The sequence below is a fragment of the Pristiophorus japonicus genome, chromosome 1 (genome assembly GCF_044704955.1).
Source record: "Pristiophorus japonicus isolate sPriJap1 chromosome 1, sPriJap1.hap1, whole genome shotgun sequence".
Classification (NCBI taxonomy): Eukaryota; Metazoa; Chordata; class Chondrichthyes; family Pristiophoridae; genus Pristiophorus; species Pristiophorus japonicus.
The window spans coordinates 83,768,718-83,912,896 of record NC_091977.1 but is presented as its reverse complement, the minus strand read 5'-3'; the positions used below and the strand labels follow the sequence as shown (position 1 = coordinate 83,912,896).

General features: G+C 49.1%; 1 protein-coding gene across 1 annotated transcript; it reads right to left on the bottom strand.

The window, feature by feature from the left end:
* Positions 1 to 86,927: 86,927 nt before the first annotated feature.
* LOC139275002 (putative nuclease HARBI1) lies at positions 86,928 to 131,217 on the bottom strand. The gene is made up of 5 exons (XM_070892284.1): positions 131,200 to 131,217; positions 125,443 to 125,733; positions 96,541 to 97,604; positions 89,577 to 89,712; positions 86,928 to 87,131 (listed from the first exon to the last, which is right to left on the bottom strand). Exons 1-5 carry the CDS (start codon positions 131,215 to 131,217, stop codon positions 86,928 to 86,930), a joined length of 1,713 nt encoding a protein of 570 aa, XP_070748385.1.
* Positions 131,218 to 144,179: the final 12,962 nt, after the last annotated feature.

The following is a 144,179-nucleotide window of genomic DNA, read 5'->3' as shown; positions in this document are numbered from 1 at the left end:
GCTCCCGGACCCACCGCCCCCGGACCCACCGTCCCCGGACCCACCGCCCCCGGACCCACCGCCCCCGGACCCACCGCCCCCGGACCCAGACCCACCACCCCCAGACCCACCGCCTCCGGACCCACCGCCCCCAGACCCACCGCCCCCGGACCCACCGCCCCCGGACCCACCGCCCCCGGACCCATCACCCCCTGACCCAGACCCACCGCCCCCAGACCCACCGCCCCAGGACCCACCGCCCCCAGACCCACCGCCCCCAGACCCACCGCCCCCGGACCAGACCCACCACCCCCGGACCCACCGCCCCCGGACCCACCGCCCCCGGACCAGACCCACTGCCCCCGGACCCACCGCCCCCGGACCCACTGCCCCCGGACCCAGACCCACCGCCCCCAGACCCACCGCCCCCAGACCCATCGCCCCCGGACCCACCGCCCCCGGACCCACCGCCCCCGGACCCACAGCCCCCGGACCCACTGCCCCCGGACCCACCGCCCCCGGACCCACCACCCCCGGACCCACTGCCCCCGGACCCACCGCCCCCGGACTCACCGCCCCTGGACGCAGACCTACCGCCCCCGTCCCCGGACCCACCGCCCCAGGACTCACCGCCCCCGGACCCACCGCCCCCGGACCCACTGCCCCCGGACCCAGACCCACCGCCCCCGGACCCACCGCCCCCGTCCCCGGACCCACCGCCCCCGTCCCCGGACCCACCGCCCCCAGACCCACTGCCCCCGGACCCAGACCCACCGCCGCCGGACCCACTGCCCCCGGACCCAGACCCACCGCCCCCGTCCCCGGACCCACCGCCCCCGGACCCACTGCCCCCGGACCCAGACCCACCGCCGCCGGACTCACCACCCCCGGACCCACCACCCGCTGGTCCACCGCCCCGGACCCAGACCCACTGCCCCGGACACACCGCCCCCGGACCCACCGCCCCCGTCCCCGGACCCACCGCCCCCAGACCCAGACCCACCGTCCCCGGACCCACTGCCCCCGGACCCACCGCCCCCGGACCCACTGCCCTCGGACCCACTGCCCTCGGACCCACTGCCCCCGGACCCACCGCCCCTAGATCTAGACCCACCACCCCCGGACCCACTGCCCCCGGACCCACCGCCCCCGGACCCACTGCCCTCGGACCCACCGCCCCCGGACCCACTGCCCCCGGACCCACCGCCCCCGGACCCACTGCCCCCGGACCCACCGCCCCCGAACCTACCACCCCCGGACCCAGACCCACCGCCCCCGGACTCACCACCCCTGGACCCAGACCTACCGCCCCCGAACCCACCACCCCCGGACCCAGACCCACCGCCCCCGAACCCACCACCCCCGGACCCACTGCCCCCGGACCCAGACCCACCGCCCCCGAACCCACCACCCCCAGACCCAGACCCACCGCCCCCGAACCCACCACCCCCGGACCCACTGTCCCCGGACCCAGACCCACCGCCCCCGAACCCACCACGCCCGGACCCAGACCCACCGCCCCCGGACTCACCACCCCCGGACCCAGACCCACCGCCCCCGAACCCACCACCCCCGGACCCACTGTCCCCGGACCCAGACCCACCGCCCCCGAACCCACCACCCCCGGACCCAGACCCACCGCCCCCGAAGCCACCACCCCCGGACTCACCACCCCCGGACCCAGACCCACCGCCCCCGAACCCACCATCCCCGGACCCAGACCCACCGCCCCTGAACGCACCACCCCCGGACCCAGACCCACCGCCCCCGGACTCACCATCCCCGGACCCACCACCCGCTGGTTCACCGCCCCGGACCCAGACCCACTGCCCCGGACACACCGACCCCGGACCCACCGCCCCCGTCCCCGGACCCACCGCCCCCAGACCCAGACCCACCGTCCCCGGACCCACCGCCCCCAGACCCAGACCCACCGCCCCCGGACCCACTGCCCCCGGACCCACAGCCCCCGGACCCACTGCCCCCGGACCCACCGCCCCCGGACCCACCGCCCCCGGACCCACCGCCCCCGGACTCACCGCCCCCGGACCCACCGCCCCCGGACCCACCGCCCCCGGACCCACCGCCCCCGGACCCACCGCCCCCGGACCCACCGCCCCCGGACCCACCGCCCCCGGACCCACCGCCCCCGGACCCACCGCCCCCGGACCCACTGCCCCCGGGCCCACCGCCCCCGGACCCACCGCCCCCGGACCCACTGCCCCCGGACCCACCGCCCCCGGACCCACCGCCCCCGGACCCACTGCCCCCGGACCCACTGCCCCCGGACCCACCGCCCCCGGACCCACTGCCCCCGGACCCACTGCCCCCAGACCCACCGCCCCCGGACTCACCGCCCCCGGACTCACCGCCCCTGGACGCAGACCTACCGCCCCAGGACCCACTGCCCCCAGACCCAGACCCACCGCCCCCGGACCCACCGCCCCCAGACCCACCGCCCCCAGACCCACCGCCCCCGGACCCAGACCCACCGCCCCCAGACCCACCGCCCCAGGACCCACCGCCCCCAGACTCAGACCCACCGCCCCCATACCCACCGCCCCCAGACCCACCGCCCCCGGACCCAGACCCACCGCCCCTAGACCCACCGCCCCCGGCCCCACCGCCCCCGGACCCAGACCCACCGCCCCCAGACCCACCGCCCCCGGACCCACCGCCCCCGGACCCATCACCCCCTGACCCAGACCCACCGCCCCCAGACCCACCGCCCCAGGACCCACCGCCCCCAGACCCACCGCCCCCGGGCCCAATGTCCCCGGACCCAGACCCACCGCCCCCAGACCCACCGCCCCCAGACCCACCGCCCCCGGACCAGACCCACCACCCCCGGACCCACCGCCCCCGGACCCACCGCCCCCGGACCCACCGCCCCCGGACCAGACCCACTGCCCCCGGACCCACCGCCCCCGGACCCACTGCCCCCGGACCCAGACCCACCGCCCCCAGACCCACCGCCCCCAGACCCATCGCCCCCGGACCCACCGCCCCCGGACCCAGACCCACCGCCCCCAGACCCACCGCCCCCAGACCCACCGCCCCCAGACCCACCGCCCCCAGACCCACCGCCCCCGGACCCACCGCCCCCAGACCCACCGCCCCCAGACCCACCGCCCCCGGACCAGACCCACCGCCCCCGGACCCACTGCCCCCGGACCCAGACCCACCGCCCCCGGACCCACCGCCCCCGGACCAGACCCACCGCCCCCGGACCCACCACCCCTAGACCTACCGCCCCTGGACCCACCACCCCCGGACCCACAGCCACCGGACCCACCGCCCCCGGACCCACCGCCCCCGGACTCAATGCCCCCAGACCCAGACCCACCACCCCCGGACCCACCGCCCCCGGACCCACTGCCCCCGGACCCACCGCCCCCGGACCCACCACCCCCGGACCCACTGCCCCCGGACCCACCGCCCCCGGACTCACCGCCCCTGGACGCAGACCTACCGCCCCCGTCCCCGGACCCACCGCCCCAGGACTCACCGCCCCCGGACCCACCGTCCCCGGACCCACCGCCCCCGGACCCACCGCCCCCAGACCCACCGCCCCCGGACCCACCGCCCCCGGACCCAGACCCACCATCCCCAGACCCACCGCCTCCGGACCCACCGCCCCCAGACCCACCGCCCCCAGACCCACCGCCCCCGGACCCACCGCCCCCGGACCCAGACCCACCATCCCCAGACCCACCGCCTCCGGACCCACCGCCCCCAGACCCACTGCCCCCAGACCCACCGCCACCGGACCCACTGTCCCCGGACCCAGACCCACCGCCCCCAGACCCACCGCCCCCAGACCCACCGCCCCCGGACCAGACCCACCACCCCCGGACCCACCGCCCCCGGACCCACCGCCCCCGGACCAGACCCACCGCCCCCGGACCCACCACCCCTAGACCTACCGCCCCTGGACCCACCGCCCCCGGACCCACCACCCCCAGACCTACCGCCCCTGGACCCACCACCCCCGGACCCACAGCCACCGGACCCACCGCCCCCGGACCCACCGCCCCCGGACTCAATGCCCCCAGACCCAGACCCACCACCCCCGGACCCACCGCCCCCGGACCCACCGCGCCTGGACCCACCCCCAGACCCGGACCCACTGCCCCCGCATCCGCTGCCCCAGGACCCGTCGACCCCGGGTGATGCCGGATCAGAGAGTCCCAGACTGGAGAGGTATAAGCTGTATCAGAAATACATGGAACAACACCTGTAATAAACTTTGGGACATAAGAACATAAGAATTAGGAACAGGAGTAGGCCATCTAGCCCCTCGAGCCTGCTCCGCCATTCAAAAAGATCATGGCTGATCTGGCCGTGGAATCAGCTCCACTTACCTGCCCGCTCCCCGTAACCCTTAATTCCCTTATTGGTTAATAAACTATCTATCTGTGATTTGAATACATTCAATGAGCTAGCCTCAACTGCTTCCTTGGGCAGAGAATTCCACAGATTCACAACCCTCTGGGAGAAGAAATTCCTTCTCAACTCTGTTTTAAATTGGCTCTCCCGTATTTTGAGGCTGTGCCCCCTAGTTTTAGTCTCCCCGACCAGTGGAAACAACCTCTCTGCCTCTATCTTGTCTATCCCTTTCATTATTTTAAATGTTTCAATAAGATCACCCCTCAAACTTCTGAACTCCAACGAGTAAAGACCCAGCCTACTCAATCTATCATCATAAGGTAACCCCCTCATCTCCGGAATCAGCCTAGTGAATCGTCTCTGTACCCACTCCAAGGCTAGTATATCCTTCCTTAAGTAAGGTGACCAAAACTGCACGCAGTACTCCAGGTGCGGCCTCACCAATACCCTGTACAATTGCAGCAGGACCTCCCTGCTTTTGTACTCCATCCCTCTCGCAATGAAGGCCAACATTCCATTCGCCTTCCTGATTACCTGCTGCACCTGCAAACTAACTTTTTGGGATTCATGCACAAGGACCCCCAGGTCCCTCTGCACCGCAGCATGTTGTAATTTCTCCCCATTCAAATAATATTCCCTTTTATTGTTTTTTTTTTCCCCAAGGTGGATGACCTCACATTTTTCGACATTGTATTCCATCTGTCAAACCTTAGCCCATTCGCTTAACCTATCTAAATCTCTTTGCAGCCTCTCTGTGTCCTCTACACAACCCGCTTTCCCACTAATCTTTGTGTCACCTGCAAATTTTGTTACACTACACTCTGTCCCCTCTTCCAGGTCATCTATGTATATTGTAAACAGTTGTGGTCCCAGCACCGATCCCTGTGGCACACCACTAACCACCAATTTCCAACCCGACAAGGACCCATTTATCCTGACTCTCTGCTTTCTGTTAGCCAGCCAATTCTTGATCCATGCTAATACATTTCCTCTGACTCCGCGTACCTTTATCTTCTGCAGTAACCTTTTGTGTGGCACCTTATCGAATGCCTTTTGGAAATCTAAATACACCACATCCATCGGTACACCTCTATCCACCATGCTCGTTATATCCTCAAAGAATTTCAGTAAATTAGTTAAACATGATTTCCCCTTCATGAATCCATGCTGCGTCTGCTTGATTGCAGTATTCCTATCTAGTTGTCCCGCTATTTCTTCCTTAATGATAGTTTCAAGCATTTTCCCCATTACAGATGTTAAACTAACCGGCCTATAGTTACCTGCCTTTTGTCTGCCCCCTTTTTTAAACAGAGGCGTTACATTAGCTGCTTTCCAATCCGATGGTACCTCCCCAGAGTCCAGAGAATTTTGATAGATTATAACGAATGCATCTGCTATAACTTTCTTTTAATACCATGGGATGCATTTCATCAGGACCAGGGGACTTGTCTACCTTGAGTCCCATTCGCCTGTCCAGCACTACCCCCCTAGTGATAATGATTGTCTCCAGGTCCTCCCTTCCCACATTCCCGTGACCAGCAATTTTTGGCATAGTTTTTGTGTCTTCCATTGTGAAGTCTGTAGCAAAATAATTGTTTAAGGTCTCAGCCATTTCCACATTTCCCATTATTAAATTCCCCTTCTCATCTTCTAAGGGACCAACATTTAATTTAGTCACTCTCTTCCGTTTTATATATCGGTAAAGGCTTTTCCTATCTGTTTTTATGTTTTGCGCAAGTTTACTTTCGTAATCTATTTTTCCTTTCTTTATTGCTTTCTTCGTCATTCTTTGCTGTCATTTAAAATTTTCCCAATCTTCTTGTTTCCCACTAACCTTGGCCACCTTATACACATTGGTTTTTAATTTGATACTCTCCTTTATTTCCTTGGTTATCCACGGCTGGTTATCCCTTCTCTTACCACCCTTCATTTTCACTGGAATATATTTTTGTTGAGCACTATGAAAGAGCTCCTTAAAAGTCCTCCACTGTTTCTCAATTGTGCCACCGTTTAGTCTGTGTTCCCAGTCTACTTTAGCCAACTCTGCCCTCATCCCACTGTAGTCCGCTTTGTTTAAGCATAGTACGCTCGTTTGAGACACTACTTCCTCACCCTCAATCTGTATTACAAATTCAACCATACTGATGCATACACTGCAGTCATGGGCCTACTATACACAATATACAAATTGCCTATTTACCTGTTGTAATTAGTTTTCAACCTGCACTGCTATGACAGAGTTTGCATTAAAAGCCATAATCCACTGATAGTGGTCTTCAGAGAGTAAATGTTCCAGGGTTACAAGAGACAAGCACTCAATATACAAACATTAATCAAATATTTCACAAATTCAGAAATAAATATTCAGCCATTTCTACCTAGACACTCTGATCATGAGATGTGTCCAGTCAAGGACATCTTCACTTTTGGATTCCTATAATATTATTGAATCTTTGCTAATTTGTCAGAGAAATTAATGAAGTATGAAGAAAGCACCGTGAAAGTTTCAATCATCTAGGGCTCAATTTTCCCAGTCATTTGTGCTGTTTTTTTGTGTATTTATCTTTTTCAAAGTTTCCCCCTGCGATCTGCACTGGCGTAACTGACTTAGTTCCCTGATGTCTGCACCGGTTTTTATAATTTTTCAAAGTTTGGCCAAAACTTTTTCCTCCTCGGTCGGCGTATCTGGCCACTCCCGAAAAACCTTCTGGGCTCTTAAGAAAACCAGCGCACATTGGCAAATCAGCGCTGAACGACGCCATTGTTTTTAATCAAAGATTTTGGAGGGAGTCAAGAACACTATAAAAATCAATAATAAAGTTCAACTTTTTTTACCTGTCAACGTAATAAATGGAAATTTGTTGGATTTCAGAAGATTTCTCTTTTTTTTTTAAACTCACTCACACTCCACCACCGAACGTCTTGAAGCAGGGCTGGAGGGTCGTAGCTTTGGCCGGCAGAATCGGCCCCCGCACCCGGTCACAGGGACTCGGAGCTTGGCTGGAAAACAAGCCCGGGGTGAGGGGGAGGAGAGAGAGAGTGAGGTGCCAATCAGAAGGTTTATGCACTGAGCCCGGAGAGCAAGCAGCCTGCTTTCCTGCCGTTTTGAGCTTCTTTCAAAGGTTAAGTTTAAGTATGGGGGCAATACTGACAATCCCATACCTTGTGCGAGCCTTCTGCATCATGGTGCTACGTAGGAGACAATTGATTCAACTTCATCACATCAGGAACATCAGAGCCCGTAGGGTGCTGGGCAGAAAGCCTTACCCACCTCAGGTATATCGAGACAGGCATTCGTACCTCCACCTGAGTGATGCAGACTGTGTCAGAAGGCTGTGTTTCCGCAAAGATGTTGTAACTGAGATCTGTGAATTGGTCAAAGCAAACCTGCAACCTAGAAGCATCAGGAGGACTGCTTTGTCAGTTGAAGTGAAGGTTACAGCTGCACTTTCATTCTATGCCTCCGGCTCGTTTCAAACTACAAATAGGGATGTGTGCGCCATCTCTCAACATGCAACACATATCTGCATTTACCAGGTGACTGCTGCACTGTATGCGCGGAGGAATGACTTCATAAAGTTTCCCATAACCGGCCAAGGATGCATGACAGGGCTGCGGGCTTCTCCAGGATTGCTGGCTTCCTAAAAGTACAGGGTTGCATTGATTGTATCCATATCGCCTTGTAAGCACCTTTGGAGGATTCCGAGATGTACAGGAACAGAAAAGGCTTCCACTCCATTAATGTACAGCTCATGTGTGATGACATACATCATATCATGTCAGTCGATACAAGATATCCTGGGAGTACCCATGATGCATTCATACTACATGGCAGCGTTATATCTGCCATCTTTCAGCAGCAGCCAGAAGGGCAGAGCTGGCTACTGGGAGACAAAGGGTACGGCCTCGCCACCTGGCTCATGATGCCCCTACGCTTAGCCCGGACAGAAGCTGATCGTGAATACAACATGTCGCATATTGCGATGTGCAGCATCATAGAGAGGACCATTGGCATCTTGAAACGGCTTTTCTGATGCCCGGACCATTCCAGAGACTACTTGCTGTACTCCCCTGAGATTGTCGGTCAGTACACTGTTGTGTGCTGCATGCTGCATAACTTAACCATCATGAGGCAACAGCACCTGGTAGTGGAAGACCCACATGCGGTGAGAGTGGCAGATGATAATGATGCAGAAGATGCAGATGACGAGGAGGAGGACGATGAGGATGAGGAAGCCATGCAAGTACCTGAGGCAGGAGCACGACGGCGGAGGAGGGCAGGCCATTGTGCCCCTTTAACGATTGCTTGAGTCTTAATGTTAATGGAACAAATGGTGGAAATTATTCTTGTTTACTTCAAAAGTTGTTTTAATAATCAAACAAATAATGGAAATGATTCTTCTTGCGTTCCAAAAGTTGTGTTAAGAATGGTACAAATAATGGAAATGATTCAGTTTTAATGTAAAATATATTTTATTCAAAAGTTTAACAAACAGTTCTTTTGTACTTAACTTTAATAAAATTATTTTTATATGAAACTTTAATTTAGGATCACTTTTTAAGATCACTAAAAAACTTTAAGATCACTTACAAACTTTTAAACTTGTTACTTTACATAACTTACAAAAAACTTTTAATTTGAGAACATTTACAACAGTAACAGCAATAATAATAATAACAACAACAGCAGCAAAGACCGCCCACAGCACTCGGTCTTGGACATTCCACCACCCCCGCCCGCAGGCGTTGGCGCAGTGTTTCTGGACTTGGTACCAAGCTTATTCTTTCTAAGATCTCGGGTAGTGCGCACCTGTTGAAGGGGAGGAGTGGTGGGGGGGAGGGCGTCGGCGGCAGGCAGCAAGTTGGAAGGCCCAGGCGGCACATTGGAGGGCCCGGCTTTGGGCTCTTCAGAGGCTGGTGTGGGGATTGGAGTGGGAGTGGCAATTGATTTTGTCAATGGGCGCAGGATCTGGGCGTGTTCCTTTATTGCAGCAGTTAACTCCAACATGCCGTCCCTCATGTGCCCTAACAGTGTCTCAACAACTTGCAACATTCCCTCTCTCATGTTGAGCAAAACTGTCTGAACTACCTGCAACATTCCCTCTCTCATAGTGCAAACAGTGTCACACAACCTCTGACATTCCCTCCCTCATCGTCACTGATGTGGTTCGCACTACCTCTGACATTCCCTCCCTCATGGCCACTATTCCCTCACTGATGGTCCAGAACATCGTTCCCATTTCTAGTGCCATTGTTGTTACTTCTCCCAACAGTCCCGCTACCTCATCACTCACCCCACTGATGGCGTCCAGGAGTGATCGGGTAAGGTCAATGCTCTCTGCACTCAATGACATCAACTGAACCACATCTATTAGATCCTGCACCTCAGGAGAGCGCAGTCGAGCTCTCCTTCCCCTCCTCCCCACAGGTGTGGCTCGCAACACACCACTGGAACCCGTAGCCTGGGACAGTGGAGCCCTGGGAGTGCCTCGCTGCACCCCACCACTGGGACCCACAAACTCAGAAGGTGGGAAACCATAGAATGTTTCACCACCACTACAACCACTAATCACGGAAGGGGCTGTCACCGCAATGAGCAGCACCACCTCCTCCAAAGGCAATAAAACAGTGGAGGCTTCATCCAACTCCATCCCCTCCCCCTCCCCCTCACCCCCATGTTCTTGGTCTGGAGGGTTGGATTCGAACATGTTATCCTATTCAGGCTGGTCCTAGTCTGAATTTTCTTCTACATCGTCATGGTTAGCCTCAAGTTCTGCAAAATATAACAGAACACAGACAAATGGTTAGCAGCAGAGGAGGGGGCAGGGTCGGTGGCATGAGTAGGCTCACACAGCGCAGACCAGGCAGCAGGCTGATTTGAAGGACTACGATGAATGATAGCATATTGCATCAACCAAAACGTAGCTGACAGAGACATCCCTAGGAACCGAAGCATAGCTAGCCTGCATAGTACTTAACATTCAGCAAAGCCAGACTGTGCAATTTGCAGGACTTACCCCCTCTCCCTCGAGTGTGGGCCCAGCTTGTGCAGCAGTGGTTGCTTTTCTCCAGGCAGGACCCATCAAAGCAGCGACCCTTTCTTCCAAGTGTGTCAGTGGCTGCAGATTTGCCAGGCCTCCTTCTGTTCGAGTTTTTCCCTTTTATTATGTGCCACCTTCCTCTGCAAAGATGAAAACATAACTTTTTAGAGAGGGTATCTTTCTGTTGGGTGGGACATACAGATGGTCACATGTACAGTTGCAAATACAGTGAATAATTGAAAATATTACTTACACTAACTACTTGACTAAGGTCCTGCCACTTCTTTTTACACTGGCCTCCAGATCTCGTGGTGGTCACCATTGCACAGTAATCTTCTGCAACTTGGTTCCAGCGTTTCTTCATTTCTTTGGGTCGAACTTTTATGTGACCTCTGCTGGTGTCCAGCTTCTGCCATCTGTTCTCAGTCACAGTAACTAGTGCCTCCACTTCATCCTGTATGAAATTCTTGGTCCTTGCACCGCGTTGCATTGTGTACTGCTGAAGCTGGGATTTTTCCAATGCTCTTACACAGCACTCAGTCGCACACAACTGGCTCTTTAAAAATGGCCGATTGCCAACTCGGAGCTGTGCTGAGCATGCTCGTCCATGGCAACAACGTCAGAAACGTAACTTTTTTTTCCCGCGCATGCGCAGAAGGTGCGGCATTGTTTTTCGGCACAGACAGCAGGCTCCACACCCTGAGGCGACTGGACCCGCTCCGCGGGGCCAAATTCGAATTATAGATCGGGGAAACTATGGCATTTTTGGCCTAGAAAAACGAGTGTAACTCTGGCAATATGCCAGAAAATGGGCTTGGGGAAAATTGAGCCCCATTGTGAGCACACTTGAATGTGGTTCCCTGGATATGTAAAGTAATTCTTTTCAACTTGTACTTGTCCGTCTTGATTATTTGACAATCATTGAAGTTGTTGCGTTCCTTTCTTCTCACCAGAGAAAAAATAATGGCTATTTTAATACAATCGCAAAAATACACCTGAAAAGATACTGTCGAGCTTCTGAACCTGCTTTGAGAAGGTCTAAATTGTGCATGTGGTTTAAGGCTTCAGTCACGATGGGAAATTGTAGTTATTTCTGAATAGATTGGAATTGTCTCTAATAAATTAGCTAAACACTTCAATTTCAAGATTGTGCAGATATATCTTTTTACCATCCACGTCTAATATTTTCACATTTCTGCCTGGTGGAGACTTTAATGACAAATTGATGTTGCTTTTCCTTGTCTGGTAAGAATGGAGCACATTGATCTTACTTACATTTGATTGAAATTACTCTCTTGTAGGTTTTACAACAGTCTTGGGTCCTTCAACTTGAATTTGTCTGTAAAGAAAGAAAGTTGTGACAAATAACAATATGGAATACATATGGGGCCAACTACTTTAAATTGATTTGCCCAAGGACTTAACTGCTCCTTTAAACTAGTGTACAATACAAATTTAAATATTTTGTAATGACATGTTTGGAATATACATGAGTGGTTCTTAATGAACATTATTTCAATTACAGTCTCAATCCCCATATCTGGAAAATATGTAAGTAAGAAATAAAATAGAAAAATATCTCTGGTACTAATAAAAAAATAAAATTTCTGAGCAAAGAAATCAAACATCACTAAGCCAATATTTACCATGGTACTCTTTCTTTCTCTTTCTTCTCCAAATGTCCTGAAATCGACACCACTGATAATGTTTGGAATGTCCTGGTAGGAATTCCATTTTCAAGAGGATATGCTTTCCCTTCCCAGGAGAAGGAGCTTTGTACAATCAGCAAGAACTCAGTATGACTATATTTTCTCTTTTCTTGCTCTTTGTGGTATACATAAGCAGATTATCTTGACAAATGTTCAGTGCACACTTGCCTCAAGAGGGAGGAGACACTAACTCTGTCCAGATAATAATTCACACCACATATTTTCAACAACGTAAATTCCAGTGAGTTGGAATGTAGTAGCAGATGCCCTTTCTATAGGAAAGAATATCTGTGGAAAAATTGTGGTACTCATGGGATGATCTGACCTTAGATCTGTCTATTTCATCAACATGCTCTAATGTCCTGAGATTTGTGCTCTACTACCCATTTACTCTTCACAACCCACAGGAATGCTTTCATAATGATGGTGCAAAAGAGAATCCCCTCTTTCTGCGTGGCAACATCCCAAACTGGCCATTACCTCTATAATCATTAATTTCCGAACTATTGATTGTACCAGAAGATTTAGGGACCTCTAAAATAAAATCATATGCTGCCTTTGGGGTACTCAGCAGAAATTTACCTCAATCTAATCCCATGGCTTTACTGCTTGCACATTGGCTCATCCCAACCTCCATAAGCATAAAGCTTTGACTTTTCAATCATCTGACATTATGTGGTGATCTCTCCTGTTCATAAGATACTTCATAAAATTGTGCTATGGAACCATCCTGGATCTTAGATCTGAACCCTTTGCCACTTTTGCATTTTTAATAATGTAATAGTACTTAATTTATCAAAGTGCTTTACAAAATGATTTTTTTTGACGTGCAGTGACAGTTATTATGTAGACATTCTACATAAGCATTCTGAGCTCTAGTTCCAAACTTCATACTTGAGAATTCATTGGCTACTTCAAAGCATAACTACGACTCCCATGTTTTCTCGGACAGAGGGTGCTGGTAATGTAGAATGGATGCACCGGCGCTTCCTGGAATGGCAAAGTTTGTGGGCTGGTGATTGGGATGGGGATCCCTATCTGTACACAACCAGCGAGGTGATCTTTACCCCTGGTTTCACCTGCCTTTTTCTTCGACCTGGGCTACTGGAATCTTCCATGCTTCCCTCCCTCGCTGCTATTCTACTGCAACCATTCACATATCCTCTGAGTCTCGTATACATCTTTTATTTCTCTAAATTCTCTAATTATAATGGTCTTTTGTCACACCATTTTCAATTCTATCATTGAATCATCTCCTGTCTTCTACTTAATCTCAGGCTATTCCTGTTTTTCCCTCCCTGCCCACTTTTCCCTGAATTTCTCTGTTCTTCCTTATAATCTGTTCATCTGTAACATCTCCTGACAAAAGGCCACAGACCTAAAATGTTAGCCCCACCTTCCCCTCACTACAGATGCTGCCTGTTCTCACTTTAACTTAAAACCCCACCAAGTGTTTTTGAGGTTTGAAGCAGTTCACATACTTTATAAAAGTAACATGTGTATTCCTGTGTCACTGAAATGTTATGCTTTGTAGAAATTGTTATTGCATAACCTATTAGGTGTAATATTTAGAACCTAAATAATATATTACTCACAGACAATTTCATCCAAATGTTTTGACCCAAGTTTTGGAATAAAATAAAACCTGGTTGAGAATAAATTTGTCGATTAATAAAAGTATTTTGTCTGTTGATGCTCTCCTTTTCTGGGCTGAACCCTTTTTTCTTTATTGTTGATTATAACATTGTCAATGTTATGATCGTACAGCTCCTTCACAACCTTTCTATGTATCTTTCTAGTAACAAACCGTACAATCTGGGGAAACTCTAGAGCCCCGATATTAATGGGGAGGCAGGGAGGGTGCCGGGGGAGGGGGGGAGGCAGGGGGGGCGGGGCAGTAACGGAGTCAGGGGTATGGAGCTCCTGCCAATCTTAATGGCATGGCTTCATTTAAATAAAAAATCGTAGAGTCCCGCACCAAAACTGGCCAGATTGACTGCCTGGCCATGAGTGGTAGTGGGAATTTGTGGCTGAAGACCACAGCTCGGGACCCGTGGAAACAGTCCCTGCAGCTAGTGAGGGGTCTGGCTGTGATTGGGATGGGTGGGGGAGGTGCACCAGGCTGCGATCGGGGGAGGGCAGTGGGTAAGCCTCGATCGGGCGGAGAGGGGACATCCTGATACAAGTGAGGTTTAAGGCTTCTTTAATGTGGACCGGAGGAGTGCTCTTGCTCCTCTTGGCTCACATGAAAACCTGAAAAATAAATGTAGAACTTACCTTCTGCGCCTCTTCTTGCCCAAGATCCAGCTTTTGACAGGGGAGGCGACACTGCTCCCTGCCTCCCACCAACTCAGGCCCCTGGTTGGAAATTGCAGATTTCAAGTCCTGATGATGTAGTTGGACCCAATCTGTATATTTAAATTAGGACCCCACTTCCCTCCTGTGGCTGTCCTGCTCACGTGCTCAAAAGAGTAGGTTAATATGGGGACATGGCGGGAAGGAAGCGGGATCAGAGGGGGCAAATGACTCCCGTTATTTTAATCGCCCCCACCTCATTTCTGCTAGGTGGCGGCAGTTAAAGTTAGAGCCTAGTAGTCAGCAAAGGCCTGATTATGAAATACAAGGAGGATTTGTTCAGATTGCCAAGAATGCGAAGCAACCCTGCTATTATTGTCTTAGAAACATAGAAACATAGAAAATAGGTGCAGGAGTAGGCCATTCGGCCCTTCGAGCTTGCACCGCCATTCAATAAGATCATGGTTGATCATTCCTTCAGTGCCCCTTTCCTGCTTTCTCTCCATAGCCTTGATCCCCTTAACCGTAACGGCCATATCTAACTCCCTCTTGAATATATCCAGTGAACTGGCATCAACAACTCTCTGCGGCAGGGAATTCCACAGGTTAACAACTCTCTGAGTGAAGAAATTTCTCCTCATCTCAGTCCTAAATGGCCTATCACTTATCCTAAGACTATGTCCCCTGGTTCTGGACTTCCCCAATATCGGGAACATTCTTCCCGCATCTATCCTGCCCAGTCCCGTCAGAATCTTATACGTTTCATGAGATCCCCTCTCACCCTTCTAAACTCCAGTGAATAAAGGCCCAGTTGATCCAGTCTCTCCTCATATGACAGCCCAGCCATCCCTGGAATCAGTCTGGTGAACCTTCGCTGCACTCCCTCAATAGCAAGAACGTCCTTCCTCAGACTAGGAGACCAAAACTGAACACAATATTCCAGGTGAGGCCTCACTAAGGCCCTGTACAGCTGCATTAAGACCTCCCTGCTTCTATATTCAAATCCCCTAGCTATGAAGTCCAACATACCATTTGCCTTCTTTACCGCCTGCTGTACCTGCGTGCCCACTTTCAGTGACTGATAAACCATGACATCCAGGTCTCGTTGCACCTCCCCTTTTCCTAATCTGCCGCCATTCAGATAATATTCTGCCTTCGTGTTTTTGCCCCCAAAGTGGATAACCTTACATTCATCCACATTATACTGCATTTGCCATGTATTTGCCCACTCACCTAACCTGTCCAAGTCACCCTGCAGCCTCCAAGTGTCCTCCTCACAGCTCACACCACCGCCCAGTTTAGTGTCATCCGCAAACTTGGAGATATTACACTCTATTGCTTCATCTAAATCATTAATGCACATTGTAAAGAGCTGGGGTCCCAGCATTGAGCCCTGTGGCACTCCACTAGTCACCACCTGCCATTCTGAAAAGGACCCACTTATCCTGACTCTCTGATTCCTGTCTGCCAACCAGTTCCCTATCCACGTCAGTATATTACCCCCAGTACCATGTGCTTTGATTTTGCACACCAATCTCTTGTGCGGGACCTTTGAAAGTCCAAATACACCACATCCACTGGTTCTCCCTTGTCCACTCTGCTAGTTACATCCTCAAAAAATTCCAGAAGATTTGTGAAGCATGATTTCCCTTTCATAAATCCATGCTGACTTGGTCCGATCCTGTCACTGCTTTGCAAATGCGCTGCTAGTTCATCCTTAATGATTGATTCCAACATTTCCCCCACTACTGATGTCAGGCTAACTGGTCTATAATTACCCGTTTTCTCTCTACCTCCTTTTTTAAAAAGTGGTGTTACATTAGCTACCCTCCAGGCCATAGGAACTGATCCAGAGTCGATAGACTGTTGGAAAATGAACACCAATGCACCCACTACTTCTAGGGCCACTTCCTTGAGTACTCTGGGATGCAGACTATCAGGCCCCGGGGATTTATCAGCCTTCAATCCCATCAATTTTCCTAACACAATTTTCCGCCTAATAGGGATATCCTTCAGTTCCTCCTTCTCACTAGACCCACTGTCCCCTAGTACCTTTGGAAGGTTATTTGTATCTTCCTTCGTGAAGACAGAACCGAAATGTTGGTTCAATTGGTCTGCCATTTCTTTGTTCCCCATTATAAATTCACCTGAATCAGACTGCAAGGGACTTATGTTTGTCTTTACTAATCTTTTTCTCTTCACATATTTATAGAAGCTTTTGCAGTCAGTTTTTATATTCCCTGCAAGCTTCCTCTCATACTCTATTTCCTCCCTCCTAATTAAACCCTTAGTCCTCCTCTGTTGAATTCTAAATTTCTCCCAGTCCTCAGGTTTGTTGCTTTTTCTAACCAATTTATATGCCTCTTTCTTGGCTTTAACACTATCCTTAATTTCCTTTGTTAGCCATGGTTGAGCCACCTTCCCAGTTTTATTTTTACTCCAGACAGGGATGAACAATTGCTGAAGTTCATCCATGTGATCTTTAAATGTTTGCCACTGCTTATCCACCATCAACCCTTTGAGTATCCTTTGCCAGTCTATTCTAGCCAAGTCACGCCTCTTACCGTCAAAGTTACCTTTCCTTAATTTCAGGACCCTAGTTTCCGAATTAACTTTGTGATTCTCCATCTTAATAAGGAATTGTACCATATTATGGTCACTTTTCCCCAAGGGGCCTCGCACAACAAGATTGCTAATTAGTCCCTTCTCATTACACATCACCCAGTCTAGGATGGCCAGCTCCCTGGTTGGTTCCTCAACATATTGGTCCAGAAAACCATCCGTAATACACTCCAGGAAATGCTCCTCCACCGCATTGCTACCAGTTAGGTTAGTCCAATCAAATGTAGATTAAAGTCAGCATGATTACTGCTGTTGCACACATCCCTTATTTCTTGTTTGATGGAGTCCCCAACCTCACTACTACAATTTAGTGGTCTATACACAACTCCCACTTGCGTTTTCTGCCCTTTGGAATTCCGCAGCTCCACCCATACTGATTCCACATCATCCAAGCTAATGTCGTTCCTTACACTTGCATTGATTTCTTCATTAACTAGCAACACCACCCCACCCCCTTTTCCTTTCTGTCTAACTTCCTAAATGTTGAATACCCTTGGATGTTAAGTTCTCAGCCTTGGTCACCCTGGGCCATGTCTCCGTGATGCCAATCACATCCTATCCGTGAACTGCCATCTGCGCAGTTAATTCATCCACCTTATTCCGAATATTCCTCGCATTGAGGCACAGAGCCTTCAGGCTTGTTTTTTTAACACACTTTGCCCCTTTAGAATTTTGCTGTAATGTGGCCCTTTTTGTTTTTTGCCTTGGATTTCTATGCCCTCCACTTTTACTATTCTCCTTTCTATATTTTGCTTCTGACTCCATTTTGTTTCCCTCTGTCTCCCTGCATAGGTTCCCATCCCCCTGCCATATTAGTTTAACTCCTCCCCAACAGCACTAGCAAACACTCCCTCTTGGACATTGGTTCCGGTCCTGCCCAGGTGCAGACCGTCTGGTTTGTACTGGTCCAACCTCCCCCAGAACCGGTTATAATGTCCCAGGAATTTGAATCCCTCCCTTCTGCACCACTGCTCAAGCCACGTATTCATCTGAGCTACTTACTCTGACTAGCACGTGGCACTGGTAGCAATCCTGAGATTACTACTTTTGAGGTCCGACTTTTTAATTTAACTCCTAGCTCCCTAAATTCGTCTCGTAGGACTTCATCCTGTTTTTTACCTATGTCATTGGTTCCTATATGCACCACGACAACTGGCTGTTCAGCTTCCCTTTTCAGAATGTCCTGCACCCACTCCGAGACATCCTTGACCCTTGCACCAGGGAGGCAACATACCATCCTGGAGTCTCAGTTGCGGCTGCAGAAACGCCTATCTATTCCCCTTACAATTGAATCCCCTATCACTATCGCTCTCCCATTCTTTTTCCTGCCCTCCTGTGCAGCAGAGCCAGCAATGGTGCCATGAACTTGGCTGCTGCTGCCCTCCCCTGATGAGTCATCCCCCTCAACAGTACCCAAAGTGATGTATATGTTTTGCAGGTGGATGACCGCAGGGGACCCCTGCACTACCTTCCTTGCACTGCTCTTCCTGTTGGTCACCCATTTACTATCTGGCTGTGTACCTTTTACCTGCGGTGTGACCAACTCACTAAACGTGCTATTCACGTCATTCTCAGCATCGTGGATGCTCCAGAGTGAATCCATCCGCAACTCCAGTGCTGCAATACAGTCCACCAGGAGCTGGAGGCAGATGCACTTCCTACACATGTAGTCATCAGGGATATCGGAAGCGTCCCTGAATTCCCACATAGTACAGGTGGAGCATAATATGTGTCCGAGCTGTCCTGCCATGACTTAACCCTTAGATACACTTAATTTGCCAACAACAATGTTAAAAGGTTACTTACTGATATAAAAAGAAAATGAAAAACTACTTACCAATCACCAGCCAATCACTTACCCCCTTGGCTGTGACGTCACCTTTCGTTTTCTTTCTACTTCTTTTTTGCCTTCTCCCTATAGCTGCACAAGCACGTCTTTATAGGCCTCGGACGCTCCCCGGACTCACGCCTCGGCGACCACGAACTCCCGCTGCCTCTCGCTGTCTTTATAGGCCTCGGACGCTCCCCGGACTCACGCCTCAGCGACCACGAACTCCCGCTGCCTCTCGCTGCCTTTATAGGCCTCGGACGCTCCCCGGACTCACGCCTCAGCGACTACGAACTCCCGCTGCCTCTCGCTGCCTTTATAGGCCTCGGACGCTCCCCGGACTCACGCCTCAGCGTGCAAGTAACCTGCAAGTAATTTAGTATCTGTTTAACTAGTTTAACATTAAGTTTTACCATTTTATTCTTATATATAATCTAATATATAATATAAATAGACCCCCAAACAGTCAGAGGGAGATAGAAAAGAAAATATGTCGGCAAATTTCTGAGAAGTGCAAAAACTACAGGACAGTAATAGTAGGGGATTTCAACTACCCTAATATTAACTGGGATAAAATGAGTGTGAAGGGTGTAGAGGGTGCAGAACTCCTAAAATGCATTCAGGAGAACTTTTTTAGCCAGTATGTACAAGGGAGGGAGCAGTTCTGGACTTAGTTTTAGGGAATGAAGCTGGGCAGCTGGAAGGTGTATCAGTGGGAGAGCATTTTGGTGCTCGTGATCATAATTCAGTCAGATTTAGGGTAGATATGGAAAAGAACAAAGACCAGGAATAAAAGTTCTCGATTGAGGAAAAGCCAATTTTGCTAAGCTGAGATGGGATTTAGCCATAGTGGATTGGAAACAGCTACTTGAGGGTAAATCAGTGTCCGCGCAGTAGGAGGCATTCAAGAAGGAGATCCTGAGGGTTCAGAGCAAGTATGTTCCCTTAAAGAAAAAGGGTGGGACTACAAATCTGGAGGGACATACAAGGTAGGATAAAATAAAAAAAGGGAGGCTTATGACAGATACTGAGGGCTCAATACTGCAGAAAATCTAAAGGAGTAAAGAAAGTGCAGGGCTGCAATTAAAAAGGAAATAAATGTGTTGATTGTCGAGTCATTACAGGTAGAAATTTAACCCAACTTGGCTAAACACTCCAATTTCTGGATGAGGCTGGAACTCTTGCACTCTAATTAATTATTTTTCTTAGTGACAGCTGCACTTGTTGGTTTATGTTTGATAAAGCAGGTATTGGATAGCACTGAAAGGAAGCACAAGGTTCTTCCCTCGGCTAGCCACATACCATCGCCTGCTGGCTCCACAAAAATACTGTGGCCTGCTGCTGACCAGTGCTCGCCTTCTTCGGGATTGTTGGCCAGCTCAGCGTAGGAGCCAGCTGATTTCCTGCCCTCCCACACTCTGCAACTGAGCATCCGTTTGGTACCCGCAACTCGCTAGCTGCATTCAAATGAGGTCCGAACCGGAAAATGGTTGGGCCTCCTGAATTTGGCTTCAGAAGGGCAATGCAACTGCTACACTGACTTCACGTTTTGGAGTGGCAGTCGAACATCACCTGCCACCACCCACCAACCCCCATGTTGCTACCTCTGTTGCGAATGGCCAGTGTACTGCCATACAATGTAAGAAAGAACTTGCATTTATATAGCGCCTTTCACAACCTCAGGACGTCTCAAAGTACTTTACAGCCAATGAAGTACTTTTGAAGTGTAGTCACTGTTGTAATGTAGGAAACGTGGCAGGCACTTTGAACGCAGCAAGGTCCCACAAACAGAAATGAAATATTGACCAGATAATCTGTTTTAGTGATATTGGTAGAGGGATAAATATTGGCCAGGACACTAGGGAAACTCCTCTGCAATTCTTCAAATACTGTTATAAGATCTTTTATGTCCACCTGATAGGGTAGGCGCGGCCTCGGTGGTACCTCTGACAATTCAGCACTCCCTTAATATTGCACTAGAATGTCAGCCTAGATTAAATGCTCAAGGCCAAGAACTTGCCCTCCTTAGTGCCTCCGGGGGGCGGTAACAGGATGCTAATCACTTACTGACCGGGTGCGGTGAGATGAACAACTCCCGCTAACTTTGGCGGGAGGTTTGCGTCCATGGTAGGATGTTGCGCCCCGATCTCCTACGCCCGGAGATCATTACGTAATTGCCGTGCGCATAGCCCCAGTAGCGCCCCGGACCTGAACTTCGGTTCCGCCTTCTGCAGCATCGCCGGGCGAAAACACTGGCAGCTGCAGGAGGCGTTGATTGGGAGACCTGGCACTTCAGGGGCGAAGGTTAAAGGCCAGGTGGGCGAGGTAAGTAAATAAATTTCAAAAGTGCTGCTTCTCATTTTTTAGATTCCTCTTCTGCCGCGATCGATCAGCCCGACACATTGCTGCAGTCCATCGGGCTGATCGGGCCAAATCACGGCTGCCGTCAGGGACCAGGTAAGTTGTTCCAATGCAGTGATGGCTCTTCCCTTTAAAGGAGGGAAGGAGCCTCCGAACGCGGCAGCGCTGCACGGCCCATTGTATAGACCTGCAAAACTACTGCCCCACCTGCGTCCTTTTGCGCTCTAGAGAGGAAGTGGAACGCTCGATTTAGTGCCTCACTTCCTTCCTGGAGTGTAAACCCCGAATTTTTAAAAAGTTGAAAATCATTCTTGCCTGGTGCTAATTTTATCAACTTTTAGAATTTATGGGGCGCTCCCGAATTTCTCACCCCAAGTCTCTAAAGTGGGTCTTGAACCCACAATCTTTTGATTCAGAGTTAAAGAACTGAGCCAAGGCTGACATCTTAAGTGGTAGCATCCTATCGCTAGTAGCAAACAGCAGAACATTCAACTTTGGTTGAAATCTACCAGTAGTTTCGTCATTGCAGTAACTATGAGTTTAAAAATCATGAAAAATATACAGTTCATTTACTGCTAGCATTACGTTATAGCCCAGAACAGTAACTATATCTACTGACTGGCACAAACCTGTCCATATCTGTCTTGTAATCATATAATTTCTTTTTCTTCATGCTCACAAGTAGTTGTCTGCTGTCATTGTCCGCATCTGTTCAAAGAATCATCTCTTCTCAGCATCTGTATATTATTGTCTGACTAGACCTCATGTTAATGTTATGTATTTACCTCTCATGCAAGAGAAAAGACAAAGTTAATATATGCTTGGAGCAGTAGATTTCTAAAGTTATGTATAATAAGGTGGGGCAGAGGAAGGAAATGAAGATCTGAATCCATGCATGTGAGCTACTGATTTCAGTCACAGCTTTGTGGGGACTTTCTAAGCAGAGACAAGTAATTCCCACAGGGAAGGAAAAAACTTGAAGAAGATCCATCTTGTCTACCTTCTAGAGGGCAGTTATAGGCAGCACTATTGAAGGTGGGGTATAAGTGTCCAGCCCACCCTATCAGGTGGGAAAGGTTAGTTAACTGCTAATATTAGGAACACTTCAAAAAGGGGCAACAAATCAATAACGTAAAATTTAAAAATAAAATTATGGTTATATAATGTTATTAATGGCAACTGACTGTTACAATTAATAGGAAACAGCTTATTTATGGCACTTTGTACTGCTTTATTACAACACTTCTCTTTACATCCGATTATAATTTCTTGTATAAAACTTTTATCTGAGTGTAAAAATGAATGGGTCTTTATATTTGCAATCTTCGCACTGAAGATTACAAATATAAAGATCCATGCTTATCTAAACTCTCCAATTTTCTGTGTTAGGCTGGAACTCGTGCACTCTAATTAATTATTTTTCTTAGTGACAGCTGCACTTGTTATCCTGATGTTTTAAAAGAAAACGGTATTGTGTAGCATTGAGAGGAAGCACAAAGCTCCTCCGTCAGCTAGCCACATACCATCTCAGGACACCTCCTGGGCTCAGCAGGAAGCTGGCAGTAAAGAATCCCAAGCTACTGAGATGTGTTATCCGTAACCTGGGAAGATACTAATTATTAACAGATCTTTCCCTCCTGGTGTATATGAGTGATGGTCTATTGGCGTGTGACCTTGCATGGCCATCACAATGCAGTGTCCAGACTTCCATAGAGAGCTGTGTAATGTCTAGAGCGCTGGGAAATTCTTCAGTCAGGATGAAGAAACCTGACTAAGTAATCAAACCTGGTTCTTCTGAGTATATGTGGCATATTATTGACTCATAAAATGACTCACTGCCAATCCTTAAGATGATGGAACAGAAACACGAGCTGTAAAAAGATTATTCCTGCCTGACTTCTGCGGGATCTTGTTAATTTAATTTATATCTTTTAACTTAATGATAGAAAAACATCAAAATTTTAACCTAATGCTATATTTATTAATGTATTCTTTAATATGATGAATAAATAGGGACAATGATCTATATTGTATGTCATGTTGAAATTTATGCAGGCTATCTATTTAATGCTCAATGGCAACTAATGACTTAGAAGACTAGAACTTGCAATTGCCGATGTTAATGTTTGTTTATGTCTCTGCTATTTTAATCGGGGTATTAACCCATTTCAGATATTTCTCATGAATAATGATTATAACTAGAATTGCCCTGACTGCTAAGATTTCTACCCGGATTCCATTAAAAGGCAATCATTTTTTGGCAGTCATTCTAATTCTAGCATGAATACCCTGAGGATATTTCTGGTTGAAATAAATGCACTATAATAGATTAATACGCAATATGACTAAGGCAGTTAAATGGTTTAAAGATCAAACCTAATTAAAATTAGCCAAGCTGACAGATTTTGTAGGTAAAAGTTGAGGTGTATAAAATACTTTTATAATTGGATTAATGCCTCCTGTGCTAAATCATAATTGTTTACATTTTAAACTGCTGTGATTTCTTTAAGTATGGAGATTCATTAATATATATATATATAATGCAATCACATAATTTTTTTTAATATTTGAGAAGAATACATATGATATTGAAAATTTGCCTACAATAAGGAGATAGGGATTGAAAGGGAAAATAAGGTGGGATGGTGCATTGGCCTTTCATTTCTGGGAGCTGGGCTTGAGTCTACAGCAGATTGATGTCTTTTCAGTCTGTCTGCTGTAAGGGTTTTATGTAAAATATGTTTCGGACAGTCTCAATCTAGTTTCAAGTGGGCATACAACTGTCACTAATCAACATCTGACTCAGAAAGATCATAAGGATAGCTGGTGCGGAAAATAGAAAGTGTCACACTCGTGCGGTAGGGGGTGCTTTTCTGAGGTTGGGCAGGGTTAACGGAAGCTTTAATCTGCTTGTAGCTGTGCTATGCCTGACCTGGGAATGTTTGATGCTGACACTGGGTTCCTGAAACTAGAAAGTGTACACCATTGCCTATTACTAACATCTGTCACATTGAAAAGCATAAAAATTCAACAAAGCAAAATATTAACTACAATAATTTGACCATATTATTGACTTAAACTAGCATAACAATAATTATATTCATGGATATGCACTCTATTAAAAATTTTTTATTCTTTACCTGACGCAAAGGAAGTCATCTTCCATGTACACATATCAACAAAATGAAGACCCAAGATTTTGTAGGTAAAAGTTGAGGTGTATAAAATACTTTTATAATTGGATTAATGCCTCCAAAAGCACAACAGCATGTCAGAACTGCCATAAAGCGAAAGTGCTGGAAACAAGCCCACGTCATAGAATGGATCTTCCCAATGTTTTTTAAATGATGAAGTAATAACCTGAATATTATGTGGTCGATGTCTTTAGAGTTTGAATGCCATTTCTAATGAAAAGGAACTGGCTTGTCATGCCCGAGTACTTTTTCTTTCTCCTAAAATTTCTGATATGAAACAATTTACATAGAATTACATAGAATACACAACACAGAAACAGGCCAATTGGCCCAACTAGTTGGTGCTGGTGTTTATACTACACACGAGTCTCCTCCTTCCATTCCATCAACCTCATCTCAGCCTTACAGCATATCTATTTATTCCCTTTTCTCTCATGTACTGATCTAGTTTCCTTTTGAAAGCATCCAAGCTACTTATCTTAGCCACTTCCTGTGGTAGCAAGTTCCACATTCTAACTAATACGTCCTTACTATACAGTACAAATGCACACGAGGTCCATACTTGAGAGAAGGTCACTCTGTGACCAGTAACCTTTATTAGCCAGCACTGAAGTGATGAAGGTGGGTGGAGCTTCCCCTTTTATATCTGAAAGTCCAGGTTAGGACTCCCATAAGTTCACCACCTAGTGGTCAATGTTCTCACGATGTACAACTTGGGTCAGTTTATACATGGGTTACAATGACAGTGGAATACATGACATCACCTCCCCCCCAAAGTCTTATTGGGATCACAAGTTAAGTCTTTCTGGTGGTTTACACTCCCTTGTAGATCGCCTGAGCTGGGGCTCTGGTTGTTGGGCGCTGGCCTGAGTGTCTGCTGTTTGTTGTGCCTCAGGCCTGTCCGGACTGCCCACAGTGACTGGGCTCTCCTCCACTTGGTTCCGGTGTTCGGTCACCTATGGTGGAGTGAACTTTACATCGTGTTCTTCCTCTGCTTCTTCTATGAGGTTGCTGAACCTTCTTTTTGTTTGATCCACGTGTTTGTGGCAGATTTATCCATTGGTAAGTTTAACTACCAGAATCCTATTCCCCTCTTTGGCAATTACAGTGCCTGCGAGCCATTTGGGCCCTGCAGCATAGTTGAGGACAAAGACAGGGTCATTTACATCAATACATCACGCCCTCGCATTCCCGTCATGGTAGTCACATTGTGACTGGCGCCTGCTCTCAACAATTTCTTTCATGGTGGGATGCATAAGGAATAACTTGGTTTTGAGCATTCTTTTCATTAGCAGCTCTGCGGGTGGAACCCCTGTGAGCGAGTGTGGTCGGGATCTATTGGTCAACAGGAGGCGTGATAAGCGGCTTTGTAGGGAACCCCCTTGGATTCTGAGCATCCCCTGTTTGATTATCTGCACTGCTCGATCCGCCTGGCCGTTTGAGGCCGGCTTGAACGGTGCCATTCTAACATGGTTGATACCATTTCCTGCCATGAAGTCCTGGAATTCAATGCTTGTAAAGCACGGGCCATTGTCACTGACCAAGACGTCCGATAGACCATGGGCGGCGAACATTGCCCGTAGACTTTCTACCGTGGCGGAGGATGTGCTTGAATTAAGAATGTCACACTCGATCCATTTGGAGTAGGCGTCTACTACAACCAAAAACATTTTTCCCATGAAAGGACCTGCGTAGTCCACATGGATGCGTGACCATGATTTGGTGGGCCAGGACCAGGGGCTAAGGGGGGTTTCCCTAGACGCATTTCCCAGCTGGGCACACGTGTTGCATCTGCGAACACAAAGTTTCAGGTCTGCATCTTTCCCTGGCCACCAAACGTGTGACCTGGCAATTGCCTTCATCATGACAATGCCCGGGTGCTCATTGTGGAGTTCTCTGATGAACACCTCTCTGCCCATCTGGGGCATGACTACTCGATTTCCCCATAGTAGGCATTCGGCCCGAATCGAGAGTTCATCCTTGCGCCTGTGAAATGGTTTAAATTCCTCAGGGCATGCCCCGTACGTGGCTGCCCGGTCCTCATTCAGGACACATTTCTTGACGAAAGACAGTAGTGGGTCTCTATCTGACGGGCTGTCACGGGTAAGCCTTCGCTTTCAAAAGCTTCAACAGCCATGACCATCTCAGCAGCATGCTCGGTTGCCCCCTCGGTGATGGCTAGTGGGAGCCTGCTGAGTGCATCGGCGCAGTGTTCAGTGCCTGGTCTGTGCCGAATTGTATAGTCATAGGTGGCTAACGTGAGTGCCCATCTCTGTTTGCGGGCCGAAGCATTTGCATTTATGGCCTTGTTGTCGGCCAAAATGGACATTAGGGGTTTGTGATCTGTCTCCAGCTCAAATTTCCTGCCAAACAGGTACTGGTGCATTTTTTTTACTGCATATACACATGCAAGTGCTTCCTTTTCTACCATCCCATAGCCCCTTTCTGCCTGGGACAGACTTCTGGAGGCATAAGCTACCGGCTGTAACTGACCCTTGGTATTAAAATACCGCAACACAAACCCGACCCCATAGGACGACACCTCGCACGTTAAAGCAAGTTTCTTACATGGGTCATATAGCGTTAACAGATTGTTGGAGCATAACAAATTGAGTGCTCTATCAAAAGCTCTTTCCTGGCTGTCCCCCCAGACCCATTTGCGACCTTTGCGAAGGAGCACGTGTAGCTGCTCTAGCAGCGTGCTCAATTTGGGAAGAAAGTTCCCAAAATAGTTCAGGAGCCCCAGGAACGAACGCAGCTCCGTCGGGGTCTGGGTCCTCTCTGGATCACTTCTGTTTTGGACGCAGTAGGTCTGATCTCGTCTGCTGCTGCCCTCATCCCCAGGAATTCTACCTCTGGAGCTAGGAAGACGCACTTCGCCTTTTTCAGTCGCAGCCCTACCCGGTCCAGTCTGCGCAGCACCTCCTCCAGGTTGTGGAGGTGTTCTTCAGTATCGCAACCCGTGATGAGGATGTCGTCTTGAAAAACCACCGTCCTTGGAATCGACATGAGGAGGCTCTCCATGTTTCGTTGAAAGATCGCGGCGGCCGAGCGAATCCCAAATGGACATCTGTTGTACTCAAACAACCCCTTGTGTGTCGTGATGGTGGTCAGCTTCTTCGACTCACTCGCTAGCTCCTGGGTCATGTAAGCTGAGGTCAGGTCCAATGTCGTAAAGAGGTCCTCCGCTCTCGGTAGCGGGTACTGGTATTGGAGTGACACCCGATTGATGGTGGCCTTGTAATCACCACATATCCTGACCGACCCATCCGCCTTAAGCACCGACACAATCGGGCTCGCCCAGTCACTGAATTCGACTAGCGAGATGATGCCTTCCCTCAGCAGGCGGTCCAATTCGCCTTCTATCTTTTCCCGCATCACGTACGGCACCGCTCTGGCCTTGTGGTGTACTGGCCTGGCGTCCGGGTTTATGTGAATCACTACCTTGGTCCCCATGAAAGTGCCAATGCCGGGTTGAAATAATGAGTCAAATTTGTCCAGGACCTGTGAGCATGATATTCGTTCCACAGAAGAAATTGCATTGACATTGCCCCATTTTCAGTTCATGACAGCCAGCCAACTCTTTCCGAGTAGTGTGGGACCATCCCCCGGGACAATCCAGAGTGGCAACCTGTTCTCCGAATCTTTGTGGGTCACGACTACCATGGCGCTGCCGAGCACCGGAATGATCTCCTTTGTATATGTCCGTAGCTGTGCTTCAATCGGCAATAATTTTGGCCTCCTGGCCTTGGACACCCACAACTTGTCGAACTGTTTGATACTCATCAGGGACTGGCTGACCCCCGTGTCTAGCTCCATTGATACTGGGATGCCATTGAGGAGCACTTTCATAATTATCGGTGGCGTCCTGGTATATGAACTGTATATGTGCTCCACATGAACTCGCTGCACTTCAGCTTCCAGTGATTTCCCCCAGTGTTCATTTGGCCTCGTAGGGCTTACATCAGGCCCGTCCTCCTCGTACATCAACCTGGCTGCAGGCTTCCTGCACATATGCGCCAAGTGACTGCTGACGTTGCAGTTTCTGCAGGTATATTGCTGATACCTGCAAGCTCCGGCTGGGTGTTTGCCTCCACACCTCCAACATGAGCCGTTGTTGGAAACAAAAGGTCCATTACCAGTCGATCGTCTCTGACTGTCTTTGTAACTGTCCTTAAGCGCACCATTGACAGGTGTTGATGGCCCCATTACTGGCCGCATTGTCCCTTGCGATGGCATGAATCGCCGTTCAGCTAGCTATTGTCTCTGTTGAATTCCCTCTCTGGGTTCGACTACATGCTCGGACATGTCCGATTGCCCCTGTCTGCCTGGAGAACTGTGTGCCGTGTTAACAATGTTGACTCCCTGTCCATTTTCTGCATTTAAACCAAGATTTTTGTCAAACATCATTCTGGTCTCTTTCTCCCCTGAGATAAATGTCTGGGCCATCAAATCCGCCGTTTCCAAGGTCAAGTCTTTGGTCTCAATCAGTTTCCTGAAAACTCCAGCGTGCCCAATGCCCTCAATAAAAAAGTCTCGCAGCATCTCCGCTCAGCATGCATCTGGGAACTTACATAGACTCGCCAGTAGCTGGAGATCTGCCACGAAGTCTGGAACGCTTTGCCCTTCTCGCCACCGGTGCGTATACATCCGGTGTCTCGCCATTTGCATGCTGTTCGCCGGTTTAAGATGTTCCCCGATCAACATACTGAGCTCTTCAAAAGTCTTGTCTGCCGGCTTCTCTGGCGCTAGAAGGTCCTTCATCAGGGAGTATGTCCTGGATCCACAAACCGTCAGGAGATGAGCCCTGCGTTTGTCGGACGAATCCTGTCCCAGCCATTCCTTAGTGATGAAACTTTGCTGTAGTCTCTCAATAAAGTCGTCCCAATCATCACGAACACAGTACCTCTCGTCTGTGCTGCTAGTGGCCATGCTTGCATGGTTTAAATCCCAGTTTCTCGTCGCCAATAATATGTCCTTACTATACAGTACAAATGCACACGAGGCCCATACTTGAGAGAAGGTCACTCTGTGACCAGTAACCTTTATTAGCCAGCACTGAAGTGATGAAGGTGGGTGGAGCTTCCCCTTTTATACCTGAAAGTCCAGGTTAGGAGTGCCTCCCATAAGTTCACCACCTAGTGGTCAATGTTCTCACGGTGTACAACTTGGGTCAGTTTATACATGGGTTACAATGACAGTTGAATACATGACACTAACTATTCTCAGGGTAAAGGAATTTCTCCTCATTTCCCTATTGGATGTATTAGAAACGTACAAACATAAAATTTACAGTGCAGAAGAAGGCCATTTCAGCCCATCGTGACCACGCCGGCCGACAAAGAGCCACACGGTTCTCGGTCAGCAGCCCTGAAGGATACATATAAACCTATGAACAATGACCAATAGCGGAGAGGTCAAGAGCTTCCGGCCCAACCAGACCAAACCCCACAACTGCGATACACCATGCACTGCAACACCCTACACTCCACCCCACCCAGAGCTATGCGATCTCCTGGGAGATGCAAAAAAACAGACAAACACCCAGGCCAATTGGGGAAAAAAATCTGGGGAAATTCCTCTCTGACCCATCCAGGCAATCAAAACTAGTCCAGGAGAAAATTCTGGCTGTATTAGATTCCCTAAAGTACTTACCATCGTTTCTGCACCAGCCAGCAAGAGGTTATCTAGTCTAATCCTACTTATTAGCTCTAGGTCCGTAACCCTGCAGGTCACAGCACTTCAAATGCCTATCCAAGCACCTTTTAAATGTGGTGAGGGTTTCTGCCTCTACCACCTTTCCAGAGCTCCAGACCCCCACAACACTCTGCATGAAGAAGCTTCCTCTCATATCCCCTCTAAATCTTCCACATACCACCTTAAACTTATACTCTTTCGTAATTGACCCCACCACCGAGGGAAATAGGCCCTTGCTATCCACTATATCCAGACCCCTCAAAATTTTATATTCCTCAATGAGGTCTCCCCTCAGCCTCCTCTGTTCCAAGGAGAACAAACCCAGTCTATCCTATCTGTCCTCATAGCTAAGATTCTCCAGTCCAGGCAGCATCTTCATAAATCTACTCTGCACCCTCTCCAGTGCAATCACGTCCTACCTATAATACGACAACCAGAACTGCACGCAGTGTTCCAGCTGTGGCCTAACCAGTGTATTATACAATTTAAGCATAACCTCCCTGCTCTGGTATTCTATGCCTCGGCCAATAAAGGCAAGCATTTTGTATGCCTTCTTAACCACCTTATCCACCTGGCCTGCTACTTTCAGGGATCTGTGGACAAGTACTCCAAGGTCCCATTTTCCATCTACACTTCTAAGTGGCCTTCCTTTTAATGTGTATATCCTTTCCTTATTAGCCTTCCCCATGTGCATTACCTCACGCTTTTCCGAATTAAATTGCATTTGCCACTTTTCTGCCCACCTGACCAATAGATTGATATCCTCCTGCAGTCCATGACTATCCTCTTCACACTGACAATTTTAGTGTCATCTGCAAACTTCTTAATCATATCCCCTATATTAAAATCTAAATCATTGATGTATACCACAAAAAGCAAGAGGGACCCAGTACTGAGCCCTGTGGAATCCCCCTGGAAACATTCTTCCAGTCACAAAAACATCCATCAAACATTACCTTTGCTTCCTACCTCTAAGCCAATTTTGGATCCAACTTGCCACTTTGCTCTGGATCCCATGGGCTTTTACCTTTGTGACCAGTCTACCCTGTGGGACCTTATCAAAAGCTTTGTTAAAGTCCATATACACTACATCGTATGCACTACCCTCATCGACCCTCCTGGTTACCTCCTCGAAAAATTCAATCAGGTTAATCAAACACGATCTTCCCTTAACAAATCCATGCTGACTGACGTTGATTAATCCTTGCCTTTCTAAATGTAAGTTTATCCTGTCCTTCAGGATTGTTGCCAATAATTTTCCCACCACTGAGGTTAGGCTGACAGGCCTGTAATTACTCGGCCTGTCCCTTTCTCCCTTCTTAAACAAGGGTACTACATTAGCAGTCCTCCAGTCCTCTGGCACTATGCCTGAATCCAAAGAGGACTGGAAAATGATGGTCAAGGCCTCTGCTATTTTCTCTTTTGCTTCGCTGAACAACTTGGGATGCATTTCATCCGGGCCTGGGGACTTACCCACTTTCAAAGCTGCTAAACTCCTTAATACCTCCTCTCTCACTCTGTTTATTTCATCCAGAATTTCTCATTTCTCCTCGACAGCAGTCTCAGCATTGCTCCTTTCCTTTGTGAAAGTATTCATTAAGAACCATACCCACATCTTCCACTTCCACACACAGAATACCCTCATAGTCTCTAATAGGCCCCACCCTTTCTTGAGTTATCCTCTTGCTCTTAATCTATTTATAAAACATCTTTGGGTTTTCCTTGATTTTACTTGCCAAGAATTTTTCATACTCTCTCTTAGCATTTCTAATATCCTTTTTAATTTCACCTCAGAACTTTCTATATTCCTCCAGAGTATTTAGCCTTCAGTACATGACATAAGCTTCCCTTTTTTTATTTATCCTCTCCTGTAAGTCCCGAGACATCCAGGGAGCTCTAGAATTGTTATTACCACCCTTTTTCTTCAAGGGCACATATTTGGCCTGAACCCTCTGGATCTCCTTTCTGAATGCCTCCCACTGTTCTGACACTGATTTACCTTCAAGTAGCTGTTTCCGGTCCAGTATGGCCAAATCACTCCTCAACTTAGCAAAGTTAGCTTTTCCCCAATTTGGGACTTTTATTCCTGGTCATTATCCATAACTACCTTGAATCTGACTTAATTTTGATCATTAGCACCCAAGTGCTCTCCCACTATTACCACTTCCAACTGCCCAGCTTCATTCCCCAAAACTAAATCCAAAACCGCCCCCTCTCGTGTTGGGCTTGTTACATACTGACCGAAAAAGTTCTCTTGAATGCACTTTAAGGAATTCTACACTCTCTATACCCTTCATATTATATTTGTCCCAATCAATATTAGGATAGTTGAAATCCCATACTATTACTACCAAATGATTTTTGGACTTCACGGAAATTTGCCTACATATTTGCTCTTCTAACTCCCACTGTTTGGGGGTCTATAATACATGCCCAGCAGTGTGATTGCCACTTTTTTATTTTTCAGTTCGACCCATATGGCCTCATTTGATGATCCCTCTAATATATCATCCCTCCTCACAGATGTAATACTTTCTTTAGTCAATACCACAAACCCCCACTTTTTGCACCCCTCTCTGTCATGTCTAAAAACCCTTTAACCAAACCTTCCCCTCTTTTAGCCATGCCTCTGTAATGGTTATAATAGAAATATAGAAACAGAGAAACATAGAAAATAGGTGCAGGAGTAGGCCATTCAGCCCTTCGAGCCTGCACCGCCATTCAATAAGATCATGGCTGATCATTCACCTCAGTACCCCTTTCCTGCTTTCTCTCCATACCCCTTGATCCCCTTAGCCGTAACGGCCATATCTAACTCCCTCTTGAATATATCCAATTAACTGGTATCAACAACTCTCTGTGGTAGGGAATTCCATAGGTTAACAATTCTCTGAGTGAAGAAGTTTCTCCTCATCTCAGTCCTAAATGGCCTTCCCCTTATCCTAAGACTATATGCACTGGTTCTGGACTTCCCCAACATCAGGAACATTCTTCCCGCATCTAACCTGTCCAGTCCCGTCAGAATCTTATACGTTTCTATTAGATCCCCTCTCATCCTTCTAAACTCCAGTGAATAAAGTCCAAGTTGATCCAGTCTCTTCTCATATGACAGTCCAGCCATCCCTGTCTGGTGAACCTTCGCTGCACTCCCTCAATAGCAAGAACATCCTTCCTCAGATTAGGAGACCAAAACTGTACACAATATTCCAGGTGAGGCCTCACCAAGGCCCTGTACAACTGCAGTAAGACCTCCCTGCTCCTATATTCAAATCCCCTAGCTATGAAGGCCAACATACCATTTACCTTCTTCACCGCCTGCTGTACCTGCATGCCCACTTTCAGTGACTGATGAACCATGACACCCAGGTCTCGTTGCACCTCGCCTTTTCCTAATCTGCCGCCATCCAGATAATATTCTGTCTTCATGTTTTTGCTCCCAAAATGGATAACCTCACATTTATCCACATTATATTGCATCTGCCATGCATTTGCCCACTCACCTAACCTGTCCAACTCACCCTGTAGCCTCTTTGCGTCCTCCTCACAGATCACATTGCCACCCAGTTTAGTGTCATCTGCAAACTTGGAGATATTATACTCAATTCCTTCACCTAAATTGTTAATGTATATTGTAAAGAGCTGGGATCCCAGCACTGAGCCCTGCGGCACTCTACTAGTCACTGCCTGCCATTCTGAAAAGGACCCGGTTATCCCAGGTAACTATAGGCCGGTTAGTTTAACATCTGTAGTGGGGAAAGTGCTTGAAACTATCATTAAGGAAGAAATAGCGGGACATCGAGATAGGAATACTGCAATCAAGCAGACGCAGCATGGATTCATGAAGGGGAAATCATGTTTAACTAATTTACTGGAATTCTTTGAGGATATAACAAGCATGGTGGATAGAGGTGTACCGATGGATGTGCTGTATTTAGATTTTCAAAAGGCATTCGATAAGGTGCCACACAAAAGGTTACTGTAGAAGATAAAGGTACGCGGAGTCAGAGGAAATGTATTAGCATGGATCGAGAATTGGTTGGCTAACAGAAAGCAGAGAGTCGGGATAAATGGGTCCTTTTCGGGTTGGAAATCGGTGGTTAGTGGTGCACCACAGAGATCGGTGCTGGGACCACAACTGTTTACAATATACATAGATGACCTGGAAGAGGGGACAGAGTGTAGTGTAACACAATTTGCAGATAACACAAAGATTAGTGGGAAAGCGGGTTGTGTCGAGGACACAGAGAGGCTGCAAAGAGATTTAGATAGGTTAAGCGAATGGGCTAAGGTTTGGCAGATGGAATACAATGTCGGAAAGTGTGAGGTCATCCACCTTGTGGAAAAAAACAGTAAAAGGGAATATTATTTGAATGGGGAGAAATTACAACATGCTGCGGTGCAGAGGGACCTGGGGGTCCTTGTGCATGAAACTCTTTTTGGAGTTTACCTGCAAAACAAAAACATTAATCGGTGCCACCCGCCCTGGATGACACACCAGACATTTACAAGGCCCTCTTTTTTTCCTTTTTTTGGGTTTTTTTTTTGGGCACTAAAATCAAATTTTCCTTTTTCCAGTGCCCCCTATAAAAGTGGAGGGGGACACTAAAAGCACCGGCAATTAAAACAAATTAAACTTTAAAACGTAAAATCAAATTAAAATTTGGTTGCCGGGCGTGATGATGCACTCCAGTCCCTCCGGTGCCCACCTCTCGCGGAAGGCCGCGAGCGTACCGGTGGACACCGCGTGCTCCATCTCCAAGGACACCCTGGACCGGATGTAAGAGCGGAAGAGAGGCAGGCAGTCAGGTTGAACGACCCCCTCGACCGCCCGCTGCCTGGACCGGCTGATGGCACCCTTGGCCGTGCCCAGGAGCAGTCCTACGAGGAGGCCTTCGGACCTACCCGCTCCCCTCCGCACAGGGTGCCCAAAGATCAGGAGAGTGGGACTGAAGTGCAGCCAGAATTTCAGGAGCAGCCCCTTCATATAATGGAACAGGGGCTGCAACCTCGTGCATTCAATAAAAACATGGAACACGGACTCCTCCAGACCGCAGAAATTGCTGGCGGCTTGGGAGTCCGTGAACCGGCTTAAAAATTTATTGCACGGCACTGCTCCGTGCACCACCCTCCAGGCCATGTCCCCGAGAAATAGTGGGAGGACCCCTGCGTAGAGTGCCCTCCATCAGGGACCCCCGCCTCCTCCGGACGGCAGGATGGTACGCCATGGCGTGTCCGGACGGCAGGCGAGGATGGCAAAGTTGAGAGTGTGCAGGAGCAGCCCGTACAGGAAACCCCTCCGCGCGGAACTGAAGGGCACGGAGGGGATTTCCCCGAGGCGGCTCAAGTTGTGAGGCGCCGGCCCCCGAGGGAGGTTCCGGGGTTTGGCGCCAATGAGGAATTCCGTCCGGACGGGGGTCAGTTCGGACGGGATCTCCCCACGTGCTTGAGCCTCCTCGATGCACCTAACGGAGTCAGGGCCCAGAGCTGTTTTTAGCGACTCGATGGCATCGGCCGCGTGGCGGACATTGGCAGAATTTAGGCGCCGCGCCAGCGTGTCTGGCGCCATCCAGCCCGATCCTCCGCCATCGAGCAGGTCCCTGACCCTGGTCACCTCACCAGCCACAGCCCTCTCTTCCGACCGCCACATAAAACCTCGGTCGTGGAGGTACAGATTCCCGAGCAGCGGCTTCTGCAGGACGGCCGCCACTCCAGTCGGCGGAGAGCTGCGCTTGGTGGAGACTTTGTTCCAGACCCTGATGAGTTCCTTGTAAAAGACAGGCAGCTCCCGGAGGGCGGTCCTGACACCCCCCAAGTTCACAAACAGGAGCTGTGTGTCATAATTGAGGTCGCGCTGCTGGCGGAAGAAATACGTCGCCAGAGCACACCACCTAGGAGGGGGCTCGACGTAAAGGTATCTCTGCAGGGTCTGAAGACGGAAAGTCGCGAGCTGGGCGCTGACGCACACCAACGACTGACCGCTCTCCTCAAGCGGGAGACTCAAGACCGCAGCAGAGACCCAGTGCTTCCTGTTGTTCCAGAAGAAGTCCACCAGCTTCTTCTGTATCTTGGCGACAAACGCAGGGGGAGGGGTCAAAGTGACCAGCCGGTACCACAACATTGCGGCCACCAGCTGGTTTATGACTAGTGCTCGACCCCTGTAGGACAGCACTCGGAGCAGTCCTGTCCAGCGCCCTAGGCGAGCGGCGACCTTGGCCTCCAGCTCCTGCCAGTTCGCCGGCCAGGCTCCCTTCTCGGGGCTAAGGTAGACTCCCAGAGAGAGGAGATGGGTCGTGCTTCAGGCAAAAGGCCTGAGCTCCTCCGGCAGGGAGTCCACCCGCCACTGACCCACCAGGAGTCCGGAACATTTCTCCCAGTTGATCCTGGCGGAGGATGCGGCCGAGTAAATCTCCTGGCACTCACGCATCCTCCGCAGGTCAGCGGGATCCTCTACCGCGAGGAGCACATCATCGGCGTAAGCCGAGAGGACGACCTCCACGCCCGGCCCTTGCAGAGCCAGTCCCGTCAACCTCGTCCGCAAGAGGCGCAGGAAAGGCTCCACGCAAATGGCGTATAACTGGCCGGACATGGGGCATCCCTGGCGCACCCCTCTCCTAAAGCGAAGGGGCGCCGTCAAGGACCCGTTAACCTTAATCAGACACTCTGCGGCGGCGTACAAAAGTCGGATCCGGGCGACAAAATGCGTCCCGAACTCGAAAGCGCGCAGAGTTCCGAGCAGATAGTCATGATCCACCCTGTCGAACGCCTTCTCTTGGTCGAGGGATAGGAAGGCGACCGACAGACCAGCCTCCTGGGAACAATGGATGAGGTCCCGGACCAGATGGATGTTGTCGTGGATTGTCCGGCCCGGGACCGTGTAGGACTGGTCGGGGTGGATCATGTGGTCCAGCACGGCACCAAGGCGAGCAGACATCGCCCTGGCGAAGATTTTGTAGTCCGTGCTGAGGAGGGAGACCGGGCGCCAGTTCTTAAGCAGGCGGAGATCGCCCTTCTTAGGCAGCAGGACGATGACTGCCCTGCGCCAAGAGAGGGGCATCTCCCCGGTCGCCAGACTTTCCCCCAGGACCCGCGCGTAGTCGCCCCCCAGGACGTCCCAGAACGCCCTGTGGAACTCCACGGTCAGCCCGTCCAGCCCCGGGGATTTTCCCCTCGAGAGCCGGTCGAGGGCACCGGTCAGCTCCGCCAGGCTTAGCGGAGCTTCCAGATTTTCGGCGCCCTCCGGGCTGACCTTCGGCAGGTCCTCCCACAAAACTCTACGCGCTTCCTCGCTGGACGGATCCGGAGAGAACAGAGCCCCGTAATATTCACGGGCCCTGTTGTTGACGCCCTCCGGATCCGAGACGAGAGAGCCGTCGTCGGCCAGCAGCGTCAAGAGCTGCTTACGGACACTCTGCCTTTTTTCCAGCGAGTAGAAGAAGGGGGAGCCGCGGTCCAGATCCCGCAGGAACCGGATCCACGACCTCACGAACGCGCCTCGGGACCCGACGAGCTGCAGGTCCTTCAGCGCAGCCTTCTTCGCTTCGTACACCGTCCGCAGGGCCGGGTCCTGGACGACTTGACCGAGACGGGCTTCCAGGTCGAGCACCTCTTTTTCTAGGCGCCCGACCCTGGCCGCCAGCCTCTTGGTCGACCCCCTCGCGTACTCTTGACAGAAGACGTGGACGTGAGCCTTGCCCACGTCCCACCATAGCCTCAAGGAGGGGAAGCCCCCCTGCTTCCTTCTCCAGTCGGACCAGAATCGACGGAACGAGTCCTGGAACCGCACGTCCTCCAGCAGCCGGTTGTTAAAGTGCCAGTACGCGGACCCCGTCCTCGCGCGGAGCGAAGCGAGCTCCGCCCACACCAGGTGGTGGTCCGAACACAGCACCGGCCGCATGGAGGCCGCCGGGACGCAGGAAACGTACGCCCGAGACATGTAAAGGCGGTCGACTCTGGACCATCCTACTCCAGGCCTCACCCAAGTAAAGGCGCTGGAGTCGGGGTGGAGATTTCGCCAGACGTCCACCAAGTCGAAGGACCCGACCAGGTCCCTCAACTTCTCCATCGCCGTCATGCACTGCGGGGCACCGGAGCGGTCCCTTGCCTCGAGGGTGCAGTTAAAATCCCCCCCGAGGACAATGCAGTCGCCGACGTCGACGGAGCCAAGAAGAGCGGACACCTCTTCAAAGAAGCGCGTCTGCTGCGGGCCGGGCTGAGGGGCGTATGCGTTCACGAGATGGAGCGGCACGTCCCCCAGGCGAACCGTTACGTGCAGTGAGCGGCCTGGCACGGGCTCCTCGACCCCCAAGATCTCTGGCTGAAAATGCGGGCCCAGCAAGATTGCCACCCCACTAGAAATGGCGGTGAGGTGGCTCATGCGGACCTCTCCTTGCCATTCCAGGAGCCACGTGGCTTCGTCTCCCGGAACGGTGTGGGTTTCTTGCAGGAAGCACACCGCATATTTCCCCTCCCGCAGGAGCGAAAAATTGTCAAATCTACGGCGTGCCCCTCTGCCGCCGTTGATGTTGAGGCTGGCTATGGTTATCTTCATGACTAGAGCATAGTGCAACCTCTACCCTAACCTATTGTGGGGGAGGGAGCGGAGTCTTTTGTTGAACTCCACTCCCTCCGCAGCCTAGCATGGAGTCCCTCGAGCTCGCGCTGCTCAAGGTGTTGCGCCTTTGTCAAGGGCCCGCCCGCGGCCAAGGTTTTAGCGGCGGCGCGGACGGACCCCTTGATCAGCTCTGGCTCGGACCATTTTTCCAGGGCCAGTCGGGCTTGGTCGCAGCGACCCCGGCTCTGGGCCAAAAAGTCCCGGAGTTCCTTTGCAGGAATGAGGATGGTGTCAGCGGCGGCCGCGAGCAGATCCACCGCCTCGCTGGCGGTGGTCTTTAGATTGTCTCCCGCATCCCCCACCGAGTCCCCGTCCTCCTCCGGGAGGTGGCCGCCAGCAGCCGGCCCATCGACCGCACAAGGTACGGCAAATGACCCGGCCGCTCCAACCGGCCCTGGCTCTGCCCCGATCCCACCCCCAGGATCGTCGGCAGAGGAGTCCCCACTGGGCTCTTTTAAAAATGGTGCTGGGTCCCGCCCCAGGAACCGGGGAACAAGGAGAGACCCGGCCATAGGAAATCCCCAGGCTCCCCAAGTGCTCCAGCTCCAAAGTAAGGGGCGAGGGTGGGTGTTCCTCCCCCTCCCCGCTGCCACCCCCCGGCCCAGCATGTACAGTTTCATTAAAATTGTTAATTTGTGTTTCTGCCGGGTCGAGCAAATCCCGGGGGAAGTTGGGTATTGGCTGGGCGGGCTCAGGTTCGGCCTTTTCGGCCCCGCCCGCCTCAGTCCCCGGGACGCCCGGCCCGGCGGCAATGCTTTCCTCCGCGATCCCCACGCCCCCCACGACAGGCAGATCTTCCACGCCATCCCCGGGAGGCAGAGGCTGGGCAGCCTCGACTGTCTCACCCTCCCCGGGGACAGACTCCTCCCGCCTACGGCGCTGCTTGGGGGCGCTGGTGGAGGATGCGGGACACGCGGCGGGCACCGACTCCTCCGCGGAGGGATGTTGTTCCCTCTCCGCCTCAACGGAGCGGCGCCTCCTTTTGTTGCTGGGGGTGCGCTGAGGCAGGGAGACCTCCATGTCTGCCGAGGCCTCCCGCTCCGCACCCCCCTTTTCCTTTTCTTGCCCGCGCCCGGGCCCCTCTGTGGTGTTGTTCAAGGGCTCGGGGACGGGCTCGGGGCACCCCGCGCTCGCCGGTGACTGGGTTGGGCCGAGCGCGGTGGTCAAACTTTCTGGCGCACTGAGGGGACCCGGCTCTAGATGTTTCGCCTTGTTCCGCGCCTTCTTTCCGGCCGGACGCTCTCCCTCCCCCCCGCCGGAGGCCGTGAAAACAAAGGCCTCCGATGATGCCCGCGCACCTACGGCTCCCGGCACGCGGACGCAACTAGGGGGAGGGGTGGCGGCGGCACCAGCCTTGGCCGCCTTCGGTGGTTTGGCGGCCTTGGAGGCGGGGCAGTTCTTACGAACGTGCGTCACCTCCCTGCAGGCATGGCACCGCACGCCGTCCGACGTCCAGAAGACGCGGTAGGCAGTCCCCTCGTGCACCACATTAACGTGCCCTTCCGTCGTGTCCTCCCGCGCCAGCCGGACAAAGAGCTGGCGGCGGAAGGAGAACACGTGGCGCAGGCTGTTCTCCCTGAGGCCGAGCGGTATGGGGTTGATCCCCGACCTTACCTCCCCCAGTTGGTGTAGGTGAGGGAGGAGGAGCTCAGCGGGAACAAAGGGCGGGACGTTTGACACGATGACCCTCTGCGCGGTGGCCTCGAGAGGGTCCACCCGCAGGAACGTCCCGCCCACCGTGAGCCCCTTTTCGAGGGCAAGGGACACCGCCCGCTCCGACCCCAGGAAGAACACGGCCTTCCCAGACATCTTGGAGGCGGCGACAATGGCCGAGGGGCCAACTACCCCAGCCATCGCCCGCAAGCACTCCTCGATGGTCATTGTGGGGTGAGTGTAGCTCTTGACCCCGTGTTTTTTCGTGATGAGTGTAAAAGGTGGCAGGGCAGCGGGTGGCGCAGGAGGTGCCGTGGATGTGGACACCGCCAACACATATGTCCTCGCTGGCCCCGCCACCGGCGTGGATGGAGCCGCCATCACGGGGTCCTTTTAAGGGCTACACCCACCCCAAAGTCACAGGCCTCAAAGGTCTTAATTGGCCTCGTATATAGACTGAGCAGAGGAGCTCTTAACGAGGCACACCTCTCCCCTAGTTGGCAATTGGGGAGGGGCCTTGCTCCCTCTGCTCAGTTGTTTTTTTGTTTGGTTTTTTAAAATTAGGAGGAAGGGGTCTCAGAGAGAGAGGGGAGAGACAGAGAGAGAGAGATGGAGAAAGGGGGGTGCGGGAAAGAGGGAGGCTGCGAGGGCAGGTCTCCCCTCACAGCGATGGGTGGGTGTTTTTCTTGGGGTGCACTCCCCAGATGGCAAAAACACACAAGCACAGTCTTTGGGTTGGTCTTCGGGTGGGGGGAGAAGATGTCTTCACCTGGGGCAGCTCGAGCCACCAGGCACACACTCCTAACGATGTTTAAATGGGTGATTAAGAAAATCTTCAGCCTGGTAGCTCCAGCTATCCCAGGTTAGGCAATTGGGGGTGGGGGGGTTCAATTGTGTGTGGGGCCTAGTTGTAAGCAAGGCCCCCACACACGCTTCCACACACACACACCCCCGCGCTGTTCCGGCCCTCAGTGGTCTTCTTTCCTCCCCCCACCGATACAGCAAAGTCTATTGGGGAATGCACCAAAACACACCCACCTGTAGAATAGTAGAGTCTCCCTCCTTCCACACTGGATGTTGTTGTTGGTCTTTCCCCCTCTCTCCAACTCTTTGTAGAATGGTGGTAAGTTGGTAAAAGTTTTCTGCTTCCCTCCTCTCCCTCTGGGTGAAAGTTGGTGGTGAAGCCCCTTCCTTCCTTCTCTTCCTGGGCTGTTCTCAGGGCTCTCCAGGCCTTTCAAGGTAGGAGCTAAGGTTGGTAGCTGCTCCTCTCTCAGCAGCTGAGCTCCAACTGAGCAGGACACGCCTCCACTGCTCCACAATTGGCCCTTGTGCATGAAACTCTTTTTGGAGTTTACCTGCAAGACAAAAACATTAATCGGTGCCACCCGCCCTCGATGACACACCAGACATTTACAAGGCCCTCTTTTTTTCCTTTTTTTGGGTTTTTTTTTTGGGCACAAAAATCAAATTTTCCTTTTTCCAGTGCCCCCTATAAAAGGGGAGGGGGAGACTAAAAGCACCGGCAATTAAACCAAATTAAACTTTAAAACGTAAAATCAAATTAAAATTTGGTTGCCGGGCGTGATGATGCACTCCAGTCCCTCCGGTGCCCACCTCTCGCGGAAGGCCGCGAGCGTACCGGTGGACACCGCGTGCTCCATCTCCAAGGAAACCCTGTACCGGATGTAAGAGCGGAAGAGAGGCAGGCAGTCAGGTTGAACGACCCCCTCGACCGCCCGCTGCCTGGACCAGCTGATGGCACCCTTGGCCGTGCCCAGGAGCAGTCCTACGAGGAAGCCCTCAGACCTACCCGCTCCCCTCCGCACAGGGTGCCCAAAGATCAGGAGAGTGGGACTGAAGTGCAGCCAGAATTTCAGGAGCAGCCCCTTCAAATAATGGAACAGGGGCTGCAACCTCGTGCACTCAATAAAAACATGGAACACGGACTCCTCCAGACCGCAGAAATTGCAGGCGGCCTGGGAGTCCGTGAACCGGCTTAAAAATTTGTTGCACGGCACTGCTCCGTGCACCACCCTCCAGGCCAAGTCCCCGATGAATAGTGGGAGGACCCCTGCGTAGAGTGCCCTCCATCGGGGACCCCTGCCTCCTCCGGACGGCAAGATGGTACGCCATGGCGTGTCCGGACGGCAGGCGAGGATGGCAAAGTTGAGAGTGTGCAGGAGCAGCCCGTACAAGAAACCCCTCCGCGCGGAACTGAAAGGCACGGAGGGGATTTCCCCGAGGCGGCTCAAGTTGTGAGGCGCCGGCCACCGAAGGAGGTTCCGGGGTTTGGCGCCGATGAGGAATTCCGTCCGGACGGGGGTCAGTTTGGACGGGATCTCCCCACGTGCTTGAGCCTCCTCGATGCACCTAACGGAGTCAGGGCCCAGAGCTGTTTTTAGCGACTCGATGGCATCGGCCGCGTGGCGGACGTTGGCAGAATTTAGGCGCCGCGCCAGCGTGTCTGGCGCCATCCAGCCCGCTCCTCCGCCATCGAGCAGGTCCCTGACCCTGGTCACCTCACCAGCCACAGCCCTCTCTTCCGACTGCCACATAAAACCTCGGTCGTGGAGGTACGGATTCCCGAGCAGTGGCTCCTGCAGGACAGCCGCCACTCCAGCCGGCGGAGAGCTGCGCTTGGTGGAGACTTTGTTCCAGACCCTGATGAGGTCCCTGTAAAAGACAGGCAGCTCCCGGAGGGCGGTCCTGACACCCCCCAAGTTCACAAACAGGAGCTGCGTGTCGTAGTTCAGGTCGCGCTGCTGGCGGAAGAAATACGTCGCCAGAATGCACCACCTAGGAGGGGGCTCGACGTAAAGGTATCTCTGCATGGTCTGAAGACGGAAAGTCGCGAGCTGGGCGCTGACGCACGCCAACGACTGACCGCCCTCCTCAAGCGGGAGACTTAAGACCGCGGCAGAGACCCAGTGCTTCCTGTTGTTCCAGAAGAAGTCCACCAGCTTCTTCTGTATCTTGGCGACAAATGCAGGGGGAGGGGTCAAAGTGACCAGCCGGTACCACAACATTGCGGCCACCAGCTGGTTTATGACTACCGCACGACCCCTGTAGGACAGCACTCGGAGCAGTCCTGTCCAGCGCCCTAGGCGAGCGGCGACCTTGGCCTCCAGCTCCTGCCAGTTCGCCGGCCAGGCTCCCTCGTCGGGGCTAAGGTAGACTCCCAGATAGAGGAGATGGGTCGTGCTCCAGGCAAAAGGCCTGAGCTCCTCCGGCAGGGAGTCCACCCGCCACTGACCCACCAGGAGTCCAGAACATTTCTCCCAGTTGATCCTGGTGGAGGACGCGGCCGAGTAAATCTCCTGGCACTCACGCATCCTCCGCAGGTCAGCGGGATCCTCTATCGCGAGGAGCACGTCATCGGCGTAAGCCGAGAGGACGACCTCCACGCCCGGCCCTTGCAGAGCCAGTCCCGTCAACCTCGTCCGCAAGAGGCGCAGGAAAGGCTCCACGCAAACGGCGTATAACTGGCCGGACATGGGGCATCCTTGGCGCACCCCTCTCCTAAAGCGAAGGGGCGCCGTCAAGGACCCGTTAACCTTAATCAGACACTCTGCGGCGGCGTACAAAAGTCGGATCCGGGCGACGAAATGCGTCCCGAACCCGAAAGCGCGCAGGGTTCCGAGCAGATAGTCGTGATCCACCCTGTCGAACGCCTTCTCTTGGTCGAGGGATAGGAAGGCGACCGACAGACCAGCCTCCTGGGAACAATGGATGAGGTCCCGGACCAGATGGATGTTGTCGTGGATTGTCCGGCCCGGGACCGTGTAGGACTGGTCGGGGTGGATCATGTGGTCCAGCACGGCACCAAGGCGAGCAGACATCGCCCTGGCGAAGATTTTGTAGTCCGTGCTGAGGAGGGAGACCGGGCGCCAGTTCTTAAGCAGGCGGAGATCGCCCTTCTTAGGCAGCAGGACGATGACTGCCCTGCGCCAAGAGAGGGGCATCTCCCCGGTCGCCAGACTTTCCCCCAGGACCCGCGCGTAGTCGCTCCCCAGGACGTCCCAGAACGCCCTGTGGAACTCCACGGTCAGCCCGTCCAGCCCCGGGGATTTTCCCCTCGAGAGCCGGTCGAGGGCACCGGTCAGCTCCGCCAGGCTTAGCGGAGCTTCCAGATTTTCGGCGCCCTCCGGGCTGACCTTCGGCAGGTCCTCCCACAAAACTCTACGCGCTTCCTCGCTGGACAGATCCGGAGAGAACAGAGCCCCGTAATATTCACGGGCCCTGTTGTTGACGCCCTCCGGATCTGAGACGAGAGAGCCGTCGTCAGCCAGCAGCGACAAGAGCTGCTTACGGACACTCTGCCTTTTTTCCAGCGAGTAGAAGAAGGGGGAGCCGCGGTCCAGATCCCGCAGGAACCGGATCCGCGACCTCACGAACGCGCCTCGGGACCCGACGAGCTGCAGATCCTTCAGCGCGGCCTTCTTCGCTTCGTACACCGTCCGCAGGGCCGGGTCCTGGACGACTTGACCGAGACGGGATTCCAGGTCGAGCACTTCTTTTTCTAGGCGCCCGACTCTGGCTGCCCGCCTCTTGGTCGACCCCCTCGCGTACTCTTGACAGAAGACGCGGACGTGAGCCTTGCCCACGTCCCACCATAGCCTCAAGGAGGGGAAGCCCCCCTGCTTCCTTCTCCAGTCGGACCAGAATCGACGGAACGAGTCCTGGAACCGCACGTCCTCCAGCAGCTGGTTGTTAAAGTGCCAGTACGCGGACCCCGTCCTCGCGCGGAGCGAAGCGAGCTCCGCCCACACCAGGTGGTGGTCCGAACACGGCACCGGCCGCGTGGAGGCTGCCGGGACGCAGGAAACGTACGCCCGAGACACGTAAAGGCGGTCGACTCTAGACCATCCTACTCCAGGCCTCACCCAAGTAAAGGCGCTGGAGTCGGGGTGGAGATTTCGCCAGACGTCCACCAAGTCGAAGGACCCGACCAGGTCCCTCAACTTCTCCGTCGCCGTCATGCACTGCGGGGCACCGGAGCGGTCCCTCGCCTCGAGGGTGCAGTTAAAATCCCCCCCGAGGACAATGCAGTCGCCGACGTCGACGGAGCCAAGAAGAGCGGACACCTCTTCAAAGAAGCGCGTCTGCTGCGGGCCGGGCTGAGGGGCGTACACATTCACGAGATGGAGCGGCACGTCCCCCAGGCGAACCGTTACGTGCAGCAAGCGGCCTGGCACGGGCTCCTCGACCCCCAAAATCCCCGGCTGAAAATGCGGGCCCAGCAAGATGGCCACCCCACTAGAAGTGGCGGTGAGGTGGCTCATGCGGACCTCTCCTTGCCATTCCAGGAGCCACGTGGCTTCGTCTCCCGAAACGGTGTGGGTTTCTTGCAGGAAGCACACCGCATATTTCCCCTCCCGCAGGAGCGAAAAATTGTTAAATCTACGGCGTGCCTCTCTGCTGCCGTTGATGTTGAGGCTGGCTATGGTTATCTTCATGACTAGAGCATAGTGCAACCTCTACCTAACCTATTGTGGGGGAGGAGTGGAGTCGTTTGTTGACCTCCACTCCTTCAGCAGCCCAGCGAGGAACTTTTTGAGCCGGCGCAGCTCAAGGCCTTGAGCCTTTGATAAGGGCCCGCCCGCGGCCATGGTTTTAGCGGCGGCGCGGACGGACGCGACGAGCAGCCCCGGCTCGGACCATCTTTCCAGGGCCAGATGGGCTTGGTCGCGGCGACCCCGGCACTGGACCAAAAAGTCCCGGAGTTCCTCTGCGGGAATGAGGATGGTCTCAGTGGCGGCCGCGAGCAGATCCACCGCCTCACTGGCGATGGACTCGAGATCTTCACCCGCGTCCTCCACCGAGTCCCCGTCCCCCTCCGGGAGGTCGCCGCTAGCAGCCGGCCCGTCGACCGCACGAGGTACGGCAAACGGCCCGGCCGCTCCATCTGGCCCTGGCTCTGCCCCGATCCCACCCCCAGGATCGTCGGCAGAGGAGTCCCCACTGGGCTCTTTTAAAATTGGTGCTGGGTCGGGAAGCGACAGCGGAAGGGGTTCCCCCTCCGCCCCAGGAACCGGGGAACAGGGAGAGACCTGGTCAAAGTAATGTTCCAGGTCCTCCAATTCCCCCAGCTCCACAGTAGGGGGCGAGGGTTGTTGTTCTTCTCCCTCCCCGCCGCCACCCCCCAGCCCAGCGTGTACAGATTCAGTAAAAATTTTCATATTTCCAGTTTCTGCCGAGTCGAGCAAATCCCGGGGGAAGTTGGGTATTGGCTGGGCGGGCTCAGGTCCGGCCTTTTCGGCCCCGCCCCCCCTCAGTCCCCGGGATGCTCGACCCGGCGGCTACGCATTCTTCCGCTGGCCCCACGCCCCCCACGACAGGCAGATCTTCCACGCCATCCCCAGGAGGCAGCGGCTGGGCAGCCTCGACTGCCTCACCCTCCCCGGGGACAGACTCCTCGCGCCTACAGCGCAATTTGGGGGCGCTGGTGGGGGACGCAGGACACGCGGCGGGCACCGCCTCCTCCGCGGAGGGATGTTGTTCCCCCTCCGCCTCATTGGGGCGGTGCCTCCTTTTGTTCCTGGGGGTGCGCGGAGGCAGGGAGACCTCCATGTCTGCCGAGGCCTCACGCTCCGCCCCCCCCTTTTCCTTATCTTGCCCTCGCCCAAGCCCCTCTGCGGTATTGGTCAAGGGCTCGGGCACGGGCTCAGGGCACCCCGCGCTCGCCGGTGACTGGGTTGGGCTGAGCGCGGTGGTCAATCTTTCTGGCGCACTGAGGGGACCCGCCTCTAGATGTCTCGTCTTCTTCCGCGCCCTCTTTTCGATCGGACGCTCTCCCTCCCCCCCGCCGGAGGCCGTGAAAACAAAGGCCCCCGACGATGCCCGCGCACCTATGGCTCCCGGCACGCGGACGCAACTAGGGGGAGGGGTGGCGGCGGCGCCAGCCTTGGCCGCCTTCGGTGGTTTGGCGGCCTTGGAGGCGGGGCAGTTCTTGCGAATGTGCCCCACCTTTCTGCAGGCATGGCACCGCACGCCTTCCGACGTCCAGAAGATGTGGTAGGCAGTCCCCTCGTGCACCACATTAAAATAGCCCTCCGTCGTCTCCTCCCGCGCCAGCCGGACAAAGAGCTGGCGGCGGAAGGAGAACACGTGGCGCAGGCTGCTCTCCCTGAGGCCGAGCGGTATGGGGTTGATCCCCGACCTTACCTCCCCCAGTTGTTGTAGGTGAGGGAGGAGGAGCTCAGTGGGAACAAAGGGCGGGACGTTCGACACGATGACCCTCTGCGCGGTGGGCTCGAGAGGATCCACCGGCAGGAACGTCCCACCCACCGTGAGGCCCTTTTCGAGGGCCAGGGACACCGCCCGCTCCGACCCCAGGAAGAACACATAGAGACCGCATGGATGAACTACAACAATTGTACATTCCTGTCTGGCATAGAAATAAAAAAGGGAAGGTGGCTCAACCGTGGCTATCAAGGGAAATCAGGGATAGTATTAAAGCCAAGGAAGTGGCATACAAATTGGCCAGAAATAGCAGCGAACCTGGGGACTGGGAGAAATTTAGAACTCAGCAGAGGAGGACAAAGGGTTTGATTAGGGCAGGGAAAATGGAGTATGAGAAGAAGCTTGCAGGGAACATTAAGACGGATTGCAAAAGTTTCTATAGATATGTAAAGAGAAAAAGGTTAGTAAAGACAAATGTAGGTCCCCTGCAGTCAGAATCAGGGGAAGTCATAACGGGGAACAAAGAAATGGCGGACCAATTGAACAAGTACTTTGGTTCGGTATTCACGAAGGAGGACACAAACAACCTTCCGGTTATAAAAGGGGTCGGGGGATCGAGTAAGGAGGAGGAACTGAGGGAAATCCTTATTAGCCGGGAAATTGTGTTGGGGAAATTGATGGGATTGAAGGCCGATAAAGCCCCAGGGCCTGATGGACTGCATCCCAGAGTACTTAAGGAGGTGGCCTTGGAAATAGTGGATGCGTTGACAGTCATTTTCCAACATTCCATTGACTCTGGATCAGTTCCTATGGAGTGGAGGGTAGCCAATGTAACCCCACTTTTTAAAAAAGGAGGGAGAGAGAAAACAGGGAATTATAGACCGGTCAGCCTGACATCGGTAGTGGGTAAAATGATGGAATCAATTATTAAGGATGTCATAGCAGTGCATTTGGAAAGAGGTGACATGATAGGTCCAAGTCAGCATGGATTTGTGAAAGGGAAATCATGCTTGACAAATCTTCTGGAATTTTTTGAGGATGTTTCCAGTAGAGTGGATAAGGGAGAACCAGTTGATGTGGTATATTTGGACTTTCAGAAGGCGTTCGACAAGGTCCCACACAAGAGATTGATGTGCAAAGTTAGAGCACATGGGATTGGGGGTAGTGTACTGACATGGATTGAGAACTGGTTGTCAGACAGGAAGCAAAGAGTAGGAGTAAATAGGTACTTTTCAGAATGGCAGGCAGTGACTAGTGGGGTACCGCAAGGTTCTGTGCTGGGGCCCCAGCTGTTTACACTGTACATTAATGATTTAGATGAGGGGATTAAATGTAGTATCTCCAAATTTGCGGATGACACTAAGTTGGGTGGCAGTGTGAGCTGCGAGGAGGATGCTGTGAGGCTGCAGAGCGACTTGGATAGGTTAGGTGAGTGGGCAAATGCATGGCAGATGAAGTATAATGTGGATAAATGTGAGGTTATCCACTTTGGTGGTAAAAACAGAGAGACAGACTATTATCTGAATGGTGACAGATTAGGAAAAGGGGAGGTGCAAAGAGACCTGGGTGTCATGGTACATCAGTCATTGAAGGTTGGCATGCAGGTGCAGCAGGCGGTTAAGAAAGCAAATGGCATGTTGGCCTTCATAGCAAGGGGATTTGAGTACAGGGGCAGGGAGGTGTTGCTACAGTTGTACAGGGCATTGGTGAGGCCACACCTGGAGTATTGTGTACAGTTTTGGTCTCCTAACCTGAGGAAGGACATTCTTGCTATTGAGGGAGTGCAGCGAAGGTTCACCAGACTGATTCCCGGGATGGCGGGACTGACCTATCAAGAAAGACTGGATCAACTGGGCTTGTATTCACTGGAGTTCAGAAGAATGAGAGGGGACCTCATAGAAACATATAAAATTCTGACGGGGTTAGACAGGTTAGATGCAGGAAGAATGTTCCCAATGTTGGGGAAGTCCAGAACCAGGGGTCACAGTCTAAGGATAAGGGGTAAGCCATTTAGGACCGAGATGCGGAGGAACTTCTTCACCCAGAGAGTGGTGAACCTGTGGAATTCTCTACCACAGAAAGTTGTTGAGGCCAATTCACTAAATATATTCAAAAAGGAGTTAGATGAGGTCCTTACTGCTAGGGGGATCAAGGGGTATGGCGAGAAAGCAGGAATGGGGTACTGAAGTTGAATGTTCAGCCATGAACTCATTGAATGGCGGTGCAGGCTAGAAGGGCCGAATGGCCTACTCCTGCACCTATTTTCTATGTTTCTATGTTTCTAACACAGCCTTCCCAGACATCTTGGAGGCTGCGACAATGGCCGAGGGGCCGACTACCCCAGCCATCGCCCGCACGCATTCCTCAATGCTCATTGTGGGGTGAGTGTAGCTCTTGACACCGTGTTTTCTCGTAATTAATCTGAATGGTGGCAGGGCAGCAGGTGGCGCAGGAGGTGCCGTGGAAGCGGTTGCCACCTGCGCATATGTCTTTGCTGACCCTGCCACCGGCGTGGATGGAGTCGCCATCACGGGGTCCCTTTAAGGGCTACACCCACCCCAAAGTCACAGGCCTTAATGGTCTTTAAATGGCCTCGTTTAATAGACTGAGCAGAGGAGCTCTTAACGAGGCACACCTCTCCCCTAGTTGGCAATTGGGGAGGGGCCTTGCTCCCTCTGCTCAGTTGTCTTAATTGTTTTATATTTTTCCAATCAATTTGGGAGGAAAAGGGCTCTCAGAGAGAGAGGGGAGAAACAGAAAGTAACAGAGAAAGAGAGAGGGGGGTGGGAAGGGGGGGGGAACTGCGAGGGCAGGTCTCCCCTCGCAGCTGTGGGTGGGTGCAATCCCCAGATGGCAAAACACAAATAGTCTTTGGGGTGGTCTTCGGGTGAGGGGAGAAGATGTCTTCACCTGGGGCAGCTAGAGCCACCAGGCACACACTCCTAACGATGTTTAAATAGGTGGTAAATATTCTTGAGCCTGGTAGCTCCAGCTATCCCAGGCTAGGCAATTGGGTGGGGGGGGGGGGGTTCAATTGTGTGTGGGGCCTAGCTGTAGACAAGACCCCCACACACACAATCCACACACACACACACCCCCCACGATATTCCGGCCCTCAGTCGTCTTCTTTCCTCCCCCCACCGATACAGCAAAGTCTATTGGGGACTGCACCAATACACCCACCTGTAGAATAGTAGAGTCTCCCTCCTTCCACACTGGATGTTGTTGTTGGTCTTTCCCCCTCTCTCCAACTCTTTGTAGAATGGTAAGTTGGTAAAAGTTTTTTGCTTCCCTCCTCTCCCCCTGGGTGAAAGTTGGTGGTGAAGCCCCTTCCTTCCTTCTCTTCCTGGGCTGTTCTCAGGGCTCTCCAGACCTTTCAAGGTAGGAGCTAAGGTTGGTAGCTGCTCCTCTCTCAGCAGCTCAGCTCCAACTGAGCAGGACACGCCTCCACTGCTCCACAATTGGCCCTTGTGCATGAAACTCTTTTTGGAGTTTACCTGCAAAACAAAAACATTAATCGGTGCCACCCGCCCTGGATGACACACCAGACATTTACAAGGCCCTCTTTTTTTCCTTTTTTTGGTTTTTTTTTTTGGGCACTAAAATCAAATTTTCCTTTTTCCAGTGCCCCCTATAAAAGGGGAGGGGGACACTAAAAGCACCGGCAATTAAAACAAATTAAACTTTGAAACGTAAAATCAAATTAAAATTTGGTTGCCGGGCGTGATGATGCACTCCAGTCCCTCCGGTGCCCACCTCTCGCGGAAGGCCGCGTGCGTACCGGTGGACACCGTGTGCTCCATCTCCAAGGACACCCTGTACCGGATGTAAGAGCGGAAGAGAGGCAGGCAGTCAGGTTGAACGACCCCCTCGACCGCCCGCTGCCTGGACCGGCACCCTTGGCCGTGCCCAGGAGCAGTCCTACGAGGAGGCCTTCGGAACTACCCGCTCCCCTCCGCACAGGGTGCCCAAAGATCAGGAGAGTGGGACTGAAGTGCAGCCAGAATTTCAGGAGCAGCCCCTTCATATAATGGAACAAGGGCTGCAACCTCGTGCATTCAATAAAAACATGGAACACGGACTCCTCCAGACCGCAGAAATTGCAGGCGGCCTGGGAGTCCGTTAACCGGCTTAAAAATTTATTGCACGGCACTGCTCCGTGCACCACCCTCCAGGCCAAGTCCCCGACAAATAGTGGGAGGACCCCTGCATAGAGTGCCCTCCATCGGGGACCCCCGCCTCCTCCGGACGGCAGGATGGTACGCCATGGCGTGTCCGGACGGCAGGCGAGGATGGCAAAGTTGAGAGTGTGCAGGAGCAGCCCGTACAGGAAACCCCTCCGCGCGGAACTGAAAGGCACGGAGGGGATTTCCCCGAGGCGGCTCAAGTTGTGAGGCGCCGGCCCCGAGGGAGGTTCCGGGGTTTGGCGCCAATGAGGAATTCCGTCCGGACGGGGGTCAGTTCGGACGGGATCTCCCCACGTGCTTGAGCCTCCTCGATGCACCTAATGGAGTCAGGGCCCAGAGCTGTTTTTAGCGACTCGATGGCATCGGCCGCGTGGCGGACGTTGGCAGAATTTAGGCGCCGCGCCAGCGTGTCTGGCGCCATCCAGCCCGCTCCTCCGCCATCGAGCAGGTCCCTGACCCTGGTCACCTCACCAGCCACAGCCCTCTCTTCCGACCGCCACATAAAACCTCGGTCGTGGAGGTACGGATTCCCGAGCAGCGGCTCCTGCAGGATGGCCACCACTCCAGTCGGCGGAGAGCTGCGCTTGGTGGAGACTTTGTTCCAGACCCTGATGAGTTCCTTGTAAAAGACAGGCAGCTCCCGGAGGGCGGTCCTGACACCCCCCAAGTTCACAAACAGGAGCTGCGTGTCATAATTGAGGTCGCGCTGCTGGCGGAAGAAATACGTCGCCAGAGCGCACCACCTAGGAGGGGGCTCGACGTAAAGGTATCTCTGCAGGGTCTGAAGACGGAAAGTCGCGAGCTGGGCGCTGACGCACACCAACGACTGACCGCCCTCCTCAAGCGGGAGACTCAAGACCGCAGCAGAGACCCAGTGCTTCCTGTTGTTCCAGAAGAAGTCCACCAGCTTCTTCTGTATCTTGGCGACAAATGCAGGGGGAGGTGTCAAAGTGACCAGCCGGTACCACAACATTGCGGCCACCAGCTGGTTTATGACTAGCGCTCGACCCCTGTAGGACAGCACTCGGAGCAGTCCTGTCCAGCGCCCTAGGCGAGCGGCGACCTTGGCCTCCAGCTCCTGCCAATTTGCCGGCCAGGCTCCCTCGTCAGGGCTAAGGTAGACTGCCAGATAGAGGAGATGGGTCGTGCTCCAGGCAAAAGGCCTGAGCTCCTCCGGCAGGGAGTCCACCCGCCACTGACCCACCAGGAGTCCGGAACATTTCTCCCAGTTGATCCTGGCGGAGGACGCGGCCGAGTAAATCTCCTGGCACTCACGCATCCTCCGCAGGTCAGCGGGATCCTCTACCGCGAGGAGCACGTCATCGGCGTAAGCCGAGAGGACGACCTCCATGCTCGGCCCTTGCAGAGCCAGTCCCGTCAACCTCGTCCGCAAGAGGCGCAGGAAAGGCTCCACGTAAACAGCGCCCTTGTGCATGAATCCCCCAAAAAAGTTAGTTTGCAGGTGCAACAGGTAATCAGGAAGGCGAAAGGAATGTTGGCCTTCATTGCGAGAGGGATGGAGTACAAAAGCAGGGAGGTCCTTCTGCAACTGTATAGGGTATTGATGAGGCTGCACCTGGAGTACTGCGTGCAGTTTTGGTCACCTTACTTAAGGAAGGATATACTAGCTTTGGAGGGGGTACAGAGACGATTCACTAGGCTGATTCCGGAGATGAGGGGGTTACCTTATGATGATAGATTGAGTAAACTGGGTCTTTACTCATTGGAAATTCAGAAGGATGAGGGGTGATCTTATAGAAACATTTAAAATAATGAAAGGGATAGACAAGATAGAGGCAGAGAGGTTGTTTCCACTGGTCGGAGAGACTTGAACTAGGGGGCACAGCCTCAAAATACGGGGGAGCCAATTTAAAACTGAGTTGAGAAGGAATTTCTTCTCCCAGAGGGTTGTGAATCTGTGGAATTCTCTGCCCAAGGAAGCAGTTGAGGCTAGCTCATTGAATGTATTCAAGTCACAGATAGATAGATTTTTAACCAATAAGGGAATTAAGGGTTACGGGGAGCGTGCGGGTAAGTGGAGCTGAGTCCATGGCCAGATCAACCATGATCTTGTTGAATGGCGGATCAGGCTCGAGGAGCTAGATGGTCGACTCCTGTTCCTATGTTCTTATGTTCTTATGTTCTTATGTCCCGACTTTCTGCTTCCTGTCTGCCAACCAGTTCTTGATCCACGTCAGTACATTACCCCCAATACCATGCGCTTTGATTTTACACATCAATCTCTTGTGCGGGACCTTGTCAAAAGCCTTTTGAAAGTCTAAATACACCACATCCACTGGTTCTCCCTTGTCCACTCTGCGAGTTACATCCTCAAAAAATTCCAGAAGATTCGTCAAGCATGATTTCCCTTTCATAAATCCATGCTGACTTGGTCCGATCCTGTCCCAAATGCTTTGCTATTTTATCCTTAATAATTGATTCCAACATTTTCCCTACTGCTGATGTTAGGCTAACTGGTCTATAATTACCCGTTTTCTCTCTCCCTCCTTTTTAAAAAAGTGATGTTACATTAGCTACCCTCCAGTCCATAGGAATGGATCCAGAGTCGATAGACTGTTGGAAAATGATCACCAATGCACCCACTATTTCTAGGGCCACTTCCTTAAGTACTCTGCGATGCAGACTATCAGGCCCCGGGGATTTATCAGCCTTCAATCCTATCAGTTTTCCTAACACATTAACTGTGTCACTCTCCATCTTAATAAAGAATTCGACCATATTATGGTCACTTTTCCCCAAGGGGCCTCGCACAACAAGATTGCTCATTAGTCCCTTCTCATTACACACCACCCAGTCTAGGATGGCCAGCTCTCTAGTTGGTTCCTCGACATATTGGTCTAGTAAACCATCTCTAATACACTCCAGGAAATCCTCCTCCACCGCATTGCTACCAGTTTTGGTTAGCCCAATCAATACATAAATTAAAGTCACCCATGATAACTGCTGTACCTTTATTGCACACATCCCTTATTCCTTGTTTGATACTGTCCCCAACCTCACTACTACTGTTTGGTTGTCTGTACACAACTCCCACTCGCGTTTTCTGCCCTTTGGAATTCTGCAGCTCCACCCATACCGATTCTACATCATCCAGGCTAATGTCCTTCCTTACTATTGCATTAATTTCCTCTTTAACCAGCAACGCCACCCCGCCTCCTTTTGCTTTCTGTCTATCCTTCCTAAATGCTGAATACCCTTGGATGTTGAGTTCCCAGCCTTGGTCACCCTGGAGCCATGTCTCCGTGATGCCAATGACATCATACCCGTGAACTGCTATCTGCGCAGTTAATTCATCCCCCTTATTCCGAATACTCCTCATATTGACGCACAGAGCCTTCAGGCTTTTCTTTTTAACACATTTTGCCCCTTTAGAATTTTGCTGTAATGTGGCCCTTTTTGTTTTTTGCCTTGGGTTTCTCTGCCCTCCATTTTACTATTCTTCTTTCTATGTTTTGCTTCTACCTCCATTTTATTTCCCTCTGTCTCCCTGCATAGGTTCCCATCCCCTTGCCATATTAGTTTAACTCCTCCCCAACAGCACTAGCAAACACTCCCCCTTGGACATTGGTTCCGGTCCTGCCCAGGTGCAGACCGTTCAATTTATACTGGTCCCAACTCCCCCAGAACCGGTTCCAATGCCCCAGGAATTTGAATCCCTCCCTTCTGCACCACTGCTCAAGCCACGTATTCATCTGAGCTGTCCTGCGATTCCTATTCTGACTAGCACGTGGCACTGGTACAAATCCTGAGATTACTACTTTTGACGTCCTACTTTTTAATTTAACTCCTAGCTCCTTAAATTCGTCTCGTAGGGTCTCATCCCTTTTTTTACCTATATCGTTGGTACCTATATGCGCCACGACAACTGGCTGTTCACCCTCCCTTTTCAGAATGTCCTGTTCCCGCTCCGAGACATCCTTGACCCTTGCACCAGGGAGGCAACATACCATCCTGGAGTCTCGGTTGCGGCTGCAGAAACGCCTATCTATTCCCCTTAGAATTGAATCCCCTATCACTATCGCTCTCCCACTCTTTTTCCTGCCCTCCTGTGCAGCAAAGCCAGCCACGGTGCCATGAACGTGGCTGCTGCTGCCCTCCTCTGATGAGTCACTCCCCTCAACAGTACTCAAACCGGTGTATCTGTTTGGCAGGGGGATGACCACAGGGGGCCCCTGCACTACCTTCCTTTCACTGCTCTTCCTGTTGGTCTTCCATTCCCTATCTGGCTGTGTACCCTTTTCCTGTGGTAAGTTCAACTCACTAAATGTGCTATTCACATCATTCTCAGCATCATGCATGCTCCAGAATGAATCCACCCGCAGCTCCAGTTCCGCAATGTGGTCCGTCAGGAGCTGGAGGCAGATACACTTCCCGCACACGTAGTCGCCAGGGACACCTGAAGCCTCCCTGATTTCCCACAAAATACAGGAGGAGCATAACACGTGTCTGAGCTCTCCTGCCATGAATTAACCCTTAGATAAACTTAATTTGGCAACAACAAGGCGAAAAGGTTACTTACTGATAAAGAAATAAAAAGAAAAACTACTTACCAATCACCCTTGGCTGTGGCGTCACCTTTCAATTTCTTTCTACTTCTTTTTTGCCTTCTTTCCCTGCTGCAGCTGCACCGGCTGCACCTTTATAGGCCTCTGCTGATCCCCGGACTCGTGCTGCTCCGAGCTCCCGCCTCCTCACACCTGCTGGGCCTTTATAGGCCTCTGCCGATCCACGGACTCGTGCTGCTCCGAGCTCCCGCCTCCTTATGCCTGCTGGGCCTTTATCGGCCTCTGCCGAATCCCTGGACTCGTGCTGCTCCGAGCTCCCGCCTCCTTACGCCTCCTGGGCCTTTATAGGCCTCTGCCGATCTTCGGACTCGCGCTGCTCCGAGCTCTCGCCTCCTTACGCCTGCTGGGCCTTTATAGGCCTCTGCCGATCCCCGGACTTGTGCTGCTCTGAGCTCCCGCCTCCTTACGCCTGCTGGGCCTTTATAGGCTCTGCCGATCCCCGGATCTATACAAGTCCTATACAAGTTTTCATAACTCCACTACTTTTGAATTCTATACTTTTAGAAATAAATCGCAGTGATTTGTTAGCATTTGTAACTGCATTGCTGACCTGAGATGCTGCTTTTCATGATTTGTTCACCTGTATCCCGAGATCCCTTTGCTCATCTATCCCATTCATTTTCTTAGGTTCTAGGATGTAGATAATGTTTATGTTTTTTCTTTCCAAAGTGCATCACCTTATATTTATCAATGTTAAAGTTAATTTGCCACTGAACTGCCCAATCTGCATGTTTTCTAATGACTTCTTGTATTATGTTACATTCTTCCTTCGTGTTAGCTATACCCCCCAATTTGATATCATCTGCAAATGTTGACATTGAGTTACTTATTCCTAAGTCCAAATCATTAATGTAAGTTATGAGTAACCATGGTCCCGACACTGATCCTTGTGGAACACCGCTTTATGCCTTTCTCAAGTCTGAATAACTAACCTTGACTCCTACTCTCCGCTTTCAATTTTTTTGCCAATTTGAAATCCATTCTGCTATCTGTCCCCTGACTCCACGTGCCCTAACCTTTGTCATGAGCCTACCATGTGGTACCTTATATATTTATAATATTAAAGAAGACAGAATCGGAGAACTCTGTGGGTGTGGCCTCCTCTTCCTTGCAACATTGAAAAATAGGGCCATTGACAGGATCATATAGTTTTCCTGTTTTCCTGTTTGTTGCTCTTAGACATATTTACACTGCAAACTTTTGCAATCATGAAATTGTTTGCTCCATTCTTCAGGATCATTTTTAATTCCATTTCAACAAGCAGAATTTATAGGTATATTGTTTTAGAGCCTACAGTTATTGTGATCTCTACATAAGGGCCAGGATCAATTTGACGGGGATAAGTGGCATGTTGAAAGCTCGCTCCCAACTGCTCTCTCTCCGGTATCTTTCCATGGTTGGGCTTGTTAAGCCCACCTTGCGAGCTTCCCGGCCAATTAAGAGGAGGCTGGTCTGATGATGTCAATTGATGATGCGCCATCAGCCGGTTTCCTTAAAGGGACCATGCCCATAGTGGTTTTGACAGTTCTGTCAGTGTCCTGCAGCAATGAGGTGCTGCAAACACTGAGAAGCACTGCAAAGAGGTGCATGGCTGCACCCAGGCTCTCCCATGACTCCCTCCAGATGCTCATGGAGGGAGTCACAGCACACAGGGAGGTCCTCTTCCCTTCCCATGGGTGTAAGGGACTTCCCCAGGACTCCAATGCAGCCTCATTGCACATTGCACAGGAGGGCACAAGCAGTTTCGTCGTCAGAAGGAACTGGCTGCGGTGGCGCAAACCCTTCAATGATCTCAGCAGATCACAAAACTTTACTGCAAAGCCACACTCAACCTCACCCTGCTGTGCCACTCATCACATCCCCATCATTCTGCCTTCCCTACTCTACCCCTGCACATCCTTTCTCACACCAACTTACCTTGCACCTCCACCCATCCCTCCCTCTCTCTCTCTGTCTCTCTCGCTATCTACATTATCAGTTCCCCATTTCATGAGCCACCTCTCACACTCACCCTCATCCTTGTCCAATCATACCAACTAACAACACACTTGGGTCCTTTAGCCAATGTTCATATATCGTTAATGTTGATCTATTGTCAAACATTGAAATCTTTATTTTCAACACTTTGTGTTCTTGATCAGATTTGTGAGCAACTTTGGAAGTGGCTTAGTGAGTTTAGTGAATGGTGAGACATAAGTGTTATGTATGTAAACCTGTAATTACCATGTCTAACCACCAGAGGGCTTATCCCCTGGAGTCCCAAGGGATCCCACAATCCCTTGGGAGCACCTGTATATAAGGAGGCCTCACAGGCTGGAGAGGCACTCTGAGATAAAGGACTAAAGTCACACTTAATTTGAGCTTGCAGTATCTAATCTGACTCTTTATTCAAGACGTAACAACTGGCAACGAGATACAGATGACGAACCCCAACGCAACAATGCAGAGAACTGTGGGCATTTTGGAGGGAGATGATTGGGAAACCTTCATGGAGCGATTTGACCAATACTTCGTGGCCAACGAGCTGGAAGGAGAAGGGAACGCTGCCAAACAAAGGGCGATCCTCCTCACCGTTTGCGGGGCACCAATGTATGGCCTTATGAAAAACCTGCTTGCTCCAGCGAAACCCACAGACAAGTCATATGATGAGTTGTGCACACTGGTCTGGGAGCATCTATACCCGAAGGAAAGCGTTCTGATAGTGAGATATCGGTTCCAGGCGTACAAGAGGTCTGAAGGCCAGGAAGTGGTGAGCTATGTCGCCGAGCTAAGGACACTTGGAGCATATGCTCAGGGACTTCTTTGTACTTGGCATTGGCCATGAAGTAATACTTGGCAAACTTTTGACTGTAGAGACCCCAACCTTGAGTAAAGCCATAGCGATAGCCCGGGCGTTTATCTCCACCAGTGATAATACCAAACAAATTTCCCAGCACACTAGTGCTGCCACAAGTACTGTGAACAAAGTAACGTTGTTTTCGAATCGAAATGCAAATGGCAGGACTTACATGCCTGTAACTGCACGTCCGCAGATGACTCAGAGTCTGCCATCAAGGGTGGTGAATACAAGGCAATTAACACCTTGTTGGCGCTGTGGGGTGATCATCGATTCCATTCATGCTGCTTCAAAGGATACGTTTGCAAGGGCTGTGGAACAATGGGACACCTCCAAAGTGTGTGCAGGGGAGCTGCAAACCCTGCTAATCCTGCAAACCACCATGTTGCAGAGGATGACAGATCCACAGTGGATCATGACGAACCAGAGACTCAGGCCGAGGAGGCAGAGGTATATGGGGTGTACACATTTATCACAAAGTGTCCAACGATAATGCTGAAGGTTGAATTAAATAGACTCCCGATGTCCATGGCGCTGGACACGGGCGCAAGCCAGTCCATAATGAGTAAAAAGACTTTTGATAAGTTGTGGTGCAACAAGGCTTCAAGGCCAGTTCGGATTCCCATTCGTACCAAACTTAAAATGTACACAAAGGAACTGATTCCCGTCATTGGCAGTGCTACCATAAAGGTCTCCTACGATGGAGTGGTGCATGATTTACCACTTTGGGTGGTACCGGGTGATGGCCCCTCGCTGTTTGGCAGGAGCTGGCTGTGAAAGATACGCTGGAACTGGGACGACGTCCGATCGCTTTTGTCCATCGATGACACCTCGTATGCCCAGGACCCTCGCTGTTCGAACCAGGCATCGGGAAGTTCCAAGGAGCAAAAGTGCAGATCCATTTGATTCCGGGGGCGCAACCCATCCATCACAAGGCGAGAGCGGTACCTTACATGATGAGAGAGAGGGTGGAGATCGAGCTGGACAGGCGAGAGGACATCATTTCGCCGATCGAATTCAATGAGTGGACCAGTCCGATTGTTCCAGTCCTCAAGGGAGACGGCACCGTCAGAATCGATGGTGATTACAAAGTAACGCTGGCGGGAGGGAAACGTTTACGAAGCTGGATTTGACCTCGGCCTACATGACTCAGGAGCTGGAGGAATCTTTGAAAGGCCTCAACATGCACAAAGGTCTTTTCATTTACAACAGATGCCTGTTTGGGATTCGATCGGCCGCGGCGATATTCCAGAGGAACATGGAAAGCTTGCTGAAGTCGGTCCCGCGCACCGTGGTCTTCCAGGACGACATCTTGGTTACAGGTCGGGACACTGTCGAGCACCTGCAGAACCTGGAGGAGGTTCTTAGTCGGCTTAATCGTGTGGGGCTCAGGCTAAAATGCTCGAAGTGAGTTTTCCTGGTGCCTGAAGTGGAGTTCCTGGGGGGGGAAGAATCACGGGGGATGGCATCAGGCCCACCGATTCGAAGACGGAGGCAATTAAAACAGCACTAACACCACAGAACGTGACGGAGCTATGGTTGTTTCTAGGTCTCCTGAAATACTTTGGTAACTTCTTACAGGGTCTTAGCACACTGTTAGAACCACTGCACTCTTTACTGCATAAAGGAGATGAATGGGTATTGGGAAATGCTTTTGAGAAAGCTAGGAAGCTGTTAGGTTCAAACAAATTTCTACGATCCATGTAAACGTTTGCTACTAGCATGTGATGCGTCATAATATGGGGTCGGGTGTGTATTGCAACAAGCTAATGAATTTGGGAAATTGCAACCGGTTGCTTATGCATCCAAAAGTCTGTCTAAGGCTGAGAGGGCCTACAGTATGATCGAAAAAGAAGCGTTAGCGTGTGTTTACGGGGTAAAGAAAATGCTTCAATATCTGTTCGGGCTCAAATTTGAATTGGAAACCGACCATAAGCCACTTATATCCCTCTTTTCTGAAAATAAGGTGATAAATACAAATGCATCGGCCCACATCCAGAGCACATCCAGAGATGGGCGCTCACGTTGTCCACATACAACTACGCCATCCGTCACAGGCCAGGCACAGAAAACTGTGCCGATGCTCTCAGTCGGCTACCATTACCCACCACCGGGGAGGAGATGACACAGCCTGCAAATTTAGTTATGGTAATTGAAGCATTCGAGAGTGAGAAATCACCTGTTACTACCCGACAGATTAGAACCTGGACGAGCCAGGACTCTTTACTGTCCTTAGTAAAATATTGTGTGCTCCACGGGAGTTGGTCTAGTGTCCCATTAGAGATTCAAGAAGAAATAAAGCCGTACCAGCTGCACAAAGATGAAATGTCTATACAGGCAGACTGCCTCCTATGGGGTAATCGAGTAGTTGTGCCAAAAAAGGGCAGGAACACTTTCATTAGTGACCTCCACAGTACCCACCCAGCCATTGTAATGATGAAAGCAATAGCCAGATCCCACGTGTGGTGGCCCGGTATCGATGCAGACTTAGAGTCCTGTGTGCACAAATGTAATACATGTTCCCAGTTAAGCAATGCACCCAGGGAGGCACCACTAAGTTGATGGTCTTGGCCCTCGAAACCGTGGTCTAGGGTTCATGTCGACTATGCAGGCCCATTCTTGGGAAAAATGTTTTTAGTGGTTGTAGATGCGTACTCCAAGTGGATTGAATGTATGATAATGTCGGCAAGCACGTCCGCTGCCACCATTGAAAGCCTACGGGCCATGTATGCCGTGCACGGCCTGCCTGATGTCCTTGTAAGTGACAATGGACCATGCTTTACCAGTGCCGAATTCAAGGAATTCATGACCCGCAATGGGGTCAAACATGTCATGTCTGCCCCGTTTAAGCCAGCATCCAACAGTCAGGCAGAACGAGCAGTTCAAACAATCAAACAAAGTTTGAAAAGGGTAACTGAAGGCTCACTGCAGACTCGTTTATCCCGAGTCCTGCTTAGTTACCACACAAGGCTCCATTCGCTCACTGAGGTCCCTCCCGCTGAACTGCTCATGAAAAGGGCACTTAAGACAAGGCTCTCGTTAGTCCACCCTGATCTGCACAAACAGGTAGAGAGCAGGCGGCTTCAACAGAATACATATCATGATCGCGCAAATGTGTCACGCAAAATTGAAGTAAATGATCCTGTATTTGTGTTGAACTATGGACAAGGTCCCAAGTGGATTGCTGCCACTATTTTGGCCAAAGAGGGGAGTAGGTTGTTTGTGGTCAAACTCACAAATGGACTCACCGGCAGAAAACACTTGGACCAAACCAAACTCAGATTTCTGGACTATCCAGAACAACCCACAATAGACTCTATATTTTTTGACCCTCCAACACACACACAAGTGGCAACCGACCCAGCGGTTGACCGCGAGGCAGAACCCATCACCCCCAGCAGTCCAGCAAGGCCAGCTGCACAGCAGGCCAGCAAAGGCCCAACAAACAGCTCACCAACACCAGCATTTTTACCGAGACGATCAACCAGGGAAAGGAAGGCCCCAGATTGACTCACATCGTAAATAGTTACACGATTGACTTTGGGAGGGAGTTTTGTTATGCAGTAAACCTGTAATTACCATTTCTAACCACCAGAGGCCTTATCCGTTGGAGTCCCAAGGGATCCCACAATCCCTTTGGAGCACCTGTATATAAGGAGGCCTCACAGGCTGGAGAGGCACTCTGAAGTCTGTAATAAAGGACTACGGTCACATTTACTTTGAGCTTGCAGTATCTAGTCTGTCTCTTTATTCAAGACATAACAATAAGGGTACCCCCCACAATGGTGATGAGTGTGAAATGAATGGGTTGAGCATTGCAGAAACGCTTTATGGAGCTGGTATGGCCAACTTGGCACATCATGTGGTAGTCAGGTTGTACAGCATGAAGTGAAGTAATAGCGGCCATGGTGAGGCCATCACTGGCCTCCTGGGTAGCAATGTTGTCGGGTGCTGATGCCCTGTGTCCTGTGCAGCATCAGGTGATTGTGGAGAAGGTTGGTGTTGTTGGTAGTGATGCTGGTGGGTTTAGTGACGTTGGTGTTGGGGCTGATCGTGGTGGGATTCTGAGGACCAAGGTAAGATTTGTTTCAGGGCACCGACGCTGCTGGAATATATGGCAGGTGAGGTTAAGATGATAGAAGTGCCCTGTCAATGGTGAGAGAGGTTGCTCCAAGGAGGGGACAGTGAATATAGAGTTCACTGCAAACACTTCCAAAGTGCATACAGGTCTCAATTTTTTCCCAAAAACTGAAGGCTTCTGAGATTGGAAAGTGAACAGCTGTGAAATGGTAGCTTTTATACCATTTCTGCAGCTGTCAACTAGCCAAAGCAATAAAGAGTCACTGAGAACCCAACACACTTATCTGGCGTAAGACCCGAGGGACGGCAAAGCCATCTAAATGTTGGTAAAATTGTAAGTGCCTGCTTTTAAGCCTCTTAACTAGCATTTATGTACCTTTTAATGATGTTAATTACCTGTCCCGCCACTTGCTGTTGAGCCGACCTGATAGTTGAGAAACTCACATGGAGGCGGGTTCAGAGCGGGATCCCGGCCTGCTGTCAATCAGGGCCATTTTGACAGCGGGCCCGCCTCCAAACCTGCACTCACAGGGCTGGCAAAATTCCGGCCTCTTATGCCTGCACCAATCCTCCACTTATTCTTCCTAAAAATTATGGGGAGAGATTCCGGAGCACCCCATTTGGGGCACTTACTTTTGAAAGCTGGAAACATTAGTGCCAGGCGCTAATGATTCTCAACTTTCTGTAAATTCGGTGTTAGTGCTCCAGGAAGGAAGTGGAGCGCTAGTGCCTCACTTCATTCCTGGAGCGCTAAAGGACGTAGGTGGGGCGGTAGTGGTGCAGTGCTGCCCAATGTCCCGTGCTGCGCTGCTGCAATCTGAGGCTCCTACCCCCCCTTAAAGGGAAGGGCCATCGCACCAGGCTCTGCATTGGGAGTTAGCTGGTCCGCAACGGTACAGTGCCAGTTCATCGATCGAGGCTGAGGAAAAATCAAAAAAATCGAAAATCAGCATTATAACAATTTTCCTACTTACCTCGCTAACATCCCCTTTAACTTTCGCCCCCGAAGCACCCAGCCTCCTGAACAATGCCGCCTGCAGCTGTTGGTGTTGTCACCCAGTGATGCTGCAGGGGGCGGAATTGAAGTTCGGGTCCGGGGCACTACCGGGGCGATGCGCAGGACAATGACATCACTATCTCCGGGCACAGGAGATCAATGGGCAATGTGTTAATGCCGTCGCAAACCTCTCGGCCAAGGTAGCGGGAGTTGTTCATCTCGCTGCGGTAAGTTGTTAGTGCCCCGTTATCGCCCCCTGGAGGCGATAATGGGAAACTCTAAGCAGGCCAATTACTATTTGTCTGCTCACAATTTTCTTTGAGGCCAGTTATTGTGGTTCTGTCTACACAGACACAGGAACACATTTCTCCTCTAAATATTTTAATTGAGCCCCATCTAATGTATGCTCAGTTCAGATATGGGTTTCCCCAAGTTTAATCTGCACCCATTTGATAGTCTTAGTCTCGTGGGGTAAACTGAGTGGAAGGAGTAAATCTACCATTCATTATTTAAAGTCTTTTTATACGTATTGGCTATATCTCATCAGAGATATGAAAGTCAAGCATGGATTCCAACAGTGCCACTTACACAAATCGTGGACAATTGAAGGCCAGAAATATAAGTATATGCAGACAATTGTGAATGAGCCCATGCTGAGAGGAAAATCTAACCAGGATACATTAGAATTGATAATAACTCTTATATGTTCCACAAATGTTTCCATACATCTTTTACTTATAATTTTAGGCAACCTTAACATAGCCAAATTATTTCTCCAAACCACACCATCTATGGTGTAACCCATTCCTGTTATGTACATTCCCAGATTCCAACTGCAGTTTCGAGAGTCTGTTCTAATTAACAGTTCATCGCAGCAAATCTCCAGATTTTTTTAGACAACACAAATAAACAAGGAAAACAGAATAATTAAATGAACAGAGATGGTTAAACAAAACGAATGAAAGAAAAATAGAGAATAGAAAAGAAAGGCACAACAGCTGCCATTTATATAGCGCTTTTAAACATAGTAAAACATCCCAAGGCGCACAAGATGAATAAAATGTTACAAAAAGGATTGCACATATATAAACCCTATCTGCTCTCCTATCAAAGTATCATTTCCAGCTTCCTGAAGCTGTCACCATTAACAAAACAAATCTCCAGACACAACACATTTGATTTGTGATAAATATGGTTCCTTATTTTATTTCTTCCTCAAGTTATGATTCTTCTACACCAAGCATCATTCCCTTTCTGAGTGAGGGCAGGTGTGCTACTCTCAAATCTCAGCTATATTTGTTTTCTCACTGTCCATTAAAAGGTGCATGAAATTCTCATGTATCTCTTCTGTCAGGTACTATTTTCAGTATATTTATATTTCTCATAAATCACAAGTTTGCGTGAAACTGGCTTGACGGTTTTGACCTTTACTAACACAGGTGCAAAAAGGATGGATAGGCTTGTAACCGAGAGAAATTAGGTCAGTGACTTTTATGAATAAAGCTCTGCAGACACATGTATCCCACATAGTGAACTTCTTTACAATCTTTAGTAAAATGCACGTGGAGAACCCTAACAAAATACATTTTGAAGAAATGTTTCCTCTGTTCACTATTTGTAACAATATTAGAAATGCATTCTTTATACCTGTGTTTATGATTTTGCTACAAATACCAAAGATAGCTTCTGGGAAATGAACACATAAATTTGCTTTATGTTAACAGTATGTCTGGAACTGGGTGGGAATTCCCTTCTGTTGACAGAACAATTTTACATATAGATTTATATCACCTATTTGATTATCTTCTCTGAAACATATTGCACAACTTTTGCTATTTCTATAATATATTGAAGCACAACAAGCTAAAACTAGTCACACAATGGTGGGGGAAGACACGGTGATTTGAACTTCAGCGTTGTGTTAGGAGTGATGTGATGCAGATTTATACATAAGATTCCCCACATATTAAATTCCCATCATTGCTCCAATTACTGAAGGGAATAGGTTCCCCATCTCCAATATTTTGGAATGGGTTATGCCTCCCCAACCCAATTTTTTTAAAATTTCAATCTGCTAAACAGACAGAAACATATAGAAAGGCACAGACCAAATATACAGACAGGAAGAAATATAGTGGACTGGATGACAATGAACTTCTGCTGAGAAGTCAATCAGTCAGTGTCTGTGGAGAGATCAATTAGTTTCCTACATGAAAGGATGGAAAGTCAGTGGGAACTCCACCTTGTTGCATGCCTCGTACTGATCAGCTACAGAACAGAATTAGTGGATATACAGCAATGGGTCTCTATTCTATCCTCATAACTGGTGCTGGTGCAATATGGAGAGAGAGCTCAACAAGAACATAAGAACATAAGAACATAAGAATTAGGAACAGGAGTAGGCCATCTAGCCCCTCGAGCCTGCTCCGCCATTCAACAAGATCATGGCTGATCTGGCCGTGGACTCAGCTCCACTTACCCTCCCGCTTCCCGTAACCCTTAATTCCATTATTGGTTAAAAATCTATCTATCTGTGACTTGAATACATTCAATGAGCTAGTCTCAACTGCTTCCTTGGGCAGAGAATTCCACAGATTCACAACCCTCTGGGAGAAGAAATTCCTTCTCAACTCGGTTTTAAATTGGCTTCCCCGTATTTTGAGGCTGTGCCCCCTAGTTCTAGTCTCCCCGACCAGTGGAAACAACCTCTCTGCCTCTATCTTGTCTATCCCTTTCATTATTTTAAATGTTTCTATAAGATCACCCCTCATCCTTCTGAACTCCAACGAGTAAAGACCCAGTCTACTCAATCTATCATCATAAGGTAACCCCCTCATCTCCGGAATCAGCCTAGTGAATCATCTCTGTACCCCCTCCAAAGCCAGTATATCCTTCCTTAAGTGTGGTGACCAAAACTGCACGCAGTACTCCAGGTGCGGCCTTACCAATACCCTATACAGTTGCAGAAGGACCTCCCTGCTTTTGTACTCCATCCCTCTCGCAATGAAGGCCAACATTGCATTCGCCTTCCTGATTACCTGCTGCACCTGCAAACTAACTTTTTGGGATTCATGCACAAGGACCCCCAGGTCCCTCTGCACCTCAGCATGTTGTAATTTCTCTCCATTCAAATAATATCAAGAAAAAGAGAAACTATAAAACCCCAAGCAAAAAAAATAATAAGATGAAACAGCTTACACTTTATATATATATTTTACAATTAAAATGTAAAACAAACTGGACATCAGAAGATTCTTATTAACATCCACTCTGAGTTCTTGATTATTGAATGTTCTGGACAAGTGTTGATCAGATCTTTTAGCAAACAGATTCTACACTTTCATGGAGCTGACTGAATATGTCTCAAAGCAGTGGGGAACATTGTGGATTGTTCATATCTCAGATATATTGCAATTACATGATCAACATTACTATATCTACTATTGAAAGATTCTCAAATTGACTAATAAATGTAATCTTAATTTGAAATATATCTGTGCAACGCAGCCACTTCAGATCCTGCACTGAGTTTTCTTATAATTTAATACAGTTCCTCTGTTAACATGTTAAGTGCCTACATCTAAGCATTGCTGATTGATGTCTGTGTTGTTTTCAGACCCCTCAGAAGTTTGTGCTATAGATCAAATACTAATAAAAAAACATTAACTACACCCATCTGAAACAGGTTAAGGTATAATCTGGTTACAATGAATCCAGGTGTTACACCAGCCACAGGTTTTAATGGAATGTTACACTTTCAGGAAAAGTCATATGAGGACACAACTTAACAACTGGAAAGAATTTGGTGCATGTGAACACTTCAGACCTCAGTGACTTATATAATTCTCTATCACTGCATAAAGAAAGAAGGGCTTAAAGGGAAATGTCTGCTCTGTGATTAAAGTCTCCTCTTTGTTGATTTATGGTAACTAGTTCTCACAACTATCAAAAATCAGATCTGCATAGCAGACTGTACAACATTCTGCATATTACAAAAAATATTTTTTTACACATTGTGTGACCAATGCAAATCATAGAATCATAGAAGTTTACGGCACAGAAGGAGACCATTCAGCCCATCATGTCTGTGCTAGCCGAAAAAGATCTATCCAGCCTAATCCCACTTTACAGCTCTTGGTCCTTAGCCCTGTAGGTTACAACACTTCAAGTGCATATCCAATTACATGTTAAATGTGGTGAGGGTTTCTGCCTCTAACACTCTTTCAGGCAGTGAGTCCCAGACCCCCACTACCCTTTGGGTGAAAAACATTCTCCCCAACTCCCCTCTAATCCTTTTACCAATGACTTTAAATCTATGTCCCCTGGTTATTGATCTCTCTGCTAAGGGAAATAGGTCCTTCCTATCGACTCTATCTAGGCCCCTCATAGCTTTATGCACCTCAATTGAGTCGTCCCTCAGCCTCCTTTGTTCCAAAGAAAACAAACCCAGCCTATCCAATCCTTCCTCATAGCTAAAATTTTCCAGTCCTGGCAATATAAATCTCCAGTTCTGTCAACATCCTCATAAATCTCCTCTGTACCCTCTCTAATGCAATTACATCTTTCCTGTAATGTGGTGACTAGAATTGCATGCAGTACTCTAGCTGTGTTTTATATAGTTCAAGCATAACCTCCCTGCTCTTATATTCTATGCCTCGGCTAATAAAGGCAAGTATCCTGTATGCCTTAACCACCTTATTACCTGTCCTGCTACCTTCCAGCACTTAAAGGTCTCTCTGTTTCTCTACACGTCTCAGTAGCCTACCATTTATTGTATATTCCCTTGCCTTATTAGTCCTCCCCAAATGTATTACCTCACACTTCTCTCAATTGAATTCCATTTGCCACTGTTCTGCCCACCTGACTAGTCCATTGATATCTTCCTGGAATCTACATCTTTCTTCTTCACTATCAACCACACAGCCAATTTTTGTATCATCTGCAAACTTTTTAATCATCCCCCTACATTGAAATCTAAATCATTGATATATACCACAAAAAGCAAGAGACCTGGTACTGAGCCCTGCAGATCCCCACTGGAAACAGCCTTCCAGTTGACCATTACTTCCTGCCACTGAGCCAATTTTGGATTCAACTTGACACTTTCCCCCTGGACCCCATGGACTTTCACTTCTTTGACCAGTCTGTCATGTGGGACTTTGTCAAAAGCCTTGCTAAAATCCATGTAGGGTACATCAAATGCATGACCCTCATCGACCCTCCTTGTTGCCTCCTCAAAAAATTCAATCAAGTTAGTCAGACATGACCTTGCCTTCACAAATCCATGCTGACAGTCCTTGATTAATCTGTGCCTTTCTCAATGATGATTAATACTGTCACTCAGAATTTTTTCCAATAATTTGCCCACCACTGAGGTTAGGCTAACTGGCCTGTAATTATTCGAACTAGCCCTTTCTCCCTTTTTAAACAATGGTACAACTTTAGCAGTCCTCCAGTCCTCCGGCACCACACCAGTAGCCAGAGAGGATTGGAAAATCCTCTAGCTGTGGCCTAACTAGTTTTTTAACACAGTTCTAGCATAACCTTGCTGCTCTATTATTCTAACACTCAGCTAATAAAGGGAAGTATCCCGTATGCCTTCTTAACCACTTATCTACCTGTCCTGCTACCTTCAGGGATCCGTGGACATGCACTCCAAGGTCCCTTTGTTCCTCTACAAGGTAGAGTTCCTCTACACCGCAAAGTGGAATAACATTCCGCCATTAAAACAAAATCATGGCAATGTTAACTATTTAAACCCATTGTGTTACTGGAAATCTGAATGCTTCTGTAATCGGGCTAACCAGCCAATTATCTCAATGCACAGGTGGATCCGGATGGCCATGTAGCTGCCACCAATGACTTTCTGTACTTTGAAAATCGAGCAGTGCAGTGACATTGGGCAGCCATTTCATAACTCCTATTGCTAGGAGGTGAAATGTTGGTCATGCTGAACAGTACATTTACCACCCGTGGACAACACCTACAAATAATCTCCATGATAACTCAATGAAGTTAAGGCAGAACTGTTGTGGTCAGTGGTGCAGGTGACTGACTTGACAGTGCTGTCCCTGTGTTGCAGGTTGGCTGCAGGTGTCCTTGCAGGGCTCTTCAGCTGTTTCCCTGCTGAACTGGAGCCTGCATAGTCATTTTTCTTAGTTATTAGCAGATATAGTTAGTGTTAGAAACATAGACAAAGAAACATAGAAAATAGGTGCAGGAGTAGTTCATTCGGCCCTTCGAGCCTGCACCACCATTCAATATGATCATGACTGATCACGCAACTTCAGTATCCCATTCCTGCTTTCTCTCCATACCCCTTGATCCCTTTAGCCGTAAGGGCCACACCTAACTCCCTTTTGAATATATCTAACGAACTGGTCTCAACAACTTTCTGTGGTAGAGAATTCCACATGCTCACAACTCTCTGAGTGAAAAAGTTTCTCCTCATCTCAGTTCTAAATGGCTTACTCCTTATCCTTAGACTGTGAACTCTGGTTCTGGACTTCCCCAACATAGGGTACATTATTCGTGCATCTAACCTGTCCAATCCCGTCAGAATTTTATATGTTTCTATGAGGTCCTCTCTCATTCTTCTAAATTCCAGTGAATATAAGCCTAGTCAATCCAATCTTTCTTCATATATCAGTCCTGCCATTCCGGGAATCAATCTGGTGAACCTTCGCTGCACTCGGTCAATAGCAAGAATGTCCTTTCTCAGATTAGGAGACCAAAACTGTACACAATATTCAAGTTGTGGCCTCACCAAGGCCCTGCTCCTATACTCAAATTCTCTCGCTATGAAGGCCAACATGGCATTTGCCTTCTTCACCGCCTTCTGTACCTGCATGCCAACTTTCAACGACTGATGTACCATGACACCCAGGTCTTGTTGCACCTCCCCTTTTCCTAATCTATCACTATTCAGATAATATTCTGCCTTCTTGTTTTTGCCACCAATAATGGATGCAGACAGTCTGGATCTGGTGGTAGTTGATCTCCCTGGAATGCTTTCTGTCATCTTGTATTGCATCAAAATGGATTAATCAAGGACAGTCAGCAGTGATTTGTTAAGGGAAGGTCGTGTCTGACTAACTTGATTCGAGGAAGTAACCAGGGGGGTCGATGAGGGCAGTGCGTTTGATGTAGTGTATAAGGATTTTAGCAAAGTTTTTGATAAGGTCCCACATGGCAGACTGGTCGCGAAAGTAAAAGCCCATGGGATCCAGGGCAAAGTGGCAGGTTGAATCCAAAATTGGCTCAGAGGCAGGAAACAAAGGATAATGGTTGATAGGTGTTTTTGTGACGGGAAGGCAATATCCAGTGGGGTTTAAAATTATGAAAGATTTTGATAGAGTGGATACAGAGAGAATGATTACATTTGTGGGGAAGAGCATAGAAACATAGAAAATAGGTGCAGGAGTAGGCCATTCGGCCCTTCTAGCCTGCACCGCCATTCAATGAGTTCATGGCTGAACATTCAACTTCAGTATCCCATTCCTGCTTTCTCGCCATACCCCTTGATCCCCCAAGTAGTAAGGACCTCATCTAACTCCTTTTTGAATATATTTAGTGAATTGGCCTCAACAACTTTCTGTGGTAGAGAATTCCACAGGTTCACCACTCTATGGGTGAAGAAGTTCCTCCGCATCTCGATCCTAAATGGCTTACTCCTTATCCTTAGACTGTGACCTCTGGTTCTGGACTTCCCCAACATTGGGAACATTCTTCCTGCATCTAACCTGTCTAACCCCGTCAGAATTTTAAATGTTTCTATGAGGTTCCCTCTCATTCTTCTGAACTCCAGTGAATACAAGCCCAGTTGATCCAGTCTTTCTTGATAGGTCAGTCCCGCCATCCCGGGAATCAGTCTGGTGAACCTTCGCTACACTCCCTCAATAGCAAGAAGGTCCTTCCTCAGGTTAGGAGACCAAAACTGGACACAATACTCCAGGTGTGGCCTCACCAATTCCCTGTACAACTGTAGCAACACCTCCCTGCCCCTGTACTCAAATCCCCTTGCTATGAAGGCCAACATGCCATTTGCTTTCTTAACCGCCTGCTGCACCTGCATGCCAACCTTCAATGACTGATGTACCACGACACCCAGGTCTCTTTGCACCTCCCCTTTTCCTAATCTGTCACCATTCAGATAATAGTCTGTCTCTCTGTTTTTACCACCAAAGTGGATAACCTCACATTTATCCACATTATACTTCATCTGCCATGCATTTGCCCACTCACCTAACCTATCCAAGTCACTCTGCAGCCTCACAGCATCCTCCTCGCAGCTCACACACTGCCACCCAACTTAGTGTCATCCGCAAATTTGGAGATACTACATTTAATCCCCTCGTCTAAATCATTAATGTACAATGTAAACAGCTGGGGCCCCAGCACAGAACCCTGCGGTACCCCACTAGTCACTGCCTGCCATTCCGAAAAGTACCCATTTACTCCTACTCTTTGCTTCCTGTCTGACAACCAGTTCTCAATCCATGTCAGCACACTACCCCCAATCCCATGTGCTCTAACTTTGCACATCAATCTCTTGTGTGGGACCTTGTCGAACGCCTTCTGAAAGTCGAAATATACCACATCAACTGGTTCTCCCTTGTCCACTCTACTGGAAACATCCTCAAAAAATTCCAGAAGATTTGTCAAGCATGATTTCCCTTTCACAAATCCATGCTGACTTGGACCTATCATGTCACCTCTTTCCAAATGCACTGCTGTGACATCCTTAATAATTGATTCCATCATTTTACCCACTACCGATGTCAGGCTGACCGGTCTATAATTCCCTGTTTTTTCTCTCCCTCCTTTTTTAAAAAGTGGGGTTACATTGGCTACCCTCCGCTCTATAGGAACTGATCCAGAGTCAATGGAATGTTGGAAAATGACTGTCAATGCATCCACTATTTCCAAGGCCACCTCGTTAAGTACTCTGGGATGCAGTCCATCAGGCCCTGGGGATTTATCGGCCTTCAATCCCATCAATTTCCCCAACACAATTTCCCGGCTAATAAGGATTTCCCTCAGTTCCTCCTCCTTACTAGACCCCCCGACCCCTTTTATAACCGGAAGGTTGTTTGTGTCCTCCTTCGTGAATACCGAACCAAAGTACTTGTTCAATTGGTCCGCCATTTCTTTGTTCCCCGTTATGACTTCCCCTGATTCTGACTGCAGGGGACCTACGTTTGTCTTTACTAACCTTTTTCTCTTTACATATCTATAGAAAGTTTTGCAATCCGTCTTAATGTTCCCTGCAAGCTTCTTCTCATACTCCATTTTCCCTGCCCTAATCAAACCCTTTGTCCTCCTCTGCTGAGTTCTAAATTTCTCCCAGTCCCCAGGTTTGCTGCTCTTTCTGGCCAATTTGTATGCCACTTCCTTGGCTTTAATACTATCCCTGATTTCCCTTGATAGCCACGGTTGAGCCACCTTCCCTTTTTTATTTTTATGCCAGACAGGAATGTACAATTGTTGTAGTTCATCCATGCGGTCTCTAAATGTCTGCCATTGCCCATCCACAGTCAACCCCTTAAGTATCATTCGCCAATCCGTTCCAGCCAATTCACGCCTCATACCTTCAAAGTTAGCCTTCTTTAAGTTCTGGACCATGGTCTCTGAATTAACTGTTTCATTCTCCATCCTAATGTAGAATTCCACCATATTATGGTCACTCTTCCCCAAGGGGCCTCGCACAACGAGATTGCTAATTAATCCTCTCTCATTACATAACACCCAGTCTAAGATGGCCTCCCCCCTAGTTGGTTCCTCGACATATTGGTCTAAAAAACCATCCCTTATGCACTCCAGGAAATCCTCCTCTACCGTATTGCTTCCAGTTTGGTTAGCCCAATCTATGTGCATATTAAAGTCACCCATTATAACTGCTGCACCTTTATTGCATGCACCCCTAATTTCCTGTTTGATGCCCTCCCGAACATCACTACTATTGTTTGGAAGTCTGTACACAACTCCCACTAACGTTTTTTGCCCTTTGGTGTTCTGTAGCTCTACCCATATAGCATAACTAGAGGTCATCAATATAAGATAGTCACCAAGAAATTGAGATGAAGGAATTGAGTGTAATATCTCCAAGTTTGCAGATGACACTAAACTGGATGGTGGTGTGAGCTGTGAGGGGGACGCTAAGAGGCTGCAGGGTGACTTGGACAGATTAGGTGAGTGGGCAAATGCATGGCAGATGCAGTATAATGTGGATAAATGTGAGGTTATCCACTTTGGTGGCAAAAATCTGATGGCGGCAGATTAGGAAAAAGGGAGGCGCAACGAGACCTGGGTGTCATGGTTTATCATTCATTGAAAGTTGGCATACAGATACAGCAGGCGGTGAAGAAGGCAAATGGTATGTTGGCCTTCATAGGTAGGCAATTTGAGTATAGGAGCATGGAGGTCTTACTCCAGTTGTATTCAGTTGTACACTGAATATTGTGTTCAGTTTTGGTCTCCTAATCTGAGGAAGGACATTCTTGCTATTGAGGGAGTGCAGCGAAGGTTCACCAGACTGATTCCTGGGATGGCTGGACTGACATATGAGGAGAGACTGGATCAACTGGGTCTTTATACATTGGAGTTTAGAAGGATGAGAGGTGATCTCATAGAAACATATAAGATTCTGACGGGATGGGGCAGGTTAGATGCGGGTAGAATGTTCCCAATGTTGGGGAAGTCCAGAAAGAGGGGGACACAGTCTTAGGATAAGGGGTAGGCCATTTAGAACTGAGATGAGGAGAAACTTCTTCACTCAGAGCGTTGTTAACCTGTGGAATTCCCTGCCGCCGAGAGTTGTTGATGCCAATTCATCGGATATATTCAAGAGGGAGTTAGATATGGCCCTTATGGCTAAAGGGATCAAGGGGTATGGGGAGAAAGCAGGAAAGGGGTACTGAGGGAATGATCAGCCATGATCTTATTGAATGGTGGTGCAGGCTCGAAGGCCGAATGGCCTACATCTGCACCTATTTTCTATGTTTCTATGTTAAATCCAATAGGGAATTCAGAAGAAACTTCTTTATCCAAAGATTGGTGAGAATGTGGAACTCGCTACCACAGGGAGTGGTTGAAGCGAATAATATAGATGCATTTAAGGGGAGGCTAGACAAGCATATGAGGAAGAAGGTAATAGAGAGTTATGCTGATAGATTTAGATGAGGAAAGATGGGAGGAGGCTCAAGTGGAGCATAAATGCCGGCATGGAGTAGGTTGGGATGAATGGCCTATTTCTATGCCGTATATCCTATATAATCCTATGTAAGCCTATGTAATCTTCTGATTCCACCTTTTCGGCCTCCTCTTCTGTGTCTTTCTCTTCCCTCTTCAAACGGATGCTGTAAATATGAAATTTCAGCATAAAATGCTGGAAATACTCAGCTGATCTGGCAGCATCGCGACCTGAGACGTGAACTTTTTTTTTATCTCTCCACAGATTTTGCGTGACCTGCTGAGTATTCGCAGCATGTTCTGTCTTCACAAAGGTCTTCATTTACCATCCGAATACTTGCAAGCGTCCAGCAACACTCCCTACACACTTAAAAAACTTTTCACATCTATTGCAGCAAGCCACTGCATCAATTAAATTTAAAAAACAGTCCAAACCCTTAAATGCCAGGTTAACCTGCTGTACTTCAGACCCAGTGCTGAATTCAGCACTAAGGTCAAAGATCTTGTGGGTGACATTAAGTTGGCGTTGCATGCCGATTGATCTAACCAGATTGCCATTTTTTCTTTCAGGGCGCTACCAGTTACTGGCAGCACAAAGGTGGGGGACGAATATGGCGTCTGCCGCGGGGCCTGCCACCAGCTGGTGAAAGAGTGGCGGCCGGCATTTTAGCACCATTTTATGGCAATACAGAATGGCAGTAATTAGATAAATTTCTAGCCTGTTATAACAACTTCTATCATTAGTTTTACATTAATTTGCCATCTAGCACAAAACTCTATATAACTTGCAGCTTTTAGTCAGTCATAGACAGTTTCTCGGAGTCGAGGATTACTTGCTTCCACACTAAAAATGAGTTCTCAAGTGACTAAAGAGTCCAATGCGAGACCTACAGTCTCTGTCACAGGTGGGGCAAATGGTGGTTGAAGGAATGGCTGGGTGGGGTGCCTGGGTTGCCACGTGCTCCGTCCGCTGTTGATGCTTGGCTTCAGCTTGCTCTCAGTGAAGAGACTCGAGGTGTTCAGCGCCTTCCCGGATGCTTTTCCTTCACTTTGGGTGGTCTTGGCCCAGGTGTCGGTGGGGATGTTGCATTTTTTCAAGGAGGCTTTGAGGGTGTCCTTGAAGCGTTTCCTCTGCCCACCTGGGGCTCGCTTGTCATGTAGGAGTTCCAAATAGAGCGCTTGCTTAGGGAGTCTCGTGTCAGGCATGTAGATGATATGGCCCATCCAGCCAAGCTGATTGGCTGTGGTCAGTGCTTCGATGCTAGGGATGTTGGCCTGAGCGAGGACACTGACGTTGTGCCAATGGATTTGCAAGATCTTGCGGAGGCAGAGTTGGTGGTACTTGTCCAGTGTTTTGAGGTGTCTGCTGTACATAGTGCATAGTCCAACTTGCAGCTAGAAGCCTTGCCACTCCCTGAGATGGAGTGAAACTTGTATTCTTTCCACTCTTATATAATCTTCCTGATCTTACAGTCAGCATTTTTGGTGACTTTTTTCACCAAGTATTTGGCTGCTTTCATTTCGACATACTGTTCTAATCACCAAAAACGATTTTAAAAGCGCTAAAAAGCAACTGAAAAAACTGAAAATAGTATCCCCAAAACTCTTTGAATAATCCTTTCCTAAACAGACATTAAATCAGACAATGGTCATTTCCACTCATCAACATAATGAAGCTTTTGAACAGAAATGGATCCCAGCTCAATTTCCCAGCTATCCCTTGCCTGCTCCACATCATCTGATGCTGCTGACCCAGAACATGTGTCCCAGCAGTGGCTTCATGCTGCTTACAGCAGCGGGGAAAGGATTGGATGGAACAACTGGAATCAGACAAATACTCAGCTGGAGGCACAGCAGACATTTTGTTACAGCTGCTCTCAATATATGTTCTTTCAGAAATTCCTTTGGAGACTTTACTCTTTTCAGTACCTTATAACTACATTTACTAAAAGTGCCACTTTATTTTCACACTTTTGCTGCTATATACCTCATAGCATTCTGTGACTTGTCAATCAAAACTGAGTGCTACCAATAAGAGGTCTTCTTCAACTAACCCCTCCCTTCTAGAGTATTTGGCTCCCACAAACTTTCATTGCCATTATTAATAGCTCTGTAATTGATCCAGTGTGAGTGGCATTATCTCCTCTAACTGGTTATTAATAGCATTTGAGGAAGATCATTAGGGAGCGAAAGGTGAACAAAAGTAGGTAGTTAAGAGACGTTACAACGGATACTATTAAAGATTTTAGGAAGAGCATGGGGGAATGAAGGGGGAAGCAGTATGACAGAGAAAGGATTCCTTTCTTTTTCACACTTATACTAAATGCTCCTAACACTGGAATATCCTTGCTCAATTTAGCTTGTGATAGCAAGAAATAGCAAAGACAAAGGGTGAAAACAGTTCCTAAGTGGATGCTGTGCTAATAAGACACACCCGTTTGAAAGTCTGGTTTTAGCACTTTTTGGCCTTAATTGCTGACTACTATAATCTAAACTTGACTGGAAGTTCTAAAACAGACAACTGCAGGTTTAGCACTCAATCGCTTATTAGACACCATTTTTGTGGAGCAATATATGTGGGCTCCACTCACCCACTTCCACTGAAAGGCCACGATTTTGCCAACCATGGCGGGTCCGGGGAGGCAGTGGCGACCCTGCTCCAACTTCTCTGTGAAAAGACTCTTTCCTAGATTAGGCTTGTTAAGCCTGCCCTGCGAGGTCCCCGGCCAAGTAAAAGGAAGCGGTCTGATGACGTAATTTGATGATACGTCATCAGCCGGTTTCCTTAATGGGACCATGGCCACATTGATTTTGACAGTTGTCTGTCATGTTCTGCAGCATTGAGGTGCTGCAAACACTGACAAGCACTGCACAAAGGTGTACGGCTGCACCCAGACTCTTCCATGACTCCCTCCAGATGCTTATGGAGGGAGTCACAACAAGCAGAGAGTTCCTCTTCTCTTCCAATGGTCAGAAGAGACCTCCCCAGGACACCAATGCAGCCTAGTTGCACATTGCACAGGAGGGCACAAGCAGGGATGCCATCAGGAGGAGCTGGATGCAGTGGCGTAAACCTTTTAATGATCTCAGTAGATCACGAAACGTTACTACAAAGCCACACTCAACCTCATCCTGCTGTGTCAATTAGCACATCCCCATCGTTCTGCCTTCCCTACCCTAATCCTTACTCACACCAACATACCTTGCACCTCCACCCATCCCTCTCTCTACCTACATTATCACATCCCCACCTCACTAGCCACATCTCGCACTCACCCTCATCCTTGTCCAATCATATCAACTAAGAACACACAAGGGTGTTTTAGGCACTGTTCATGTAGTTTCTGCTAATGTGCCATCAAACATTCAAATCTTTACTTTGAACACTTTGCGTTCTTGGACAGATTGTGTGGACCTTTGGAAGTAGCTTAGTGAGCTGTAGTGAATGGTGAGTCATAAGGGTACCCCACACAATGGTGATGGGTCATCATCATAGGCAGTCCCTCGAAATCGAGGAAGACTTGCTTCCACTCTAAAAGTGAGTTCTCAGGTGACTGTACAGTTCAATACGGGAATTACAGTCTCTGTCACAGGTGGGACAGACAGTCGTTGAAGGAAAGGGTGGGTGGGGAGTCTGGTTTGCCGCACACTCCTTCTGCTGCCTGCGCTTGTTTTCTGCATGCTCTCGGCGACGAGAATCGAGGTGCTCAGCGCCCTCCCAGATGCTCTTCCTCCACTTAGGGCGGTCTTTGGTCAGGGATTCCCAGGTGTCGGGGATGTAGCACTTTATCAAGGTGGCTTTGAGGGTGTCCTTGAAATGTTTCATCTGCCCACCTGGGGTTCACTTGCTGTGTAGGAGTTACAAGTAGAGTGATTGCTTTGGAAGTTTTGTGTCGGGCATGCGGATGATGTGATCTGCCCAATGGAGCTGGTTGAGTGTGGTCGGTGCTTCGATGCTGGGGATGTTGGCTTGATCGAAAACACTGATGTTGGTGCATCTATCCTCCCAGTGGATTTGCAGGATCTTGCGGAGACAGCGTTGGTGGTATTTCTCCAGCGATTTGAGGTGTGTACTGTATATGATCCACGTCTCTGAGCCATACAGGAGGGTGGGTATCACTACAGCCCTGTAGACCATAAGCTTGGTGCCAGATTTGAGGTCCTGGTCTTCAAACACTTTCTTCCTCAAGTGACTGAAGGCTGCACTGGGGGTGGTGTTGGACCTCGTCATCGATGTCTGCTCTTGCTGATAGTAGGCTCCCGAGGTATGGAAAATGGTCCATGTTGTCCAAGGCCGCGCTGTGGATTTTGATGACCCGGGGGAGGCTGTGCTATGTGATGGGGTCAGGTTGGTGACGGACCTTTGTCTTACGGATGGTTAGTATAAGACCCATGCTTTTGTATGCCTCAGTGAAGATGTTGATGATGGCTTGGAGTTCAGCCTCTGAATGTGCACAGATGCAAGCGTCGTCCGCCTACTGCAGTTCGATGACAGAGAATGGGACAGTCTTGGATCTAGCCTGGAGGCGATGAAGGTTGAACAGGTTCCCACTGGTGCTAAAGTTTAGTTCCACTCCAGCAGGGAGCATGTTGAGCATGAGATGGAGCATTGCAGCGAGGAAGATTGAGAAGAGGGTTGGCGTGATGACGCAGCCCTGCTTGACCCCAGTCCAGACATGGATTGAGTACGTGGTGGATCCGATGGTAAGGATCACGGCTTGCATGTCACCATGGAGCAGGCGGAGGATGGCAATTAACTCTTGGGGGGAGCCAAAACGGAGGAGGACGCTCCATAGTCCCTCATTGTTGACAGTGTTAAAGGCCTTTGTGAGGTCAAGGAAGGCCATATACAAGGGTTGGTGCTGTTCCCTGCATTTCTCTTGCAGTTATCGCGCCGTGAAGTTCATGTCCGTTGTACCCCCTAGTGAAGGGAATCCGCATTGTGACTCTGGGAGGAGTTCTTCAGCCACAGGGAGAAGACAGATGAGGAGGATTCTAGCGATGACTTTCCCAGTGACCGACTACAGGGAGATTCCTCTGTAGTTGCTGCAGTCGGACTTGTCCCCTTTTTTACAGGTGGTCACGATTACGGCATCTCCGAGATCTCCAGGCATGCACTCCTCCTTCCAGATGAGAGAGATGAGGTTATGCATTCGTGCCAATCGTGCCTCTCTGCCATACTTTAGTTCCTCAGCGGGGATTCCATCATCTTGATGTTGCTCTTGAACTGATGGATGGCCTTTTCTATCTCGTGCAGGGCTGGGATTTTGCTGAGATGGTGGCGGATAGCATGTTGCGGGTTGGAGTAGAGGACACTCGTGTCAAAAGCAGAGTCTCGATTAAGGAGATCTTCGAATTGCTCCTTCCAGCAGGCCCTGACTGCCTCAGTGTCCTTGATGAGTGTCTCCCCATTTTGACCAGCAGTGGGATGGGGCCTTGAGTGCTTGGGCCGTGGGTGGATTTAACTGCGGTGAAGAATCCCCGCACGTCATGGCTGTCGAACAGCTGCTGAATCTCCTGTGCTTTCTCCACCCACCATCTATTCTTTAGGTGGCGGGTTTTTTGTTGGACCACGGCCTTCAACCATCTGTAGAGCTGAATGGCTTGGGCATTGCAGGGATACTTTATGTTGCTGGTGTGGGATGGTGCCAGTCTGGCACAACATGTGGCAACCAGAGTGTACAGCGTCGTGTGAAGTAAATCTGACTATTGTGAGGCCATCCCTGGCCTCCCAGGCAACAATGTGGTCGGGTGCTGGTGCCCTCTGTCCTGTTCAGCATCAGGTGATTGTGGAGAAGATTGGTGTTGTTGTTGGTGATGCTGGTGTGTTTAGTGATGTTGGTGTTGAAGCTGATCGTGGTGGGATTCTGAGGACCAAGGTGAAATTTTCTCAAGGGCACCGTGCTGATCGAATAGATGGCAGCTGAAGTTGAGATGACAGAAGCGATCTGTTAATGGTGAGAGAGGTTGCTCCAAGGAAGTGACAGTGGATAAAGAGTTCACTGCAAACACTTCCAACCTGCATACAGCTCAAAAGTGTCTTCCAAATCCTGAAGGCTTCAACTTCTGAGATTGGAAAGTGAGCAGCTGTGAACTGGTAGCTTTTATACCACTTCTGCAGCCATCAACTAGTCAAAGCAACAGAGAGTCACTGAGAACCCGAAACACTTACCTGGCATAACATAAGAACATAAGAATTAAGAACAGGAGTAGGCCATCTAGCCCCTCGAGCCTGCTCCGCCATTCAACAAGATCATGACTGATCTGGCCATGGACTCAGCTCCACTTATCCGCCTACTCCCCATAACCCTTAATTCCCTTATTGGTTAAAAATCTATCTATCTGTGATGTGTTCCCTGAGGGACATAAACCTCGTAAAAAACTTGGAAAAATGGTAACATTATTTTTAAATCCTTTTAAAGTACCTCTTAATTGGCTGACCCGCTGCTTGGTGTCGGGTGTGTGAACTGCAGCCAGACACTGCTCTTTGGAAACTTACAAGCAGGTGGCTGTCAATCACAGCCATTTTGACAGCAGGCCTGCCTCCAAATCCACACTCGCCGGGCTTGTAAGATTCCAGCCAAAGTGTGAAGTGTTCTGGCTGACACACAGCGAGACATTTCAGGATGGCTCAGTGAACGAATGAGAAGGTGCACAGTTTCTTGGATGCAGCACTGGAGGTCCTCATAGAGGAATTCCAGAGGAGGAGGGATGTCCTGTACCTGGAGTGGGGAAGGAGTCCACCTCGCCCAGCTCACCCTCCTGTCCTCTCCTGCAGCAGCTGGTGCTGCTCTGCTGGGCCTCATGTCATCCTCCCATTCCTCCTGCAGACCAAAGGGGTACTCTAACACGATGCCAATGACCAAGCACTCCCTTTCTGACTCCTATAAGGTGTCCAATAAGGTAGAGTAGCACAGCACTTAGTGTTCTGAAGCCCTCAGAAAGGCTGCAATTTTCTCAAGGGAGGCAAGTTGAAGGCGGCTTTAATGGCAGGGCCTGATTTGAATGTGATGATTCCCGCCCACAGTTGGCCAGATTGAGAGACTGGCCGGGTAGGCTTCAGATCCAGGGGAGGGATTACGGGGGCCGGGGGGTCAGGGATTGGTGGGGTGGGGGTCAGCTGGAGATCGGGGATTGGAGTTGGCCGGGCTCGGCTGGGGATCGGGGATTGGAGTTGGCCAGGCATCAGGGGGGGGGAAGGTCAACAGAGGTTCAGTGGGGGCAGAGTGGTTATGGGCCGGCCACCGGGTGGGGGGGTAGGGGGTCTCTGATCGTGGGGGGTGAGTTATGTAGAGTCCCTGGATCCAGAAGGTAGGTATAAAGTCACTTACCTCCTGGATCCACCAGTCCCCACCTCAGTTTAATTGCTGGGTTTCACGAATTGTGTGAAACCGTTTGACAGGCAGTTAAATTCAACATGGAGGTGAGAAAAGAGGCTGTTAGCCTCATTACAATATTTAAATGAAAGTATTGCCCCCTGGGAACGGGCTTGTCGCTGTCCCGCCCCCACCCCCATCAAAATCGGAAGTGGGCGGGTTGGAGGCGCGATCAGATCGAGAATCCGATTTTTAACAATATGCTCCAAACCCACCCATTTATTTTAGGGGAAAATTCCGGCCAAATTTTTCAGAATAAATGTTGATAGAGTGTTGGTGAAATCTTGACAAAATGTGACAGAAAGTCACCCGATGCGTTTCAAAAATTCTCTTCAAACCTCTGGCAGCAAGTGAACAGTAAAAAGTGAAAAACCTTTAAGTAGCGCTTGAAATCCTCTGCAACGACTAGTTTACTCCCAAACAGCTGGTCGTTATTAGGAGAGGGAATTTGGTCAATCACTATCCACCAAAATGCCATAAAGCCTCCTTAATGAGTGCTGGCAGGCAATTTAAGTAGCAATTAGCTACTTAACGATCCACCACGCATCTATTCCTAGCGCAAGTTTCAACTCCTTTACCAAGATGGTGTCTTGTGCTAAACGCAGGCTACTGGCATTTCAGCTTAAGATCCCATCTTGGCCATCTCACAGGGTCTTTAGGCCTGAAGTATCTGTAGATAATCACCCCCCCCAAGAGTACATCAAATGACCTATATGGCAGGAATAAAGAAGAAAAGAAATAAAAATCCAAAAAATACTGTTTGTTCTTTTAATCAATTTTTAAAATTCTTTGACTTTTTCCTTTTTATTCCTTTAGTAATTCTGTAACCAATGGTTTATAAACCATTTAATGTCAATTCTAAAGTGTAGTTAAAGTCAGTAAATTTGCTATTCTGGTCTTACTTCACTTCATTGGGTGGTACACAGGGATTGGGGCCAGTTGTTAGACTGGCCCTAATCCCTGGTGCTGACTGTGTATACAGGCAGTTTTTATTTGAATATTGTCATTCCTTTGGCTCACACAACTGATGGAAATGTAACAGAGCAGTCAGATGTGAAACTCAGTTCTATGCCTTCATGGTTTCGGCCCTTGCTACCTCTGTAACCTCCTCCAGTCCCTGTGCCTAAATGATAAGGTCCATGGCTCCCAAGATATTGGGCCTCAGACCTCATTGTAATAGAACCAGGAGAAATATTGGGCCACTGAAGGCACAGCCGATTGGGGGTTGGAGCCAGGCGGTGGAAAGCAATCGAGAGTTTGGAGAGGACGCCAAGAGGATCCTCGATTGGGGGTTGGGAGATGAAACCGGGGGCGGGAGGATTGAGGGTTGGGATTGGCCGCAATTGGGAGGGTGGTTAAATGTGGGGTTAGCAGGAGCACTCCTGCTTCTTCCGGCTCCACATTCAGGTTAAGTTACTTGCCTTCTTTGTTGCAGGTGATCCCGGGGTCTGGATTCCTTGAGTACAGTCCACGATGGTGCTGGCAGCCTCAGGGCAAACTAATCTTGGAGGGGACCTCATCCAAGTGTTAAGCTCTTTAGTTGCATAGGCAAAGGGCCTAATGTCTGCATCAGGTGAGTAAAGTATGCCTCTTGTTTGTGCTTACCCAATATGATAGACAGCACACTTCCAGACAGATGTGTGTGCATGCCTCTTGCCCACCATTTTTGGCCCTTAGGTGGCCATGTAGTTATGTTACATGGGTTTATGAATATATATTGGTTGCAAATGTTGCAACTAAAATACTAAGGGTTAGACTTTCCTCTTCATTTTCGGTGGAAAACCACCCGGCAAAAGTTTCCACTTCATTTTTTAAAGAATTCCGTCGACATTTTCAAAATACCACCCATGTGCACCACCGACAAAATAGCCACTGCCCGAGCTTTGGCTCACTGGTGACCCATAGGTAAGATAAAAAAAGACGCCCACAAAAAGCAGCCGGAGCTGGGCGAGAAGTAAGTACCCCTGCAAAGAAAGGTAAGTTAAAGGTTTTTTATAATTCTTTTATGACAATTAAGTTAAAAAGGGTCTGGAGAATGTTTTCTGAATTTTTATTTTTTGTTTCATTGAAAAAATATTTTTTGAGTTCCCCCCCTCCCTCCCAAGGCCCAACCACAGCCCTGGTCTAAATTTGAGTACTTAACACCAAGTCTGGTTAAGAACCGCCCAATTTGCCCAGGATCGCGTTTACCACCGAGAATCTACGTGTAAGATTCATTTTCTCGCCAGGTGGTACTTTTTCCTTTTTTATGCAATTTTTCGCCAGTGTTATTTGAAGAACCTTAGTAGTCTTTTTGGGTGGCAATCCGACGCTGGCGGGCTTTAGGGAAAGTCTAGCCCTAAGACACCAATTATTGTGAGTAATAATTTCTCTGCTGTTGTAACTGGAGCGGAGCAACCGTGGAGTGGATTTTCTGGCCAGTGGCATCAGGCACTACAGAACAGATTTACAATGTCTGGGAAATGGGGCAGGGATCCACTTAGCCAGATCCCTGCTTGATTCATAGAATCATATGATGTAAGGCTGCAAAATTCACCAAACAGTGACCGGTGGTAGCAGTCGTGGTAAAATCCAGTCTTGCACGACGAATTCAGCGAGCTGAAAATAAAACGGACCTTCTGCACATGCACAATTTTTTTTTTCAACAAATTTTTTTTCAGATTTCTTTTGTGTTTCTGGTCAGGTGTCAGGGTGCACCCGTGCATGCGCTGTACACCCAGCTTTCAATCAGCGATTTTTCAGGCACAGACAATATGCAGCACGTCCATCACAGCAGACAGAGGGCCTGGAAATTTTGTTTTGACTCCAATGAGGCTCTTATTACAGCCATAGAGAGTAGATAGGGGGAGTTTAACAGGAGGGGTCCAGGTTAACCCTGCCACCCCCTTTCCCATCTGTTGTAAGAAATATTGGAACGCTGTTGCTGAGGAGGGGTCCTCAGTGGATGATATTCCGAGGGACTACCAGCAATGTCGGAAAAGGTGGAATACCATTGCAGGGTGGTGAGAGTAAGTAATATTTTTATTCATGCACTCGTTCATTAGTTAATTTGTAAATCTGACACATGTTGCTGTTGGTAGGCTTAGTGTTGCACCGTATTTGCCATGAATGATCGTTACACATTATTAAGACTGCTTTTTGACAACCAAAAAGATATTTCTTCCTCATAAACCATGTGGAATTACAAGGGTGTTGTGGGAAAAATACCACTTGAAGTCACTTATAGTCCACAATACAAGTATTCTTTAATACAAGCATGCAGGGGAGAGCGTTTGGCATCCCAAAGTCAAATCCCGAAGTCTCTCAACTTTACAGTAGTGTGGCAGTGTATTTATACATAATCAAGCGGAAGCGAAACTCGACAGTTGACAAGCTAAGAGCTTACACGATTAACAACCAAGCAGCTGCCAATTATTAATCACGTAAACTCTCAGCAGAGGTATTCTGTTATATCAACTGTCTTATGTTTGCCCATTACCTCTGTAACAAGGTTTCATCATTACCCATTGTCTCTGTAACAAGGTATCATGAAATGTCTTTATACCAACTGTTATTTATTAACTGCTGACACTATGTTTCTGTCTGTTTTGGCAAACCTTCCCAACATGCCTTGTAACATAGCTACAGTGTTTTAAAGAAACATTTCCATTAATCCCGTGCTTCCCACATCAACCTCTCCTGTTGGTCAGGAATCCTTTCCCTGCCCAACAGCCACACCCGAATGTTCTATCTATGGTTTCACATCCAGGGATCCTCTGGAGAGCCACAAGTGTAGCATCCCGACTATTGAACTTCTTACGTCGTCACCAGTGTCCTAATGACCTGGGTATGCCTGGGTTTAAGCTACGACTACATATTTTCTATCTCTGGCTGCCTAATGCCCCACCCGTCTTGGATTGCTCTAAATACTTTGATACAGGCCTGGTTTGAGAGATGTGCTTTCCCCTTCTTCCCTTACTCGAGTTATTGCTTTAGCTAACCTTTTGGCTTTCCTTCCCCGGGCCCATCCACAGATGTCATGAAGGAAATGTACAAAAATCGTCAGTTGTATCACCACTAACACATGCGATATTGTGGGGATCCACAGATGAATCAGAATGTTCAGTCCCCAGACCTATAAATCATCCCACCAAGTAGTGACCTTAATTTCCTCTATTTCCTTTTTGATGTCCTTCTTCTGTTGTTGGAGCGTGTAGTACATCTTCTGGGAATCGGTGATCTTTTTCTGTAGCTCCACCATGTGTTCCGGCAGTGGGGGCACTTTGTACCCAAATTTGTTGATGTAGTTTGGTAGTTCCTTCTTGATGCCTTCGGATACCTGGATATCAATCAGTTCTTCTTATCCAATCCTCATCGGTATCTCTGGGGTGAAACAGAACACCAGGCTGGGGATCACACAGATCTGATTTGCGTACTCAAAAGTTTTCTGATTCGTGGTTATACAGTACTCTCCTTTGTCGACATAAGCAGCCCGCATTGGTGTTAAACGGGCTCCAATAGCCTCCATAATACATTTTATCCTTTGCTTTAATACATTAACTCCACAGGCCGCAATTGGGTCTAAACTCATTTTATGAGGGCAAATTGTTATTCCCTGACGGGTGGCATAACCTTCTAACTTAGTTCCCACTAAACTATCTTCATATGTTACTGCATAGGGTAATGTCTAATGTAGTGTATGTATTTTCCTTAATGATTCTGATGTTTTGGACTCGATATACATCTCGAGGCTCTGTTCCCAGTACAATCACTGGAATTGCAAGTATCAGTCCCAGCAGACTGCCACTGTTCACTTTACATTCAATTTGGGTGGGGTAGACCTGTACCATTCCCCTGAGTTGGCATCCTGGGATAGTCTCTCCTTGACAGGATAGATTAGCCAATTGCTCGTTGCTAATCCATAAGGATACTGCACCTTCCTTTATCTGGGCTAATTTTCCCTGGTCTGTTCCACCACCCAATTTCCAAATGTGCGACAGACATCATTCCTTGCAGCATTCTTGGAGGCTTTATGGTGCTCCTTAATAATTTTATTCATGGTTTGGGCATGCGCCTTGAGGACAGTAGCCACATCCTGAAGCCGACTGGTAAGGACCTGATCCTCAGTCAATTAGGAGTCCTGGTTCTGATTCTGCTCCCTTTGAATTTCTTTAATTCTGGGGCCCAGCTCTTTAATTTTACTGTCCAGGGATGCTGAATCAATCGTACTAACAATTGAGGTTCCAGTGTAAAATATGGCCGCCACATCATTAAGCCTATCTCTCCTGTGTCGCCTTTTGTGGCATTGGCCCGAGGCACGCTGTTCCCTTTAAACCCTTGTTCCAGCACTTGCCTGGTTTGTTTTAGATACAGTTTCTGGGTTTTATTTGAGCACCACTGGGGAAGACCTATGTCTGTCAAGTCTAGGACCATGGGTACCAACTCATGGTGTTCATTATCATACATTACATTTCCTGTCGGGACCAAAACCAACCCATTCTTTGGTCCCGGTGTTTGCTTTGGACATCTACCCTGGAATCCCAGGAGGAAGATCCCAGTGCTTCCAGGATGATATTCAGTCGCCGTATCCTTTATCTGCAACAAAATAATTAAAGCATCGGCTGGTTGTCCTCCTGTTGGCTGAAACAGATTTTGATTCAATTTCAAACAGTTTTACCTGTGACCAGTGTTACTAACGTCCCCCTCCTCTCATGCCTGAGCATACACCCATATCGGTAATCATGAGAACCTGAAATGGACCCTTCCAATGGTGTATCCTTGACTCCACAAATCTCCTCTTCTTCTACTACTGACTCATACTTATGCTCTGTCCCTTGGGTCAGAACTCCAGTTGCAGGGTTCACCCCATGGTCTCAAATAATTTGAACGGATTTATCTTTGGGAATAAGCATTGCTTCCCAGGCTGCCCGTTGGCTATCAGAAACGGCCCTCAACTTCCCTGTGTTCAATAAAAACATAGAAACATAGAAATTTACAGAGCAGAAGGAGGCCATTCCGGCTCATCGTGTCCGCGCCCTTGGTCAGCAGCCCTGTAGGTTATATATAAACCTATGAACAATGACGGAAAGGCAAAGAGCACCCAGCCCAACCAATCCACCTCACCACAACTGCGACACCCCTTATACTGAAACATTCTACACTCCACCCCAACTGGAGCCATGTGATTTCCTCGGAGAGGCAAAATCCAAATAAAAACCCAGGCCAATTTAGGGAGAAAAAAATCTGGGAAAATTCCTCTCCGACCCAGTAAAGTATGCTGGGTGTGTAATATAGTCTGTCCTACCATCACGACTGGCTCACTGACATGAACTGCCCAAGTGGCACAATCTAAGGCTGTGACGCATTGGGGCAATCCGGCCACTACTGGTGATTGGCAGGTGGAGTAATAGGCAACTGGTCATTTCCTATCTCCATGTTCTTGTACCAATATAGCATTGTAAAAATCTCCTTCATTATCACAGTAAAGGTGGAACGGTTTACTCATATTGGGCAACCCCAAAGCTGGGGCACAGGTCAGGGCTTGCTTAACTTGCATATATCAATTCCTGTTCCGGTCCCCAGGTGACTGATTGTAATAGGGGCTTCCATCCTTTAATGAGATCCTGAATGGGGGCTACTGAGGACGTGAACTCTGGGATAAATTTCCGGCAATAATTAAAAAGTCCTAAAACTTGCCTGACTCCCCTTACATTGGCTCAGAAATCCCGGTCAGAGGCTTCCCACGGGCGTTCGGGTGAAAAGAAGAAATAAAATGCGCACTTACCATTTTCTCCTGCGCCCTCCTGCGATTCCGTTTCTGTGTGGAAGATTCCTGGGCAGCGTATGACGTCACACCGCCCTGGAATGCTGTGCGCGCGATGCCTGTGGCTTCGTTCAGAGACTGTCCCCGCCCACAAGAGCTGTGAAAGGAGTTAATTTAAATAGGCCACGCCCCCACTTTTTTTAAAGAGTTCAGTTCTGCAGGAGCATTAGAAATCACTGCAAAGGCTTTCAAGGTAAGATCTGCCAAATAATTTAAATCCTTAAGAACATTTTAAAGATTGTCCAATTCATTTTAAACATTTGAATAGTTTTAAACACTTTAAAAGAGAATTAAAGCAATTTAAAGACTTTTAAAAACGTTTACATAATTTGTAATAATTATCATTAAACAGATGAGTAAAATGGATGTATCTAACGTTCTCTGGTGGTGATCTGACAACACTTGTCAACGAAGTTGAGGCGAAACGCCTCAGGCTCATTGGGACCACGAAGTCGAAACCACCGCGGAAAGAACAAATGGCAGCATGGATAGTATCTGTAAAGCATGCACTCCCATGTTCCGCCACCAGGGAGCGCATCCCCTGAAGTCCCAAGGGATCCCAGCATCTGTTGGGAGCACTGTATATAAGCCGGCCCCTAAGGCCTGTTACTCACTCTGGAGTGTCTTAATAAAGACTGAGGTCACTGTTACTTTAACCTCCCTGTGTGCAGCCTCATCTGTGTTAGGAACACAATAACTGGTGATGAGTGCACGAATCTAACGCAAAGATGCAGCAAACTGTGGGCATCCTGGAGGGTGAGGACTGGGAAGCCTATGTCGAATGACTAGATCAGTAATTTGTAGCCAACAAGCTGGACGGAGAAGAAAGTGCTGCAAAAAGGAGAGCGGTCCTCCTCTCGGTCTGCAGGGCACCGACCAACAGCCTCATAAAGAATCTTCTGGCTCCGGTGAAACCCACAGATAAGTCATATGAGGAGCTGTGTACACTGGTTCTGGAGCATCTTAACCCGAGGGAGAGTGTGCTGATGGTGAGGTATCGGTTCTACACGTGTCAGCGATCTGAAGATCAGGAAGTGGCGAGCTACGTCGCCGAGCTAAGGCGACTTGTAGGACAATGTGAGTTTGATGGCTACCTGGAGCAGATGCTCAGAAACTTTTTTGTACTGGGCATTGGCCACGAGACCATCCTACGAAAAAGTTTGACGATAGAGACACCGACCCTCAGTAAGGCGATTGCAATAGCACAGGCGTTTATGTCCACCAGTGATAACACCAAACAAATCTCTCAGTACACAAGTGCTAGCGATGTTCATAAATTAACTGGAATTGTGTTTGCGAGCAGAAATGTACAGGGCAGAAACCACAAGTCTGCAACTGCCAGCAGGCCTCAGGTGACCCAGATGACTCAGAGTCCCCAACAAAGGATGAATGCAAGGCAATTCACACCTTGTTGGTGTTGTGGAGGTTTCCATTCAGCCTATTCATGCCGCTTCAAAGGGTATGTTTGCAAGAGCTGTAGAACAATGGGGTACCTCCAACAAGCTTGCAGATGAGCTGCAAGCTCTGCAAAACCTGCTAATCACCACGTGGCAGAGGAAGATTGGTTCATGGTGGATCAAAGCAATTTGGAGTCTCAGAGAGAGGAGGCAGATGCTGAAGTACACGGGTTGCACACATTTTTGGCGAAATGTCTACCTATAATGCTAAATATAAAATTGAATGGCTTACCTGTAGCTATGGAACTGGACACTGGCGCTAGCCAATCCATCATGAGTAAAAAGATGTTTGAGAGACTGTGCTGCAACAAGGCACTCAGACCAGCCCTGAGCCCCATCCACACGAAACTGAGAATGTACACCAAAGAGCTCATCACTGTCCTGGGCAGCGCCATGGTCAAGGTCACCTACGAGGGCACGGTGCATGAACTGCCACTCTGGATTGTCCCAGGTGATGGCCCCACACTGCTTGGAAGGAGTTGGCTGGGCAAAATCCGCTGGAACTGGGATGACATCCGAGCGCTATCACATGTCAATGAGGCCTCATATACCCAGGTTCTTAAAAAATGTCCTTCCCTTTTTGAGCCAGGCATTGGAAACTTTTCCAGGGTGAAGGTGCGGGTCCACTTGGTCCCAGAGGCATGACCCATTCAGCACAAGGTGCGAGCGGTACCTCACATGATGAGGGAGAGAGTGGAAATCGAGCTGGACAGACTGCAATGCGAGAGCATCATCTCCCCATTGGAATTCAGCGAGTGGGCCAGCCCGATTGTTCCAGTACTCAAAAGTGATGGCACGGTCAGGATTTGCGGTGATTATAAAGTAACTATTAATCGTTTCTCGCTACAGGACCAATACCCGCTACCGAAAGCAGACAACCTTTTTGCCACGCCGGCAGGAGGCAAGAAGTTCACCAAGCTCGACCTGACTTCGGCCTACATGACATAGGAGCTGGAGCAGTCTTCGAAGGGCCTCACCTGCATCAACACGCACAAGGGACTGTTCATCTACAACAGATGCCCGTTTGGAATTCGGTCAGCTGCAGCAATCTTCCAGAGAAACATGGAGAGCCTACTCAAGTCGGTACCACGCACGGTGGTTTTTCAGGACGACATATTGGTCATGGGTCGGGACATTATCGAGCACCTACAAAACCTGGAGGAGATCCTCCAGCGACAGGATCACGTAGGGTTGTGGCTGAAGAGGTCGAAATGTGTCTTCATGGCAACAGAAGTGGAGTTTTTGGGAAGAAAGATCGCGGCGGACGGCATTCGGCCCACAGACGCCAAGACAGAGGCTATCAGGAATGCGCCCAGGCCACAGAACGTCACGGAGCTGCGGTCGTTCCTGGGACTCCCCAACTATTTTGGTAACTTCCTATCGGGGTTAAGCACCCTCTTATGTTATTGCGTAAGGGTGAGAACTGGGTATGGGGAAAACAACCAAGTAATTGCTTTTGAGAAAGCCAGAAACATTTTATGCTCCCACAAGCTGCTTGTATTGTATAACCCGTGTAAAAGACTTGTGCTAGCATGTGACGTGTCGTCATATGGAGTCGGGTGTGTATTACAACAAGTTAACGTTGCGGGGAAGTTGCAACCTTTCGTCTATGCCTCCAGGAGCTTGTCTAAGGCCGAGAGGGCCGACAGCATGATTGAGAAAGAGGCATTAGCGTGTGTGTTCAGGATAAAGAAAATGCATCAGTACCTGTTTGGCCTCAAATTTGAGCTGGAAACCGATCACAACCCCTCATAACCCTGTTCGCTGAAAACAAGGGGATAAATACTAATGCCTCAGCCCGCATACAAAGGTGGGCACTCGCGCTATTAGCGTATAACGATACCATCCGCCACAGGCCAGGCATCGAGAACTGTGCGGATGCTCTCAGTCGGCTACCATTGCCCACCACGGGGGTGGAAATGGCACAGCCTGCAAGCTTGTTGATGGTGGCACAGCCTGCAGACTTGTTGATGGTCATGGAAGCATTTGAAAATGATAATTCACCTGTCACAGCCCGCCAGATTAGGACTGGGACCAGCCAAGATCCTCTGCTGTCCCTAGTAAAAAACTGTGTACTGCATGGGAGCTGGGCCAGCATCCCTGTTGAAATGCAAGAGCTAATCAAGCCATTCCAGCGGCAAAAGGACGAGCTGTCCATTCAGGCATACTGTCTGTTGTGGGGTAACCACGTAGTGCTACCCAAAAATGGCAGGGAGACATTAATCTCGGATCTCCACAGCACACACCCGGGTACAGTAATGATGAAAGCGATAGCCAGATCCCACATGTGGTGATGCGATATCGTCTGTGACTTAGAAGTCCTGTGTACGGCAATGCAGTGTGTGTGCTCAGTTGAGCAACGCTAAGTTTGTGGTCCTGGCCCTCCAGACCATGGTCAAGGATCCATGTTGACTATGCGGGCCCGTTTCTTGGTAAAATGTTCTTGGTGGTGGTGGATACTTTTTCAAAATGGATTGAATGTGAAATAATGTCGGGAAGCACCGCCACCGCCACCATTGAAAGCCTGAGGGCCATGTTTGCTACCCACAGCCTGCCTGACATACTGGTCAGTGACAACGGGCCATGTTTCACCAGTGCCGAATTTAAAGAATTCATGACACGCAATGGGATCAAACATGTCACCTCGGCCCCGTTTAAACCAGCCTCCAATGGACAGGCAGAGTGGGCAGTACAAATCATCAAACAGAGCCTCAAACAAGTCACAGAAGGCTCACTCCAAACCCACCTGTCCCGAGTTCTGCTCAGCTACCGCACAAGAGCCCACTCGCTCACAGGGGTGCCCCCGGTTGAGGTACTCATGAAAAGGACACTTAAAACCAGACTCTCGCTGGTTCACACCAACCTGCATGATCAGGTAGAGAGCAGGCGGCAGCAACAAAATGTAAACGATGGTCGTGACACTGTGTTACGGGAAATTGATCTGAATGACTCTGTATGTGCTAAACTATGGACATGGTCCCAAGTGGACTGCGGGCGCGGTGATAGCTAAAGAAGGGAATAGGGTGTTTGTAGTCAAACTAGACAATGGACAAATTTGCAGAAAGCACCTGGACCAAACGAGGCTGCGATTCACAGACTGCCCTGAACAACCCACAGCAGACACCACCTTTTTCAAGCCCACAACACACACCCAAAGGATCAATGACACCACCCTGGACCAGGAAATCGAATCCATCATGCCCAACAGCCCAGCAAGTCCAGGCTCACCCAGCAGCCCTGCAGGGCCAACAACACGTCAGCCCAGCGAGGGCACAGCCAACACACCAGAACAGACATTTGTACCGAGGCGGTCCACCAGGGAAAGAAAGGCTCCGGACTGCCTCACCTTGTAAATAGTTTTCACTTTGACTTTGGGGAGGGAGTGATGTTGTGTATCTGTGCAGCATGCACTCCCATGTTCCACCACCAGGGAGCGCATCCTCTGACCTCCCAAGGGATCCCAGCATCCCTTGGGAGCACTGTATATAAGCTGGCCCCTAAGGCCTGTTCCTCACTCTGGAGTGTCTTAATAAAGACTGAGGTCACTGTTACTTTAACCTCCCTGTGTGCAGTCTCATCTGTGTCAGGAACACAATAGATAGAAGTTGCGATGGTTGTTCGCGCCAACTCCACCGTTCCACAGACAACGCCGCAAGAAATTAAATGATTTGATGTGATCTGCTAAAGTTTCTATAGTTATATGAACTTTCAAATGTTTTTCACCTATTTAAATGTCCATTGTTAACTGACTTAATCATTTTGTTAGCGAGCTATTTGTGAAGTTTGATGGCTGTGGTTCAATGAAATAACTTATTTACATTTATTTTTGAACTGCTTCTAAGTTGTAAAAAGTCAACATTTGTGTGTCTCCAAGAGAGACAGGTGCTTGTTTGTGCTAAAAACCTCAAATTTTAATTTTCCTTTCTGTTTTCAATTTAGAATAAAGTGGTACATAATGTGAGGGAGCATGCAATGATAGGCGGGGACATTGCCACTCTAAGGCAGTTATCGAATCTGGAGGAAAGGGTCACAGAATTGTTTGCACTCGAATGTGGCAGTTCTGTGTCTGTTGCCCAAGCAGACTATGGAACGCCGAAAAGTGAATGGCTCTGTCCAGCTGCTTGTTTAAAACTGTTAGTTGTGGGAATAATCAGCTTGTGTGATGTGGCAGATCGCGTGTCATCTTTTTAAATGTTTGCTGATTACTTCCACAGGTGGACAGCTGCCCTCAGGCACAGGCAGCGAACAGTTTGAAGCGACTGATGCTGCAGAGGTTGTGCGAGGGATTTCAGATCCAGTGCCAGCAGCAAGTGTGGCACCACAGGAGGCACGGGTGGAGTTAGAGCTAGCGGAAGGGGTATTGGTGAGTAGCGACCCTGTGTCTCAGCACACCATCTCTGCATCCCCTGATCCCTCTGTCTCTGTGAGAGGCACAGATGACTGTGGTTGCAGAGCCACACAGCAACCTGATACTGCACAGCAAGGGGGTGGGGCGGGAGAGGGCGGGGAGAAGTAGAAAATGTAAGAATTCAGATAGAAGATGAGGAGGTAATAATAGCAAATTTGAGGGAATAGATGCATGGTCATCATACTAATTTAATAGACTCTATTCCCTCCATCATTTGGGCAGTTAATGGTGTTGGCAGCCAGAATAAAGAGGCTCTCGTTCCACTGTTGCAGTTGTCACAGATTCACGAAACTCAAAGTGAACTATTGAATGAGATTCGCAATAATCGCGACAAGGACAGTCAACTGTTGCAGTTGATTGCTACTGCGCTAACTGACATTATTAAAATTATAACTAAAGTATCCACAACTCTGATCCCATTTTGGCTAATGTGGATAACACCTTCCCTGATCTGCGTGAAGAGACAGTGCAGGGCCACAAGAGAGGCAACACACTAGTGATGTTAGATAGGAATGTTGTCCTTCAGCAGCAGCAACAGGAAGAGAAAATCGGTGATGAGCCAACTACTGAAGGGCAACAGTTGGGTATTTCAACTGGCAAGAGAGTTGTCCCGTTACGGGAAAAGGCAATGGCAAAGGCAACGGGAAGCAGAAAGCGCAGGAGACAGTTGGGTGCATGTTGGTGTTGTGTTAGTATTTCACTATTTTACAATGTTGATGTGTTATTTTGTATTTCACTATTTTATTTAATATTTATATACTGTAGTCACTTGAAATTTTGATTCAACTTTTTTATTAACAACCAACCAAACGTTACAACTGTTTGAAAAGTAGCAAATAAGTTTACATCTTATTGCTGAGTCTTTATTACAGTAAGAAACCACAGAAATCACTTTAAACTGTTTATGTTTTTATCAAAGACTTTTGAAAATGTTTGAAAAGTAGCAAAACATTATTCAACAAAGTTGAAAAAATTTGCGACAATAAAAGTTTAATTTTTCACTCGTCTTTTCTATGCCTTGCTAGGGCAGGGAGAAGGGAGGAGGCGACAGTATCATCACCTCGTAAACATGTAGGCGACTAGCTGCTCCCTGACAGCTCTGCTTTCTGCACCAGCTTGCTCCTTCCCTTCACGCTTCGCCACTTCAGCAGGGAGTTCATCTAAAGGGTTAAGAGTTAGTCCTTCTTTCAGGGCAAAGTTGTGAAAAGCGCAACAGGCCACCACAAACCTTGTCATTTTTACAGGACTTAACTGCAATGTCCCACCTGATCTGTCCAGGCACCGGAAATGTGATTTTAAAACCCCAATTGTCCTCTTGACAACTTGACATGTCCCCACATGTGCTTGGTTGTATCTCTCCTGTGCTTCATTATTGGTCCTGCGATATGGTATCAGCCACGTTTTTAGCGGGTAGCCCTTGTCGCCCAATATCCATGCGGATCCTGGAGGCAATTTGTTGAGAGCGCCATATAAATTGGAGTGCTGGAGGACAAAGGAGTCATGACTACTTCCACAGTGACCTGCATTCACGCTTAGGATACGGAGTTGCGCATCACAGGCGATCATTATATTTAATGAATGATACCCCTTCCTGTTGATGAATCTCACAACATTACCAACCAATGCCTTCAATGCAACATGGGTTCCATCGACGGCCGCAATCACTTTTGGGAAGCCAGCAATTCTATAAAAAGCAAGGGCACTCGTCCTTTGCTGTGGAGCGGACAAGTCAAAATGTATGAGCTCATTGCCCCGATGTAATATGGCATCCGTTATCTGGTGAATGCAGGACCTCGCAGCAAACTGGCTTATGTTTGAAACGTCACCGGTGCCTGCCTGAAATGACCCTGATGCAAAGAAGTTCAGTGCGGTGGTTACCTTCATGGACACAGACAATGCAATGCGGGTCGTTGAGCGTGTTTGAAGGTCGTCCTTCAACATGTCACACAATCGTCCGATTGTCTCTTTGCTGAAGTGCAACCTGCTCACACATAACTCCTCCAACATCATTTCAAAAGATAGCCTCTCCCTGTCCAGTCTCTCTGGTGAGTAGTAATTCCTTCTGATGAGGCGGCGCTCATGGTTCACCAGTCTTCTTAGTTGTCCCCTGTGGCGTATGTTTCTCTGCGCCAGAATGTCACAGATATTTATGATAATATCATAAGCAGGCAAGTTTCTCCCTCACAGGCTTCATTTGTAGATAGATGCTGCACACATAGGAGGAAAGAGGGAAAGACTTGTAGAACTCATTTTTAAAGTCAGTAGGTACAAATTCACATTGGGCGGTGCAGAGAAACGATCGGTATCTGATTGTCACTCATCATTAATTTTTAAGACTCTTTATAACATTCATATATAATGGGCTAATTATTTTAAACAGCAGTAAATATGAGAAAAATCAGTTTAAAAGAGTCATTTTCAGGTTGAAAACATAAAAATTCTGCAATACCTCTCATTCTTACAAACTATAGAGAATGGAACCATGGAGTCCTCTAATGAAACCTACTTGAAATTATTGCAGTTACTGTTCTTTTTAAAAAGCCCTTAATTTTAACAGAGAACTTTCTAATGTTAGTTCACCACTGTCAACCCAAATAATCCTTCCATTTCCAGGAAAAAGTTTTAACCCATATTTAATCCATGTTTTACTTCTCTCAGAAAACAGCTGAATTAGTTTTCTTAAATTTTCTAGCTGTTTGTGTAAATTCAAGCGATAGCCCATTCCTCCATCTAATTAAAGAACTTTCATTTAATTTTACAATTGTGTGGAGAGGAATGTTTTTTGAAAACATGGAAATTAGACATGCCTTTTGCTAAAAGGCTTAAATCAGGCTTTAAAAATTAAAAATAAAACTTCCCGTTGTAAATGTCCCTTGCCTCGTTTTGCTTCTTCCTGCTGCAGCTCTACACACAGAATGCAGGCTGTATGCCTGCTTTCATCTGTCATAGAACTCTTGTGCCTAGATTCTGGGCAGTACTGCCGAATCTTGCGCGAGAATTCATAGTTCTCCAGCGCACTCGGAGGATCTGTCAATCTCTTTGCTGACAAATCGGAAAAGCCGGTTTTCAGCACATGGGTATTGTGCGCTGAAAACTGGCTTTTGCGATGCCTTCCCGGGTCTGTACACTCTCTGTACGGACCCGGAAGGCCGGAATTTCAGGGCCATTAATTGGACTGGGCACTTCTTTGATTGCTGTCCGTTGATCATCGGACATAGCCCAATGCCCCTGTTGGATGGTATGTCCAGGTACTGCACAGAAGTCTGACCTATCTGTTCCATTTTTGGGGCTTACTCGCTTGCAGACCTAATTTATGTTTCTTGTTCATCGTGGTATTTGGCCAGATAACCTTCCGCTGCCTTGGGTCTATACGGACGCCCTCCTCTTCTAATATATCCGTCCCTAAAATAGTTCCTTCATTATTGGGGCACTTGATTTTGATCTCCCTTTTAGTACTGCGACGTATTTGACGCCTACCCTTTTTACTTTATTTAATTTTTCGTTTAGTTCTTTGTTTTCTTTTTCTAATTGTTTTACTCTTATTTCTTTTTCCTTGTTTTCTTTTGTCATTCTTTTTTGACATTCTTCCCCATCTCTACACATTCTTGAATGTGCGTGGCAGAGTATTATAATTGCTTTATCTTTCTTATGCTTACTTTCCTTATTCCACCATTCCTACTGGCAATCTGGACTTCCCTCTGGATACTATCCTGCTTTCTCCATCTTTCCCTTAATCTTATCATGCTTTCTCAACAGATATTCTGTTATCCGACCCTGAAGGGCCCCTGATGTATCAGTCATTTTGGTAACCGACCCCAGTACCGATTACTTGCTCTATGTCTAAATTTGTTGTCGACACTTTTAAGTCTGGTCACGTTATTTCCTTCACTTAGGTTTCTGTGACTCTCGTAACCCTTTAGCGAAGCGCTGCCTTCTCAAAACATGGTCACCGTGACTCCATATTGTTCACGAATCCCTGTTAGCCCAGCAAAACCACTGAGGAGGTCGACAGATCTAACTATGGGTAGTATATTAATTTTACTTACTCTCTTTTCTGTCGGTGTCCCAGGGTTTCGATCTCTGGACCTTCAGCGGGTCCTACCGACTACACCAATTGTTGAGGAAAAAACACCACTCGAAGTCACTTATAGTCCACAATACGAGTTTAATACAAGCATGCAGGAGAGAGCGTTCGGCATCCCAAAGTCAAGTCACAAAGTCTCTCAACTTTACCATAGTTGTGGCAGTGTATTTATACATAATCAAGCGGAAGCGAAACTCGACAGTTGACAAGCTAAGAGCTCACACGATCAACAACAGAGCAACTGTCAATTATTAATCATGTAAGTTCTCAGCAGAGGTATTCTGTTATCTCAACTGTCTTATGTTTGCCCATTGCCTCTGTAACAAGGGTTCATATTTGCCCATTGCCTCTGTAACAAGATATCATGAAACGTCTTGATACCAACTGTTGCTTATTAACTGTTGACACTATGCTTCTGTCTGTTTTGGCAAAGCTTCCCATCATGCCTTGTAACATAGCTACTGTGTTTTAAAACCACATTCCCATTAACCCTGTGCTTGCCACATGACAGAGCTATTGAACAGACAGCTGTATTAAATGCACACAATCGGTATAAGTGCTTTGATGGCCATCTGTGTGTGCCACAAGAGCAGAAGGGCACTTTGGTAACTATTCCTAATGTCATTTTTGCAGGAAAAACTGTCACACAATCAGCGCGAACAGCGACGGACAGGCGGTGGTCTACCCAATACACATCCATTGACAGACTTGGAGGAACATGTGGCAGATTAATTGGTGCCCACGGGAGATCAACTACCCCAGGTGCTGACCCCATGCTCGGAACTGAGGGTAAGTCCTGCAAAAACCCTGGGCTGGGCTGGGGTCATGTCATGTAGTGTCTGTGGACTCGAGCTTGGTTAATGTGTTGCAGTGTCTCTCGACATTATATAATGCAGTGGTGGTGGTCCTTCAAATAAGCCGCCGCTATGTGACCTTACTCATGTCACCTTGCCCCCTCCCCTGCTGCTAACCACTCATCTATTGTTTTCTATTTTACAGATGAGGATTCTAGGGTGCCACATCATCTGATGCAAGCCTCCACCCCAGCCCATCGTGTGTGGGTCAAAGACAAAGATGAAGGGTGCGCTGAGGACCCTCCACTGGAGGAACAACATCCTCAAGCTGTTGCGGGGGGTGGTTGTTAGTGGGGGTGGAGGGGTGGAGGTGCTGGGGGCAGAGCGGGTGCTGGGGGTACTTGGGGTGGAAGAGGTGCTAGGGGTGGAAGGGGTGGAGGTCGTGCTGGGGGTGGAGGGGGTGTTGGGGTGGAGGGGGTGGAGTGGGTGGAGGGAGTGGAGGGGATTTTGGGGTGGAGGGGGTGTTGGGGTGGAGGGGGTGATGGGGGTGGAGGGGGTTGAGTAGGTGGAGGGGGTGGAGTGGGTGGAGGGGGTGCTGGGGGTGGAGGAGATGGAGGGTGTGCTGGGGGTGGAGGGGGTGGAGGGGCTGCTGGGGGTGGAGGGAGTGGAGTAGGTGGAGGGGGTGAAATGGGTGGAGGGGGTGCTGGGGGTGGAGGAGATGGAGGGGGTGGAGTGCGTGGAGGAGGTGCTGGGGTGGAGTGGGTGGAGGGGGTGCTGGGGGTGGAGGGGGTGCTGGGGGTGGAGGGGGTGGAGGGGGTGCAGGGGGTGGAGTGGGTGCTGGGGGTGGAGGGGGTGCTGGGGGTGGAGAGGGTGGAGCGGGTGGAGGGGGTGCTGGGGTGGAGGGGTTGCAGGGGGTAGAGCGGGTGGAGCGGGTGGAGGGGGTGGAGGGGGTGCTGGGGGTGGAGGGGGTGCAGGGGGTGGAGGGGGTGGAGCGGGTGGAGGGTGTGGAGGGGGTGCAGGGGGTGGAGGAGGTGCAGGGGGTGGAGGAGATGGAGGGGGTGGAATGGGTGGAGGGGGTGCTGGGGTGGAGTGGGTGGAGGGGATGCTGGGGGTGGAGGGGGTGCTGGGGGTGGAGGGGGTGGAGGGGGTGCTGGGGGTGGAGGGGGTGGAGCGGGTGGAGGGGGTGCTGGGGTGGAGGGGGTGCAGGGGGTGGAGGGGGTGGAGGGGGTGGAGGGGGTGCTGGGGGTGGAGGGGGTGGAGCGGGTGGAGCGGGTGGTGGGGGTGCAGGGGGTGGAGGGAGTGGAGGGGGTGGAGGGGGTTCTGGGGGTGGAGGGGGTGCTGGGGGTGGAGGGGGTGGAGGGGGTGCTGGGGGTGGAGGGGGTGGAGCGGGTGAAGGGGGTGCTGGGGTGGAGGGGGTGCAGGGGGTGGAGGGGGTGCTGGGGGTGGAGGGGGTGGAGGGGGTGCAGGGGGTGGAGGGGGTGGAGGGGGTGCTGGGGTGGAGGGGGTGGAGGGGGTGCAGGGGGTGGAGGGGATGGAGCGGGTGGAGCGGGTGGAGGGGATGCTGGGGGTGGAGCGGGTGGAGGGGGTGGAGCGGGTGGTGGGGGTGCAGGGGGTGGAGGGGGTGGAGCGGGTGGAGGTGATGGAGGGGGTGCTGGGGGTGGAGGGGGTGTTGGGGGTGGAGTGGATGGAGGGGGTGGAGGGGTGCTGGGGGTGGAGCGGGTGGAGGGGGTGCTGGGGGTGGAGGGGGTGCAGGGGGTGGAGGGGGTGCAGGGGGTGGAGCGGGTGGAGGGGGTGCTGGTGTGGAGGGGGTGCAGGGGGTGGAGGGGGTGGAGCGGGTGGAGGGGGTGGAGCGGGTGGAGGGGGTGGAGGGGGTGGAGGGGGTGCAGGGGGTGGAGGGGGTGGAGCGGGTGGAGCGGGTGGAGGAGGTGGAGGGGGTGGAGCGGGTGGAGGGGGTGGAGCGGGTGGTGGGGGTGCAGGGGGTGGAGGGGGTGGAGCGGGTGGAGGGGGTGGAGGGGGTGGAGGGGGTGCTGGGGGTGGAGGGGGTGCTGGGGGTGGAGAGGGTGGAGGGGGTGGAGGGGGTGCATATGGTGGAGGGGGTGGAGCGTGTGGAGGGGGTGGAGGGGGTGTTGGGGGTGGAGGGGGTGCAGGGGGTGGAGCAGGTGGAGGGGGTGCTGGGGGTGGAGGGGGTGGAGGGGGTGCTGGGGGTGGAGCGGGTGGAGCGGGTGGAGGGGGTGGAGGGGGTGGGGCGGGTGGAGGGGGTAGAGGGGGTGGAGCGGGTGGTGGGGGTGCAGGGGGTGGAGGGGGTGGAGCGGGTGGAGGGGGTGGAAGGGGTGCTGGGGGTGGAGGGGGTGCTGGGGGTGGAGCGGGTGGAGGGGGTGCATATGGTGGAGGGGGTGGAGCGGGTGGAGGGGGTGGAGGGGGTGCTGGGGGTGGAGGGGGTGCAGGGGGTGGAGCGGGTGGAGGGGGTGCATATGGTGGAGGGGGTGGAGCGGGTGGAGGGGGTGGAGGGGGTGCTGGGGGTGGAGGGGGTGCAGGGGGTGGAGCGGGTGGAGGGGGTGCTGGGGTGGAGGGGGTGCAGGGGGTGGAGGGGGTGGAGCGGGTGGAGGGGGTGGAGCGGGTGGAGGGGGTGGAGGGGGTGGAGGGTGTGGAGCGGGTGGTGGGGGTGCAGGGGGTGGAGGGGGTGGAGCGGGTGGAGGGGGTGGAGGGGGTGCTGGGGGTGGAGGGGGTGCTGGGGGTGGAGCGGGTGGAGGGGGTGGAGGGGGTGCATATGGTGGAGGGGGTGGAGCGGGTGGAGGGGGTGGAGGGGGTGTTGGGGGTGGAGGGGGTGCAGGGGGTGGAGCAGGTGGAGGGGGTGCTGGGGGTGGAGGGGGTGGAGGGGGTGCTGGGGGTGGAGCGGGTGGAGCGGGTGGAGGGGGTGGAGGGGGTGGAGCGGGTGGAGGGGGTAGAGGGGGTAGAGGGGGTGGAGCGGGTGGTGGGGGTGCAGGGGGTGGAGGGGGTGGAGCGGGTGGAGGGGGTGGAGGGGGTGCTGGGGGTGGAGGGGGTGCTGGGGGTGGAGCGGGTGGAGGGGGTGCTGGGGGTGGAGGGGGTGGAGGGGGTGCTGGGGGTGGAGGGGGTGCTGGGGGTGGAGCAGGTGGAGCGGGTGGAGGGGGTGTTGGGGGTGGAAGGGTTGGAGGGGGTGCTGGGGGTGGAGCGGGTGGAGGGGCTGGAGGGGGTGGAGGGGGTGCTGGGGTGGAGCGGATGGAGGGGGTGGAGTGGGTGGAGGGGGTGCTTGGGGTGGCGAAGATGGAGGGGTGGAGCGGGTGGAGAGGGCGATACAGTCAGCAAGTGTTTTAGCTGCGGCCACAAGTTCCTCGGATGAAGCCACATTTATAGGCTTTGTCCCATCCGAGGCAGCGGGTCGAAGTCGTGTGCAGCAACGCACACCCAGGGTAGAACCCCGTATGCCGTCTCTGCAGAGGTTGAGTCGGCAAAGCCTTTCTGCTGAAACATGGACATGGTGGGACAGTCAAGGGAGAGAGTCGAACTCGGTCGAGAGCTACTCCAGGCATTTCCAACAACATGGCGGCTCAATCTGCGACACAATCTGCGGACATGATGCAGATTTCTGCTGCGATGCAGGAGAACACCGAGGCTGTCAATACCCTGCGGCAATTGATGGTCACGACTTTTGGCACTGCAGTCTCAGTGTCATACCATGCAGACCGACAGCACCTGTGAGTGGGGAGGCCGAGCAAGAGCCTTCTGACTTAAAAGTTGGGCCTTCCAAAACCCGACCTTCTCCAGGGGGTCCAATGGCGTCTCCATTGTCTCTCCCCAACAACAGCAGCGCTCTGCGCACCTTGCTGCACACCGTCTTGGTCCCAATGCGGGTGGGGTAGGGGCAAGAAGTGAGGGGGCGGGGGGTTAATATCAGGGGGCGAAAGCTGGCCGCAGTTCAATAGATGTTCGGTGCAGGGGTTGTTGTTGTTTTGTTGTTTTGTTCCTATTTGTTTTGGTTATTTTATAACATTTCTACAAATTGTTTCAAGCTCAAAATGTATTTAACTTTCAAAATTAAAGTTTTAGCAACCAACAAGTTTCTACAATGTAAAAATGTTTCAAAATGTAACAATGATTTATACATTTTTTTTAATTCACCTTAACCATTCTTGAGCAGTGTCTCATTTATAGAAAAGGAGGGGGAATAGTCAACATGGTGGGATAGAGTGGGCAGGTAACAGTGAAACATGCCGTTCACTGTTCAAACAGAGCTGCTGACCTAATAGTTTTGCAGTGGCGAAAGCTCCATGAGGCCTCCCCGTGGTGGTGGTGGGGGTGGTGACATGGGTTCATCGCCAGGCTCCTCATCCTCCTTGTCGTCGTCCTCCTCCTCCTCCTCCTCCTCTTCCTCCTCCTCCTCCTTCTCTCCTCTCTCCTCATGTGGTCCTGCAGTCCCCAGTGGTAATTCTGTCCCCTCATGATGACTAAGTTGTGTAGCATGCAGCACACCACAATGAACTCAGTGATTTGCTGAGGGGAGTATTGCAGGGAGCCTCCAGAGTGGTCTAGACATCAGAAGCACTGCTTGTGCACTCCAATTGCCTTTTTGATGATGTTACGGGCCCAAGTTTCAGCCTCAGTTGCTCCTGATTTTTTGGAGCAACTGGTGTAGAACGGAATATCTTAGAAATTCAAATTCTCGGCATTTAGTTTGCTCCAGTTCTAGTCAGTTAGAACAGTTTCACTTTGGAACAGAATTTTTTTTTCAAAAGCGGGTGTGTCCGGCCACTTACGCCTGTTTTCAAAGTTTCGGCAGTGAAAACTTACTCCAAACTAACTTAGAATGGAGTAAGTGAAGATTTTTGTACGTTCGAAAAAAACCTTGTCTACACTTTAGAAAATCAGGCGTAGGTTACAAATCAGGCGTAGGGAATGGGGGGGGGGGGGGTTTAAAGGGAAGTTTACAAACATTAAACACTTCACTTTTACAAATAAAGAGCCATCATCAATAATAAATGATAAAAACATCAATAAATCAACCAATAAATCAATCCAAAAAAATTAATAAGAAATAATTTTTTTAAAAAATCAATAAATAAAAAATTTTCTACTTACCGACTGCAGCACCGGGAGCCCTCCAACAGCATGCTGGGATGCCACCCCCCCCCCCCCCCCCCCACAGTGTGTCTCTATCTCTCTGTCTGTCTGTCTGTGTGTGTCTCTCTCTGTCTGTCAGTGTCTGTGTTCCTGACAGCGAGGGGAGGGAGAGGAGGGGGGTAGAGGGAGAGAGGGGGGGGCAGGGGGAGGGGAGGGAGGGAGGGATGGGGGAGAAGGGGAAGGGGGGAGAGAAGGGGAGGAGGAGAAGGGGAAGGGGGGAGGAGGAGAAGGGGAAAAGGGGGGAGGGGAGAAGGGGAAAGGGGGGGAGGGGAGAAGAGGAAAGGGGGGGAGGGGAGAAGAGGAAAGGGGGGGACGAGAAGGGGAAGAGGAGGTGGGGGGAAGGAAAGGGGGGAAGAAAGGGGGGGAAGGAGAAGGGGGAAGGAGAAGGAAGGAAAAGGAGAAGGGGGAAGGGGGGGAAGGAGAAGGGGGGAAAAGGAGAAGGAGGGGAAAGGAGAAGTGGGGGGGAAGGAGAAGGGGGAGGGGGGCTGAACGGGCCGGGCCCAGCCGGTCCCAAGACTTCGGGCAGGGCCCGTCCCCAGCACCAGATTTATAGGTAGGTGGCGTTGGGTCGGGTCCGGGGTTGGGAGCGCGGGTCGGGTCGGGGGGAGTGTGGGTCGGGGTTCGGAGGGCCGGTTGGGTCGGGGGGGCGGAGGGAGGTCGGGTTGATTCGGGAGGGGGGGTGGGGAGGGAGGGAGCGCGGGTCGGGTCGGTTCGGTTTGTGTCGGGGGCGGGGGGAGGGAGGTCAGGTTGGGTCGGGTCGGGTCCGGGTGGGGCGGGGGGGGGTGTCGCGAGTGTGGGTCGGGTCGGGGGTGGGGGTGGGAGGGAGGTCGGTTCGGGTCGGGATGGGGGGGGAGGGAGGGAGGTCAGGTCGGGGCGGTGGGGGGGGGAAGCGGAAGTCGGGTCGGTGTCGGGGTCAGTGTTGGGGTTGGGTCCGGTCCGGGGGCGGGGGGGGTGGGGGAGCGGGAGTCGAGTCGGGTCGGGAGGAAGCAGGAGCTGGGCGTGGGAGGCAGCCTTATGCACGCAGCTCCAGTGAGGCCATTCGGCCAGGGCTAGGGGCTGCGTGCTTCGGGCCCCTCCCACAGAGTTTTGGGCGCCTGGAGCTACTGCACATGCACGCCCACTGTATGTGCAGAGGTCCCGGCACTGTTTTCAGCACTGGGACCTAGCTCCGCCCCCCACAGCTCGTGCTGCGCCGCGCCCGACTCCAGAGGACCAGCAGGGAGCCAGAGAATCTGTAAGTTTTTTTTAGGCGCATTTTGTGGCGCGAAAAATGGGCGTCCAGGTCGGGGCTGCGCCGTTCTAAGTGCGGCCCGAAACTTGGGCCCTATGTGTGGCTATGTGGATGTTATTGTAGCGATACTCGGCTTCTGTTTGAGGGTTCCGGAGGGGGGTCATGAGCCAGATGGCGAGGCCGTAACCTTTGTCCCACAGCATTCAACTCTGGCCTTGTGGCTGATGTTAAAACAGGTCAGAGACAGTGGTCTCACACAAGATGAAAGCATCATGGATGCTCCCAGGAAACTGGGCATTGACTGCCATGATGCGCTGTGTATGGTCGCAGACGATCTGTATGTTCAGCGAGTGGAATCCCTTCCGGTTTCAACCTCTGGTTCATCTAAAGGTGCTCGCAGGGCGATGTGCATACAGTCAATGGCACCCTGAACCTTGTGGAAGCCAGCAATTCATGCAAAACCCACAGCCCTCTCACTTTGTGCCTCCCCCGGTCATTGGGAACGTTATAAAGTCCATTCTGCGTGCGAACAGTGCAGTAGACACCTTGCGAATGCAGTGATGTGTAACAAACTGCGAGATGCAGAAAATGTTCCCAGTTGATGCCTGAAAGGATCCAGCAGCATGAAAGGCAAGTGCCGCAGTTCACCTTCACGTCGATAGGCAGTGTAGTCCTGTTCCCACTGGTAGGCTGTAGGTCTGCCTTTCTGAACTGACATATCTGTGTGACCACCACTTTTTGAAAGCGCAGCCTTCAAACGCAATGTGCCTCAGACAGTTGCAGGTTTGAGCACTATAAACTCGTGGTGGGTAAGGCCTCCTTCCCATACATATGTGAGCTCTTTGATTTACGTTCATAATGCTCTTGAATAAGCCTTCTTCCAGCACTATGCCGCATAGAAAAAGCAGCCAGCATTATTGGCAGAGATATTAGAGGCCCCATTCTTTTAAATGCCCTCAAATGTCCTCAAATGTCCTCAAAATGTCTTCCAATGTACTCAAATAGCCCCAAATAGTCTTAAAAACGAACTACGAACTCACATAAAGCTCACTGTGTAAAACGCAGCCTTCTCTCAAAATCCTTTTAAGCACTGAACTTCTGTTCCGTTTTTTTCAAAATGGCGTCATTAGCGCTTGGTGCATCGTGGGTCCGAGCAGGTAGGACTTGAGTTTTCACGATGGTATTTTTGGTGGGCGGTAAAACTGGCAGTATCGGCAAATTTTCCACCCGCGGCAATAGCGGGGCATTGCACACCAATTTACGTCATAAAAACATTGAAAAATAAGGCGGACGGTATTTTTTTATCGCTGGCGCATAACCGCTGGCAAATTTTCCACCACCCAAAAAATTACTTTTTTCGCCCAAAAACGGCAGTAAAACAGCGATAAATGGGCACAAACCTGCCGAATTTCTAGCCCATAGAATCATACAGCAGATGGAGGCCATTCAGTCAATCGCCGTCTGCCTGAACCGCTCTGCCAGCATAATTGTTGGAAATGTGAGGCTGGAAATATCACAATCTTTATGGGCTGTACACTTGAAAGAATGCACTGCTCACAGTGCAAATGTAAAATATTTGTGCACATCAAAAAATTCTGTATGATTCTTTTTGCAACAGTATCTTTTTAAATATCCCACAAAATCTTCCTAAATAGCTTTTACAAAAAGTATGTTGAAAAATACAGTTTTAATCTGCAAAAGATTGGTGTATGAATAATTAGAGGTCTTTGTGCTCTGGTATTTGACCAAATGAGTAATTTAAAGATAATGTGGCAGAGGTTCCGCTTGTTATATCAGCACAATCCGGCAAAATCGGCATAACCAGCGCAAAATATCAAGGAAATTTAAACGTATGTAAGTTATACCCAAAACCACTTACGTTCATGTTTTCCGTGATTTTATGGTGGTTCACCATTCAATTCGCCACGCCCACAAGCTGGCCACATCCCCAGGTCGAAATTTGAAATTCTGCAGATTGCGCTGGTTCGGGAAGGCTCTTCAGTCTCTGCTCATTTTCTTAGTGCACAGGCACGACTAGGCACATTTTTAAAGATTTTTCATATCAAAAATGGTAGAGTTTCCGCTTTGGGTGCATTGTTGTACACTAGTTAGTTTCTTAGTAAATTATATATTTTTTGACATGGGAAAACAAGCAGAAGCACGACCCCATTTAATTTACTAAGAAACTGACTAGTGTACACCTATAAAACTATTAAACGGTTCAGAATTTTTGTAAGTCATTTTCAGTGATTTTAAATCAGATTACTCACAGGTGGAGGACTGGACATCCTTATTAAAAATGCTTAGTTTTTGTGATAAACCCATTTTCAACTGTATTAATATAACTGCACTCTTAAATGCATCAAGGAATACTTCTCAATTCAAAGGAACTAATGTGCAAAGTGACCCATTGCCCAATGAATCAAAGGCCATCTGATTCTTACAGTATTTCTCTCTTCCAGATCATTTGCTTAATTAGACCCTAGTGATCCTGGTAGGTTGAAGTTGTTAAATTGATGAGCGCCCAGTAGGAGAGCGCTAAATGCCAGCCCACTCAGCAAGTGTGCTTGCAAGCTATGTACATTGGTATGAGTTTCACGCCTCCTGCTTAGGAAAGGGCATAAGGTTGGATCTTGGGGAGAAAGAGGTGGGAAAGGCCAGAAGTTTAAATCAACAATCCTAAATACGCATGCTCTATACCCAGTCTCATCATGATCCATAAAGCTCAATTAGCTGCATGTTGACTTTGCTCCCTTCCTTTTATCTCTGCAACTTGTCCATAATTACATAGGGATTTACTATCCTAATAAAGATCAGAAACATTTGGGGGATGTTGGTATAACCAGTATGAAGAAACAGTAAAGGAATGGTAATATCATAAACACATAATTAAATAATGGCATTTTACAATTGTAAAAAATGTACACTATGTTAAAGCAGGACTGGGTAGAAGTTTTAACTTGAAAGCATGTTGACTACCAGAAGTACAAAAATGCAAGTGATATAATATATGGAACAACTCTTGTGTGACTGACATCTATAGAAACTATCAAATGAAGTAATTCACAATATTATGAAACCGCTTCAATAATTCACTGGCAAAAAAATTGATTGTTGATTAAATGATCCATTCAAAAAAGTTCTGTTTATTTCAGCCCATTCATTCATTCTTAACTGAGAAAATTCAGGCAGTAGTACAACAGTGAATCATTACAGCACTTGTCAAACAGCTCAATCCATGTCATTTACTGTCAGTACAAAAAGCTTTCTGATGCACATAGCTGTGGAAGAGGCAGTTTTAGAAATTCGACTGTACTGTACATCGGGCAGCTGACATAACAAGGCCTGACCTGCACTCCCACCCAAAGCAAATTTCAAAGGGTATTCAGGAATGAGGCATTGTTGCTCAAGGCCTGCCCGACTCCCTTTTTGAGTGGATCTCAATGGCCTGTTTCAGGTGATAGCCTGATTTTAATATTTAAATTTGGGTCCTATGCCTGCTGTGGGACTCCAATGCGCTCTTCTGCTCACTGCACCCCCGCCCAGCACCCCCTCGCTCATTGATCCCTGGTGTGGAGCTTTCTAACCTAAAAAGGAGCTGCAGGAGACCACCCCAAAATCAGGCCAAAATATTTTTTCCATGGTCCCAACAAAATGTTCCAGGCCACCGCTGGTCTCTATGTGCTCCTTGCACCCTATGGGAATCACCTCCCCAACCCCACCCTCCAGGACTGCACTGTAGGTCAGCTCGGCATAGGAGTTGGCCAATTTATCACCCTCTCTGACCAGCGAGTGCCCATTCGACGCTCGCAGCTCACCGACTGTGTGCTAATGAGGGAGGACCACCAAAATGGTTCGGGCTGCTCACTGGTGCAGTCGGATAAGTGGCACGATCGCAGCAGCGGCTGACTGCCCCATCAGTGCACCAGATGAAAATCGCCCCCTTTGATCCAGTCTGCCTGCTGTGCATTACACTTCACAGGTCTGAGGCCACTACCTGCAGGATAACAGCATCCTCTTCTTCTTCTTAGGCAGCCCCCCAAAGTCGAGGATGACTTGCTTCCACACTAAAATGAGTTCTAAGGTGACTGATGAGATCAATGCGGGATCTACAGTCTCTGTCACAGGTGGGGCAGAGGGTGGTTGGAGGGACGGGTGGATGGGGTGCTTGATTTGTCGTACGCTCCTTCAGCTGTTTGTACTTGGCTTCTGTGAGCTCCTGGCGAAGAAACTCGAAGTATTTGGTGCCTTCTCGGATGCTCCTCCTCCACCTAGGGCGGCCTTGGGCTCGGGATTCCCAGGTGCCAGTGGGGATATTGCACTTTATCAAAGAAGGCTTTGAGGGTGTCCTTGAAACGTTTCCTCTGTCCACCTGGGGCTCGCTTGCTGTGTAGGAGTTCCGAGTAGAACGCTTGTTTCGGGAGTCTAGCATCGGGCATACGGGCAATGTGGCCTGTCCACTGGAGCTGGTCGAGCATGGTCAATGCCTCGATGCTGGGGATGTTGGCCTGAGAGAGAACGCTGATGTTGGTGCGCCTATCCTGCCAATGAATTTGCAGGATTTTGCGGAGGCAGCATTGGTGGTACTTCTCCAGTGCTTTGAGGTGCCTACTGTACATAGAAACATAGACATAGAAAATAGGTTTAGGGGTAGGCCATTCGGCCCTTCGAGCCTGCACCACCATTCAATAAGATCATGGCTGATCCTTCACCTCAGTACCCCTTTCCCGCTTTCTCTCCATACCCCTTGATCCCTTTAGCTGTAAGGGCCATATCTAACTCTCTCTTGAATACATGCAATGAACTGGCATCAACAAATCTCTGCAGCAGGGAATTCCACAGGTTAACAACTCTCTGAGTGAAGACGTTTCTCCTCATCTCAGTGCTAAATGGCCTATCGCTTATCCTAAGACTGTGTCCACTGGTTCTGGATTTTCCCAACATCGGGAACATTCTACCCGCATCTAACCTGTCCCGTCCCGTCAGAATCTTATACGTTTCTATGAGATGCCCTCTCATCCTTCTAAACTCCAGTGTATAAAGGCCTAGTTGATCCAGTCTCTCCTCATATGTCAGTCCCGCCATCCCTGGAATCAGTCTGGTGAACCTTCGCTGCACTCCCTCAATAGCAAGAATGTCCTTCCTCAGATTAGGAGACCAAAACTGAACACAATATTCCAGGTGAGGCCTCACTAAGGCCCTCTACAACTGCAGTAAGACCTCCCTGCCCTTATACTCAAATCCCCTAGCTATGAAGGCCAACACACCATTTGCCTTCTTCACCGCCTGCTGTACCTGCATGCCAACTTTCAATGACTGATGAACCATGACACTCAGGTCTCGTTGCACCTCCCCTATGTGGGCCCATTTCTAGGCAAAATGTTCTTGGTTGTTGTGGATGCGTATTCAAAATGGATTGAAGGTGTAATAATGTCTGTAAGCATGTCTACCGTCACCATCGAAAGCCTATGAGCCATGTTTGCCACACACGGCCTGCCTGATGTCTTAGTCAGCGACAATGGGCCGTGTTTCACCAGTACTGAATTCAAGGAATTCATGGCCCGCAATGGGATCAAACACGTCACATCTGCCCCATCCAACGGCCAGGCAGAACGGGCAGACACGTGCTGGAAGGCTCTCTGCAGACCCCACTCGCTCACCGGGGTTCCCCCAGCTGAGCTGCTCATGAAAAGGGTGCTCAAAACAAGGCTCTCTCTTGTCCACTCTGACGTCCATGATCACGTCGAGGGCAGCGGCATCAACAAAGCATGTACCATGATCGCGCAAACTTGTCACGCGATATTGAGGTTAATGACCCTGTGTTTGTACTCAATTATGGACATGGTCCCAAATGGCTTGCTGGCACGGTCATAGCCAAAGAAGGGAGTAGGGTGTTTCAGGTCAAATTGGCCAATGAACTTACATGCAGAAAGCATTTGGACCAAACCAATTTGCGGTTCACTAACAGCTAGGAGTAACCCGAAGAGGACACCACTAACTTCGACCCTCCAACAAACACACAAGTGACAACAAACATCACGGTTGACCACGAAGCCGAACTCATCATTCCCAGCAGCCCGGCAAGGCCAGTTGCCCAGCAGCAGAGTGAAGAACCAACCAACTCAGCCACACTTGCATTTGTACCGAGACGATTGACAAGGGAGCGAAAAGCCCCAGATCGTCTCACCCTGTAAATAAGTGTTCTTTTGACTTTAAGAGGGAGTGATGTTATGTATTTAACCCTTGTCAACCCATCACACCACCACCAGAGGGCCTACCTGTTGGAGTCCCAAGTTGGAGTCTCTCCCTCTCTCTCTCCTCTCTCTTTCTCTCTCTCTCTCTCTCTCTCTCTCTCTCTCTCGCCTTCCCTCTCTATCTCTCTCTCTCTCGCCTTCTCTCTCTCTCGCCTTCTCTCTCTCTCTCTCTCTCTCTCTCTCCTTCTCTCTCACTCACTCTCTCTCTCTCCCGCATTCTCTCTCTTTCTCTCTCTCTCTCTCGCCTTCTCTCTCTCTCTCACTCTCTCTCTCTCTCTCGCGCGCATTCTCTCTCTCTCTCTCTCTCTCTCTCTCCTTCTCTCTCACTCACTCTCTCTCTCTCCCGCATTCTCTCTCTTTCTCTCTCTCCCTCTGTCTCTCTCTCTCTCACACACCTTCTCTCTCTCTCTCTCTCTCGCCTTCTCTCTCTCTCTCTCTCTCTCTCTCTCTCTCTCTCGCCTTCTCTCTCTCTCTCACTCTCTCTCTCTCTCTCTCGTGCGCATTCTCTCTCTCTCTCTCTCTTGCCTTCTCTCTCTCTCGCCTTCTCTCTCTCTCTCTCTCTCTCTCACCTTCTCTCTCTCTCGCTCTCTCTCTCGCCTTCTCTCTCCCTCTCTCTCTCTCGCGCCTTTCTCTCTCTCTCTCGCCTTCTCTCTGCTCTCTCTCTTGCCTTCTCTCTCTCTCTCTCTCACCTTCTTTCTTTCTCTCTCTCTCTCTTGCCTTCTCCCTCTCTCGCCTTCTCTCTCTTTCTCTCTCTCTCGCCTTCACTCTCTCTATCTCTCGTGCCTTCTCTCTCTCTCTCTCTCTCTCTCTCTCGCCTTCTCTCTCTCTCTCTCTAGCCTTCCCTCTCTCTATCTCTCTCTCTTGCCTTCTCTCTCTCTCTCTCTCGCCTTCTCTCTCTCTCCTTCTCTCTCTCTCTCGTCTTCTCCCTCTCTCGCCTTCTCTCTCTCTCGCTCTCTCGCGCCTTCACTCTCTCTATCTCTCGTGCCTTCTCTCTCTCTCGCCTTCTCTCTCTCGCTCTCTCTCTCTCTCGCCTCCTCCCTCTCTCTCTCACTCTCTCTCTCTCTCTCTCACCTTCTCTGTCTCTCTCTCTCACTCTCTCCCTCGCCTTCTCTCTCATGCTCTCTCTCTCTCTCTCGCCTTCTCTCACTCTCACCTTCTCTCTCTCTCTCTCTCGCCTTCTCTCTCTCTCACCCTCTCTCTCTCACGCGCATTCTCTCGCTCTCTCTATCTCTCTCTCTCTCGCCTTCTATTTCCCTCTCTCTCCCTCTGTCTCTCTCTCTCTCTCGCGCGCCTTCTCTCTCTCTCTCTCTCTCTCTCTCACCTTCTCTCTCTCTCTCATGCACCTTTTCCCTCTCTTGCCTTCTCTCTCTCCCTCTCGCCTTCTCTCCCCCTCTCTCTCTCGCCTTCTCTCTCACTCATCTTCTCTCTCTCTCTCTTGCTCTCTTTCTCTCTCGCCTTCTCTCTCTCTCTCTCGCCTTCTCTCTGCTCTCTCTCTCTCGCCTGCTCTCTTTCTCTCTCTCTCTCTCACCTTATCCCTCTCTCGCCTTCTATCTCCCTCTCTCTCTCTCACACCTTCTCTCTCTCTCTCCCTCTCTTGCGCCTTCTTTCTCTCTCACCTCTCTCTCTCTCTTTCTATCTCATGCCTTCTCTCTCTCTCTCTCTCTCTCTCTCTCTCTCTCTCTCCTCTCTCTCTCTCTGTCTCTCTCTCTCGCCTTCTCTCTCTCGCTCTCTCTTGCCTTCTCTCTCTCGCCTTCTCTCTCTCCCTCTCTCTCTCTCTCATCTTCTCTGTCTCTCTCTCTCTCTCTCTCGTTCTCTCTCTTTCTTTCTCTCTCTTTCGCCTTCTCTCTCTCTCTCTCTCTCTCTCTCACTCTCTCGCCTTCTCCCTCTCTCTCTCTCGCGTTCTCTCTCTCTCTCTCAATCCCTCGCCTTCTCTCTCTCACTCTCTCTCTCTCTCTCGCCTTCAGAATGGCAGGCAGTGACTAGTGGGGTACCACAAGGTTCTGTGCTGGGGCCCCAGCTGTTTACATTGTACATTAATGATTTAGACAAGGGGATTAAATGTAGTATCTCCAAATTTGCAGATGACCTAAGTTGGGTGGCAGTGTGAGCTGCGAGGAGGATGCTATGAGGCTGCAGAGTGACTTGGATAGGTTAGGTGAGTGGGCAAATGCATGGCAGATGAAGTATAATGTGGATAAATGTGAGGTTATCCACTTTGGTGGTAAAAACAAAGAGACAGACTATTATCTGAATGGTGACAGATTAGGAAAAGGGGAGGTGCAACGAGACCTGGGTGTCATGGTACATCAGTCATTGAAGGTTGGCATGCAGGTACAGCAGGCGGTTAAGAAAGAAAATGGCATGTTGGCCTTCATAGCGAGGGGATTTGAGTAGAGGGGCAGGGAGGTGTTACTACAGTTGTATAGGGCCTTGGTGAGGCCACACCTGGAGTATTGTGTACAGTTTTGGTCTCCTAACTTGAGGAAGGACATTCTTGCTATTGAGGGAGTGCAGCGAAGGTTCACCAGACTGATTCCCGGGATGGCATGACTGACATATCAAGAAACATTGGATCAACTGGGCTTGTATTCACTGGAATTTAGAAGAATGAGAGGGGATCTCATAGAAACATTTAAAATTCTGACGGGTTTAGACAGGTTAGATGCAGGAAGAATGTTCCCAATGTTGGGGAAGTCCAGAACCAGGGGTCACAGTCTAAGGATAAGGGGGAAGCCATTTAGGACCGAGATAAGGAGAAACTTCTTCATCCAGAGAGTGGTGAACCTGTGGAATTCTCTACCACAGAAAGTTGTTGAAGCCAATTCACTAAATATATTCAAAAAGGAGTTAGATGTAGTCCTTACTACTAGGGGGATCAAGGGGTATGGCGAGAAAGCAGGAATGGGGTACTGAAGTTGCATGTTCAGCCATGAACTCATTGAATGGCGGTGCAGGCTAGAAGGGCCGAATGGCCTACTCCTGCACCTATTTTCTATGTTTCTATGTTTCTATCCCAGCATCCCTTGGGAGCACTGTCTATAAGCAGGCCTCCCACGCTGTACCTGCACCCTGGAGTCTAATTAAAGGAGTTAAGGTCACATTTACTCATTGCATACAGTACTCAGTTTCATCCTTTATTATGAGCACAATACTTAGACTGTGACCCCTAGTTCTGGAATTCCTCAACATCGGGAACATTCTTCCTGCATCTAACCTGTCCAATCCCATCAGAATTTTATATGTTGCTGTGAGGTCCCCTCTCATTCTTCTAAATTCCAGTGAATATATGCTTAGTCGATCCAGTCTTTCTTCATATGTCAGTCCTGCCATCCCGGGAATATGTCTGGTGAACCTTCGCTGCATTCCCTCAATAGCAAGAATGTCCTTCCTCAGATTAGGAGACCAAAACTGTACACAATATTCAAGGTGTGGCCTCACCAAGGCCCTGTACAACTGCAGTAAGACCTCCCTGCTCCTATACTCAATTCCTCTCGCTATGAAGGCCACATGCCATTTGATGTCCCACTCATAGAAATAAGGGCAAAAAGAGAAGGGCTTCAATATACTGAGAACGAGAATCTCCACAAGAGGGTGGTTTAGACTTTATTGAGGGAGGTGGCCAAAGCAGTAAGTGCAACCTCCACCACCCCACTCACGCACGCACAATTTTGGAAGAGGCTTAATGACCTTACAAGATTGCCCAAAGTTAGTGAAGGCACTGTTCCTCCATGAAAATCTTATAGGAATGATAGATATGAGTCACCTCTCAACATGGGGAAGAAATGACTAATTTTTCAGGGCTTTGTCCAACGATGCCTGACCCCATTAGGTCGGGCGATTTTCAGACGTCGCTGGCGGCTGCCTAAAACAGGTGCCGGGCTCCTTGTTTATATTAATGAAGGGCTTAAGGCCTGTTTCAGGGCCAATCTCCTAAATTGGTCAATCCTGCACTGAGCATGCACCCTTTGGGCCCATTTTCAGGCCTGAATTTGTCTGTGCACGAAGCAATTATTCCTATGACGCTCAATTTACCAAGCTGTCCTTCCCAAGCCATTTGGAGCAAATTCAGTCACTTTATATTTACATTTTGAGCATGTCTCAATCTCAGCTAACATTCGACACCAATTTAGAGAACCAGATTTTAAATTCCAGCTTGGAATGACAATTTGTTTTGGCTATCAATTCTGAGCATTCTATCTCAGCAGGGGAATAGGCTGGTATAGTTCGATCCTCCTCTGCATCTCATCAGCTGTTGACAATGGCCATTGAGACATCTCCGGTTTGAGAGACTAGTTGCTGCAGTGGTTTACAGCACTGTCCTTTCACCTCTTGTACCTGGATCTACAGGGCTGTAGTAATACCCGCCCTCCTGTATACAAGGATAAGGATCATATGCAGTAGACACCTCAAATCGCTGGAGAAGTACCACCAACGATGTCTCCGCAACATCCTGCAAATCCCCTGGGAGGACAGATGCACCAAAGTTAGCGTCCTCGACCAGGCCAACATCCCCAGCATTGAAGCACCGACCAACTCCACTGGGTGCATTGTTCACATGCCTGACACAAGACTCCCAAAGCAAGCGTGCTACTTGGAACTCCTACTCGGCAAGTGAGTCCAAGGTGGGCAGAGGAAACGTTTCAAGGACACCCTCAAAGCGTCCTTGATAAAATGCAACATCCCCACTGAGACCTGGGAGTCTCTGGCTAAAGACCGCCCGAAGTGGAGGAAGTGCATCCGGGAGGGCGCTGAGCACCTCGAGTCTCATCGCCGAAAACATGCAGAAATCAAGCACAGGCAGCGGAAGGAGCATGCGACAAACCAGTCCCACCCATCCTTTCCTTCAATGACCCACCTGTGACAGAGACTGTAATTCCCGTATTGGACTGTTGAGTCACCTAAGAACTCATTTTTAGAGTGGAAGCAAGTCTTCCTCGATTTCGAGGGACTGCCGATGATGATAATGATGATGATGTACCTAGGTTTGTATACACTCTACACTAATGGGATGAAAGTCTCCTCTGTTAATGATTATTTGTCAAATGAATTAAATTTGGGACTGTTATGTATGGAGAAAGAGTCAGACTGAACACTGAGCTCAAAGTAAAGTGTGACCATAGTCTTTTATTGCAGGTCTCCAGAGTGCCTCTCCAACCTGTGAGGCCTCCTTAAATATCTGTGCTCCCAAGAGATTATGGGATCCCTTGGGACTCCAGGGGATGAGTCCTCTGGTGGCTGTACAGAGTAAATACAAGTTTACATATATAACAACACTCCCCCCCCTTCCAAGTCAATACTGTAACTATTTACAATGTGGGTCGATCTGGGGCCTTTCTTGCCCTGGTTGATCGTTTCGGTGTGAAAGCTGATATTGTTGAATCATTTGTTGGGCCCTCACTGGGCTGCTGTGCAGCTGGCCTTGCTGGGCTTCCTGGTGTGTTGGGTCCTGCTGGGCTGTTATGGATGATGGGTTCTGCTTCGTGTCAACCGTGGTGCCGGTTGCCATTGGTGTGTATGTTGGGGGATCAAAAAAGGTAGGGTCCAAGGTGGATTGCTTGGGATAGTCCGTGAATCTGAGTTTGATTTGGTCCAAGTGTTTCTGGTGAATGAGTCCATTTGAAAGTTTGACCCGAAACACCCTGCTCCTCTCTTTGGCCACGACAGTGCCGGGAAGCCACTTGAGACCTTGTCCATAATTCAATACAAATACAGGATCATTGATTTCAATCTCGTGTGACACATTTGCGCTATCATGGTATGTACTTTGTTGAAGCCGCCTGCTCTCTACCTGTTCATGTAGATCAGGGGTGAACTAGCGAGAGCCTTGTCTTAAGTGCTCTTTTCATGAGCAGTTCAGCAGGTGGGATCCCAGTGAGCGAGTGGGGTCTTGTGCAGTAGCTAAGCAGGACTCGGGATAGACGAGTCTGCAGTGAGCCTTCAGTTACCCTTGCTTGATGGTTTACACTGCTCTCTCTGCCTGACCATTGGACACTGGTTTAAACGGGGCAGATGTAACATGTTTGATCCTGTTACGGTTCATGAATTCTTTGAACTCAACACTGGTAAAACATGACCCATTGTCGCTCACCAGGACATCGGGTAAGCCGTGTGTGGCAAACATGGCCCGCAGACTTTCAGTAGTGGCAGCAGACGTGCTAGCCGACATTATCTCACATTCAATCCACTTGGAGTACGCGTCTACAACCACAAGGAACATTTTTCCCAAGAACGGGCCTGCATATTCGACGTGTACCCTAGACCACGGTTTGGAGGGCCAAGACCATAAACTTAGTGGCGCCTCCCTGAGTACATTGCTTAACTGCGAGCATGTATTACATCTGTGAACGCAGGACTCTAAATCCGCATCGATACCGGGCCATCACACGTGGGATCTGGCTATCACTTTCATCATTACGATGCCTGGGTGGGTACTGTGGAGGTCATTGATGAAGGTTTCTCTGCCCTTCCTGGGAACCACTACTCAATTGTCCCACAGAAGGCAGTCTGCCTGTATAGACATTTCATCTTTGCGCCACTGGAATAGCTTTATCTCTTCATGCATTTCCACTGGGACACTGGACCAGCTCCCGTGAAGCACACAGCTTTTGACTAGAGATAATAAGGGGTCCTGGCTCATCCAGGTTTTGATCTGCCGAGCAGTGATGGGTGATTGCTCACTCTCAAATGCTTCCATAACCATGGCTAAATCTGCAGGCTGTGCCATTTCCACCCCCGTGGTGGGCAATGGCAGCCGAGTGAGAGCATCGGCGCAGTTTTCTGTGCCTGGCCTGCGGCGGATGGCGTAGTTGTATGCGGACACTGTGAGTGCCCATCTCTGGATGTGGGCTGATGTGTTGGTATTTATCCCTTTACTCTCAAAAAACAGGGATATTAGTGGCTTATGGTCAGTTTCCAATTTGAATTTTAGCCCAAACAGGTATTGATGCATTTTCTTTACCCCATAGACACACGCAACGCTTCTTTCTCAATCATGCTGTAGGCTCTCTCAGTCTTAGACAGACTCCTGGATGTATAAGCAAATGATTGCAGTTTCCCGAAATCATTAGCTTGTTGCAATATACATCCGATGCCATATGATGACGCATCATACGCTAGTTCCAAACGCTTACATGGATCATACAACACAAGCAATTTTTTTGAGCATAACAATTTTCTCGCTTTTACAAAGGCATTTTCTTGGCTTTTGCCTCAAGTCTATTCATCCCTTTTTCGTAGTAAGACATGCAATGGTTCTAACAGTGTGCTGAGACCCTGTAAGAAGTTACCAAAGTAGTTCAGTAGTCCCAGAAGCGACCGCAGCTCCGTCACGTTCTGTGGCCTCGGTGCATTCTCGAATGCCTCTGACTTCGCGATGGTGGGCCTGATACCATCCGCCGCAATCCTCCTTCCCAGGAACTCCACTTCAGGCACCAGGAAAGCGCACTTCGAGCGTTTTAACTTGAGCTCCATGCGGTTGAGTCGACTAAGAATGTCCTCCAGGTTCTGCAGATGCACGACTGTGTTCCGACCTGTGATCAAGATGTCGTCCTGGAAGACCACGGTGTGCGGGACCGATTTCTGTAAGCTTTCTATGTTTCTCTGGAATATCGCCGCCACTGATCGGATTCTAAATGGACATCTGTTATAAACAAAAAGACCTTTTTGCGTGTTGATGCAGGTGAGGGCCTTCAATAATTCCTCCATTCCTGCGTCATGTAGGCTGAAGTCAGATCCAGCTTAGTGAATGTCTTTCCTCCCGCCAACGTTGCAAAGAGGTCATCGGTCATTGGTAGTGGGTATTGGTCCTGCAGGGAGAAACGATTGATAGTTACTTTGTAATTGCCACAGATTCTGACGATGCCATCTCCCTTGAGGACTGGGACAATAGGACTGGCCCACTCGCTGAACTCGATCGGTGAAATGATGCCCTCTCTTTGCAGCCGGTCTAGCTCAATCTCTACCCTTTCTCTCTTCATGTACGGTACTGCTCTCGCTTTGTGATGGATGGGTCGCGCCCCCGGAATTATGTGGATCTGCACTTTTGCTCCTTGGAATTTTCCAATGCCTGGTTTGAATAGCGAAGGAAATTTGTTTAAGACCTGGGCACACGAAGTGTCGTCACTGGGCGATAGCGCTCGGATATCGTCCCAGTTCCAGCGTATCTTTCAAAGCCAGCTCCTGCCGAGCAGTGTGGGACCACCGCCCGGTACCACCCAGAGTGGTAGCTTGTGCACCGCTCCATCGTAGGAGACCTTTACAGTAGCACTGCCAATTACAGGAATCAGTTCCTTTGTGTAAGTTCTTAGTTTCGTGCGAACTGGAGTTAAGACTGGCCTTGTTGCACCACAACCTTTCGAAAGTCTTTTTGCCCATGATGGACTGGCTCGTGCCCGTGTCCAGCTCTATTGACACCGGGAGTCCATTTAGTTCAACATTCAGCATTATCGAAGGACAATTCGTGGTGAATGTGTGCACCGCATGTACCTCAGCCTCCTCGGTCTGAGACTCTGGTTCGTCGCGATCCTCCATGGATCTGTCCGCCTCTGCAACCTGGTGGTTTGCAGGATTAACAGGATTTGCAGCGCACCTGCACATATGTTGGAGGTGTCCCATTGTTCCACAGCCCTTGCAAACGTACCCTTTGAATCGGCATGAATGGAAACGATGATCACTCCCGCAGCGCCAACAAGGTGTTAATGGCCTTACATTCATCACCCTTGATTGTGGACTCTGAGACATCTGCGGAGGTGCAGCTGCAGGCACGTGTGAACTGCCCTGTATGTTCTGATTTGAAAACAACATCACTTTGTTAACAGTACTTGTAGCATCACTTGTGTGCTGAGAGATTTGCTTCGTATTGTCACTGGTGGCAATGAACGCCTGAGCTATCACTATGGCCTTACTGGGGTCTCTACAGTCAATAGTTTGCGAAGTATGGTTTTGTGGCCAATGCCAAGTACGAAAAAGTCTCTGAGCATGTGCTTCAAATGCCCTTCAAATTCACAATGTCCTGCAAGGCGTCTTAGCTCGGTGACATAACTCGCCACTTCCTGGCCTTCAAACCTTTTGTAGGTGTAGAACCGGTACCTCGCCATCAGAATGCTTTCCTTCGGGTTCAATTGCTCTCGGACCAGTGTGCACAAATCATTGTATGATTTCACCGTGGGTTTCGCTGGAGTGAGCAGATTCTTCATGAGGCCATACGTTGGTGCTCCATAGACAGTGAGGAGGATCGCCCTTCGTTTGGCAGCGTTCTCTTCCCCATCTAGCTCGTTGGCCACGAAGTATTGGTCAAGTCGCTCCACAAAAGTTTCCCAATCCTCTCCCTCCGAGAATTTCTCCAAGATGCCCACTCTTCTCTGCATCTTTGGGTTCACTATCTGTATCTCATCGCCAGTTGTTATGTATGGAGAAAGAGTCAGACTGAACACTGAGCGCAAAGTAAAGTGTGACCGTAGTCTTTTATTGCAGGTCTCCAGAGTGCCTCTCCAACCTGTGAGGCCTCCTTAAGTACCAGTGCTCCCAAAGGATTATGGGATCCCTTGGGACTCCAAGGGATGAGCCCTCTGGTGGCTGTACAGAGTAAATACAAGTTTACATATATAACAATGACACTCAGCTCTGTTCTCAAAAGACTGAGGCGGGGGTGGGGGGAGCACCGACCAGCACTAAGTGGTCCAGACACTATTCGTGCTGCCTGCTTATTACCATGATTTCAGCGCTGACCTCGGGCTAAATGTGCTGTTGATTGGATTAGTACTCAATGGGTGGAGGGGGCTGCAATAATCGGGTGCATACTGGCCAATAAAGTTTGGCCTCAGCACTCTGCAGTACTTCAAGGGGAGGTGCTTTGTTGCAGAAGCACCTCATTGTCAGTTTGGAGACAAAATGGTCCAACAACTAAGAGAAAGACAGACAATTTTCCGATGCTGCACTGGAGGCTTTGGTCCTGGGGGTCTAACGAAGCTGTCCTTTACCCACATGGAGGCAAGAGGCCATCCAAGTTCATCAGTAGAAGGATTTGGGAAGAGATTGCACATTTCATCACGGCCACCAATGTTGTCCCAAGACCTGGATCTAGTGGTGCAAAAAGTTTAATGACCTCACATGGCTGGTCAAGGTGAGTGAAGGCTTCAGCAAATGCCATATCCCACCATCTGCACCGCAAGCCTCACACACTGCTCAATGCACCATACCCCCATTAATCACCTACCAACAATCCCTAGCTATCACCACTCATACCTTACAATCAAAGCTTCACTTCACCCTCATGCATTAACCACTGCTGCAACACTCACATCCCATTCTCACACTTTGCACACACTGACAGCTGTCCAACCATGACAGGCACATCACCCAAACATATTGCACCACGCTCATTGACACATTCTCCTTTCTCTTGCAGGCAAATGTGAAACAGAACAGACATGAGCTGTGCAGTATTCTCACTGATAATAATGGGAACTGTTTGTATGAGCTCCTATTACTATAAATGAGAAAACCCCTCTAAAACAAGAAACACAGCACAATAAATTAAAAAAACTCACACATTTAAATTGAATGTAATTAAATGTTTTAGAATTTTTAACATTTTTTTTGAATTTGTTTTTAATGTGTTTTAATAGGGTTAAAAATAAACTTACCTTAATGGACAGGGTTTTTAATATAAAAATGAGTGATTACATTTTATTTTTCTATGTTTTAAAAGTGTTATGCTGGTAAAAGTAAGCTATACGCCTGCTTTTACCAGGCATACGAGTTTGAAGGACATTCGCTGGGCAAGAGTTGGGCAAATAGCCCAATCTCTGTCCCGCGGATGTCCTTCTCCCATGGATGTGGAGGATCTGTCTAAAGAAATTGTGACAGATAGCAAAAGACGGTTTTTGGTGCATGTGCATTGTGCGCCAAGAACCGGCTTTTGCGAGGCCTCGCTGGGTGCGTGCGCACATCGTACACACCCGGCAAGGCCCATTTTCGGCCCATTGTATTTTGATTTTGATAAATTTATGAATTTTGTTTGGAATGCTTGTTTTCTGGTCGCTGTCATTTCAGGTTTGTGCTCAGAAGCAGACCATGATGTTCGATAACAGAGGAATAATAAGATGGGGAAGTGGTGAGCAATGGGAATCTGTGGTTTCATTCAGTCGAATCAGAATCTGATGAGGCATTTTTATCCACTTTGGGGGCAAAAACGCGAAGACAGATTATCTGAATGGCGGCAGATTAGGAAAAGGGGAGGTGCAACGAGACCTGGGTGTCATGGTTCATCGGTCATTGAAAGTTGGCATACAGGTACAGCAGGCGGTAAAGAAGGCAAAATGGTATGTTGGCCTTCATAGCTAGGGGATTTGAGTATAGGAGCAGGGAGGTTTTACTGCAGTTGTACAGGGCCTTGGTGAGGCCTCACCTGGAATATTGTGTTCAGTTTTGGTCTCCTAATCTGAGGAAGTACGTTCTTGCTATTGAGGGAGTGCAGCGAAGGTACACCAGACTGATTCCCGGGATGGCTATAAGGAGAGACTGCATATGAGGAGAGACTGGATCAACTGGGCTTTTATACACTGGAGTTTAGAAGGATGAGAGGGGATCTCATAGAAACACATAAGATTCTGACAGGACGGGACAGGTTAGATGCGGGTAGAATGTTCCCGATGATGGGGCAGTCCAGGACCAGGGGACATAGTTTTAGGATAAGGGATAAACCATTTAGGACTGAGATGAGGAGAAACTTCTTCACTCAGAGAGTTGTTAACCTGTGTAATTCCCCGAGAGTTGTTGATGCCAGTTCATTGGATATATTCAAGAGGGAGTTAGATATGGCCCTTACGACTAAGGGGATCAAGGGGTATGGAGAGAAAGCAGGAAAGGGAATAATCAGCCATGATCTTATTGAATGGTGGTGCAGGCTCGAAGGGCCGAATGGCCTACTCCTGCATCTATTTCTATGTTTCTATGTTTCTATATTTCTATGTTTCTATGTTTAGGACAGCCCGTCCGGAATGGAGATTTGCTGTCTGCCTCCTACCTCCCTCCCTTACTCCTCCTTCTCCTCCTCCTCCTCTCCCTCATGCTCCTGAGGTTGTCCTGTAACCCCTGGTGGCAAGGGCTGTGCCGTCATGTTTGCCAAGTTGTGGAGGATGCAGCAGATCACGATAAAATGGGACACCAACTCTGGTGTGTACTAGAGGGCCCCTCCGGAGCAATCAAGGCAGAAGAATCATTGCTTGAGCACTCCAATGGCCTGCTTGACAATGGTCCCTGTGACAGCATGGCTGTCATTATATGAGTTCTGGCCACGAGTGGTGGGGTTGTGAAGGGGAGTCATCAGCCAGCTGCGGAGAGGATAGTCCTTGTCTCCAAGCAGCCACCCTCGGGTTTAACGTGGTGGCTGGAAGATTGCTGGCACAGTGGACTGGCACAGAATAAGGGCATCATAACTGTTGCCAGGATAACGGGCATTTACCATCATAATGCGCTGGGCGTGGTTGCACAACAACTGTGCATTACGTGAGTGGTAGCCTTTACGGTTACGGAACATCTCATTGCCCAAAGCCACGTGGATGCAGTCGATGGCGCCCTGCACCATGGGGAAGCCCGCTATCCTGGAAAAGTCACATGCATGCTCATCCTGCTTCTCTCTGTTCAGAGCTATGACAATGAAGTACCTTGTCCTGGAGTAGAGAGCCTCTGTGACCTCCCGGATGCAGCGATGGATGGCGAACTGGGAGATGTTAGCTGTGCCTGTTGATGTAGCCTTTTGATGAAAACAATTGAGGGCCACAGTGACCTATAGGACCATTGCTCTGAGGCTGCTAGACTGGTTGCAAGAGGTGATAGAGTTCTGTGCCCACCTCTTGGTGAAGCTGAGCTTCCTACTACACTGCTCCTGGCTTAAGTGCAGATAGGAGAAGTGCTCTCGGAAGACCCTAGCTGGGTAAGGCCTTTTATTCAAAGCCCCCCTGCCTCTCCTCCTCCTCCCTCTACTAGCATCTTCTCCTTTTCTTCGCTGCCTCTGCTCCATTTCCTTCAGTGGGAGGGGAACTGAACAAAAGAACCCTTGAGACTATAAGCAAGTGGTGTGAGCAGAAGTCTACAAATAAGAATGAAGGCGTTCTCCACTTGCAGCAACATTCCCTGTGACCTCAGCAACTTTAAATAAGTTTAGAAAGCGTTGCAGAAACTTAGACAGAGCCAGTAGAATTGAACAAACATGTTAGCTGCAAGTTGTTGAGAATGATCCCTTTAACTAGCGCTGCTAGGGGCTCCATCCTGCTGCTAAACACGTTCAGCTGGTCGTGATTAAGAGAGGGCCGTAAGTGGAGTGGCAATGTCCAAAATGGCAGATTATGCGTCAAATCAGCGTTGCACACTCATTGACTTCACGAGCTGCCTCATTTCTGCAGTGAGCGCAGGCAACGGCTGCGCTGCTGACCTACACAAAATGGTGGCCGCTGAGGGACTTGCCGAAGTGGGCGGAAGTGAGTCGGCCGCCATTTTCTCTTCAAAATGGGTCTTACCGGCCGGCGCTAAACCCCAGAATTTCTAGGCCGGGGTTCCACAATACAACCCTCTTTTCCCTGGTATGAATTGGCAAACTCACTCTGAAATGCTGCAAAGATTGGAAACTAAAATTTTAGACTCGTGTAATTGGAATGCTATCCTGAGGTTAGGGTTAAAATAAATTGGTGGAAGATTTCTTCTGTTTGCTATTTGTAATTTGTAAATTGTAAATGCGAGTGCATACAACATGTTTATAGTTTCACTGCAAATGGACAACAGAGGAAATTTCCCTCACTGTTAAGTTAGGCAAAATGGAGAGGTTTATTCTGTATCTAATCTATGCTATACTTGACTTTATGATGTAACTGAGGTGTCAATTTTCTAAGTACTTGATTCCATCAATGGATAGAAAATCATGGGCAGCCTATGAGATTTTCTGAAATGCAGGCAGTGTGTAGTTGGAAAATCAACCCTTGGATATAAATGTGGAAATATCTCCACTCGCTAATCATAGAATCATAGAAGTTTACAGCACGGAAGGAGGCCATTTTGGTCCATCGTGTCCATGCCGGCCAACAAGAGGCTATCCAGCCTAATTCCACTTTCCAGCTCTAGGTCCGTAACCCTGCAGGTTACGGCACTTCAGGTGGACATCCAAGTACTTTTTAAATGTGGTGAGGGTTTCTGTCTCTACCATCCTTTCTGGCAGTGAGTTCCAGACCCCCACAACCCTCGGCATGAAGAAATTTCCCCTCAAATCCCCTCTAAACCTTCTACCAATCACTTTAAATTTATGCCCCCTGGTTGTTGACCCCTCTGCTAAGGGAAATAAGTCCGATCTATCCATTATATCTAGGCCCCTCATAATTTTATACACCTCAATGAGGTCTCCCCTCTGCCTCCCCTGTTCCAATGAAAACAAATGCAGCCTATCTAATCTGTCCTCATAGCTTAGATTCTCCACTCCCGGCAACATCCTCGTAAATCTCCTCTTTACTCTCTCCAGTGCAATCACGTCCTTCTTGTAATGCGGTGACCAGAACTGAATGCAGTACTCCAGCTATGGCCTAACCAGAGATTTATACAGTTCAAGCATAATCCCCGTGCTCTTGTATTCTATGACTCGGCTAATAAAGGCAAGCATTCCATATGCCTTCTTACCAACCTTACCTACCTGGCCTGCTGCTTTCAGGGATCTGTGGACATACACTCCAAGGTCCCTTTTTCCCTCTACATTTCTCAGTATTCTACCATTTAATGTGTATTCCCTTTCCTTGATAGCCCTCCGCAAATGCATTACCTCACACTTCTCCGAATTAAATTCCATTTGCCACTGTTCTGCCCACCTGACCAGTTGATTGATATCTTCCTGCAGCTTTCTTCTTCATTATCAACCATACAGCCACTTTTAGTATCATCTGCAAACTTTTTAATCATATCCGCTATATTCAAGTCTAGATCATTGATGTGTATCACAAAAAGCAAGGGACCTAGTGCTGAGCCCTGCGGAACCCCACTGGAAACATCCTTCCAGCCACAAAAACACCCATCAACCTTCATCGACCATCCTGGTTACGACCTTGAAAAATTCAATTAAGTTAGTCGGACATGACCTTCCCTTAACAAATCTGTGCTGACTGCCCTTGATTAATCCGTGTCTTTCTAAGTGAAGATTTATCCTGTCCTTCAGGATTTTTTCCAATAATTTTCCCACCACTGAGGTTAGACTGACTGGCCTATAATTACTCAGTCTATCCCTTTATCCCTTCTTAAACAAAGGTACCACATTAGCAGTCTTCCAGTCCTCTGGCACTCCACCTAAATCCAGAGAGGATTGGAAAATGATCATCAAACTCTGCTATTTTCTCTTTTGCTTCATTTAACAGCCTGGGATACATTTAATCTGGACCTGGGGACTTATCCACTCTCAAAGCTGTTAAACCCCTTAATAACTCCTCTCTCACTATATTTATTTCATTTAAAACTTCACACTTCTCCTCCCTAATTGCAATGTCTGCATTGCCTCTCTCTTTTGTGAAAACAGATGCAAAGTATTCATTAAGAACCATACCCACATCTTCCGCCTCCACACACAGATCCCCCTCATGATCTCTAATAGGCCCTACCCTTTCTTTAGTTATCCTCTTGCTCTTAATATATTTGTAAAACATCTTTGGGTTTTCCTTGATTTTACTTGCCAATAATTTTTCATGCTCTCTGTTTGCTTTCCTAATATCCTTTTTAATTTCACCCCTAGACTTTCTATACTCCTCGAGAGATTCTGCAGTATTTAGCCCTCGGTATCTGTCATAAGCCTCCTTTTTTTTTCTTTATCCTACCCTTGTATGTCCCTCGATATCCAGGGGGCTCTAGATTTGTTAATCCCACCCTTTTTCTTTAAGGGCACATATTTGACCTGAACCCTACGGATCTCCTCCTTGAATATCTCCCACTGCTCTGACACTGATTTACCTTCAAGTAGTTGTTTCTAGTCTACTGTGGCCAAATCACTTCTCATCTTAGCAAAGTTGGCTTTTCCCTAATTTAAAACTTTTATTCCTGGTCTATCCTTGTCCTTTTCCATAACTACCTTAAATCTAACTGAATTATGGTCAGTAGCACTTAAATGCTCTCCCACTGATACCCCTTCGACCTGTCCAGCTTCATTCCCTAAAACTAAATCCAGAACCGCCCCGTCCCATGTCGGGCTTGCTACATACTTGCTAAAAAAATTCTCTTGAATACATTTTAGAAATTCCGCACCCTCTATACCCTTCACACTAATTTTGTCCCAGTTAATATTAGGATAGTTGAAATCCCCTACTATTACTGCCCTATAGATTTTGCACTTCTCAGAAATGTGCCTACATATTTGCTCTTCTACCTCCCTCTCACTGTTTGGTGGTCTATATTACACTCCCAGCAGTGTAATTGCCCCTTTTTTGTTTTTCAGTTTGACCAATATGGCCTCATCTGATGATCCCTCTAACATATCATTCCTCCTCACACCAGTAATAGTTTCTTTAATCAATACCACGACCCCCCCTCCCTTTTTACCCCCCTGTCTATCCTGTCTGAAAATCCTGTAACCAGAAATGTTGAGCTGCCATACCTGCCCCTCTTTTAGCCATATCTCTGTAATAGCTACAATATCGTACTCCCAAATGTCTACCTGTGCTCTCAGCTCATCTGCCTTATTCACTATACTCCTTACCCCTTGAAGTATATGCAATTTAGAACAGCCAGACCTCTTTGTTGACTACTTTCTAGCCCTTGTTCCCTTGTTTCCTCTGTCCTTCAAATTCACTTTCTACATTTTTGCTTTCCAATTCCAGCTTTACTCACCTCCCTACTGAATCTATTCTCAGGTTCCCATCCCCCTGCCAAGCTAGTTTAAATCCTCCCCAATAGCACTAGCAAACCCCCCCCCCCGCCCCCGCCACGCGAGAATATTGTTTCCGGCTCTGTTGAGTTGCAACCCGTCCGGCTTGTACAGGTCCCATCTTCCCCAGAAGCGGTCCCAATGTCCCAAGAATCTAATGTTGGGATTTTCCACCTTACTGAGCACTGATTTGCTTAAACAGAAAAATAATTAACCTTGTATATGTGGCCTGCACCATCTTGCTCTCCTGCCTACAGCTAAAGGAAAATAAAACAATATTTGATTGCTATGGAGTAAGGATACAATAGATCAAAATCATGTTTAAAAAATGTAGATACAAAAATGAATAAGCTCTTTGGGACTATGGTAGCCTTGCTGTAACATAGTATGGAATTAAAATATGATTACATGAAGGATGCTTGATGATGGACAGTGGATTACAAGGAAATAATCCAAACCAGAAAATGACATAAATCACAAAGCAAAGCTTGAGAAGTTTGTTCGTTAGTTGAACCCAGATATTGGATTACTGTTTGTAAGGTTTTTGCAGAGATTTAGCTATATTTGTTCATTGTTTTGAATTAAAAAAAAACATTTATATTAAAATTGTTCTTTGGTTGCAATAATCTGTTGTACGTCCTTTGCACCTGTGACATTGTCTCTCTTCATCTTTTTCCACCGCTCTGCCAACTTCAACACTGTCAATCACTCCGCCCTCCATCATCACTGTGGTCCAATTCCATGGCACTGCCACATCTTGGTCCCATTCCCACCTGTCCCATCAGTCAGTACATTTCCTTCTAAGGCTTGTTTTTCTGCGTACACCAGTGCTACACTTTTGGCCTCCTCCACCACCCTCATCTATTTGCTACCTTTCAGCAACGCCATCCATCAATATGGCATCAGTTTCTATATGTATGCTGATGACATCCCAGATTTACTTCTCTACCACTAGCCTCAATTCTATGTCTGCCGCCATGGTGTCTTACTGCCTCTGACCCCTTTCCTCTGTCACAGTCACCTCTAACACCAAGTGCAAGGAGCTCATGCATTCTTTCTCATAAAGCCTTTCCAGCCTAACATCAGCAAGTCCAAAGCTATTCTGTTTGGTTTTCACAAGAAACTTCATACCACAGGTAACAATGCCACCTATACTCTTAGCTGAACCCTGCACAACCTTGGTATCCTTGTTGGACCCTAAGGTAAGCTTTGAACCTGTTCTGTTACCAAGATTGACAATCTCTGTAAGATTGCTTGCTTACGTACCTACCTTGCCCTACTGCTGCTGAAACCCTTACCAACTTCTTTGTATACTGATTTGTTCAACACTGTCCTTACCTGGCTCCTGAGCTCCATACTACAGAGACTCCAACTTATTCATGACTCTGTTGCTCCTAACTTATACTGTCCTGCTCATCACCAACCTCCATTGACTGCCATCCCAAATATATTGATATCAAAGTCTTTGTTCTCATTTTGAAACGATTTAATTGCCTTGCTCCAGCCCCATGCTCCAGCATGTGCGTTCTGCTCTTCTGACTCATTTCTATTATGTGTGTCTCCTCCTTCTCTTCACCATCAGTGGTAAAGTGTTCATCCACCATATCCTTAAACTCTGTCATGCTCTCCCTAAATCCTTTTGCCTTCCCACATCTCTCTTCAAAAGCCTCTTCATAAACCTACTTCTTTGATAGTATTTTTGGTCACCTCCCATAACTTCTCTCTCACTTCTTGCTAAATGTCTTCTGGTTTCCTCTGGTTTCATGCAAAGTCTTTGGGATGTGGTATTCTATGAAAAGTCCTACATAAATGCAAGTTACTGTTGTGTTAGTTCAAATCCCACCATGGCAGTTTGAGAATTTTAATTCAGTTTTTAAAACGCTGGAAATATAAAGCTGACCATGAAACAGTTGGATTGTCATAAAAACCCATTGGTTCATTAATATCCTTCAGGGAGGGAAACTTACCGTTCTTATCTTGTCTGGCCTATATGTGACTCCAGACCCACAGCAACTCTTAATGGCCTTCTGAAGTGGTCTAGCTATTCGTCAGTGTGCAACTAGGGATGGGCAGTAAAAGCCAGCCTTGCCAGTGAGACCCACATCCTGAGAATGATTATTAAGAAAGTACAGAGTGACATTGAGAGAGTCTTACAAAGTGATTGGTGGATAACTCTGTGTAATGATTCTGAGGACAGACAGCAATACTTCAGGCTAGCACTCAGTGAAGTGGGACTTGACAGACATCAGGTAATTTTGGATGTGGAAACATAGAGTTGTTCATCATCCTCTAAAATGATGATTTTCTAATGTATATACAGGAACATATAAATAGCACAATGTCATTTGTATTTTATATTTTGATTCTCATTCTCTATGTCTATTGCCATGGAGAACCCCTTTGAAAGGTACTGCTCATCCAGTGTTGTTGTGTGAATGCAGCGTTCAGACTATACTCATGCAAAGCATGTCTCTGCAGACATGAAGAACGATTAAATGAAAATGATGAAAAGATGGTTGGGAGTGCCTCTGTGGTACACTGAATGCATCTGACAGTGCTTTTAGGGGTTATAGAGTTAATGATACTTAATACTTAACATCGTTATTTTGGAAGAATGCAATATTTAGAGATATTAGGTAATGGAAACCATAATTAGGTTTTCCAAACTGAAATAACATTTTTTTGATCTAAAATGCTCTTTATCCCACAGTTACACAATTGAAAATTCCACACATGTTATAAAGTTTATTTGTTAGTGAAGTTTTAAACATTTTCACCAAAAGAAAAACATAAAACATTTATTTAAGTTAAAAATTGCCATTGCTTTTCTCCTTCAACTTCTAATCTTTCTCTCATTTAAACTTGAAACCTTTCCATGCATTTTGGTAATTAAAGTGGTGACTTACTACTCTGCATAACAAGATCAGGAATACATTTGGAAAACCTATCCCACCCCTTCTCAGTTGTGCAAATATTTAACTTTCATTGAACAGAGCAGGAAAGACAAAATAAAAAAAAACAAGAAAAGAAGTATCCTGCACTTATGCAAAACAACATAATAATAAAAACCATGCAGATTTGAAATGAAAATGTAAACTGTTTGCACCCCAATAAGCTACTCTCTCATTTGAACTCCAGGGCCCTTCCTTGTGGAACCATGTGGAATAATCATCTTCTTTCCTTCTTGACTACAGTATCTTCAAGGTATTTTATAAGCAGACAGTCAGTGTCCTTAATGCTTACCAGCAGCAGAGCCAGTAGCACATGATATCTTAAATGTAACAATCAAAGAACCATGCAAGATTTTGGTATTTCCGTCAGCTTACAGATGTGCAGAACCTGTGTCCAAATGCTGCACTGTCAACTCTAAACAAAAAAGAACGGCATCAAAGCACACTAGTGTTTCGTTACCATCCAGTCAAGAGTAACTAGTCATAAAAAACACCGATTGCAGACTTTTCCAAATCTCCATTTTGGAATGTAAACTTATATCTTCAGACATACTGTAATCAACAACTCCCTTCTGACACACAGGACTAATCCCTGCATTCCTCAATCCACTGGGAATTTAGTTTCATTTAAACCGCTCAATGTTTTGCGTCCATTATTCGTCAAAGTTTCTAGAGCAAAATTCAACTGTGTACTTTTATTATACACAGCACGGTCTACAAGTGCATGTTAAATTATATGAACATACTCTTCTTAAAAATCTGATTTTACATTTAAATTTCAGAAAAGAAGTTAGTAAATACTTAGCAAAGCATCAGTGTTATATACATCTGAGCATCTGTTCCAGTCAAGTCTTGTATTCTTAAAGTATAGTACTTAACCTGAAAGTAAAGGCATTGCGTCCATGGGTATTACAATATATTATTATAAAATGGCTTGATTCTTATTCTGCAAGCCAATCAGATTGAATGATAGGTACCATGCCTCAGTTTAAACAGAGAGGGCCTAACTTTCCACAATTTAATTTGTGGGAGGTATATTTAAATTCTTTGAGAATACAAAGGAGAAACAATGTGTAAAGAAATGAAAAAGTGAAATCAGAACAAAATGTAAAATTCCCACAAGATAAAGGGAGGAAACAGTGGGGAAAATATAAAGCTTTAGCCAACATAATAAAATTAGAATGACAATTAGCATTTTTTGATAAACTTGGATGTTGTAATAAAATTGCAAAGTTTATGACATAGAAGAGAAATTCAAAAATGAAAACTTGTTATCGTTAAGATTTTTACTAGCTTTTGGGTTTTACCAATACTCAGCATATATCTAATGATGATATTGTAACTATAGGAAATGAAATCAGTAAAGTGCTGATTGTGTATTAATTTGCCACAACTGATCACTGGCGTCCTCTTTTCTGTCTAACTTAGTCTATCTTTGTCACCACTGCATTACCTCCATCTCCCCCACCTTCAAATAAAGGACTAAACCTTCAATCCAGTATCCACCCGAGAACACTGCAACATGCACTTTGTCCCTACATGGCCATGCTAATAATAACAAACTAATTAACTAAGTCAAATGAAATAAGTGTATACTTCCCTAAAAATATAAATCCCGGTGAATAAGAGCACAACAGAAGTGCACATTCTCCTTTAATACAACAAACTCTAGCATCTTTTATTCATTTATGGGTGTAGGCACTGTTGGCAAAGCCAGTATTTATTGCGCATCCTTAATTGCCCTTGATAAGCTCGTGGTGAGCCGCCTTCTTGAACCGCTGCAGTCCGTGAGGTGAAGGCACTCCCACATTGCTATTAGGGAGGGAGTTCTAGGATTTTGATCCAGCGACTATGAAGGAATAATATAATGTCAAGTCAGGATGGTGTGTAACTTGGAGGGGAACTTGGAGGTGTTCCCATGCGCCTGCTACTCTTGTCCTTCTAGGTGGTAGAGGTCATGGGTTTGGGAGGTGCTGTTGAAGAAGATTTGGTGAGTTGTTGCACTGCATCTTATAAATGTATAGATTGCAGACATGGTGGTGGAGGGAGTGAATGTTTAAGATGGTGGATAGGGTGCCAATCAAGCGGGCTAGTTTTTCCTGTATGATGTTGAGCTTCTTGAGTGTTGCTGGAGCGGCACTCATTCAGGCAAGTAGAGGAACATGGAGATGGCAGAAACTCTGAACAAATATTTTGTATCAGTCTTTCATCATCATCATAGGCGGTCCCTTGAACGAGGATGACTTGCTTCCACGAGAGTTCACAGATGTTTCAATGAAGGACCCGATGTTCCAGTTGAGGGGGTGGAAGATGCCTGTGCGTGAATTTTTTTAACGTGTGGTGACCGTTGCACATCAGCCACCACACGGGCTTGACAGAGCTAGGCCTTTATCCAGTGGCAAGGATTAACCAGGATGACTGGAGATCTGCTCTGCTGCACGGACCTAGTGCACACACATATCGCAATGTTGCCCCTGGGCCCTCGGCTCTTCTGGGCCCGTATCGTCATTCGCTGCCACGATGTTCCAGGGCCCGGCCCTCCAGCTCTATTTATAGCCCCGACCAGCGGTGGTGTTCTCACACAGGTCGGGGTGGCCCACGATGTTCCAGGGCCCGGCCCTCCAGCTCTATTTATAGCCCCGACCAGCGGTGGTGTTCTCACACAGGTCGGGGTGGCCCATGATGTTCCATGGCCCAGCTCCAGCTCTATTTATAACCCCGACCTGCGGTGGTGTTCTCACACAGGTCGGGGCAGCCCATGATGTTCCAGGGCCCAGCTCCAGCTCTATTTATAACCCCGACCAGCGGTGGTGTTCTCACACAGGTCGGGGCAGCCCATGATGTTCCATGGCCCAGCTCCAGCTCTATTTATAGCCCCGACCAGCGGTGGTGTTCTCACACAGGTCGGGGTGGCCCATGATGTTCCAGGACACGGCGCTCCAGCTCTACTTATAGCAGGTTGGGGCTATAAATAGAGATCAGTCTTTATGGTAGAGGACACTAACAATATTCCAACAGTGGATAGTCAAGGGGCTATAGGGGAAGAGGAACGTAACACAATCACCATCACTAAGGAGGTGGTACTCAGTAAGATAATGGGACTAAAGGCAGATAAATCCCCTGGACCTGATGGCTTGCATCCTAAGTGTTATATATGAATACTTGTATTTAGTCTGTACAGCCACCAGAGGGCTCATCCCCTGGAGTCCCAAGGGATCCCATAATCCTTTATGACAACTGGTGACAAGATACAGATAGCGAACCCAAAGATGCAGAGAACTGTGGGCATCCTGGAGAAATTCTTGGAGGGAGATGATTGGGAAACTTTTGTGGAGCGACTCGACCAAAACTTTGTAACCAACGAGCTAGATGGAGAAGAGAATACTGCCAAACGAAGGGCAATCCTCCTCACTGTCTGTGGGGCACCAACATATGGCCTCATGAAAGATTTGTTTACTCCAGCGAAACCCACGAAGAAATCGTACACAATTTGTGCACACTGATCCGAGAGCATTTGAACCCGAACGAAAGCGTTCTGATGGCGAGGTACCGGTTCTACACCTACAAAAGGTCTGAAGACCAGGAAGTGGCGAGCTAGGTCGAGCTTTGCAGGACATTACGAATTTGAAGAACATTTGGAGCACATGCTCAGAGACTTTTTCGTACTTGGCATTGGCCACAAAACCATACTTCGCAAACTTTTGACCGTAGAGACCCCAACCTTGAGCAAGGCCAGAGTGATAGCCTAGGCGTTCATTGCCACGAGTGACAATACTAAACAAATCTTTCAGCATCCAAGTGCTGCTACAAGTGCTGTGAACAAAATGATGTTGTTTTCGAATCGCAACGTACAGGGCAGGTCACACATGCCTGCTGATGCACATCCGCAGATGTATCAGAGTCCACCATCAAGGGCATTAACACCTTGTTGGCGCTGCGGGGGTGATCATCGTTTCCATTCATGCCGATTCAAAGGGTACATTTGCAAGGGCTGTGGAACAATGGGACACCTCCAACGTATGTGCAGGCGAGCTGCAAATCCTGCTAATCCTGCAAACCACCATGTTGCAGAGGAGGACAGATCCACGGAGGATCATGACGAACCAGAGCCTCAGACCGAGGAGGCAGAGGTACATGGAGTGCACACATTCACCATGAATTGTCCCTCGATAATGCTGAATGTTGAACTAAATGGACTCCCGGTGTCAATGGAGCGGGACACGGGCGCGAGCCAGTCCATCATGGGCAAAAAGACTTTCGAAAGATTGTGGTGCAGCAAGGCCTCAAAGCCAGTCTTAAATCCAGTTCGCACGAAACTAAGAACTTACACAAAAGAACTAATTCCCGTAATCGGCAGTGCTACCGTAAAGGTCTCATACGATGGAGCGGTGCACAAGCTACCACTCTGGGTGGTACTGAGCGGTGGTCCTACGCTGCTCGGCAGGAGCTGGCTGGGAAATATACGCTGGAACTGGGACGATGTCAGAGCGCCATCGCCCGCTGATGACACATCATGTGCCCAGGTCTTAAACAAATTTCCTCACTGTTCGAACCAGGCATCGGGAAATTCCAAGGAGCAAAAGTGCAGATCCACCTAATTCTGGGGGCGTGACCCATCCAGCACAAGGCAAGAGCAGTACCGTACATGATGAGAGAAAGGGTAGAGATTGAGCTAAACCGGCTGCAAAGAGAGGGCATCATTTCACCAATCGAGTTCAACGAGTGGGCCAGTCCTATTGTCCCACTCCTCAAGGGAGATGGCACCATCAGAATCTGTGGCAATTACAAAGTAACTATCAATCGTTTCTCCTTGCAGGACCAATACCCACTACCAATGGCCGACGACCTCTTTGCAATGCTGGCGGGAGGAAAGACGTTCACGAAGCTGGATCGGACTTCAGCCTTCATGACACAGGAACTGGAGGCATCATCGAAGGCCCTCACCTGCATCAACATGCAAAAAGGTCTTTTTATTTATAACAGATGCCCGTTCGGAATACGATCAGCGGCGGCGATATTCCAGAGAAACATGGAACGCTTACTGAAGTTGATCCCGCACACCGTGGTCTTCCAGGAAGACATCTTGATCATGGTCGGGACACAGTCGAGTATCTGCAGAACCTGGAGGAGGTTCTTAATCGACTCAACTGCGTGGGGCTCAGGTTAAAATGCTCAAAGTGCGTTTTCCTGGTGCCTGAAGTGGAGTTCTTGGGAAGGAGGATTGCGGCGGACGGCATCAGGCCCATCAACTCAAAGTCGGAAGCAATTGAAAATGCACCGAGGCCACAGAACGTGACGAAGCTGCAGTCGTCTCTAGGACTCCTGAACTACTTTGGTAACTTCTTACTGGGTCTCAGCACACTGTTAGAACCACTGTATGTCTTACTGCGAAAAGGGGACGAATGGGCATGGAGTAAAAGCCAAGAAAATGCCTTTGTAAAAGCTAGAAAATTGTTATGCTCAAACAAATTGCTTGTGTTGTATGATCTATGTAAGCGTTTCGTACTAGCATGTGATGCGTTGTCATATGGCGTCGAGTGTGTATTGCAACAAGCTAATGATTTTGGGAAACTGCAACCAGTTGCTTACGCAACCAGGAGTCTATCTAAGGCTGAGAGAGCCTACAGCATGATTGAAAAAGAAGCGTTAGCATGTGTCTATGGGGTAAAGAAAATGCATCAATATCTGTTTGGGCTAAAATTCTAATTGGAAACCGAACATAAGCCGCTCATATCCCTATTTTCCGAGAGTAAGGGGATAAATACGAATGAATCGGCCCGCATCCAGAGATGGGCGCTCACGTTGTACATAAGGACATAAGAACATAAGAACATAATAACACAAGAACATAAGAATTAGGAACAGGAGTAGGCCATCTAGCCCCTCGAGCCTGCTCCGCCATTCAACAAGATCATGGCTGATCTGGCCGTGGACTCAGCTCCACTTACCCGCCCGCTCCCCGTAACCCTTAATTCCCTTATTGGTTAAAAATAGATCTATCTGTGACTTGAATACATTCAATGAGCTAGCCTCAACTGCTTCCTTGGGCAGAGAATTCTACAGATTCACAACCCTCTGGGGGTAGAAATTCCTTCTCAACTCGGTTTTAAATTGGCTCCCCCATACTTTGAGGCTGTGCCCCCTAGTTCTAGTCTCCCCGACCAATGGAAACAACCTCTCTGCCTCTATCTTGTCTATCCCTTTCATTATTTTAAATGTTTCTATAAGATCACCCTCATCCTTCTGAACTCCAATGAGTAAAGACCCAGTCTACTCAATCTATCATCATAAGGTAACCCCCTCATCTCCGGAATCAGCCTAGTGAATCGTCTCTGAAATCGTGTAGTGGTCCCCAAGAAGGACAGAGACACCTTCGTCAGTGACCTCCATAGTACCCACCCAGGCATTGTAATGATGAAAGCAATAGCCAGATCCCACGTGTGATGGCCCGGTATTGATGCGGACTTTGAGTCCTGCGTGCACAGATGTAAAACATGCTCGCAGTTAAGCAATGCACCCAGGGAGGCGCCGCTAAGTTTATGGTCTTGGCCCCCCAAACCGTGGTCTACGGTACATGTCGACTATGCAGGCCCGTTCTTGGGTAAAATGCTGCTTGTTGTTGTAGATGCGGACTCCAAATGGAGTGAATGTGATATAATGTCGGCTAGCACGTTCGCTGCCACTACTGAAAGCCTGCGGGCCATGTTTGCCACACACGGCCTACCCGATGTCCTGGTGAGCGACAACGGGCCACGTTTCACTAGTGCTAAGTTCAAAGAATTCATGACCAGCAACGGGATCAAACATGTCACATCTGCCCCATTTAAACCAGCACCCAATGGTCAGGCAGAGAGAGCAGTGCAAACCATCAAGCAGGGCTTGAAGAGGGTAACTGAAGGCTCACTGCAGACTCACCTATCCCGAGTCCTGCTTAGCTACCGCACGAGACCCCACTCATTCACTGGGATCCCACCTGCTGGACTGCTCATGAAAAGAGCACTTAAGACAAGGCTCTCGTTAGTTCACCCTGATCGACATGAACAGGTAGAGAGCAGGCGGCTTCAACAAAGTACATACCATGATAGCGCAAATGTGTCACGTGAAATTGAAATCAATGATCCTGTATTTGTATTGAATTGTGAACAAGGTCCCAAGTGGCTTCCCGGCACTGTCATGGCCAAAGAGTGTTTCGGGTCAAACTTTCAAATGGACTCATTCACCGGAAGCACTTGGACCAAATCAAACAGATTCACGAACTATCCAGAGCAACCCACTTTGGACCCTTCTTTTTTGACCCCCCAACATACACACCAGTGGCAATTGGCACTGCGGTTGGCCATGAAGCAGATCCATCATCCACAGCAGCCCAGCAGGACCCACCACACCAGGCAGCCCAGCAAAGCCAGCTGCACAGCAGCCCAGTGAGGGCCCAACAATTGATTCTCCAATACCAGCTTTCACACCGAGACGATCAACCAGGGCAAGAAGGGCCCCAGATCGACTCACATTGTAAACAGTTATACTATAGACTTTGGAGGTGAGTGTTGTTATATATGTATACTTGTATATACTCTGTACAGCCACCAGATCGCTCATCCCCTGGAGTTGCAAGGGATCCCATAATCCCTTGGGAGCACAGGTATTTAAGGAGGCCTCACAGATTGGAGAGGCACTCTGGAGACCTGCAATAAAAGATTAAGGTCACACATTACTTTAAGCTCACAGTGTTCAGTCTGACCCTTTCTCCATACATAACACTAAGATCTTAAGAGAAGTAGCGGCAGCGATTGTGGATGCATTGGTTGTAATTTACCAAAATTCCCTGGATTCTGGGAGGTCCCAGCAGATTGGAAAACTGCAAATGTGATGCCCCTATTAAAAAAGGAGGCTGACAAAAAGCAGAAAACTATAAACCAGTTAGCCTAACATCTGTGGTTGGGAAAATGTTGGAGTCCATTATTAAAGAAGCAGTAACAGGACATTTGGAAAAGCAAAATTCGGTCAGGCAGAGTCAGCATGGATTTATGAAGGGGAAGTCATGTTTGACAAATTTGCTGGAATTCTTTGAGGATGTAACGAACAGGATGGATAAAGGGGAACCAGTGGATGTGGTGTATTTGGACTTCCACAAGGCATTTGACAAGGTGCCACATAAAAGGTTACTGCACAAGATAAAAGTTCACAGGGTTGGGGGTAATATATTAGCATGGATAGAGGATTGGCTAACTAACAGAAAACAGAGAGTCGTGATAAATGGTTCATTCTCTGGCTGGCAACCAGTAACTAGTGGGGTGCCGCAGGAATCAATGCTGGGACCCCAACTATTTACAATCTATAACGACTTGGAAGAAGGGACTGTATGTAACATAGCCAAGTTTGCTGACAATACAAAGATGGGAGGAAAAGCAATATGTGAAGAGGACACAAAAAATCCACAAACGGACATAGACAGACTCAGTGAGTGGGCAAAAATTTGGCAGATGGAGCATAATGTTGGAAAGTGCGAGGTCATGCACTTTGGCAGAAAAAAATCAAAGAGCAAGTTATTATTTAAATGGAGAAAAATTGCAAAGTGCTGCAGTACAGCGGGACCTGGGGGTACTTGTGCATGAAACACAAAATGATAGTATGCAGGTACAGCAAGTAGTCAGGAAGGCCAATGGAATCTTGGCCTTTATTGCAAAGGGGATGGAGTACAAAAGCAGGAAAGTCTTGCTACAGCTATACAGGGTATTGGTGAGGCCACACCTGGAATACTGCGTGCAGTTTTGGTTTCCATATTGACTGTTGCGTATGCAATAACTGAATACTGTTTAACTCCAAGAGCTATGACCTTGGCTGTGCTTTATTAAGGCCCAAAGAGTCTAATATACAAAATGGCTGGCCTTTTATACTTGGGCTGCACACACATGCGTGCAGCCCAATGGCCTCCAACAGTGACACCATCTAGTGGCTAGTGATCCCAAAGATACATACATGACATTTACGAAAGGATAGACTTGCTTTGGAGGGAGTTCAGAGAAGTTTCACTAGGTTGATTCCGGAGATGAGGGGGTTGACTTATAAGGAAAGGTTGAGTAGTTTGGGCCTCTACTCATTGGAATTCAGAAGAATGAGAGGTGATCTCATCGAAACGTATAAGATTATGAGGGGGCTTGACAAGTTGGATACAGAGAGATGTTTCCACTGATGTGGGAGACTAGAACTAGAGGATATGATCTTAGAATAAGGGGCCGCCCATTTAAAACTGAGGTGAGGAGAAATTTCTTCTCTCAGAGGGTTGTAAATCTGTGGAATTCGCTGCCTCAGAGAACTGTGGAAGCTGGGACATTGAATAAATTTAAGACAGTGTCATGTATGTATGCTTCAGTTTACTAGCCACCAGGTGGTCATTGGGCTGAGTGCACGTGTGTGCGGCCCAGGTATAAAAGGCCAGCCATCTTGTAATGTAATCACTTTGGGCCCTAATAAAGTAGAACCAGGTTTATACCTGTTCAGAGTTTACAGTATTCAGTCTATTGAGTTATTGCATACACAACATTTGGCGACGAGGTGACAAGAACCTTCACATGCAAATTGAGCACAATTGGAATTCTGGCGCGATTCGTGGAGGGAGAAGATTGGGCAGACTTTGTAGCCTGCTTGAACCAGTACTTCGTGGTCAACAAAATGGAGAAAGAGGGGGACGCAGTTCGGTGAAGGGCGGTCCTCCTCACGGTTTGCAGTCCGAAAATCTATGGATTCATAGAGAATCTCTTCTCGCCCAACGGACAAGTCTATGAAACATTGTGTACTCTGGTATGTGACCATCTCAAACCAGATGAAGGCATCATCATCTCAAGATATCGATTCTATACGCACGTTTGTACTGAAGGCCAGGATGTATTGGAATTCATTGCCGACCTAAGATGTCTAGCTGGACCATGTAAGTTTGAAACTGCATTGGCAGACATGCTGCGGGAATTCTTTGTAATCGGCATCAACCTCGAGGTGATCCTGCGTAAGCTACTAGCGGCGGAGACGCTGGATTTGAGCAAGGCCATCACGATTGCCCTATGATGCATGACGATGGACAAAAGCTTAAAGCAGATATCACTGACCATGTCAGTGATTGAAAGTCCAGATTTATTGATAACAGCAGAGTCTTCTGATGACTGAGGATAGGTTGGTTGGTCACTGATTGTGTCTTCCTCAAACTGTTCCGGTTCTGGTTAGAAAAAATCAAATGGAACTGGAACGAGATCAAAGCGTTGTCGTCGGAGGAGTATACTCCATGTGCTCAAGTGCTGAGCAAGTTCCCATCGCTATTTGAACCAGGCATCGGAAATTTCATGGGAGCCAAGGTGCAGATCCACGTGGACTCGTATTTCACCATCTTGCAATGACTATAAGTATGTAACTGTAACTCATGCATACTGTACCTGTACCCTTGTAATGCACACCCTGATCACAGGGAGTGAGCTCCTCACCTGGGCTTCCAGGTATAAAAGGGGAGGTCCCATCCAGGATCAGCACTCTTTAGTCCTGGGAATAAAGTGAAGGTCACAGTGTGACGGTGTCTGATATATCCATGCCTCGTGTGAGTTTGTAAAAAGGTACAGAGACACCACATCTGGCGACGAGAAACGGGAATCACCGAACCACGAGGATGGCCACTGGCAGCACAGAGGAATGCTACTGTGTGGGTGAGGACTGGGACGACTTTGTGGAAAGACTCCAGCAGAGCTTTGTCACAAAGGACTGGCTGGAAGAGGCAGCGGCTGACAAGCGGAGGGCGCATCTACTGACCAGCTGTGGTCCACAGACGTATGCGCTACTGAAAGACCTGCTCGCACCCCAAAAGCCAGCAGACAGGTCCTTCGAAGAGCTCAGCCAGCTGATCAGTGAGCATCTCAAGCCGGCAAGTAGCGTACACATGGCCTGGCACCGGTTCTACTCTCACCGGCGTCGGGAGGGTCAAAACATCTCGGACTTCGTGGCGGAACTGCGCCGTTTGGTCAGTCTCTGTAAGTTCTCCGATGCCTGCAGGGGGGAGATGTTAATGGACTTTTTCATCGAGGGCATTAATCATGCCGGCATTTTCAGGAAGCTCATAAAGACTAAGGATTTGACTTTAGAAGGGGCGGCGTTGATAGCTCAGACCTTTATGGCAGGGGAAGAGGAGACCAAGCTAATCTACACACACAGCCCTGGTTTTAAAGTTGCTTTGAACCAGGGAATCAATGTTATAAAAATGACACAGAACCCCACAGGCAGGCAAGGGCACTTTGACACCGTCCACGCAGGCAGACAAGGGCAATTCGACACCACCCAGGTAGCAACAAGCTCCTGGCAACAGGAACAATGGAAAGGGGATCGGCAATTCAT

Coding starts and splice junctions, on each gene's coding strand:
- LOC139275002 (XM_070892284.1), bottom strand. Junction 89,713..96,540: donor GTCGCCTACATGTTTACGAG/GTGATGATACTG, acceptor CTCCTTTCACAG/CTCTTGTGGGCGGGGACAGT. Junction 87,132..89,576: donor GGAGGGCGCAGGAGAAAATG/GTAAGTGCGCAT, acceptor ATTGATATCCAG/GTATCCGAAGGCATCAAGAA.